This window comes from Misgurnus anguillicaudatus, chromosome 4 (genome assembly GCF_027580225.2).
Source record: "Misgurnus anguillicaudatus chromosome 4, ASM2758022v2, whole genome shotgun sequence".
NCBI classification, from domain to species: Eukaryota; Metazoa; Chordata; class Actinopteri; order Cypriniformes; family Cobitidae; genus Misgurnus; species Misgurnus anguillicaudatus.
The window spans coordinates 21,310,027-21,442,516 of NC_073340.2; the positions used below are offsets into that span (position 1 = coordinate 21,310,027).

Here is a 132,490-nt window from a genome sequence, read left to right on the forward strand (position 1 = left end):
ATTTGTGTAGCGTTAACCAATCAGGAGCCTGCTTGCTGCTGTGGCAGCAGGCCCACCCGGAGTCACTCCTTGCCCCTCCCACAAGAAGCGGATTTCACATTGGACGCACATCAATTTAGCTTCAAACGCTTGCTTTTTATGTGCGTCTAGAACAATGCATTGACGAGAAGTTGTGCTTTAAAAGTGTATATTTGTTATTTTTATTGTCAAAAATGACAATCGTTTTGCTAGATAAGACCCTTATGCCTTGTTTGGGATCGTTTATAGTCCTTTGAAACTCCATTGAAAAAACTGTTACGTGTTGAGTTAAGTGTTAATTGTTGGTGTCTATTAAAGTCCATTAAAATGAGAAAAATCCTGCAATGTTTTCCTCAAAAAACATAATTTCTTCTCGACTGAACAAAGAAAGACATCAACATTTTGGTTACATGGTGGTGAGTAAATTATCTGGATTTTTCTTTTAAGAAAATGGAATATTCCTTTAAGTTCTTCCCTATTTAATGCCATTCTGTCTGCTGTCTTGTGCTGGATCGTTGTGTGTCATGTGTGACACCGTCAGGAGTCTTTGTCTTGTTTTTGCCCTGTCTGTTATTTAATTCTTGTCTTGTTTACCCCCTCGGGAGTTTTTGTTATATAATAAAAGTCTTTTTGGTTGAGAGCCGTCTGCACTTGGGATCTTTAATATGACAAAGTGTTTTGATTAATGGCATTGTTTTTTTATCAGTGTCTCCCACTAGTCAACTAAATGAATATAAACATGGCAAAGATGAATGCAAATTTATATATTAATTCAATAGATTTATAGCATTTTGAAAAAAAACTTAGTTTTTATAATAAATCTTTAAAAAAAAATCAAATTATGGATTTGAATTTTTTTGTTTTTATAACCTAAAGATGTCATGTGAAAGTTTGTAACAGAAAAATAGTGTTTTTCATCTTGTCACTTTCTTGGTATTGAAAACACGTTTTACCGAAATAAGTAAAAATGGATTTATTGCGTTTTGGAACCAAACCCTTTAAATACACTCTAAAAAATACTGGGTTATTTTTAACCCATTGTTGGTTCAAAAAGGGATGAAGCCAAACCATTGGGTTGTAATTTAACCCATGCTGGGTTGTATTAACCCAAAATAAAGGTGCACAATGCCATCAAAGTACTGGCTGGTTCCATATAAAACTATTGGCATCCAAAGAACCTTTCTGTTTCACAAAAACGTATATGATTCTTTTGAGATCATTGCACTGCATGATTCCCAAGGGAACCATAATTTGTTCTTCTGTGGTATCACTGTGAAGAACCATTTGCTGCACCTTTATTTTTAAGTCGTATAGCTCCACTCTTCAGTGCTCATTGATGGGAGATGCTGAGTCCTGCTGGAGCTATTTTCAGCAGTAGCTATACCGAATCTCACACCGCGGGGCTCCCATATGACCCGGTCACGTAGGAAACATGAAAAAGCACAGCTAATCAGACCTGTGATCGCGCCTCTTCTGCCTCACTCCAAACTCTAATGACTATATTCACTTCCTTTAGCAAGACCAGTTACAAAGCCTTTGCTCTGTCTGTTTGCCTATTATGATAAGGTTTTTTACAATCTCAGTTCAGAATAAGCCAAGGCTTGAGTAAAGATACTTATTAGTAGTTTTCTTGGTAGATCCTTTGAGAAATTAGCTTTGTAATGATAAGAGGGTCGCAGGTACACTGCGATAGTCTGAAAGATAATCTGTGTAATTGAATTTATTCCCTCGAGGAGGAAAGTGGAAAACAAACAAAGAGAAAGCTTGCCATTTATACTATGCGTAATAGAGAGAGAGAGAGAGGCAGACCACAAATCCATTTCCCTTTTCAACTCAGCTTTGATTAAAGGACAGAGCTGTAATATAAACATCCTTACGTCTCTCCGAGAGCTTTCAAACCTTTTGATAATTTTAACTTATCAGCCAAAGCCAAGCAACCTTTTTGGCACTGGTTTCAACCACTATTATAAAAAAACACAAACAGAAGCCCAATGGTGCATGAGATGAATATTAATGAAATAAGGAGCAGAGCTTCTTTTCGACACCGTCTCACCTGGAAGTTGCCAAAAATTGTATTCGTTCTCATTTGAGTCCAACATCCTTTAGAGCAAACATTGATTACATACCTTGCTCTCAAGATGAATTCTGCTTCCACTACTTTATCAAGCTGAAAGGGAAACCAGCCGCAGGGAACAACACATAGTGACCTCCCCCAGTTGATTAACAATAAGGCATTTTGTCAGTGATGTAATGATTGTGTTAGACGTTTAATAGCGGAGTATCAGAGGCCATGGCTGAAAGCAGGAGAGGTAAAATCATCCTAAAAAGCCTGCAGACTTTGAAATAATCACAGAGAAGCCTGATGCTTTTACTGAAGATCACTGTGAAGGTAGAGGACTGTTGTGCAAGATATTAGGATCTGATGGATTTGAAAAAGCAATATGGACCAGAAAACCAGTCATATGTTTTATCTGAAAGCTAAACAAAAAAACGTTCCATTGATGTATGGTTTGTTGCACATTAAATTCAAATGCTGTCTTTACTTAAACAATCAAGTAAATATTACTTAAAGTTTGTTTTTTAGACTTTAACTTAATAAATCCTAATTCATTTAACTTTACAGACTTATGTGCAGTGGAGATGTTTATTCAAACATGAAGTTTAATGAAATGATATCACATAGTACTCAATACTAAATACCAACTTAAAGGGATAGTTCACTTTAAAATGAAAATTCTGTCATCATTTACTCATCCATGTTGTTCTAAACCTGTATTAATTTATTTTTTCTGATGAACACAAAAGTTGATATTTTAAGAAATGATGGTAAACACACAGCAGTAAGTGACCATCGACTTCCATAGTAGAAAAAAAATGTTTTGATAAATGATGGTAAGCACACAGTTGACGGTACCCATTAAATTCCATTATATTTTTTATTCCTACTATGGAAGTCGATGGTCACTTACTGCTGGGTGTTTACCATAATTTCTTAAAATATCTACTTTTGTGTTCATCAGAAAAAATAAATTAATACAGGTTTAGAACAACATGGATGAGTAAATGATGACAGAATTTTCATTTTAAAGTGAACTATCCCTTTAAGTAAACTGACTAATTTAAAGGGGCCATGGCGTGAAAATGTTAGCATTGCCACTTTGTAGGTGTGAGCAAAAATAGGTCATTGAAATTTGGCTTTCCTTATGATGTCATAAGGATATCTTATTAGAATAATACCGCCCCCTTAATGTACACTATCCAACCACAGCACTGCCATTTAGTGCAGAGAGAAAGAAAGAGAGAAAAAATAATTCACAGCACAGTTGAGTTTGAATTGCATCAAACCATCATCATTGTGATCAGTGTTTGCACTTCATCAGCTCATTTGCATTTTAAAAGACACACCCAAAACGACACATTTTTTCTCAAACCTACAAAGTGGCAATGCTAACATTTTCATGCTATGACCCCTTTCATCAGTCTACATGAGCACTGAACTTAAGATTTTAAAGGAAAACACCACAGTTTTTCAATATTTTACTATGTTGTTACCTCAACTTAGTCGAAATAATACATACCTATCTTTTTTCAATGCATGCACTTAATCTTTGTACAGCATGTGGTGAATGTGTTAGCATTTAGCCTAGCCCCATTCATTCCTTAGGATCCAAACAGGGATGAATTTAGAAGCCACCAAGAAGCCACTTCTCTATTTAAAGACTGTTACATGAGTAAGTAGGCACAAAATAAAACGTGGCGATTTTTTTAAGTGGATAAAAATGAGAACTATATTGTATGGCGGAAGAGCACTTAGTTTGCAGCACTTCCACCTCGGGGCGCGCAGTAACATCATCACTCCTGAGCACTCCCTCTCTCGCTCAAACTTCCGTTAATACTGATGCTCAATCACATCAACAAATATACATTTCTGTCACCTATAGCTCTATGGCTGACTGCCAGGGCTATATCTTCAAACTTGTCGTATTCTTCTAAAAGGTAAAAATTACATGATTTAGTGTCATGATTTTGCTTTATCCAAAATTAAAGGTGCAATTTTAGCAGCATCCAGTGTTGAGGTTGCGAATTGCAACCAACGGCTCAGTTCACTGCACACCCCTCGCTTTTGAGACGCATAGAGAAGCTATGGTAGCCGCCACTGGAAAAACATTTAGGGAGACAACTTAGTAAAAAAAGTTTGTCCGTTAAGGGCTTTTGCAGAAACATGGCGGCACAAAATGACTTCCACGTAAGGGGACCCTCTGTGTATGTAGATAAAAACGTTTCATTCTAAGCCTAAGGTAATAAAAACATAAGGGTTCATTATAAAAAGGTCTTTATAAACCCCTGTAGTTTTGTATAATATTTTGCATTTCTGTCAAGAGGTCCTTCTAAAAATTACACACTGCACCTTTAATATAACAGCAGAAACAATAAAAGTGATTTCTTGTGTTAACTTTTGCTATTTAAACAAAAGGTGGTTGAAATTTTACTCGTGAATATAAAAGTCCTATAGCCATTCAGTACACATAACAAATTTCCACAAGATAATCTGAGCAGATTGCTATCTTCTTTCCAGACACAAACCACCCATGTATGTTATACATTTGTTTTTGAAATTTAATGGGACATGAAAAGCCATTTTTTATGTGTATTATTCTGAATCATGAAAGTGGCCATTTTGCTTTTTCCTCTGGGTATAGAAGAGAGGTTGCATTTTCCCCTATTTCAGTAGCAGCTGTTACCAGCTGTATTTACAAATAGATGCTTCAGACAGAAATGTAAATAATGTAGTACATTCAGAAAAATCTATAAAACTGTCTTTTCTCTTTGTGGTGATTTAAACACGTAACACAGAGCTACACTGCACACAGTGTGCTTCAGAGAAAACAGACAAAAATAACTTTCCATTTTAATGGATAAAACAGTAATGTTTTTTCTTACTGTTTATTTTTTCATTGATATACTGTATGACATTTTACCATATGACAAACTTAATATGTATATATAAACTTAAAGGAACACGCCCACATTTTGGGAATTTAGCTTATTCACCGTATCCCCCAGAGTTAGATAAGTCCATACATACCTCTCTCATCTCCGTGCGTGCTGTAACTCTGTCTGACGCAGCCCCCGCTAGCTTAGCTTAGCACAAAGACTGGAAATGCATGGCTCCAGCTAGTATACTACTCCCAATAAGTGACAAAATAACGCGATCATTTTCCTATTTATGTGTTGTGATTTGTATAGTCAAACCGTGTACAAATAACAAGGTGATATGAGACACAGCGATCTTTTAACAGTATACATACTGAGAACTATATTCTCTGAAGACGAAGCACTGCCGCATGGGCGGAGTGATCTGCTCGCAGCACACGAGAAGCCCCTGGTGAGGAGCAGAGAGTTCGGTCAGAGTTGTGCAAATCACTCCGCCCATGCGGCAGTGCTTCGTCTTCAGAGAATATAGTTCTCAGTATGTATACTGTTAAAAGATCGCTGTGTCTCATATCACCTTGTTATTTGTACACGGTTTGACTATACAAATCACAACACATAAATAGGAAAATGATCGCGTTATTTTGTCACTTATTGGGAGCAGTATACTAGCTGGAGCCATGCATTTCCAGTCTTTGTGCTAAGCTAAGCTAGCGGGGGCTGCGTCAGACAGAGTTACAGCACGCACGGAGATGAGAGAGGTATGTATGAACTTATCTAACTCTGGGGGATACGGTGAATAAGCTAAATTCCCAAAATGTGGGCGTGTTCCTTTAATATATATATATATATATATATATATATATATATATATATATATATATATATATATATATATATATATATATATATATATATATATATATATATATATATATATACACTCACCTAAACCATTAGGAACACCATACTAATACTGTGTTTGACCCCCTTTCGCCTTCAGAACTGCCTTAATTCTAGGTGGCATTGATTCAACAAGGTGCTGAAAGCATTCTTTAGAAATGTTGGCCCATATTGTTTGGATAGCATCTTGTAGTGGATAGAGATTTGTGGGAGATTTATGGGCACGAAGCTCCCGTTCCACCACATCCCAAAGATGCTCTATTGTGTTGAGATCTAGTGACTGTGGGGGCCATTTTAGTACAGTGAACTCATTGTCATGTTCAAGAAACCAATTTGAAATGATTCAAGCTTTGTGACATGGTGCATTATCCTGCTGGAAGTAGCCATCAGAGGATGGGTGGTCATAAAGGGATGGACATGGTCAGAAACAATGCTCAGGTAGGTTGTGGCATTTAAACAATGCCCAGTTGGCACTAAGGGGCCTAAAGTGTGCCAAGAAAACATCCCCCATATTTTGGTGAGCTGGTGCCAATTGTAGTCTCTTTTTCCTCTTTGTAGTGGAGATGAGTGGTACCCGGTGGGGTCTTCTGCTGTTGTAGCCCATCCGCCTCAAGGTTGTGCGTGTTGTGGCTTCACAAATGCTTTGCTGCATACCTCGGTTGTAACGAGTGGTTATTTCAGTCAAAGTTGCTCTTCTATCAGCTTGAATCAATTGGCCCATTCTCCTCTGACCTCTAACATCAACAAGGCATTTTCGCCCACAGGACTGCCGCATACTGGATGCTTTTCCCTTTACACACCATTCTTTTATTTAAAATACAGGAAATAAAAACAAAAAACTATTTTCAGAACTAAATGTCTTCTTCATACATCAGTCAGTATTTAGTGTGACCTCTCTTTTGGCACAAAACATATCTTGAGCTTTTTTGAGAAGACTGAAGTCATTCGATTAGAATTAGAAATTAGGATTTAATTTAATTTAGGTTTAAGAGATCCTGCAGCTGCCTGCTGCCTGCTATTCTAATAAAAAGACTGAGAAATAATTATATATAACCACTATACAATTGCAAAAACAACAAATCTAATGGTAGCATGATATATATAAAATATATACAAATACTGACACATCAAATCTCTTATTTGTCCTGGAAAGGAGACTCAAACAAAAGATCATCATTTTGCTTGACCAATATGATATGATTCCAAAAGGGAATAAAAACATAATGTGTACTTTCTGAAAATGTTTTATAAACTTAATCAAGTTGGATGATAAGGCTGAAAAACAAAGACATTTATTTATGTCCTGCACCTGTAAGTACTTAAATGCTTTGGCAATGTTTTAGCCTTATAAAGACATTCCAGTGAAGCTCTGTTGATTCTCAGAGAAAGAGTGAGATAGCACCAAGGACACAATCAGACTGAAAAAATGTGAACAGACAGAAAAGGTCAAAGCAACATCACATACCATCTTATCAAACTGTAATTGTTTAGTAAGATCCTGTTTTCCAAGAATTTTTCCAGAGTCAAGACACAGTTTGTGTGTGACAGGTTATCTCTTCAAACCATATTTCACTCTTTATTCTTCTGCAGTGACAACAGTGATTATGTTTCAATGATTGTAATTCTAGATTACATTGTGCACTTAATTAGGTTTATATACCAAATCCATAATTATCCACATTTATAATGCCAACCATAAAGCAGTGCTTTGAATACAATGCCACAAATGTCCAAAAGTGGAACACATTGTGGAGGATTTTATGCATAACGTTTAAGCATAAAGTATTTATTGTCCAAAGAATTCACGATACTGGGGCCAATATCATCATATTCATGTGAAGTAAAAGCAATGTAAGCAATCATTACAAAATATGGTTATGTGAAAACAGCTACTGCATTTCAGTGCTTCTGGTTTTTACATGAGCCTGAAATGGGTTTAAATCAGTTTAAGGCAATTGCTTTGTCCATTAATTTGATTATTTTATGTAAGTCCAAGTGAACTTTAATGGTTCCATTCTGCCTTAACTAGACAGTAATGTAAATAATGGCATTTTAAAAGTAATCATATATAAGTTTTAATTGCATGAGTTGTCTCATGGCTGATGTGGATTGTTCAATGTCGCCTGTTTCTTGAGCAGATTCCTCAGGCTTTGGCTTGTTGTGTGATTGTGGGTGTTTGTCCTTTGAACAGTTGGCGTGGCTCTAGGCCAGCACAAATGCCGTAGACTGCAGCCCCGTCCTCTCATTCTTCTCTCTGTGATGGGTTAATGGATAGTGAACGTTTCCTAATTCTTCTTCACATTTTTATGAACTTTCATAGGGTGAATGGAAGGTTGAAGCGTACTCCAATAAAGAGTTTATGTAGATGACATACATCTTGGATACACGTTTCATATGTTTATTGTTTACTTTAAAATATATTTGCATAAGAGAGAAAATCTGATACTTGATTATCAGCTAGTCAACTGGGATTGCTCGAACATAATGCTGTTTGTTTTCTGAGCCATGAGGTGCAAATCTTAACGTGATTGGCATGCAATCAGCATAAAGGACAGAAGACAGCAGGTGAGTGCATTGTGAAATGAAGTATAAGCAGGGGACATAAAGAAAAAAATAATAATAGAGGAAGCCAGACTAATTAAACATCAATACTGAAATAATGAAACTGTTTCCGTGTGCTTAACCCCCGGTTCTCTTTAGAGAACAAATCTTCTTGAACTTTAATGAGTAAAAAACTTCAGCTCGTGCCTATCCTAGTCATTTAACACAGAACGCTATTGAGGCAAACACAATGAACAAATCAAGCTTGAAGAAGGCAGAAAATAAATATTAATGACATGTGACCATCTGGTTTTAAATGCCTAGACTGTTTAACATAATTAAAATGAAAAAATTCTGACAATTTTGTAATTCAAAATAGAAACACAAAACAAATAATGTTTCCACTGAATCCATTTTTATTCATTGATTCAGACTCAAGTAGGATACAAGAGAGAGATCAATAAAGAATTTAAATTTAATTCAAATGATTTAAAGTAATATTCCCCACAGCTTTACACCAAGACAGGCAAGTCATCAATTAGCCTACTACTACAAGATACTGTATATAGCATTAAAACAAGTAATTGAACATAAACATTGCTATCATAGACTAGACTAACGTAATCACCATTAACCATTTTCGAGAAAATAAAAGCAAATCTGGAAAGAGTCTGGTTGTCTGGGTTACTTGCATTTCACATCTCAGAAGAAAAGATTAATTTTTATTGTCTTGGAACAGCCGAGTCTATTACTGAAACCTGCACTGTCCTTTGTGCTAAACAAAGATACTTATTTACAGCTGAGAAATAAATCTAGCCCATGAATCATTACTTCTCATTGTCATAAATTGTTTGGCTTTGCTTTATGTTCTGACAAGCTATCAACCGCTAGCATGCAGTTAGACAGTCCATCAAGCTTATGTTTTGTCATTAACCGACTATAAAGAGCCTGAAAAAACTAAGATTTAGGAACAATAGCACCACTTTCTATTCAAAGATCTACAGTGCTTTGGCCGTAAAAGAGAGATTCAAAGGATTTTGGAAGCCCCTTTGTGTACCATGTCTCATAGCGTTGTTGCCATGTCAACAGGAATCTCGAAGAGCTTTTCAAAAGGGGAACTATACAGTACAGTACAGTATTTAATAGCTGAAAATTTTCATGGAGAATAAAGCATGAAACCATAAATCTTTTTAATGTTTTCTCTCTATATCAGTTACAAAATTGTCTTGTCTTTAAAAAAAGTGAAAATGTAGACATATACAGTAACAAAAACATGCGCATATAGCTTAAGGTATTGTTTGTATATGGACAATTCCAAAGAAATTTAATCATTGATATTAATATATATATATATATATATATATATATATATATATATATATATATATATATATATTAAATGAACTAAGTTGTTTTGTATAAAAGTATCTGGCAAATGGAAAAAAACTGAAGACAAATGTAATTCAGTTTAATTTGGTTTTCTGTATTGTTTTAATTTTCTTACATGTATTTAACTTGAAAAAATAAAGTAACTTTAGTGTTTTAAACACCTGCCTTAAATACATACATAATTTAGGGACGGGGCACACTTAAAAGGCACATCAGCTTTATGAATCATTATATGCACAAAATATAACCAAGACTGTTAAACGACATGGTATGATATGACATTATATAATGATTTCACATACAGTGGCATACATTTGCATAAGTTCAAACGTATTACCCGTGTCCTTGATTCCCTTTAATATTGCTTGACATTTCTTTAAGCTCTGCAAACTATTAACAAGTGTTCAACCACTTTTCAATCCCATTCTTGAGATTTACCATGGTACACTTACAAGCACCACATGCGTAACAAACACATTACATAGCATCACCAATCAACACTGCAGAAAGGTGTCACGTCTCACCTTCTATTTTACAGCACTAACAACAGCACTGCACATCATCTGTCATTGCAGCATACATCTGTCTTGAACCAGCCTGTGCTTATGAGGTATAACTGGTGCTAACAGTAAAGAGTTTATTCAGCTCAAGATTTTTGACTCTAATAAATACAAATTTTGTGACTGTTTACATAATACAGCCGATACAGTAACAGCGCTCACAATGACGACTTCTCGTGAAGCCTACTGTTTGGCTGATGATCGTATTTCGGAGGCAGATTGAGAGGCTTTGCAAAATTTACATAATTTACATATTACAAATATTAATATTTCCTAACTGATGATGTAAGTCTATGTAAGAGGCTGGGTACAGTTCATTTATTTTTGGGTTGTGCTGCAATATAAAGAGCAACAAGGCAGTAGAGAGCTCCTCCAACTGTCAAAGCCATAGTGGTTCTATACAGAAGTCTGTCAGGAACAACTCGCTTCAAATGGACGGGGATCTCATCTGATGCCTGGAGGAAAAATTAATAAAGTTTAAGAAAAAAAATTTATGTGTACATTATTATTATTTATTCACATTAACTTTTTAGCATTTGGCAGTTGCTTTTATTCAAAGCGATTTACAGTGCTGTACCCTGTATACAGGGTATACATTTGTGTGTTCCCTTGGATTAAACCCATGTCCTGCTGTGCTGCTAATGCAATGCTCTGTCTATTGAGCTATAGGAACACATTTTATTTATTCATCAAGTTTATTTATTATCAAGTTATGTGCTATATGCCTGAAATATCCTTTGGAGGTCTGGAACTTTGTTGACACCCATATACTCTACCGCATGACTTGACTGAGATACAACTTTAGTGGGGGTAGCAAAGACTATGGTGGGGGATTCAGAAGGTATATTTGACCTCAAGCCCTGAAAGACAGTTACACAAAGTCTATATAAAAATTTTTTATTTGTTTATTTAACCAATTATGTGTTTTTTACATATGTAGTATATTATTAAAAACGTGAACTCAGCAGTTGTATCTCCAAAATATGTTTCATTGTATTAAATAGGTTAATCCAGTTAAGTTAGGTTACACCGCTTTCATAATATAATATTGTTAACAATAATTAGTTAATGTAATTAATGAGAAAGCTTTTCTGCTAGAAACTGTTATATAACAAAATATAAAACACACCTCTATGGATCACATGCAGTAAGTTAACCGCGGATGAAGGTCATTTACAAACTTAATCGATAACATACCTGAGGGCTATGGGCGGTAGATGACGCTGCTCCCGTCAGTCTTTGTGTGAAGCGACTAAATTTGTAATACATTTTGTTATTAAGTTGTAACTGACCAGGTTAAGGTGATAGTGACCGTGGGGCCTGAACTTAACCGGCTTTTTTGTGTAAGAAGAACTGGTCGCGGCGATATGACGTCATATGCATGAAACGTGCTTGTCTGTGCTATGAAGCCACTTTATCTTTTGATATCATATGATTTGTTATGATACTGCCCTTAATTTTTATTTTTTCCTTTCTTTTACTCTCTATTTAAATTCATGTAAATGATGATTTCAAATTTCTATCTATTTATTTTCTGTCTTTTCTAAATAATTTATTAGTTATACTGTGTTGAGCTCTCCTGTAATCTACTCACTGAAAAAAATAACTTTCTTACTTAGTATTTTTATCTTGTTTTCAGTAGAAATATCTAAAAATTCTTAAATCAAGATGCATTTTCTTCATGAGAAAAATGATATTTCTACTGAAATATATTTCTACTGAAAACAAGACAAAAATACTAAGTAAGAAAGTCATTTTTTGCAGTGCTCTTGTAAAATTTATATTTGCCTTTGTTGTTTATATATTTTTGTATTTAATAAAAACGTTTATTAAAACTTAAAACAAAATCAACCAACATTATTTGTATTAAGATTTTATTCAGGTTTTACTTTATTTGTCTTCATATATGTTTTATACCATGTTATGTGACTATTGTCTTGTTTATATGCAACCCTGTATCACGAAATTATGTACCTAGTCACGTAATTTTGTGTTTTCCGTGACACTGACACATTTTTGCGTGAACATGTCGCATATTTCTGTTTACGTGTCACTGTCATGTATTTGTTACTCAACTGTTTTGTCCTATTTTCAAACCCTTGACGCTTCTGTTTAGGGTATGATTTGGTGTTTGCATTAGGATATCACTTTAAGTATTAATTTATACCTTTTTTTCATTATTTATTTTTTATAATTTTTTATTTTTAAACCATTTTCGCTTGGCATTAGGGTTAGAGTTTGTTTGGGTAAGGATGTCATTTTATGTAAATCTAACACTAAACCGAAGCGACAATGGTAAGAAAATAGCACAAAACAGTTGAGTAACAAATACGTGACAGTGACACTTTTACAGATATACGTGACATGTTAACGCAAAAAGTCAGTGTCACAAAAAAACCTCACAAAATTACGTGACTATAGGTACATAATATGACAGACAATAAAAAACTACATATAACTTTGTGTAGTGCATAATGTGTCAGCTGTATTACTGAATAACCACAACACGTAAAACCACATTATTCATTTATACATTGTTACAAGAAACAGAAAGGGTTGAATAAACATTTCTTTATTTGTCTTCATACACATAAATACCTTGTTTTTCCATTAAAATACATTTTAAGTGACAGAATAGAGCTACATAAGATTTTGTTTGCTTTGTTAACGAAACCCCCTACCCAACCCCACCCCCTACCAAATAGCAACAAATACTGTATATTGAGCATAAATCTCTTGCAATACCCTTGCTTCAGCTACAAAATGATACTGATATAAAGGCATTCCTTTTTGGATGCAATGTGATAATCAAGTAATGTTTGTGCAATTATTAAAAATAGCTTTACATTAGTATGACAATTAAACTTTATTATCATTGGGACCTGGATTTAAATATTTCACCCATGATGCTTTAACTAATATCTGTTGTCTTTATAACCTAATGCCAATATGTGACCCAGCCTGTGAAAACCGAACTAAGTAGTTTTTCAAATAAACTCATCCTTGATAGATAACGTAAAGAAAATATAACCTTGATATCTTTAATATTGATTAAGTAAGGTCATGTCAAAGATTAAAATCAATGTGCAATAAACTTATGTATTTGTATTATTTACTTTACGGTGGTACTATTACAAATTTAGGGTGTGTACCCTATCATATGGAGTAAAACTTAAAAATATATTCCAAATTGATTCCATCTTTAAACTTCATTGGGCAGTGTCCCAGACAGGGCTTATCCTAGTTCCAGACTAAAATGCATGTTTGCCTTAAGTTAAAAACATCTTGTACTGACATATCTTAACATATATCAGTTTTGTCTCAAGATGCACACCAGTATTGTTTTTTGTAAGGTTTGTTTAGAAAACTACTTAAATGTCCTAATATAACTAAGGCCTTAATCGAAACCCTGTCCGGGAAACTGCCCCCAAGTGAAACATAAAATCAAAAGTCCCTCGAATAAGGAAAAGAGGTTCGATTTTGTGCTTGTGTTCGAAGAGGAAGAAGGAAGAAAGTGACAGCCCTCCTTCTGCTGAGTGTGTGGGTGAGGTGTTTGCTAATCAATTTAGTTAACGCGTCTTGAATCACACAGTCATGTATGGACAGGTTGCAGATCTGTCGCTGTCTGGGGGAACAGCTGATGTTTTTTCTTCCGATTTAGTAATGTTAACTATACCCTTCTTTAATCAAGATAATGCAATGGCACATTTGTGCCTGACTTTAATATAAAGCCTAATATGAGTCACAGTATTTGTTTTATTTCATGTTCAAATGCTTTTCCACTCCCGAACGAAAACCCTTAAACATTTTCATAGGTTCTCCTTGCTTGTTCACTTTTTTGAGAGCTTGTACAGCCATAGAGCTGAATTAATGATTTAACAAGTCGGATGGACCTCTCCATGGAAACTTGAGAATTTGTATAAGCTCCTTCTAGTCTGAAGAACCATCAGGACACAAGGTCTCGCCAGATGCCAATTTCAGGCAGCTTGGCCATCTGTAGTTGTCAAATGCCACAGTTGTCCATTTCATACACGGGAAATGCTGTTGGATCGGGTTTGTTCGTTCACACAGGCATGGTTTACACAACACAAACATTGGCTACTGCAATTCCTTTGGATTGTAATTGTACATGAGGCCTGTATCGTCCAAAGTCAATGAATTCCAGATTGTGTCCTTCGGTACAGAGGTACTTATGTTATTATTTGGATATACCGTTTGATTCAGACAGTCTGAATGCTGATGCTGAGTGTTCATTGTCATAATCAGTATAATTGAAAACGTACAGTTTTTTATAGAAAACAATAAAGGCACAGAAGACCAGGTGATGTTAAGCTGAAGACCAGCAGGTTCGGAGGATCTCAGGATGCATTTTGCTAAAGTCAGTTGAGAAACTCAGAAGAGAGACTTCGCATACAGCGTGCTGAGCGGAATCTGAGCTCGTGGTAGCACTGCACAAAACTGTGGTAGATAAAGGTAATAGGCAAAGCCAAAAGCACAATGCCACTCACGACACACACGCCACCCAGCACGCGTCCCGGAATGGTGATGGGGTACATGTCTCCATAGCCGACGGTCGTCATGGAGATAATAACCCACCAGCAGGCAGCCGGGATACTGGCGTAGTCCTCATTGCTAGTCTCCAGGTCAAGTCCATGCTCCAGCAACTGTGCCAAGGCACTGAATATTGCCATGGCAACGCAGACAAACACCAGCAGCATGACCATCTCTCTGTAGCACCTGCGCAGCGTTAGGCCGAGTGTCTGCAGACCAAGGAAGTGACGCGCCAGTTTAATTAGCCAGAAGATGCGCATCATTCGTAGGACGCGCAGGGTGACTCCAGCTCGCTGGAGCTGCGGGTTCTCTCCTGTCAGTGCTGTCATAGCGACAGACACGTAGTAAGGTGTGATTGCCAGCAGGTCAATAACATTAAGGGGCCGGCGCACAAACTCACATTTGTCCCGAGAGACAATGAAGCGTACTATACATTCAGCAGTAAACCAGCCAATGCATACCGCCTCGATAATCCTGCATGAGATGAAAAAAGAGAGGACAGAGAGAGGGACAAAGGGAAAATGAAAGATGGGAGAGAAAATGAAAAGCATTAGAAGCCATAAGAGTTGGAAAAGCATAAACATTGTAATAATATTACAAATAAAACAATTTGCAATAATCTTTAGCTAAGTTAATAAAGTTATTTTCTCTAGTCGTCACTGGGGCAATACCCTTTAAAAAGCTGTATACGTAAACATCTGTTACCAATATGTACCTTTAAGGTACTACTGTAATATGTACTTTTTGGTACCACCTCTACTAATATGAACTCCAGGTGTACTTTTTTTAAAGGGTACCACCTCAGTGGAACCATTTTTTGACCAGTTTTTCTGATTAAATTAGTCATGCAAAATGTTTTGATTATTGAGACCATGCAGCCATGCATCCAAAGTGCTTTATAAGGAGAACTTCATCTGATCTCGTTAAAAGAACATTAGATTCAGTTCATTAGATTCATTTTTTACATTAACTGAATATTCAATATCTATTTATATATGAAATAAGGACCAAATGATCCATCTAAATAAGATTTTTAATTTTAAAATGGCTATGCTGTTAATCAAATGTATAACATCATGAGCTATTCTGAAGAAGGGCATGTAAACCAGAAAAAGATTAATTAAAATGAATTAAAAATTAAGTAATAAAAATGACTGAATTAGGCTAAGATATGAAAAGATAGATGTGCTCACAAGTGTCTGGGTGGTTTAACTTTTAAGTTTGCTTACTATAATGAAATGGTAAAAAATGTAATATTCAGGCTGCTGTTTTTCTTTTTAGGTTGAGCTGTTGTTTTAAAAGTTTGTTTATTTTAATTAACTTAATGAAGTTCAATAAAATCGAATAAAGTTTGTTTATTATAATGAAGCCTTTTGGTGGAATTTTTGAATGCATAAAAACAGGTCTATCTCCATCTATAACAATAAAATACATGCATGACAAACCTTGCTCGGTTTAATCCCATCCTTTATCAGCTTGTTATTTACATATGAGAACACATACCTGAACCCTTAGACACACAAAGTCCACTGTGGAAAATGGTATCAAGACTGCACTGGACACACAAGGAGAAAACCTTAGGCCCTACTCACAAATATTTTCACACAGAGAGAGGTGGGAATAAGGGAAAACCCCAAAATGACATTATGATTCAAAACAGTGAATATGAAAGGGAGAACAGAAATAATCATAAGTAACTAATTTCCAAATAAAAAACGAATAATTATTTAATTTATAAAAGTCATTAATGTTTTGAGCTCTTTTCAACGATAAAACATGAGGTTTTCTTGGCTACGTCTACTGGGCAATTGAAGAATTTTGACTAGCTGAAAAAACACCTTGTCATATTTTGTCGTTTGTAATATTATTCACATTTACCAGAAGAATATTGCTATAATATGGGTTTTGTAAATGTTTTATTCTTAATTGGCCTATTCTGTGTTTGTGTAATATTTTCTCAGACGCAAATAGTGAACTTGCACAAGATAGTAGCTACATACATTTCAGAAGAATGCTGCAGATTTACATGCATTACATGCAAATACATGCATTTAGAAATAATCTATATAATTATAAAATACTTAGGGCTGTCACAATTATTAAATTTGGCTGACGGTTAATTGTCTAATAAATTGTGATGATTATAATGATTAATTGCCTGTTTTAGGGCTTTGGCAACTATGACAATTAATTAATTAAATAACGATCAATTGTCGGTCTTATTGCTTTGACATTCAATTTTTTTGTTTGTTCATAAAATAATTTTTGTAATTATATCAAGGTTTACCTGACAGTAAATATTAATACACATAACACATATTTAAAAGTAATTATTTAATGAATATATCTTTTAAAAAAATGAAAATTCTTCATAAGAAACAAACACAATAAAGTGTCTGAAAAATAACTGAAAATAAAAATGCAATCAAAATAACCTGATTACACCAAAACAAGCCTTAAATGGTAGCCAATTACTACGGTCATATTAGAACTGGACCACGTGTCTGTAGTGGCTTCAAAAATCTATTCCTTACATATCCTTAACTTCCTAAATTAGGAATTGGTGTTTTGGAAATGTATGTTTTACCTGGCAGTTCATACTGCTTATTAAAGTTTTGCAGCATTTCCTTAAATGCTATTTTTCCACGGCATTTAATTACCCTCATGTTGTTACAAACCTTTATAAATTTCTTTGTCCTGATAAACACAAAGGAAGATATTTTGAGAAATGTTTGTAAACAAAATGTTTGTGGACTCCATTCACTTCCATAGTATTCTTTTTTATGGAAGTGAATCTGGTCCACGAATGGTCTGGTCACAAACATCTCTCAAAACACCTTCCCCTGTGTTCATCAGAACAAAGAAACACATGCGGGTCTGCAACAACACGAGAGTGAGTAAATGATGACAGAATTTTCATTTTTGGGTGAACTATTCCTTTAAGGAGCGCCATCTGATACTGTCTCGTTTATACAGGTGGTGCAGCTCCCCCTTGTGTTTTTTAGAGATATGTGCAATAATTGCGGTGATCTGAAATCATCGAGATGAGGTCAAACAATCATGCTGAGATGATTATTTAATCATTGTGACAGCCTAACAGTTATATAATATATGCATTTTATATATTATTTATTTGTATCATTTTATTTTTATTTTTGATGGTGTGATATATAAAAATTAAATTCCTTTCAAACGAGTTCAAAAGAGGAAAACATTACCCCACACGAGGCACTACTTGTTTTATTGTGTAGTCGTTTAATTTGTGCTACACTACAGTAAATCCCAAACTGGTAAATAATAGGCATTTTACTGTTTATAAATACCCTGCGTGATCACTTTATCAACATGTTTTAAAGATAACAAAACATGCATGTTTTGATTGATGGGCCCTGCCATAGACACATCCCTGTTCTCTGATGTCTTTCAGTGTCAATCCAGCAATCAATTAGGTGAAACTTTCATTTCAGTAATCCATTTCAACTAAATTCCGGTGAAAGCAATCTGAAAACTGAGTAATTTGATGGGACAGTTGTTGAAAGATGGACTGAATAACAACAGACAAAATATAGAAATAATTATATGGATAGACAAAACCATGTTATTTGAGAAACAACCTGTATCTTAGACCAAACAAGAAGAGAAGTGTGGAGAATCTGGGTACACTCTTTAAAATGAGAACCATTTTGGTACCCAAAGAACCTTTCAGAACAATTTCTATACTAAGTTTTAATATAGTATGTATACCAGAAAGGCTCTGTGTATGTTAAAGGTTTTTTATGGAACCATAAAGACATGCATGTAAATAAATGTGCATAAACAGAAGTTTTTTTCCCCAAGCATACCTGTGTTCTTCCACAGTATTGTTTTTGGCTGTATCCCAATCTGGCAGAGTACTTGCACAAAGGATGACCATAGACATAATGACAAAAATCACTGACACTGATGCGAGGATCTGCGCCGCGACAGATGAAGCTGGTTCCTCAAAAGTCCTTCGCATCCTTTCCAACCACCGCGCGTTACCTCCACCAGAGGCGAACCTGGTGTCCTGATCCTCCTCCCCTCTGGACTCCACCTCTGCCTTGATGTCCTCTTCCGAAAAGTAAGTGTATGTGTCGGACATCCTATCCTCCAGTCGACGCTGGCAACAGAACTCCAAATGCGAGCTTTCCAAACCCCAGTAAATCATCTCGTTATAAAAGGAAAGCTCGCACATCTGCGGGACAAACCTGAGTTTTCCGGATCGGACGTAAAGCATAATAAAGACAAAAGCTTCAGAGTGCCTGTCGAAGAAAAACTCGTTTCTCTCTCGGTCATAATCATCACAAACCTCCAGGACCTCCTTTTCAGAAGCGCAATTGTGCAATCTGCTCACTCTTCGGAGAGGAAAATCCTTAATTACTTCTCTCGTGAAAGCATACTTGGTACCACCAACGTTTAGGATACATATATTCTTCCCAAACTTCATTTTGGATCAGATTGTCTTCGTCGATTCAAGTAAAAAGGTGAGAAATGACGCACAATATGGCTTAATCATAGTTGAAATCCAAGACGTTTGCGCAAATATGAGAATAACTCCAAACTGGCAAATCCAAAAGACCAAATACTGTCGCATGATATTTCAGATTACAGAGGGATGTTTTCCCAGATTGAGCGTGCGTGTCACTTTGGAGAACCCTGGAAAAGTGACTTCTTTCTTTGTGCATCATCTAAACTCCTGCCCTCAGTGGGCTGTTTCACGGAGTGATGTCACACATACACAAGCCTATTGCGCTCGACTGGTTACTCCCAAAGAACGGGCGTTCCCAAGAAAAGAAAAAAATATTTATTTTTATGATGCATGTCTGGGGTTTACCAGGGAACTGGGTACTTAGTAAATCTTTTTAGTAAGTCTACAATATTGACATTTTCTGTTGATTGCAAGGGAGTAAAACCAAGGGCCAGAAACATTTATTAAATCATAATAATGTCAACATTAAAATTAGTGCATCAAAATATATTTTACCTCTTAGATGATATCAGACCTGCACTCCTAATAATGTTTTACATTACATACAACTATTTTCACACAAATATGCTTTTCTTATTAAAATTTTAATATTACAGTAGTGTCATTAAAATGCTTATGTGGATTTCAAATTTTTTATGAACATGAATTTCACTTGTCCAAAAACACGTAGGTTCACATGTAAAATATGATTTTGGAACATTTTGTGTAATGTAAATTCCCATTTAAAAAACATATGGGATCACATGTTAAAACAATTCACCACATGTGACAAAGTGTGTTTCTGCACATATCACTGTAAAAAAATCTGTAGAAATTATAGTATTACTGGGTATTACTGGCAACTAGCTGCCAGTAATTTACTGTAGATTTTACATTTATGTTATTTACTGGCAACAGCTTGCTTAAAGTTAAATGAACATGAAACATTTTCAGTCTTTATCTTCTACAGTAAGTTACTGGCAACCAGCTGCATACATTTTTTACAAAGTATCCTGCCAACAATCTAAAAAACTTTATACTGTGTCATAATAAAAGGTATTGCATTACATTAAAATAATCCTCATTTCTACAACAAAAATAGTGAACAAAATAATTATATTTGTATAGCCTTTGGTGAAAAACAAACATTGTGGTTGTCTTTTGTTACTTTATATTATCTTGTATGCCTAAAACAAAGTTTTGATCATGTTATGCCTGAAGAAGTGGTTAGTACAAAACTTATGAAATGTGTAAATTGTCAGATTTCCAAAGGGAACAAATTGAGGTTCCTTTAGCAGGAGTATCTGTAACCTTAAACAGACCAACTTTTTGATGTTTCAAGAGCACCTGTCCATACAAATATGAGAAGTGTGAGAAGAAGGGTCCTTACTCTAACCTTTCTAACTGGAAGATGATCTGATAGATGAATGGTAAAACACTGGACACTATTTAAATGTTGTGTGAATCTATTGTGAGAAGGTTTGCAGCTGTATTAAATTCCAACCGTGGTCCAACACTTTATCATATGGGAATGATAAGTTTTTTTCAAGTTGTTTACATTATTTCGTCCCATTGTATCTCATTTCTGTATTAAGCACCTTCTGAATTAATACTAAAGACTATTTATTGAGTTGAATTCTGCTTCTCTATTACCAGTGGTGTAGTGGTGTCTGGAGAAGTGGGTATACTCTTAATTGATGCCCCCAGTAGAAGTGGGTATACTCTTAATGTATGTCCCCAGTAGAAGTGGGTATACCCCCTGCCATCAAATAAAGAGGTGGGTATACTCCGTATACCTGTGTATACCCTGCACTACACCACTGTCTATTACCTTATATCAAGTTTGCACTGCATTAAAATCTTTTGACTTGATTTCGGCACAGGTTTTGTTTAAACATTGTGGGGACTGAAGTGTTTTCATAAATCAACGTATAAATATTGGGGGTGGGGGAGTAATTGCTCTTTTATTTACTAGGGGTATCCTCCCCCCACCCCCCTGAACCTACCTACATACACGTATATACTGCATCTTTATTGTACTTGCACAATGACCATGAAGTTCAATCAAATCTATAATTAAAAATGTAATTTGTTTTTATTTAAAATTGATTAATTATGTAACGATAAAATATGAAAATATATGCGGAATATTCATAAAAAGGCATGGTTTCATGTTGTGGATTTCATTCACGCTTTCCTCCTCCTCCTCCTCCTCCTCTCATCAGGAAGCTGCGCTCGAGCCCTTTCCAGCGCGTGAGTGAGTTACTGTATTGTACTGTGAATCTCGGGAGGGGGGCTGTTAAAATCTATTCTTTCTGAGCTTCATCCCCCATACCTAAAACATCTTACTTCCGACTGCTCTTTACCCGGTCACAGGACGCAGATGCATTTTTGATTCACGTATTTATTTTGTTTTTCTTTTAGTTTATGGTTTGGTTTTTAACACTCCGGGAGGGCAGAAATGGCGGCCAACATGTACCGGGTCGGAGGTATGTCCGTCTATATCTTTGAATTAACGCGAGTCAAATCATGGTCAACACCTGTCTGGAAAGCAGCGGTTCGTTTCAGCCGAATTCCCGTTTACAACCGTCTCACTTAAAACTCTTAACACGTGCAATGTGTTTGTGAAAGACATCAGTAAACGTGGATGGAGAATATTTTGGGTTGTGATGTGGGTCAGGCCTCTTAAACTATCATAGCCGCACTAGCATTTTAGCAAGCGAGCTATGTTGCTAGCTAGCCACATCATAAACACATTATCATCACCATATGCAAAATTCCTTTGGGGCACGTATATACAAAACGTGTCTCTTATTGTGATATATAAAGATGAAATGTGGGTTATGCTCGCGATTTAGCCATGCCTATTTTTGACGCCGATGTTTTCTTTGTAATCATTTGTCTCCCTTTTGGCACGTATCCATTAGTTACGGGTCCTCAATCGGCATGCAAGGTAGCAACGCGAGTTAGCATTTACAGCCAGCACAGTGACTTTGTGCGTTGCAGAGCAACCATATTCACTTTCTTGCCCCTAATTCACCAAACCATTGATAACTTGCACTATTTTATGGTTATATTACTGTCATGCGTGTAATTATCAATATATCCACCGCATTGTTTGTTTGTGCAATTAGCTTGCTACATAATAGTCATTGATTCATGGCGTCGTTCATTTCGCGGCGGTATAAAGGATTGTGCAAGTGAATTCAGTGAAATGTGCGTCTTTAACGTTTAAATAGGATCTGATTTTAAGTTTGATAAAATGCTTAATTACACACTTACAATGCTACCTGTCCCTTTGTGCTCTTTAATGAGATACAATGTAACGGAATGTGGCCAATATGGCAATGATCAAAATACTGTAATTTTCGGGAATGAAACGTTTGTTTGAAAGCCTGTTTTGCCTTATTCTCAACTGAAATGTCACTAAAAATGTCACTTTTTGGACATCTTAAATTTAAGTTCAGTGATGTATTTGGAATTATAGTCTGACATTTTAAATGAGATGCCAAATCTTAACCTAGTAAAATAATACAGGTCATAATGCACTTATACCCTGCCTGTAATCTTTGCATGGTGTATGGGTGACTGATTTTGTCAAGATGTGTTCCTGGCTTAACATCTTTTGTTGATCATAAAATATTCTGACCAACCACAACCATAACGTACCCATAACATAGTCCTGACTCTAAAATTAACGTGAACTCCAATCCTACAACCTGATAGGTTGATATAACGGTACATTCACATGGGGCGTAAGCGTTAACGCTTAACGGCAGGCTTGTCTGAAGCGTGGCCAACAGCCAATCACACTGGCCGCTACACTTGCTCCGGTCTTCCATAAATGTAATTGGCTGGCTCTGCCTAGGTTATTTGCATAAGGCGATTTGATTGGCTGACGCAAGCATTGCCGCTTGAAAGCAACGGCACTGACGCGGCGCCGACGGATCCACAATTTAGTTCGGCAACGCATGATGTCACCCATCAAAAGTGAATGAGAAGCGTTAACGCTTACGTCCCGTGTGAATGCACCGTAAAAGTTGTTCCTGGACAAACAGTGTTGATCAAGACTACGTTTACACGTGGGAGGCTGTTTTCATAAGCGGACATTTCAAACTCTCCGGTTTCAAAAATAACTTTGTGCACACATGTCAGTTTTCAGAAAAGTGTTCATTGACACGTACCCGTGTATATATGGTGTAACGAGAAGCTCAAGCCCACGTTAGCCAATCAGAATCCCGAAAACAGCAACAATCACTTCCTGTTCCTCTTTTGAACAAGGTTGCATTGTTGGCGTAGGTACGAGCTCTGGCGCATACTGTGACGTTGGCTGCCTAAACATACATTTGTCTTAGTTTACATGCAACCATGTAACCAAAGATTTTCCAAATCTCCACTCTGGCCGGAGTTTTTAAAAAAAGAATCTGATTCAGATGCGAGTGCGCAAATGAAGGGAAATGTCTCTGTTTTTCAAAATAACCATGTATGTGTAAACAGGGCCCCAGGTACATGTCCTACTTTGTGAAAACACCTTCATCATATGGTAGTCGCGAGTTGCTTAGTAACATGGTTTACAAAGTTTTAAAACAAGTTGCTAAATCATTTCACATTGACTTTGTTTTTGGCTCTTTCTTCACATCACCACTCCAAGCCTTGGTGTTTGTGTTTTTTATATTTGAATTAGGGTTGCCGCGGTGACGTAATTTTCCCACCGGTTAATCAGCGCGTCACAAACACGGTGATACCGGTGTCACCGTGTGGGAGGGGCTTATAAATGCGCATGCAGACGTGCACATTCTACTTTCACTTTTGAATTACGCAACTGTTTAAATGCAGTGCTTGCGTACGCTATGTTAAATTGCATATGAATTTGCGTGCAATGCGAGTCCAACAGCTGATTTAATTAAGTGCTTGAGTCAATGTGCGTAGGTAATTCTCAAAGAACCAGCCAGTCCCAAGCAGAGCAACCGGCTACTTCTCCATAAAGCGCTGCTTGAATGATGGGTTTATTATTTTTCTTGATGATAAACACAACAACAAAACGATCTCGCTTATATTAAACATCATATATGTATATTATAAAAAAACGAGTAAGCACGCGGCTTCTGCCTTCGTCTGGTCAGTCAGCTTGCCTCGCAAACTCTGACAGGAATAAATGAAATCTGACACCTGCTGCTTTGTGACGTGAAGCGCGTTCAGCTCCGCTTAATTCAGGCACCAGACACATTCAGTTTGCTCTCTCTAACGAAACTAAATGATTAAATTACACGAAAATATCAAAACGACGGTGAAAGACGGTGTCGCGGTGGGCAAGGGATCTAACCGGTGAGAGGCTGAAGCACCGGTTATCACCGTTTCACCGACTATCGCGGCAAGCCTAATTTGAATACACATGTTGATTCTGTTGTCTTTTGCTGCAGATTATGTCTTCTTTGAGAATTCTTCAAGCAACCCATATCTGATCAGGAGAATAGAGGAACTAAATAAGGTACAGTGCCCTCAGGCCTGGGAGGGAGATGTGTGGGTTGTTGGTCACTGAGTGTACTGGTAGGGTGTGGATACAACATTGTCGTGACATCGACACAAGGAGCTCAGCCAGCTCGACAGAAGCAAAATATTACTTGCATCTCTATGCACTTCTCCATTCACGCTAGTGTACTGCCACTGTCCCAACAGCTATTTGTGCGTGAAACATGCTTCACAGAAAGCCAGAAACAAGACCACATGTAGGGTGCTTTAGAAAAGTGGTCTGTGATGTAAAGTTGACTTGAAAATGAAAATAGTATGATTAAAAATGATTTAGTCATGAGAAATATCTTATGAGTTTATAAGCTCTATGCCCATCCCACATACTTAACTGCCTGTACATATAAATGCAATACTTTTATAAGACAGCAGCACTGTTTAAAAAATAATTTCATTTTTTCTGCCTTTCTATCAACTAAAGTGCATGTTAAAGCAAATGCTAAACTGCAGAATCTTCTCATTTTCACATTAGGTGATGCATATAAGATGTCTTTTGACATATTTGCCAAAGTACAGGATTTACTTGTCTGACAAATTCAATTGCTATACCTGTTCCACAAGGTTGGTTAGGCATCTATACTAAAAAAAATCACCCAGTGGCCAACAAGATGTGCTTAATCTATATGATTTATCTTTCACAATCTCAATCATTGTCAGAGGAAATGGTAGCTTTAGGCAGTTTTGGGGGAAGGTGGAGATGAGATCATCACATAGTCTTGTTTAAAGGTGCTCTAAGCGAATTCACGTGTTTTAGACCATAAAACATTTTTTGTTACATACAGCAAACATCTCCTCACTATCTGCTTTCTGCCTGATCACTGATCAAACTGTAAAAAAGCGATCTCTGTAGACAGCCCAGGCTCCACAAACTGCATCAAAAACAAAGTGGTCAAACCTACCATCACGAAACATACAAAGTGTTCCAGCCAATAAACGTCAAAAAGGATTTGGGGGTGGGGGTTGGGCGCGTTCATGAAAGCACGTAAGGGAGGGGGAGGAGTTAGCTACGTTTGTTTGAAAACAGTTCAAAGATCAACAAAAAGCGACGTTACACAGATTCGCTTAGAGCGCCTTTTAAATTACCTGTGTTGGCTCTCCTGAGATTAACGTCCAACAAAGTCGAATTAAAATTAAAGTTATACTGCATTATTTTATTTGAATGTTAAATTTTATTCATTTTTTTGTGTTATTATCCCCATCACTGTTTGTCTTTCTTGATAAAGTACTTGAGATTTAATCTTAATTTTGTATTTAACATGCGCAGCATGCCTCTTGTACACTGGTTGGCTTTGGTTTTTCGATTACTCTGAGGAGTGCAGACACAGCAGGTTTTGATATTTAGCAGCACTGCACTCCTGGCTGCAACATCAGCTTCAGGTGTTTTTAGTATTGATTAAAGAAGGTGTTATGTTCAGCGTCCCCAGTGTTCAAGGGGGGAGTGCGTTTGCGTGTTAAGTTTTCTAAAGCTTGCCTTGTGTTGTTGTTTTATTCAGACGGCAAGCGGCAATGTGGAGGCAAAGGTGGTCTGTTTCTACAGGAGAAGAGACATCTCACAGAGCCTTATTCAGCTGGCTGATAAACATGCAAGTAAGTGAATGCACCTGATGTGTTTTCTAATGTGATTGTATTGTTAAGGAAACCAAGGACGGTCTGTGACGTGCCATTCATAAGTGGTCATTTGCATGAAAATGATAAGTCAGCTGAAATTGGCCACGTATATGCATGCATCTGCCTTAGATATTAGGAAGCGGGGATCAGTATTGTCTGGAGACTTGGCAGTACCAGGTGCTTGTAAATGGCCAACATCCTAATTTTCTAATGGTTTGGGGACCAGGGCCTTTAAACAAATTTACCTTGATTTTTGGGTACACGTTTATAGTTCACATGTTTTGTTTAATCTGGCCAATTTTTACTAAATTAAAGATTATAAGCATGTTAAGTGGGAAACAACTGCCTTTAACTATTAGGCTTCATGAAGAATGCTCATGAATGTAGTTATAACCGTTTTCATTGCATATTATTTTCCAATACAGACATTCCGTAAAACAAAGAAATCCTGATTTTTTTTTGCTATAAATAATATTTTTTGCTATAGTTTCATTTGAGGATGGTTAGTTTGAATACAAAGGCATACATCGCTTGCCTCCTCTTCTCCATTCGCACTGTTTTTATAGACCCTTTTTGTACACAATTAAGTATTGCAGTGAATCAGCAGTGAAGCAACACAAAGAAAGTTATTTTAAAAAGTTGACACTCAACTTTTTCAACACAGCTACCAGATCTGTGTACTATAGTGGAGTGAATAAATGCAGTACTCTCATAAGACTGTTTTGATTTTGTTTAAAGCAGCACTGCAGATGGCCAAATATAAAGTGTCCAGATACATATATACATATTGGTATATTATATTAGTGCAACCAAACGCAACAACCAGACATTTTGATGCTTGGAAACCGTTTTAATTAACTTTCTGAGTTGCTAACACATTAGAACCAATGGGGACTAACACCACTTCTGTTGCCAAAATGCGTGCGCAGGCAATTTGATCACGTGGGCGGTAAGCAGCTTACAAGTTCACTTACTTGACAAAATAAATGAAATTATCTATAGATGTCAGAGATCTATAGTAGACCCATTACTTATTTTATATTAGTTTGCTTCATGTTGAACCTTCACAGTATTATAATGCTTTGCTCTCAACATAATTCTGGGTACACACCAAAATATTTTTTTACATCTTATAAGGTTTTCTAAATGTGATAGACCACAAACATAAGGAAAAAAAACGTTTTGCTACTATTCTCGACTGTGTCTCGACTGTGAACACAGGAAATCTCACAAAATCTTGCGAGACTTCAGAATAAGCATGGCGGACGGTGTGCAGGAAGAAATGTCAATGATAGTGTTTGGAATGATTTTGCCAGAAAATTCAGGGAATTTGGGTGAAGTCGTGGAGACAGCGGGAACATGGTCCATCTCTGCTGTCCACATCAACTTCACTTTGTGCTGCGCCATGACCGCTTTGAGTTTCCATCTTGCTTTCTGATTGGATATTGTTTCATTTCACATGAAAATCTCGAGCGTGCACGGGTTTGTCCTCGGGGTTCCATCCATGTTTGATATTTACAATTCGCGATCGAGGCGGCTCTGACGTTCTTCCGATCAGGTTCGGACACTCTTGAAGGGACAATAAGTAGGATTTACCCCCATCTAGTGGTGAAATTGTATTTTGCTGGAAATGAATAGTGCTCTCTAGCGCCTCGCTTTTTCAAATGCGTGTTGCAACTACGGTAGCCGTTATGTAATCACTGATTTCCTTGTCCGTTTTCAGCTAGTGCACATAAAAACGCGCTGTGGAAACGTGTTGGTAGGCTAGTGCTTTTTGTCCCTCTCTGCTATTATAGTTTATCAGTATGGCGGAACGACATGGCAGCCTCCTTGGACTTACCCGTTCAATGTAATTAAAGAGAAAAAATTTTAAGCTTACAAAGAAAAGTCGGATCACTGGCAGAGGTCATTTGACACCAACGAGGACATATTTATGAATAAAGACATTGATTTTGATTAATTAAACACTTACCCTACTTACTGTCCCTTTAACACACCTCACACTATATGGAAATCTGATAAGATAACCTGTAGAACCATCAAATCGCCCCAAAATTAGCCCGATTATCTTTTGGTGTGTACACAGCACAAGGGAGACTCTGCAAGATTATAGTGATTTACAAAATAATAGCCAGATGATAATTAGACTTATTTAATAAATGCAGTTCATTTACCATTTAAAAACAGTTTGATTTGACCGATTAGTTCTCATTTTATATCAAAGTAACTTCTTAGGTGAAGTCATGCAGCGTGTAAATTAACTGTTTTAATTCATGTATGATATGTGTACGTCTGTCTCATGTTTGTGCCCATGTTTTGAGCAATTTCTAATTCCCTGTGTCTACAGAGGACCTGGAAGAAGAGAAGGAAATTCCTTCCGAGCCCGAGCTTTCGGAGAAACAGAAGCATCAGCTCCGGCACAGAGAGCTTTTCCTTTCTCGCCAGTACGAGTCCCTCCCTGCCACACACATTAGGTAAACAGATGCACGTACTAATGCAATCAATACCCTTCCAACAAACAATATTAAGGCGTCGTGTATATTTGGTGTTGGGGATATATTTTCGGTGATCTGTTCATAAGTGGTCAGCAGTAAATACGGGTGTATACAGGGTCTAAAATGTTTGTGTATTTAAGTTTATGCATTTGGCACACTCTTTATGTAAATCAACTCGCTGTGCATTCAAGGTATACATTTTATAAGTATGCGTGTTCCCTAAATAGCTAAAGCTCGATCTGATTACAAACAGAGAGTACATCTGAACATTCAGTGACTAAAATTTGCCTAAATGTTTGGTTATCGTAACACAAGAACCAGTGATATCATCAATAGGAATGCATTACCACGCATCAGAAAATCAACATCCGTAGCCTTGTCTGACCAGTTGTCATTGTATCACCCAAAATGGACCCAAATACCAGGTGTAAACAGGGTCATTGTGCTATTTTGCAGGGCATTTTAAGGGTCATATAACAGCAAACCCCAATCCAACAACTTTTAAGTCTTTTGGCAGTGAGTCACAGTTCCACATCCATTCTTTAGTTGCCTGATAACACCCCAGGGCTTTTGTAGCACTCGCTGTTGTTCAGGTGATAAATGAATAAGCAGCTGGGAACTGGGGGACTGTGGTTCTAATCAAAGAAAAGCATCCTACAACGAACATTATTGGTGGTCTTGAGGTTTGAGGATGCCCGCTGTGCTCGACCGAGATTGATATCACCCTTCAAATAAAGGAAATGTCACTCCCTTTCTTCTTTCTTTTGTTTTACCGTCTTTTTGGCTTCTATGATCCATAAATATTGGAGCAGTCATGCTGGAAGGCTTGCTGGTATTTACAGGGAATAATGTATTTTGGATGGAAGTGGATGCATGTCAAGATAGAGATGTATTGTTTTATTAAGTAAATCCAGGTATCAACTTTCAACCTGCATAAAATCATATCATCATCTGAATTATGATTTATTTATTTAAGTAAATCTGAATAACTTATAAAAACGTATCTCATTCTTGTCAGATTCATTTAAGTGAGTTTAAACAAAACAGAACAATTAACAATTAATATAAAGTTTGTGTGACACTTTATGTCTTTTTTGTGACACAATAGCTGGTGTACTATATACTGCTGTTTGTTGATATTGTGTCATTTATATTTATTTATACCACAAGGCTGTTAAATGCTTTATTCTGATTGGTTGAGAAATGTTCAATGGGTATGCATTATTTTTCGATAAACGTACACCTGACTTGTCAAATGTCTTAAAATAATCACCACGGTGGTCCTTATAATGGGTCAATTTTTTTTAATGTTCAACTCTCACCCCCTCCATTTGTTAGAATATCATTAAAAACACACTGTGCAAATTTCAATATCTAGATGTTGCTCAATGCCTTTGACCTTTATTTCCGAAATCACATATTTTTGCAAAAACTGTACCATTTCAAAACACACAACACACATAATACTTGCTTCTTGGAGGGTAACTTTGTTCCAGTTATTTCAGTCTCTTCTGATCCGAGTAACCATATTGCAGACTTGCTTCATGTTGCTTTAGCCATTGTCTCAGTGTATATTGTGCTTCATTCAGATTGAAGCTTTCTTGCTTTGAAAGACATATCACAACTAAAACAGGAGTTTTAATTGCATGGAGCATGGTCAAATAAGTCCATTGCTGCCATAAGTATATATTATTTAACAATAATACATGCAAGCAAAAATATCACATAATACGCAAATGTGCTCAATTTATTTCTTTATTTATTCAAACATATTGGTGGGGTGAGACTGAGAGCATGAACTTTTAAAAGTTGAAAAATAAGGACCACCGTAATAACCACCCGAGCAATGTCTGCGGTAACTATGGTATAAGTTAAATAATTGCCTCAAGTCCTTTGAATTATTTAAACGCTATGGGGCGGTTTCACGGACAGGGATTAGACTAGTCTTAGACTAAAATAAATGTAAGAGCAGTCCAAACTGAAAACAACTTGCAAGGACATATCTTAAAATATATCAGTGTCCTTTGTTTTGCCTCAAAATGCACGCCAGTAAGGCATGTTTGTTAAAACTAGTTATATTTGCTAATTAAACTAAGGCGTTGTTCTGGCTTAAACTAATCCCGGTCCAGGAAACCAAACCTTTATGTCTTGCCGCATTAACACCTTGGGTGTGCATTATTTTCAAATAATTCAATGATCCATTGTCAAATATTCCTTACTTGTTCAAATGCAGTTTAATGCTGTCACTCTAATCAAGTTTTTCATTGGTTATGAAAATGCATTTGATTGTTTCACAATTTTAAAAGTGTAATTGTTATTAAAAGGGTTTGCTTTGTGAGCATATAGCTTAGAAAACTATAGATGCAGGCATGTAGGGTGTTGTTGTACCGTATTGGCTTTTTTTGGTAAAGCACTCGATCAGTTATAAAAGAAGCACAGATTTATTAGCATCTTTTTATTCACTCTACAATACCACAGTATTTTTTTCTGTGTTTTCTGATTAACTGTGCCTGCCTCTTATCTGTTACCCATTTCCTCTTTCTGCCATCTCGAACCCTTTAATTTCCTTCACGATTGTTCTCGCACCCATCTGCTCTTTTCTCACCTTTTCATCTGTGCCTAAATCACCATCACACAATCACGTGGTCTTTTGTAATCTTGCACCTAGTTTGTTCCCCTTTCTTCCACCTCCGTACTGTGCAGTGGATTAGAGGCCGGGTGGAGATAGCTGTATGTAAAACATAACATATGGCACGGAGCACTGGGTGTTGTTTTCTAATCATTTATTACAATTCTTTTCTGGATTTCTTGAAACAGGGGGAAGTGCAGTGTGGCGCTTTTGAACGAGACTGAAGTTGTTCTCTCCTATCTGGATAAAGAGGTACATAAGAGCCGTTTTTTGTTTTAAAGCCCCTTTGTGTCTTAAGTTGATTGTGTGTTTAATTTTTGGGATTCTGCGTTCTTTTTTTTTCACAGGACACATTTTTTTATTCACTGGTGTATGATCCTACACAGAAGACATTATTGGCTGACAAAGGGGAGATTCGTGTTGGTCCACGCTTTCAGGCTGACGTCCCTGAAATGTTACAGGAAGGTCAGTTGTGTTATTGTTTAAACACTTGCCATGGATTATGAATTACTGTTGATTATTTCCAATAGTGGCAAAATTTAGGGGTTTTTCAGTTTTCACAACCCCAGATCTGTTTATTGATGAGTTTGTCTTAGTTGCAGTTGCGCTTCGGTTCTGTATTGTGACGTATATCGACTTCTGAAATGGAAAAAAAATGTAGGGGCAGTTTTTGGGCCAGCCATTTTTGAAAAGTTGCCCGCCAGCATTTTTTGTGATTTTCACAAAAGTTTCACAAAACGCCTCCCAGGAAAACTTTATTCTAAAAATAAACATACAAATATATCAAATGAAGAACAGACCCTCTGCTTTCAAACAAACAAAATAGGAAAAAAAAAGTTTCATCCTATCTATATATTTTTCTCTGCTTATAAACTCTTAAATATGGGTATTTTTCTTTAAAAAAAAAATTATGCAAAAAGCTGCAATAATTGCATTTTTGTGATGGAATTATGATTCAGAATGATTATCAAAACATACACAGAGTTTAAAATGAGTAAATAACGTTTGGCTTCAGTTTTTTGAAGATTTTGCAGATTAACATAAAAATATCAGGAATACGTTTTTTATGCAAATGTTTTAGACAAGATAACTTGTCAATGGTGGGGAAAGAGTTAATAAAAAAGTGCAAAAATGAGTGAAAAACACAACAATATTTATTTTAAAAGTTTTACATTTTAATTTCATGGCAACTTTAAAGATGCAAACTACCTCGATTTTGAACCAAAAAACACAATGCAAGAAAGGACCTCCGGTGGAATTGTGTCCAGGGTTTTATTGAGTCTCAGTACTCCCCATTTGTAATGCATGTTGTCTGAGAGGTGATTTGTTTTGTGTTGAAGATCATTGCCTCTGAAAGTAATCGAGCAAAGGAGTTGTGTTGCTTGTTTGTAGTTTTAAACTTTCCCGGCGAGTTTGATTTGTGAGCACTGACGCATCAGACTGAACATTTACAGTATCAGCGTCTACTATCAGTCAAGTGTGAAATTGCTGTTCTGTCAGTCGGTAACCCCAAAATAACTGCTCTCTCAAATTCACAAAAATGCCCAGTCAACAGCTCTAATCTTCTGTAATAAGAGGCTAGTAAAAGTGTGAAGGAAGCTTATATCTCGTAGCAAGATGTGTAGAGGAGATTTGATTGAAAACATTTTCTGTCTGCGTTGACAAGATGGATACTTGTTAAATGATAGCCAAACAACAACAAGGATTGGACTTGATCCAGCTTGCATAGCTCATTAATTCTTCTGACCTTTTGTTTTGCATACGTTTTTCTTTCAAAACTATTTACAGTTCAGTATTATTATAGCGCAAGATTAAGTCATTATCATAGTTGTACTTTGTGAACTTTCCAAGCTACTATCACGACTTAATGCCATGTTTGATTTATGTGTTTTTCACATAGGCGCCATGATAACAAGTTGCTTTGCATTTACTTGACAGGATTGTTGATGGCATATTTATCTAAGGGTTAAACACAGCAGTTCTGATGTAAGAATATCTCTCTATAGGAGAAACTGATGACAGAGACCAATCTAAACTGGAAGTCAAGATGTGGGACCCAGAGTGTCCATTGACCAACAAGCAAATCGACCAGTTTCTTGTGGTGGCACGGTATGTCTTTGCATTTTTTTTTTGGCAAGATTTTTATTTATTATTTCTAAATAAATCCCTAAATTAGATTATTCATGTGTAGAAGTGTAGTTTAAAAAATGCAAAGACACACATTGAGTTTTACTAATATAATCTTACTTTTTAATATTTTAAGCCCTAAATAAAATGTTTGTCAAGTTTTATATCAGGGCTCCAGACTGCCACCAAATGGTGGCATTTTTCCACCAAAATTTGAGAGTGTGCCACAATTTTACATCCAGTCGCACATGTGCGACCAGTAAATTTGACCTTTTTTTGTGATGTGACACTAAATTTTAAACAGCACATTGTACTTTCTGCATCTATCATCAAAGTATTTATTAGTAATACAGTGTATTACTTAGTAGAAATGTGAATATTTGGTAAGCATTTTGATTTAGGGTATGTGCCCCTAAATTTTCTGGTTGCGCCCCTAAAATTTTCAGTTGGGGGCCACTGTGCTCCTAGTGAAAAAAGTTAGTCTGGAGCCCTGTATATAGTAAAACGTCTTTAAATACATTGTTTGAGAACTGGGTGCTGCTGCTTTTAGTTTTGATGATGTAATAAAAGATGCGTGTGCAATCTGATTATGTCTATTCAGGGCGGTCGGTACCTTTGCCCGAGCGTTGGACTGTAGCAGCTCCGTCAGACAGCCCAGCTTACACATGAGTGCAGCGGCAGCCTCACGAGACATCACGCTGGTATCAATCCCACCCACACCTTCTTTCTCACTCAATATAGTCGCAGGATAGGTGATAAAATAGATTGATTCTTATGGTTTCTGTCCATTTTACATTCTCAAGTTTCACGCCATGGACACCCTGCACCGGCATGGCTACGACCTGTCCAGTGCCCTGAGTGTGCTGGTTCCTCAAGGAGGACCAGTGCTGTGCCGGGACGAGATGGAGGAGTGGAGCTCATCAGAGGCTAACCTGTTCGAGGAGGCGCTGGAGAAATACGGCAAGGACTTCAACGATATCCGGCAAGACTTTGTGAGTGGCTAGCAGACCCTTTGTTGTATTGAAGTACGAATAGAAAGTAGGGGTGGGAGAAGTCAGTTGGCCAATGTGCGGCACATTTTTCTGAAATGGTTATTTATCATTCCACTAATAGAAATGTTGAAGTAACGCATAGTGTTAAAGAAGCTTGCAGTGAAAGAAAAATGACAGAAAGGTGTGTCTGCTGTGGCATTTGTATCGAGAAAAGGTGTGGACATTAAAAACAATACACAGGAGCTTTTCAGCTTTCAGGTTCATCAGACCATGACAAAATTTCTTAATCTTTATTATATCTAATCAGGATTAATAAAATCACCATGTTTTAACCCTTATAAGTCCTCAATCTTACCCCAAGCCACTTTTCTTTAGTTAAAAAATATGTTTCCATTCAAGATTTAGTGACTTTTCTAGACTGTCTGTCAATATTTTTTAAATAAAAAACTAGGTTTGATTCAGTCGTTCTAAAGATGTGTAAAAATTACCAAAATAGGCTTTTTGGGGGAAAACATGACCCCAACTGAAAATGGGAAATGCAAAAAAATCTTTTTTTTATTTATCAAAATAAAATCAATGCATCTAGAATAAATCTGAAACTCTCAACACAGAAAAGTAGGCCTGGTACTAGAGCACAAATATAGCAATATAGAAAAGACATGCTCAATTACACACACACACACACACACACACACACACACACACACACACACACACACACACACACACACACACACACACACACACACACACACACACACACACACACACGGGTATGACTGCCACAGAGATGCAAAACTGATGTTAATTGCTGGGCTCTAATGCTCACACAGGTGCGTACACATGCACGCGCACACACACTTAGATTCAGTCAAATTTCTGTGGCATTTTGTTAAAACAGACATTTAAAAATGCATCAAAAACTACAAAATTCTACTATTTGAAATAACATTTATTTTTTTAATGTCCTTTCTAATGTAAATATATACATAAATTCACAAAATGTATCAATAAAGTAGTGATATGAGCAGTAGGCCACATCCAGTGAAATCAATGGGTCTCTATGGGCCTCTGCTGGTCGAAATGATTTATTTCCTAAACTGTAATCCTTTTATGTTTTTTTCTAAACATCTGATGGCCGAATTCAACACACAACATCTAGATCAATATCTATAAACAATTTAAATCAAATTAAGATCATAATTGATGTGAATTTCTCACAAAAATTTGATATTTTACTGGCAAGCTAATGGCAGGGTTCCCACGGGTCCTTGAAATCCTTGAAAGTTTGTGAATCTGGGGGGAAAAATTCAAGGCCCTGGGAAGTTTTTGAAAATCATTGAAAGTGCTTGAATCTATTTTATGCAAGAATTTTTTGTGGAAAAAATTGCTTTAAATGCTTATATCTTCTGTATGTGAATGTTGATTCATACCAAAATGCTTTTTTGCATAGTTGTGTTTGACACATGAAAACGTCTCTGGTTACGTGTGTAACTGTTGATCCCTGAGAAGGGAACGAGGCGCTGCGTCTCCCTTGCCACATTTCCTGCGTTCCTGTAACGCCATCTTTGGCAATATATTTTAAATAGTGATATAATTCCTGTCTCCCGCGTCACCCTGTCTTTGTCGTTAAGCCTCACCATTGGTTGAATTTGATATACACATTCAGATGCACTTACCCTTGGAAGTGTCCCCAAAGTTTCACCGCAGTGACGCAGCGCGAGTTCCCTGGAAAGGGAACTGTATCAATGTATCTTAAAAGGTAACACAATGTAACCTTGCTCTCACTTGAAATGTGTCCCCACATTTAGTCCTTGAATTTGAGGGTATTGGACCTGGAAAGTCCTTCAAAGGTCCTTGAAGTTAACTAAGGTGTGGGAACCCTGTAATGGTGTAGTTGAGGAATTTAGTGGTAAACCGGTGCAAAAGTACTTCCCATCTAAACATTAATGCTGTGTTTTGGGAGTTATGAAGTACACAAAAAAATATATTATTTGTATAATTAAAAATGTATATATTTTTTGTAATCACTCTTTTAATTTCTGGGGTCATTTTTACCTCCACAAAACAGGAAAATAGGGGCTTATGAGGGTTAAAATGAATAAACATAGTTACACAAGTTTTTAAAAGGTCTTTGTATCAATGGCTCGGGCTGTTTTGATGCAGAACCTTTGCACAGAATTGCTTCAAAATCATCCCTAACAGAACAAAAACAAAAAAAGTCTCTCCTGAGGAGCTGTAGGAAAAGAGAACTGTTTTAATAGAGCTGGTCCATGTGGTCCTTTTGTCACTGAAAAGATTGAGATTATATGGTTTGCAGAAGCAAAGCACAGAATAGCACTACTAATGATAGGATGAGAAACAGCAGATATGAAATGAAGATGCATTGAAAACTTTGGACAAGCTGGAGGGATTCAGTGTGGAGCATTTTTCTTTTTTACCTTACTGAGTACAGTCGATCTGTTCATTTTGTGAGACAAGAGTGAGACTTATTTGTGTCGGGTCTGGAGTGTTATCTTTAGTGAGAGGGTTTGAATAGGATGAAGAGATGTTTATTGCTCTGAGAAATGGGGTTTCTTTACTTTGTGGTTTGCTTTTCAAAACGAAACAAAAACAGCTGCACTTTTACAGAGACACTTTGCTACTAACAATAAGAACTGCTTTTTCACTGTTGCTGAATAGTCCAATAGAGATCGGCATGATGTATAATAATGTACTTCGAAACCCTATGGGTCGCTTTTGTCCTGCTTTACTTTTAGCAGTCATCAGCTTTTTTGTGCTGTAGATAAAGGTATTAAAAGTAAAGATAAACGATCTTTAAGGCATCCTGCAATGGTCGAATCAAGCTTTTCTGCTTTTTCTGTTTTTCATTCATGTGATTGGTCTATTGGTTTAAAACTGGCATTGATCTGCTGTTCAAACAGTTGACCATTAACCATTTCAAGTTCAAAATGTGTACGTGTACCTAGACCAGTACGACAATAGCTGTGTCAAAATGTAAGGCAGCATCATATGTGATCTGCTCTTATTGTGTCAACACTGCGATGTAGCCAATGAAAGAGAACCAGAGATTGTTGGACCTGAATGAACACAAAGGATAATTCTGTAAGAGGTATCTCAAAACTCTTGATCTGAGAGCAAAAGCTTTTGTTGCTTTTGTAGAGCTGTGTCGCAATTTCTGTAATTAGTTGAAGTGAGCGGAGCCAACACTGAAGACTTGAAAACGTTCAGGAAGGGTTCAATCTCTCATAAAGCGAATGAGCTGTCCGTGTGAAGTCTGATATCAAATGTGTTCAGTTTGTAAAACAACAAAAAATGTGATGTTAATCACCAAACCAAATTTAAATTATTACAAAAAAGTTTAATCAAAATAAGAATGATCAAAATCTTGGAAAAACAGGCAGGATTTTGCGCTCTGCGTCCGCTGTTGGCGCTAAAACCACGGCCACTCGCAGGAAAGCTGCCGGTCTCTTTCCACTTTCAAATACTGCTACAACCTCAATGGATGCTCACGATAATGAGAGCATTTACATGCACAGTCTTACGCCTATTATGCTTAATAAACTGATAATGTGTGGGGTCATGTAAACACGTAAAACGGTTTTCTTGTATCGGAAATCCAATAAACGGCTTAAGCAAAAAACGATTAGTTTTTACGACACAGTTAGTTGTTTGCTCATTATCCTGATTTTGCGTGTAATGTAAACCCCTTAACCGGCTTTCTCAAGGTTTTGTTCATGTGTGCATGTCTCCGCGTGTGAAAGATAAACGTCATGCGCAGAAGTAAGTGCAAAGTAACGCATAAAAGTCTCTGCTCGACTAAAGCAGTTGGCAGAGAAACTGCGAAAGTAAAGATGATGTTATATTTACAGGTTCTGCAGACCTGAAAAGAGATACAACAATATAGCTTAAGATAGATATGCTGTCGGTTTTTTGAACGACTATATCAGGGGTCGGCAACTGGCGGCCCGCGGGCCAAAAGTGGCCCGCCAGCAAAATTTTCTGGCCCGCCAGATTAATTTTAAGTCCGTTTTTTTTTTTTAATCAGACTTTTTTATTTTACAATAACAGTTTACAAAAATGTCCCCGTGTATCATTCCTTCATTCGTTTTTTCAAATCAAAACCAAAAAGAAAATAAAGAAAAACGACTTGTTTTTCTATTATTTATTACCTGAACTAAAATCAAACGACTCGTTTTCTGTGCGCTCAGATCAAAAATAAAAAAAATGAATGAAAACGGGTTCGGACAAATTTTAATTGAACACCTTAGCAGATATATACCAATGAAATAAATTTAAACAGATCAGGTACTAACAGATTACATTTTAATAAGGGTTTTAATAAGGGTTTGAATAGCAACCATGCTTTCCTGTAAGTCTCATTCGCTTACAGTCCGACTTTTGAACTTTTTTCATTATTATTTATTCGCGTATATTATTATTATTATTATTATTATTTATTGCTACACTGACAAATAGCAAGAATGTCCTGAAAAAAATGCGTATATAGCTATCTTAACGGGCCGCTTTTTCTCGTTCTCTTTCTCTACCAGCGCATCCGCGATCATAACTGTCATTAGAGTTTGAGCATACTTCTAAAACACAATCGATCAAATAATTGCAGAGGTATGACTTCATGAATCATTTGCAAATTTACCTCGTAAATCATGTCAATTCATCACGCGTGAAGACGTTAAACTCCGTGACATTGCAAATTACTGAAAAGTAATTGCTGGCTTTTAGAAACCACTACAAAATATGATAAAAAGAAACTCTTTTACTGCAATAATATTTTAACTAATACACTTTTAAAGTAGATTTGAAAGGAATACTGTTGTTTTCTGCTACTTGAACTTGGGGCTCGAGCCCAACCTAAGGTTCGACCTGCCTTCGAAAACAGCAAGTCAAGTTCGTTTACCGTTAATTATTAAGACTAAATGGGCAGGTAAATTTGTTAAAAAAATGAAAGTAATCCGCCAAAATATGGTTTTACATGTCTATTAAAATAAAGCCATTATTAATTTTCCTAACGCATAGTTCTTTGATCTTTACCTCCGTTTAAAACGTTATAAATTTGGCAAAGGAGGATGTTCAGCAATTTGAACAGCAACTCCGCAACCAACTCGGTTTATGATGGTGAGAAATTTGAGTGAGAGGCTTTGTCCTATTTAATTTATTATTTATATTTCATTATAAATACAATGAATACAATGTTAAAATAATATTTTTATTGGCACGAACACAATTTTTGTATAACATTTAAAATTATCTGTCTCTTTTCGTTAGAGACATTTGAATGTGAGATTCTGGAAACGAAACGTGACGTTAAGTTTTGCGGACCCGTCAGGTCGGGAAATAAAGCGGGTGAACACAAATGAATATGTCGGAGCTGGACAAAAAACAATCCAGCGGAGACCTCCTTAAACCTTAGGTGTGTATGTGTGTGTCCCGGTTAAATATTAATAAAAAAAGGAATAGTTCAAAAGTCGGACTGTAAGAGTATTTCATGAGAGCATAAATGCCTGTAATATTACCACTATAGTACTTGATCTGTTTAAAATGATTTCATTGATATATTATGCCTATAAAGGAGTTAAATAAAAAAAATGTCTAATCCAGTAATTATTTTTTTTATCTGAGCACACAATCAGAAAACCCGTGGTGGTTAATTTTTTCATTTTTGTTTTTAATTTGAAAAAAAAAAACGATTGAACGAATGATACACAGACCCATTACCATGTTTTTAGCAATTTTTAATGCCGTCTTTCGTCTTTTAAATAGAAAATAAAGACAATGTTTCTTGACAAAAGATCAGATAGCCTATACTAGGCTAATTCAAAATAAGACGTAAGTGTGCCAACAACAGTTGGCCCGCCATCTACTGGTTAAAAAAATATTGGCCCGCGGCCAAAGTTACTTGCCGACCCCTGGACTATATTATGTACTATAGGTGGTGATGTCACTGCCTGCAAGAAACCTGAGAAATCTCCAAGTCCCATGTAATGCAGTTTTCTGCATAGCCGGTTCATTGATTTGCATATGTAAGCGCATGAAAAAAAAATTTATAAGCAGATTTTTGCTAGTTATCCACTTATTCTGTGCATGTAAACGCACTTAATGAGTGCGTTTACATGCAGTCTTATGCCGATTATGCTTAATAAACTGATAATGTGTGGGGTCATATAAACGCCTAAATCAGTTTTCTTGTATCGTAACGCCCATAAACGGTGTAAGTAAAAACCGATCGGCACGGGTAGTTTTTTGCTCATTATCCCGATTTTGCGTGTCATGTAAACACCTTAACCGGCAGAAGTAAGCGCAAAGTAGCACATAAAAGTCTCTGCTCGACTAAAGCAGTTGGCAGAGAAACTGTGAAAATAAAAGCTCATGTTACATTAACAGGTTCTGCAGCCCCGAGAAGAGATACAAAAGTACAGCTTAAGGGGGCGATCACACCAAAAGCAGGCGCCTTTTTTGAATGATATTCTATGGACAGAGAGCGTTTGCACGCTGTTTATGTGCGCCGAACGCCTTGTGGTTTTTGCCGTCAGCCGCAGCACGCGCTTTTGAAGGAGCGCTGAGAGCGGAGAAGCGCTCGACGTCATTCGCGTCTTTTCATTGTCCAGTCGAATGAGGGGAGAGGCAGGCCTTACGTTGTGGTGAGGGAAGTTTACAGTTGCTTTTAAGAACCGGACTCCACTCGCTCACTCTCTCCTGCGTGTTTGTGCACCTCTCATCCTCAAACAAGGTCAGAGCAAGGGTCCGCTTTTTAAGTTTCTGCTAATATGACAGTTAACAACAAAAGAGCGCTCACGCTTCAATATTTGATTGACAAGACAGCTGACTCTGTGGTTGGTTAGCAATATAAAAAGTTGCGTCGCACTGCTCTTTTTTAAAAAAAAAAAGCAGTGCGTCGCGCCTTGCGTTTCCAAACGTTTAAAGCACGGTTGGTGTGATTAGCCCCTAAGACAGATATGCCGTTGGCTTTTTGAACGACTGTAGGGGGTGATGTCACTGCCTGCGAGAAACCTGACAATTCTCCAAGTCCCATGTAAACGCAGTTGTCTGCATAACCGGGATATTGATTTGCATGTAAACGCATGAAAACAGTTTTCTAAAATAAGCAGATTTTTGATAGTTATCAGCTTATTCTGTGCATATAAACGCACTCACTGTTGGGGCGGGACCATTTTCGGTGGCTCCAGTGCATCATCGAGCCACCATTTTAACCCCGCTCAAGTAATCCTAAACACAAAAAGGTGGAAAAACTCCACAATTCCGTACTACATAGTTCACAGTTTTTGCAACGTGTTTCAGCAATACATGTCTAACATTTATAATGTGTTTAAAAACAATTCTCTGAAATGAGTTTACACTGACTTTAAGACCTCACGCAAAGTATGAGAAAAATATAAAACGAGTTTTAAAAATTCTTTCTAAATTTAAGAGAATTTTGTAAGTTGTGATGGAATACTGCTTCCAGGTATTAGCCTATACAGCAGGGGTAGGCAACGTCGGTCCTGGAGCGCCGACGTCCCGCAGAGTCTAGCCCCAGCTCTAATCAAGCACACCTCAACAAGCTAATCAAGGTCTAAAACGTCACCTGAAACCTACATGTAGCCAAGGTTTTATCAGGGTTGGAGCCAAAATCTGCAGGACATCGGCAATCCGGGACCGACGTTGCCTACCCCTGCTCTACAGTCTCGAGGCTCGCCGGATCCAGGACACTTTATTTTAACGATTTATAAAAGATAAATCACTGTCTCCATAATGAAATCCCAGATGACCAAGCACACCGTGAGTGTGTTAGTATTGTTTGTTGTTAGCTTTAGGCATCTGAGAGCATATTTTGTATGTCTCTTTCATCTGAAACAATCAGTTCAGTTGGCATCTCAGAGCCCTTTCAGTTGATGAACAATAAAAAACTTGACTGCCAATTGAAATCATTTTTAATTTAAAGCACTTATGCACTTAAAAACGCACTTAGGATAAACATAACGTTATTGAATGTTGGTGTGGATGCTAATTTGTTACCGTTATAGATGTGAATGGGTTTTTTAATGCTTTACAGATAGCATTGTTTATTTTTTGCAATGTGATACTGGGATGTATTTAGCCCAGATCTGTGTAGTGAAATGTTTTATAGAGGTTCTCTGTTTATATAGAACAAACTTTTTTTATAAAAATGAATATTTAACATTTTAACACCATGACAACCACTTGTGCTGTCACCTTGCTGGTGGAATGAGAAAAATTATTGAAGGCTTCAACATAATAAGTCATAAAGTGGCTAAAAATCTATTTGTAGTCAATTCAGTTATTTCTCTTTAGAAATGTTAGTCTGTATTTTTTTTTCTTCATTGTACTCAATTTTGTTCTGTTTGCTTAAAAATGAGTCTTCAACAGGGGGTCTTAGGACCCTTCGGGGTCCTCCAAATATTGTTTGAATTCAATTATTTTTTTGGAAAAATTAAATTAGGCATAAAAAACATAAATAAAGATTCAAATGAAGAACGTTGCCACAACAAAAAAAACTGAAAATGTTATGTAGTATATTTTTTTAATAACAGCCTTCATAACAAAGTATACAACTTTTAATTTGATAGATGTAGGTTGAAGGCCTCAACTGGCTTTAAACATACGAAATGACTTTGATTAATAATATTGAAAAGATTGAGAAAAACATGCATTCATATTAAACCAAAATTGAAATCTCTAACAATTTCTAGTGTTATCTTTATATCTGGAGATCAAAAAACATAGAAAGTCATAGAAACCACAAAAAACAAATACCTAAAATGGTGCCTCAGGATGTTCATCTGAATATTTTTCATAACACCAGCTGTTGGCACAGAACACATCTGTTTTCATTTTAATACTCTGACCAGCTCTGCATAGACGAGGGCCAAAAGTGGAGGATCGTCCAGCTTTATTTGCTAATTTCTTAAATTCTTTTCGTCTGTTTCATCCAAGCTTAATCGCGCTCAGCAGGTGCTCATGAATAATCATGTGCATCTGCATGTCAATTTCAACCGTGCGCTCTTTAGAATAAATGTTTCATAAATTTAAAGACTTAATTTAACATCTCTGTTAATCGACATTTTTGATTTACACCTTGAAATAAATTAAAGCAAAAAATCATATTATGGATCTTTTCAGTAGATTCTGCAGTTTTTTGGTCATCAACTTGTGGACTCCATACCATAAGGGAAACCTACCAAATAATTACACATGTTAAAATTGTTAATTAAAATATGACTCAAATTAAGATAAATTGAAGAACGCAAAATAGTAGCACGTTCACATTCCTCTGGGCTTAATTTTTGAACCTTTGCACCTAATAGAAGCAATAAGAAGAGCTCTTTGGACTGATAGACAAGAACTTGAGCTGCATCTTCGGTACAACCTCCTCATGGTCCTTCTGAAGTTACTTATGTTTTATTTCAGCTTCCGTGGAAGTCCCTGACCAGCATCATCGAGTATTACTACATGTGGAAAACCACAGACAGATACGTTCAGCAGGTGACTACCTCTTCAAGCTTATTTGACAGGACAAAGGTTTATACCACAGAAGAAATTTGAATTGTGTGCCGTGGCCATCCTTAATCTCGCTTGCGATTTTGATTTTTCACTAGAAACGATTGAAAGCGGCTGAAGCAGAAAGCAAACTGAAGCAAGTCTACATCCCCACATAGTAAGTACGAACATTTCGAAACCTGCAGCTTTTCAAGGCTTTAAATTATTCACACTATTTAGATGTCAAAATCTTTTACTGTAATAGATTATAGTGGGAAATCTAATTAGTTTTTGCCCTACAGCAACAAACCCAACCCTAACCAGATCTCTGTAAGCAACGGCAAGATGGCAACCGTTAACGGCGCAGCGGGCACAGGCAGTTTCCACACAGCCGGAGGCGGGCGAGCATGCGAGAGCTGTTTTGGTGAGTTAAGGACCCTCTTCATCTAATTACACTCAACACATTCAATCAATTCCCTTTTCCCAGAGGACGCGTCACGCCTTCTGTGATCAGTGGGGCTGGATGCTGCCTTTTCACCCTTTTATCTTCAAATCAGATGTATCAGAGCTGGCACATCACAATCTATGTGATGAGCAATGATTAGTTTGGATCAATAATGCTTTATAGTAGTGAATGCATGCTGGAAACGATTTTGATTTCTTTCAGATCTAATCCTTCTTCATTGTGTTCTAGTACATGACATTATAGTTACACTTCAGTTTCAGTGAAAGCTGAATACTCTCAGGTGTCCACGTGTTTTTTGAACTACTAATAGCCAATGCCACGACACCTTCAGTTTTCACGTTTTGTACTTTATTTGACATCTTAAAGTCTTGTGAAATGTCCCATTTAAGGTGACAGACTTGAATCACACTTGTCACAATAATAACCCCTCTAAAATCACAGAAGAAATTGTCATTCTCAGATAAAGGTGCATAGGGAGAATTAAAAATATATAAGAAATCGTAGTTAATCGAACCCTGTAATAATAAATCTGTTTTTTGTTCACAGCTGTACAATCTCCCCAATGGTACTCCTGGGGTCCTCCTAACATGCAGTGTCGCCTGTGCGTGTCCTGTTGGATGTACTGGAAAAAGTACGGTGGCCTTAAGATGCCAAGCAGAGCCGAGGGAGCAGAAGAAAAGACGCCTCCAAGCCCCGAACCCAACGTAAGTAATGAATATATTTAGTGTCAATTTACAACGAAGCATACAGTATTATTAATTTAAAGCGGCAGTGTACATAAAATTTACTTGGTAGATTCCAAACTAGGGATGCTCTGATCGATCGACCAATAATGCTTGCTATGCTTCTCAATGAATTACGGTGAAATGCCGCTACATCCAAAAGCCAGAGGGCGCTCTCGTGCAAAAAAACGTGATATGCGCTGTAGACGAAGAACCACGCAGCTCCAGAAAATGGCTTAAGGATTTATTTCTATTGCTTTTTCAAACCTTTTCAGGTATTTTCATGATAATAAAGAATATGTATAATGATTATGTTTGACGAGTGTTGCTTTTTCAAATGCATGTTTTAAACGACTCAAACTATTTCACATCGATAAGGACTTACTGATCCAAAGCCGTAGTACGTGAAATAGCTGTGAATTATATCGGCTGTGCGATTAAGAATAGTTATCGGCCACGTATTATAAGGGGGCGTGCACACCAAAGCTTTTACGGCGCATGTTTTCAATTGTTTCCAATGGAAGTTTTGCGTTTTTCAAATAAGCCAGCAGCTAACGTTATTTTTCGCACTAAAACTGGCGATCGGCGGTCTAGAGCTGAGCGCCAAGAGTTGAAAAATATTCAACTTTGGGTGAAAACTCCGCTTTTCCACGGCTGTCCAATCACAGTGGAGGAGGGGCGGGACATTACCACAGCTGAAGTATCACAGCTACCAAAGCGCTCAGCTGAAGAAAGCTGGCTTTCAGCTGACCAATAGCTGGAAATCGATGTCCTCCAGGCTTTTTTAGCCGCGTATAAAAGTTTTGGTGTGCACAACCCCTTAGTGTATATCGGCATTTATCGGAGCACCCCTATTCAAAACTGATGATTTTTGGAGGGTTAAGGGTGGTTTGTTGTCATAAGGCTGAGTTTAAACTTTGACCTCCTCATTTTAAATGTCTCTGTTTACAATCATTCCCTCATATTCAAATTTTTCTCTCCGCAGGAGTCACGCTCTCGTGGTCACGGTCCCCGGCAGTCGTCCCACATGGTTCCGATAAGGAACAGCGGTAGCCCCAAGTCCTCCATGAAGACCAAGCAGGCGTTCCTGCTGCAGGCCACGCGCCTCACCAAACTGGCGCGTCACATGTGCCGTGACCTCATCAGGCTGCGCCGGGCCGCGCGCCGCCCATTTGTGCCCATTAACTGTGGCGCCATAAAGGCGGAGTGTAAGAGCTCTTTAAATTCCTAACTTCAGCCTCGTGTACAAACACATCCCCACCCAATCACGCACCCATCATCCGCAATGCCCCGCCCTCCCACATCTCGCTGTCATTCCTCCCCTCCATCTTGTCTTGTACTGTTTTTATTATTATTATAATTATTGTTATTATATTATTATTTCGGTTTTTGTATTCTCCCCACCCCATTTCCAATAAAGACTGCCTGTCCTCCATAATTTGAGTTTCAATCATCTTTTCAGTTCATTTTTTACATACATGTTGACCTGTTGTTAGGTTAAGAGTTGTATGATGTTTGTGTTTAAAGTTGAACGTAAGCACATTTTTTTTAACAGGACTCTCAGATTGATAAAGAGAATTTTATATGTACACATAGCACACACACAGATAATTGAAGATTAATGTATCGCTTTACCCCAAAAGTCCTTGTAAATCGACTTGAAAAGCATATCATAGTCTTAGCCTTAAATTTATCTAAAGCTTCTATATTTTGCACACCGTGATAGTAAAATTTTAATTAATGTGATAATATTCACCTAAATGTCTTCCCTTTTAAAAAGAAAATTGGCTTTTGGGCAAATATCCTGCCCTGCACTCTCATTATGTTTCTCATGGTACTCCCAGGAGATGAGATATAGTTTTGTCATTGGTATTGTCATGTTTGAAAGGATTTGAAAAGTATACGTGTGGTGGTCTAAGGGCTGGATTGATGCAGCATTGGATTTATTTTGGGGTCTAAAGTAAAAAAAAAAAAATTAATTTGTATAAGTACATATGGTACACTGTCACTAAAAGTGATCCTAGCTGTCACTGGGGAGGTACTCTATCAAAAACTATGCATTTGCACCTTAAAGAGTTCATATTAGTACCTCTGGTACATATTGGTACCTAATGCAGTGGTTCTCAAACTTTTTCAGCGTGCGCCCCCCCTTGTGTACGGCACATTCCTTCGCGCCCCCCAAAGAAAATTTATGACAAAAAACTGTTCCAAAACTCAAATTTTAATTAAACAAAACATATTGAATGATACAAAGTAGTGCTGTTGGTTAGTAGTCTTATTTTATTAGGTTTAATTGCACAGAATTCATGATAAATTAATTTATTTTATAAAATGTCATTAAACTGGGGCCCCCCTGGCATCATCTCGCCTCGGCCCCCAGTTTGAGAACCACTGTAATGTATACATAATTGTGCCTTTTGGGGCCTGTACAAAGAATACTGCACCAGTGAGAGCTTGGGACTGTTTTTATTCTAACAGTGTATGTATACGTAGGCTTGTTATATAGTTGCTCTTAAACAGGTGTAGTTTCTGGAGGAAGTGAATGTTGCAGTGTAGTTCTTGGGACTGTTGAGACGGAACGATTTTGCTCATTGCGCAGGACAAATAGCCTCTAATGTTTCATACTGTAATATTTTTAAATCTAATTTCCCAAAAAATACACCTACAATTTGTAAATGCTCATTTTTGGGCATTTTAAATGTTTTTATCTGCTAAATCTATGATAGGTTTTATTTAATGGCTAGTTTAATGTACGGTACAAGGGTACTGCGTTGTGTTGTACTGGAGCGTGCCAAGATTTTGAGCTCACAAGACCATCAAATTAATCTATAAAGTTACCAACTTTTTATGTACCGAACTACCTCTGAATACGAACAGACCAGAACCTAATCCCAAATAATTATTTCTGCCATTGTGGAAACATTGGAGCTCAGCAATAGATCAATTAGGTCATCATATGCTTTAAGGGAATTTTCCATTTTCTTGAGAGAAAGATCCAGATAATTTGCCACCATGTCGTCCAGAATGTTGATGTCTTTCTTTGTTCGGTCGAGAAGAAATTGTGTTTTTTGGGGGGAGCATTGCGGGATTTTTCTCATTTTAATGGACTTTAAAAGACACCAACAATTAACACTTAACTCAACACGTAACAGTTTTTTCAACAGAGTTTCAAAGGACTATAAACAATCCCAAACGAGGCATAAGTGTCTTTTCTAGCAAAACGATTGTCATTTTTGACAAGAAAAACAACAAATCTAGATCTGGTCGTGATGCGCCAGCTGACCCCACGCAAAACGTCATGACGTCAAGAGGTCACAGAAGACAAGTGTACAAGTGTGTTGAAAGAGGACCGTTCCTACATTGTTGTATGTCAACTGATACTAATTAATGTCTTTGTATCAGTTTATTGTTTACAATGGTCCACAAATTTGCGTTTTATATATGTAACACGTGACCTCCCTACATCACTACGCATTTACGTTAGGTCGCGCTGGACCGGACCTAGACGAAAAGTTGTGGTTTGGGAGAGCATATTTTTTGTTTTTCTTGTCGGGGGTGACAATCGTTTCGCTGGATGGGACCCTTGTGCCTCGTTTGGGATTGTTTGTGGTCCTTTGAAACTCCGCTGGAAAAACTGTTAAGTGTTGAGTTAAGTGTTAATTGTTGGTGTCTATTAAAGTCCATTAAAATGAGAAAAATCCTGCAATGTTTTCCTCAAAAAACATAATTTCTTCTCGACTGAACAAAGAAAGACATCAACATTTTGGATGACATGGTGGTGAGTAAATTGTCTGGATTTTTTTTTTAGGAAAATGGAATATTCCTTTAATATAGCATTAAGAAACATTTAATGTTATGGGAAATTTCATATTATTGAAACGGATTGGTGTACCTTAGAACCAAAGAATATAATAATGAAACGTAGCAAACTAACCAATCAGATAGATACCATTGTACTTTTGTAATGGCATCATAAAGGAAGGTTTCATTTATTTGAAATTTTAACTCTTATTCTGTGTGTTTTAATAATGCAACGATGATGGACTATCATCCATAGACAAGTTTGAAGTTTGTCCTATTCAAAGTTTGCACACTAAACTTTAATTAGAAGATTGGTTAGGATATATAGCACATTAGGCAAGAATCCCTGTATTAAATTTAAGATGAGAGAAGGAGAAATTGCTTTCACCAGCAGTATTGAAGGCACTGTCTGGATTGCAGGCCAGACCTGTATTTAAAGATGCTCCATATTTTACTACCAAACCCTGAAAAGCAGCAAGTCTAGATCAGAATCAGACGTTTTTAATCCTTTATCAAACACTGTTAAAGATGTCACTGGGACAGTACACCTTAGCACCCAAAGAGTTCATGATGGGTACCTCAGAGGTAAATATTGGTACACGCACCCTTTACGAAGGGTGCTGACCTAGTGAAGGCTAGGGACTATTTTTTGTAATTTTTTTCTGACAGTAAAGATGGCAATAATTCCAGCATTATTTATGAATTCCTCATATTGCATGATAGTTAAGAAACTATATTTCTCCTGAAATAGGAACCTAAATAAAAAGCTAAAATAATGCAACAAAGCTTTAAAATAGCCCACACATGAAATTACCCAGGCTTTCTTTTGAGAGACAAAGACTTTACAGAAGTCTTAACACGCACTTTAAACACAGGGAAATAAAATGCTTAAAGAGCCAATCCCCTGCACAAATCTTAAGCTTTTCTGCTCACTTTGCATTGCCCCCCCTCCCTCCCATCATACGAAACCTCCATTCTGTGCTTCCATTCCACCCCAGACACACATCTGTATGTATCCTCAACCATAAGAGGTTGTTCTTGACGTTTCTGTGTCCTGCAGCTCGAAGGACTCGGGGGCATGCTCTTTACTTTGTCTCTCTTTTATTTTTCTTTGTGTGAATGTCTTGTGGGCAACCAAAACACCAATAAAACCATGGCTGAAACCATTCTATGAGTCCTTGTAGTTTTCATGTGTCTTGTGTATCTGTCCATCATCGTGTTGCACGCACACTTGAGAGCAGAGCAGCGATCGTGTGAAGTCTGCCTCCTCTGATAGCATGAGCTCCATCGACTCTGGTCGTGAAATCATGACTTGTATTGATGTGTGTGGTGAATGTGGATGTGCTCATGAAAAGCTGCTGTGAATGCAATTTTGCATTTGTTTTTGTTTTTACTTCCAACCTCATTCGACATGGTGGCTAACCAGGTTACATTTTTGCATTTTGCAAGTGCATGAAAATCACAATGTAGTCTGAAATGTGAGATGAAGACAATTTTTTTTGTTTTGGCCATTTTAATCCATCTGGTTTTTGCATGGCAACTCATGCCATTATTCTTTTTAACAAAATGAATAAAGTAAAATAAAAACATGTGCATCAGCTATTATACGCAGGTATACATAATAATGTTATTTGCACTTTTCAGATCATGCTTTATAATCTATTAGACAAAACTAGCATTAACTGTTTACACACATAAAAAATGCAACAGACAACCACTATTTCCCCAAAGGTGCAGTCCTACACCGAGGTTTCATTCAATTTAAAGAATGGATTTTACGTCAGTAGAAAATGCATCACCAAGTTCACTTTTTCCACATTAGATGTATTGTTAAAGAGACAATGAATTGAAGTATCGGTACGTCTCCGAGAGCGTCTCCAGCTTTGCCAACACAATAAGAAGAACTGCCTGAAGAGAATTACTTGAACCACTTTCAACTCCTTTAGAGTTTTAATGAATTTTAAAACGAACTGCAGAAAGTTGGAATGATTGTAATGGGTTCATTTTGCCGATCAATATTCTGAAGTTCAGAGAGAAAAATGCTCACCAGGGCCTAAAGAATGAGTAGTGAAGCAAATGGGATTCGACTCTGTATGCTGCTGCCGTGAACAACATTGTTCAGTCAGAAAGATTAGTCACCACAGGGCGGTGTATCACAGCAGTATCAATCAAGCTGACCTATTCCTTTGTGTGTGTGTGTGTGTGCTTGAGATGTCTCGTTCTTGCTTTTTCGTAGCTCATTGACTTGGCTCTGTCTCCGTTTGTTTGTTCTGTACTGCTGGTTGATGAATAGATATGATCCGGGTGTCAGAAGGCATGACGGGGCGACCTATGAAGCCCAAATCCTCCCCGAGAAGCACCCTGACCAGTATCCTGCAGTATCTGGGTGAGATGTTTGAAATGTTGCTCTGTGCATTGGAGGTCACACAATCTGCTGTAACTCAGATGCTACAGTGATGGTTTAATATTCTGATGTTGCAGAGTCTCGCCCAGCACCTCACGTTCAGCGGTCACACCGCACCCCCGGCCTGCAGGTGCAGCCTCCGCGACGACTGCTTTCCTCTCTTCCCAGTCACGGCCCACTCGGCATCTTGGGAAAACGGAGCTATCACCACCACAGCAGGGTCGAGGCAGCAGAAAAGAGGGCTGGTGCACTAGGACAAGGTAGTTGTACAGTCATTTACTGTTGGATGCAAATTTCTGAGACCACATTAAATATGTGACCCTGTCTGTGAAATCCGGCCTAAATTGGAATAGATTAGTAGCATGAAAGTTTGATTTCAGTGATTGATTTTGATCTTTGACATGGCCTTATTCAATCAATATTAAAGACATATTTTTTTACAGAATGTTATATATTAGGATGAATCACAAAAATGTCTTTAGCTAGGTTTTCACAGACTGGGTTACATTTTATGTTCCACAAAGAACCTTTACTTTCTTACCTTTTTATATTTCTTACCTTTTTTATACTAAAACGTTTTGTGGATGTTAAAGGGTGACTCCATTTTTTTTTTAAATATGCTCATTTTTCAGCTCCCGTAGAGTTTGATTTTTACCGTTTTGGAATCCATTCAGCTGATCTCCGGGTCTGACGGTACCACTTTTAGCATAGCTTAGCATAATCCATTGAATCTGATTAGACCATTAGCATGGCGCTAAAAAAATCCAAAGAGTTTCGATATTTTTCCTATTTAAAACTTAAGACTCTTCTGTAGTTACATCGCGTACTAAGGCCGACAAAAAATTAAAAATTGCGATTTTTTTTTGGCAGATATGGTTAGGAACTATACTCTCATTCTGGCATAATAATCAAGGACTTTGCTGCCGTAACATGGCTGCAGAAGGTGCAATGATATTATGCAGTGCCCGAAAATAGTAGCCTGGCTGCGCCCTCATACGCACTTCCGCTTAATTTCATTTTCCTTCAGTACTACTGCTGCGTTCCAGGCAACCTGTAACCCGTAACTTACGAGTTCAAAACCACGAGTCACGACTCTGAACTGGGAGTACATCGATCTAGTACGAGTTCACGGGTGGGAAGTCACGGGTTTGACTGCCGTTCCAGTGCACTTTCACCGGTAGAAGGTTGTAAAAACACGAGTTACAGGCTGCCTGGAACGCATAGGGTCGTGAGTCGTGGTTTTGAAGTCGTAACTCACGGGTTAAAAAGCCTGCCTGGAACGCAGCATAAGTCTGGGATTTTGGTCTATTCTTTTCGAGAAATCAGATTTTTGTTGGACCAATCAGCGAACGGAGGGAGTGGCTTAGAACGATGACGTTGATGTTGGTGTTTTGTTAATGTTCAGACCCAGCTTCGACAGTTGACTGAATGCATCATTGTCCTTAGTGTCAAATATACATTTAGAATTTACAATTGTTCCTTGAACTCTTAAATTCGATGAACAAATCCTGCATCTCTCATTGACAGACATCTTTTTCTAAACAATCCTCTGATCATTCGGACTTGTTGTTTCCCATCTGTTTCGGCGCATGATATAACGTCACGATCACACGTTAGCAATTGGCTATGGCAGATCCTGAGTGACTCTGGGCAGATCCAATAGTGTTGAACTTTAACAGAGAACCCGCCTACAAGGAAGTAAATGTTTCTCAATAGAGAGGCCAGACTCTCTGTACAAATGAAATGTATGAGAGTCTGGTAGAACCAGGCTACGAAAATAGTCCCCTGCTATTGAATGTTACCAAGGGGACTATTTTACGGCCGCTGCGTAGTATCATTGCGCCTGCTGCGGCCGTGGTACGGCAGCAAAGTCCTTGATTATTACGCCAGAATAAGAGTATAGTTTCTAGCATATTGGCCTAGAAAATCGCAACTTTTAATTTTCCGTCAGTCTTAGTACACGATGTAACTACAGAGGAGTTGAGTTTTAGATGGGAGAATGTTAAAACTCTTTGGTTATTTTTTTAGCCTGATGCTAATGGTCTAATCAGATTCAATGGATTATGCTAAGCTATGCTAAAAGTGGTACCGCCAGACCCAGAGATCGGCTGAATGGATTCCAAAATTGTAAGAATCAAATGTTTAACTCTAGGGGAGCTGGAAAATTAGCATATTTAAAAAAAAAGTGGAGTGTCCCTTTAAAGGTTCTTTATAGAACCACACAGCCTTGATGAAGAAACTTTTAGTGTGAAAAAAGTGTATTATAATAGTTAAATCATTTCTTACAATATATACTTCTTTTATGTTATAGAAAACCCAGCTCATATCGTGGGACCCATTTTGGTAGGTGTCAAAGACTTAAACGGTATAAACTACACTGACAAACACTTAAGACTCAAGTATGCATACTTCTTCATATCCGATGTGTTTCCACTCTGCTGAAAGATAATAACTTCGAAGGCTTTTGTTTTGCTTAATAAAGGAGGAAAATTCAATCTTATAAGTTTCACAATGCTATTGATCCTCTGCAATTGGTTTGGTGACAGGTTCAGTCTTCAGCCTCAGAAGTTCTTCACATATTATTGCGGCTGGCTGAAATGGAAATGAGAAATGCGAGCTAAACAAACACAAAGGCAGACACTTTTCATTCATGAGATGACTAATGTAAATACGGTGGACTTGCTTTAATACTATAATATTATTTTTATGCAAATACCTGAGATAAAACAACGCACAGGTCCCAGGCAGGGCTTGAACCTCAGACACCAAAATTAAATCTGTTATGACTTTAAAATATATTATTACATTTGCAGATGTACAGTGTAGTATAACACTCACACTTGAACATTTCCAAAAAAAAAAACTTTTTTCTTGGGGTTTATTTTGTGTGTTCTGCATTTCATCAACACACCGAGGGGCAGTTTCCTGGACAGGACTTATCCTAGACTAAAATGCATGTTTGAGCTGCCTTAATTTAAAAACAACTTGTACTGACATATCTTAACATATATCAGTGCCATTGTTTTGTCTCATGATGCACAACAGTATTGTTTTTTGTAAGGTATGTCCTAATATAGCTAAGGCCTAGTCCTGGATTAATCTAAACCCTTTCCGGGGGATATTACTGTGGATCTATCTCATAATTGAAGACTAAAGATGTTCCTCTTTTCCTATCTAGCAACATAATGGAAGCGGCACCGAGGGCTCAAACCTTCGTGCAAGTGGCCTGATGTTGCGCAAAAGACGACCCAATTGGATCGATGCCCCGGATGACAGCTTCTTCCTGGTTTCCAGAGAGACGAGGTGTGCAAACCTCACTTCTCAGACCCAAACCTGTCATGTGGCTTATTCACTCATTGTGCAACCATTTATTTAACTTTATTCTGGCCCATGCACTGAGCCTTCAGGGATATTTATTACAGAACAGCAGGGCAGTCATGCTCCGTGTCAAAAAGCCCTTGTGCTGTTCCTTCATGATTGGCACCTGTAGAGATTTTCCCCATGAGATGGCATGACACATCTGATTAGTCTGATCATTTTGATTAAACCTTCACATAAGAGTGACTGATTTTAGTGACAGTGTAATTACTGCATTGGTCATACCCAGTGACAGTGACGGGTTAGAGATCCTTAAGAAGGAAATGGGTCAGTTAGTCTCATAGATCTCAGTGACAATTTTTAAATAAAGATCCTATAATTAGTAATATACATAATCCCACTAATCTGGGCTAAAACCATTTATGAATGCAGATTGAGGTTAGTTTTAAATTAGAGAGACTCCACAGGTACCTTATCACTTCACAAACACATACACTACCAGTCAAATGTCTGGACACACTTGAGTGAATTTATATTAGTCGTGATCTTATAAACCATTTGATAGAAAAGTGAATTAAAAAAGATATGTATGTCATGAAGATGGTTAACCTCTTAAAGGGATAGTTCACACAAAAATTAAAATTTCTCACCCTCAAGATGTTTCAAACCTGCATATATTTCTTAGTTTTGCTGAACACAAAGGGGAAAATATTTGTAATCATGCACAAAACATGTGCACCATTGACTTCCATAGTAGTAATGAAAAATAGGTGCTCAGAAATTTTTTTGCTCAAAATAATTTATACAGGTTTGGAACATTTTGAGGGTCAGTAAATGATGAGTTTTCCTTTATTTTTGGGTGATCCCTTTAAATTCTTGGACCCAAGTAGACTTGGACCCTGCAAGTTGTGGTGCACAAAACTAGATATATGGTATCTTTAGAAAGCTTAGAACCTTAGCTTCCAGTCCAATCAATTTAGCATTTATGTTACATAAAATAACTTTAAAGTATGGCCAAAGTTGAGAACTACATTTAACATACGCAATTAGCAGATATGCATGTGACACACAATGCATTCAAAGTATGCATTTTTTATCATTGTGTATACAAGCCCACAACCTTTGCGCTGTTAAAGGAAAACACCACCGTTTTTTAATATTTTACTATGTTCTTACCTTAACTTAGACAAATTAAAACATACCTATCTTTTTCAATTCGTGCACTTACACACTTACAGCGTGTCGTGAATGTGTTGGCATTTGGCCTGGCCCCATTCGTTCCTTGGGATCCGGGCAGGGATGAATTTGGAAGCCACTAAACACTTCCATGTTTTCCCTATTTAAAGGTCACGTTCTTCCTGATCCCATTTTTTAAACCCTAGTTAGTGTGCAATGTTGCTATAATAGCATAAATAATACCTGTAAAATGATAAAGCTCAAAGTTCACTGCCAGGCGATTTATTTTCTTTAACAGAATTCCCCTTTAAAAGCACCGAACGGACGGTTTGGACTAAAGCCCTCTATTTCCTGCTTTAATGACGTCACTAGAACAGTTTTTTGACTAAACTTCGGCCACAGGAATACGTCAGTCGCCAGCTAAGCTAACAGCAAGCTAAGCTGCATATCGAATCACAACACACTAAACAAACTACACAATCAGAACTCGTTACGTATTTCTGAAGGAGGGACTTCATAGAACAAGGAAGACATCAGCCCGTTTTGAGGACAGTGAAAACAGCGCTATACAGATAAGTAAATTGTGTGAAAAATAACGCGTGTACCGTTTTTTTACACGTGAAAAATGAACATGTTATATTGTGACACTATAAACACAATCAACGCTTTAAAAACACAAAAAGAACGGGACCTTTAAAGACTGTTACATGAGTAGTTACACGAGTAAGTATGGTGGCACAAAGTAAAACGAGGCAATTTTTTAAGCGGATAAAAATGAGAACTATATTGTATGTATGTCGGAAAAGCACTTAGACCATGTTCACACTGCCATCAAAATCAGATTTTCCGCTCATATGTGACCCATGTCTTTCTCTTTGTATGACCGTGTTAACAGCAAAAACCACATGGAATCTGATCTTTTCGATTCTGATTTGAGCCACTTCCATATGTGGTTCTACATCAGATACAGGCCGGATGTTTTGCAATGCGACCTCAGTCTGACAGTCATATCGGAATTCATGTGACTTTTACGTCATTCTAGATTGATATGCCTCACAAAATTTCCATATTACCACATGCTGCGCGTGACATATTATTGTTCTCATGCGCATGCGATGCAGATCACGAGCAGTTCACACGGCTGTCTGAGTTTAGCCACATAATGTGAACAGTAAATAAAATTGGATCAGAATTGAGCATTAATGTTTGCAGTGTGAACGAAGTCTTAGTTTGCAGCACTTCAACCTCGGGCGCAGTAATATTGATGGAAGTTTGAGCAAGAGGGGGAGTAGTTAGGGGTGACGATGTTACTGCGCGCAACTAAGTGCTCTTCCGCCATACAATATAGTTCTCATTTTTTATCCCTTAAAAAATCGCCACATTTTATTTTGTGCCACCATACTTACCCTGTTTGAATCCTAAGGAATGAATGAGGATATGCTAAATGCTAACACATTCATGACGCGCTGTCCAATGATTAAGTGCACGGATTGAGAAAAGATAGGTATGTATTAATTTGTCTACTTTGAAGTAAGAGCATAGCAAAATATTGAAAAAAAAGGTGTTGTTTTCCTTTAAGACAGTGGTGTACCAGTTCAGCTACAGTAACACAATCTAGGCTAATGGTAGCTACTCTGAAAAATGCTTGGTTATTTTTAACCCATTGTTGGGTCAAATATAACATTTTTCTGGATTAATTTAACCCAATGACTGGGCTCATCCCTTTTTTGACCCAATGCTGGGTTGAAAAAACGTAGCATGTTTAGAGTGTACTTTGATGAAGCTAAAATAAACTAAATAAATCTCATTAGTTTAACTTTTTTATTTTTGTTTCTTGCATCATAGTTTTGTGGTATTTTAAGGTTTAGATTTTTTTTAGACTTTAGCATTATTATTAAAAAGTATAATAAAAAACGGGCTGGTGTGTCCAAATGCTTTACTGGTAGTGCACCTGCAGAAATACACAGATTTCAGTGATTGTGCTTTTTATTTCCATTATAACATAATGCTGTAATAATAGTAATGAGTCAGTAATGATCTTTAATGCCCCTTATCCACAATCATCCCCTTCTTATTTCTCAGTAATTCTGAGAAAATATTAACTTGTTATCCTCTTTCATTTCTCAGTCAACAAACATGAAATATTTAAGGATTAAGAGCTGCAGAATTTAATGAATTCCTTGCTAAATATGTAAAACTGCATGAATTTTCCACATTCACAATGTTAATGACTAACATCCCTGTTTGCTCTGAAGTACAGATTGGAACATTAAAAAAAGGTTTGATATAAATTACAAATCAGATGTGATATAAAAAACTTAACTTTGGGTAAGGGAAATTAGACATATTATGATATACCCTATTGTCTCATGGATCACAGTGTTTTTTGACTACTACTAGTGACTGTTTGTTATCTTATTTTGTTGCTGCAGCTGTTAGACACCTTCTCATGGTAAGACCGCACACACCGTACACAAAGGCTAAACCACATTACCTGTGGAGTCTGGCAAAATGCATAAATTGTATGACCCAAACAGACACAGGATTAACCAATGCACTAAATATAATACAAATCACCATCCAAAGGTTTTTGACACCTCAACTGCAATGAAAGTAATTGGCTTGAATGCCACGCCGAGAAGTTTGGTGTTGAGAAAATGTGAAGGGAACAGAAGAAAAATGCTTTTCCATTACAGTCACATCCATATGAGCCACGACACGCATGGCTCCCTCTGGCCCCTAGGACTAGAGCGGATACATGACTAAATTTAGAGTCCCTTTTCTGAAAGATTAACCTTTAACTAGGCAGGAAACCCTCAGACAAATGAGATTTGGTTTGTGGCTCAGTCTGTTTTTTCTCTACCCATGCATCGTAACATCGTAGCAATGCTTTTTATACTTTGTTGCTTGGTTTTTACTTATCGACATTTGAATGTTTTTCACTCAGTCACTGAACAGTTTGTGGTGTTTGTTGTATAAAAGAACGACTCAGATCCATCAGTGTAAATGTACACATACAGATTTTTAGTAAACAGTGATGCTATACGTGCACACAGCACATTCTAGAATGTAATCATGCATTTGTTGTTCATGTTTTTCATTAGGGTCAATCTAATCTACAGGCCGTCCCCTGTGGATGCCTGTCGGCCTTATTCATTTTTTATTAACATAAGACTTAGGCAATTCTTTCATTACTATCATTTCCACTGATCATGAGTACAACATTATTTATGTCACATGCTTTTTATGTCATTTTTACATAATAAGTCCAAGCTGTCACATTTGTCCTACGTGCCGAGCAGAGCAGAAATGTGTGCCGTGCACAGAATAAGCAAATCTGTAATTTCTTTCACTGCCATTCAAACATCTGAGCCTGGGGTTGTTATATTCACAAATTTCAACTTATAAAATATACAAAATTCATAAGAAAGATTAAGGATTTCTGGACAATTTGTAACAATGTAAAGAAGAATAACTCGGAAGACTCAGAATTTTGAATGCTGCAGTATATTTAATATACGGTACATTCATCCTCAATTTCTGCTACACAATTCACAACATTTGGTAAAGGGGATTGACATAATTCAATAAATATAAAATTATTTGGAAACAAACTAGCAAAACAGAATGAATTGTTTTACAGTAATATACAGTTTGTATAAACAGTCACAGCATAAGATGGTCAGTGATGTGTTCATGTACTTTCTAAATCACTTCCATAATTTTTCAAAAAAATTGAAGTTTAATTCATTTAATCATTACCATACATTACAACACAACTGCCAAAATGGAAAAAAATACATTAGAAAACATTATTTAGCAAGGTTTCTTTCAGAAATGAATTCTATAAATACTAGGAAATATACGTTTTGTTAAATAATACCATAATTTCTTTAGTCATGTTCTGCAATATTTTCATAATATTTAATTTTTTTCATTTCCTTGTCCCTACAGGAAAGCCAGAAGGATGCTCTCTCGTTCACAGTTAAGAAGAGCATGCAGACAACCATGTGAGCAGATCAGCCTGCGCCGGGTCCCTCAAGGGCCGGCACAGGTACCAGTACTGGCACCTCCCCACCCCAGTTTACGGATGCGAGGACCGATCGTCATCCACGACTGACCCTCGCCTGCGTCGCTCCCTCAGCCTCTTCTGTCAATTTCTCATTTGCTGCCTAACTCTGCACCGCACAGGCCACAAGCCACTAAAAAGCTTCATGTTTCTTGAACATTTGCTTCCTCTTCTGGACAAAAAGCTTTAAGGCACACAATAAATAAAGCATTTAGCCACTAAAACAAACCTGTATGTTCAACACACTTTTGGACCGTCCTGCTGGTACAAGCGCCAACACTTTTACCTGGCAGGGAGGTATAGCATATGTAGGTCTTTGATACGACTCAGTGGCTGTAGGGATGAAACTGGTGGCCATGCCATATACAGTAAAGATATTATGTACAGATCAAGACTCTTTTGAGAAGCATTATTGTATTCTTTGTTTTAGTTCAGTTTGCTCTGCATCGAGGGGATTCCTACATTTCTCTATATCTTCTGTGTGTATCATGACGAGTACAAGTTTGTGAACTGTTTTTATATTGTATTTAAGCCAGGACTGGACATCATTGTCAGACTGTATTGTGTTATTGGCGATTCCTTTATTTAAATACGGTCTTTACCGAGAGCATGTTCAGTAGATTCTTTTAACTGATGCCGTTTTGTTACTGGATATATAATATGTGGAGGTCATGCCAGTATTTGCAATCCTTAAATGTACATTCAGAATAGGACATTTGAAAGATCTTCACATTTCTCTCAGTAATACAAATGTGGTCTCCTAAAGTAAGAAATGTACTGGCATGCTGACTTGAGAGGGGGATTTTCTCCTTTGACCTCGACCAGAGGTCTAAATAATTTAAAGCATTCCTCTAAAGGAATATTTAATATCCAGGCTGTTTATATAGCATGTGATCGTGATGATGAGCTAATTTTGATTTCTATGCCTCATACATTTATGTTGTGTTTCATTGTGTCACACATTTACTGAAATATGCCCAATAAAAAAACGCAGTACAATGCGTGTTTACTGTCAATAGGAAAGCATGTTTAATTAATATAATAAATGTAACAATAAATAGCACAGTCCAGATTTAAAGAGACACTCCACGTATGCTCATTAGCTCCACTAGAGTTAAACATTTGATCTGTACCGCCTTGGAATCCATTCAGCCGATCTCCGGGTCTGGCGCTAGCACTTTTAGCATAGCTCAACACAATCCACTGAATCTGATTAGACCACCAGCACCGCGCTAAAAAGTTTTGATATTTTTCCTATTCAAAGACTCTTCTGTAGTAACATTGCAATAATCAAGGACTTTGCTGCTGCAACATGGCTACAGCAGGCGCAGCGATACCACACACTGCCCGAAAATAGTCCCCTTGGTTACTTTCAATAGCAGGGGACTACTTTCAGCAGGGCACTGCTGTGCAATATCACCACGCCCGCTGCAGCCATGCCACAGCAGCAAAGTCCCTGAGTATTACTCCAGAATCAGAGTATAGTTCCTAGCAATATTGCCTAGAAGACCGCAACTTTTATTTTTTTCTTCTGTCTAAGTACACGATGTAACTACAGAAGAGTCAAGTTTTAAATAGGAAAAATATCAAAACTCTTTGGTTATTTTTGAGTGCGATGCCAATGGTCCAATCAGACTCAACGGACTATGCCAAGCCACGCCAAAAGTGGTACCGCCAGACCCGGAGATCAGCCGAATGGACTCCAACACGGCAAAAATCAAATGTTCAACTCAATGGGAGCTGGACAATTTGCATATTTTCAAAAAAAGTGGAGGGTCCCTTTAAGTTCGTTTGTAAGAATACTTGTTATAGTGGTAATTGAAATGGTTAATGATTGCAAGTAAAAAACTGTAACCATTTCACAGGTTAACGTTTAGGTTTTCTTTTGGTCTTGTCACTCATCCTAAACTGTGTTCGGCCCGTGGAATTGGCTTTGGCTTTCAGAGTGTCTCTGAACCAGGCATTACTGTGGCAATAAATGACTGGATCCAGTGCACTGTTCATATAGGTTAGGGCTAAAGAGATATTGAGACTTAGCTGGATATGTGCAGAACAGGAAAACCACTGAAGTAAAATGCCAGAAATGGCTGTAGGTATAAAACAGAAAACAAACATGATCACAAGAATCAGAATCAACCTCATTGATCGTGTCACCCTGCGATGTGTTTTAAGCTGGCGTCCACGGACGTGGGAGAAAACTTTCACAAAACAGAAGAGCACCAATATGAACGCTATCAGGACTTCCATAAGCTGCACTGTATTGTATACCTTCATTCCCAATGATGGTGATGTCCACACGAGAAAATCATGACATATGAGCTTTGAAGAGTTTTTATGCGATTGGAGAACCAGGGTCAAAGCAGGTGGAAGGCGAATCAGGACAATTCCCACCCAAACAGCACTAACTATCATTATTCCTTGCTTTACAGTCATTCGACAAATGGGGTGGAGTGGGTGAAGTATTCGGAAGAAGCGGTCGACCGCTAAAATGCTCATGAAAGCCTTGCTGGCAGAGACGTTCACAGAAATGATAAAGAGGATGAAGCGACAAAACGATTCCCCAAATATCCAGTCTTCGCCACGAAACAGGTAGTCTATGCGGAAAGGCAGGCCAATGAGCAATAGGAAGTCAGCTGTCACAAGACTCAACAAGTAGATGTTGCATGCTTTCCATGGAGATTTAAAGAAAAAAATCCACAGAGCAAAGATGTTTCCAGGCAATCCTAAAATAAACTCCAAAATGAGAATGGGCTTTAGGATTGAGGAGGTAAGGTGCTGAGGTTCCATGCAAGAGGTGATGTTACTCATGATGATGGGAATAAGCGCTACCTATCAACCTAAAAAACATTTAAACTTTGTTAAAACAAGGTTAAGTTTAAGTGTAATGCTCATATATGAAGTAGTTAACACAGATAAGCATTTATCACACATTTACCATTTATTTTAGCGTTTCCCAAATAGGGGAAAGGTACACTATATCAGTAGATCTTAACCTTTTGACTTCAAGTGCTCCATTTTCCACAAAAAATATCATTATTTTCAAATCCCTTCTCTCACAATTTTTACACAATACATTTTCTATTGCTTGGCATAACTAAATGTATATATTTTTTATAAAAACAAACAAACAACTTTTTAATTGGATTTTTAGTTAGTTTACCCCAAAACAATGTTTGTTTTTATCATGTATTAAAATCTATTTAATTTAAATTATATCTAATATCATTATAAGTCTTTAATGATTTCTACATTTCTGCTCAGTTATTTTAATTTAAGTAAATTATTTCGTTATATATATATATATATATATTTAATTAGTACAGTTTAGTAAAAAAATTTAAAATATATGCGAATAAATCGAGACTAAACACGTTTACAAACTTACCGAAGTCAAGTTCTGCTTTTACTGCTACCGGATGCAAGATGTTGCAACTTGCTTGCATCAAATAGTTTTTTTTTTTGCTTGCTTCAAATAGTTGGGAAATAGAGACAGGGCGCAACGCGTCATAACCTGAAAACCACGCCCACCGGGGAAAACAAGCCATCCGTCTCCATTGACTTTGTATTGCGAGAGGCTGCCTCCTTGTCATTTCTGGCTTATAACAAAAACAGAATAAAGCCTAAAAGCTGCTGCGTGACAAGATGTACAGCTAACAAGCCAAAAAACCCAGAAACAAGTTTTTATAAGCTGTCGACCCCCCAAAACGAGCGTTAAAGACACAAAAGTGGAAACTTTTCATAATAAAACTGTCAATGGAGAGGATTTTTTCCCCGGTGGGCGTGGTTTTCAAAGTTGCATAACTCCGCTCTGGGCGGATCACTTTTACCTAGTGTCAGCACAAAAAATATCGATACTAAAGTTTTTTAAAAGTTGTTTTTATTTAGATAGCATTGCTTGTTAATAAATGAGTATAAGTATGAGTATTTCGCTCATATGAACGCAAATGATGCAAGGCAGAAGCTATCGAACACAGAAAGCGATCACTGTCAAAATAATAGAAAATGTAGACGCAACATTTATAACATTATGTATCATATTGTTAGGTAGGAATTAGACTTATAGGCTCTGGCTTGAAATTTATACAGAGAACACTCCTGTGTGACGGTCAGAATACTTTAATGATGAGGAGACGGGAGCTTCTTTTTCAAAGTGTATCATAGTCTAGAAAATAATAAAGACATAATACAGTTAAATAAGAGTGGATTAACAATGTTAACTATTCTTATATAGGCTGTATATAAATAACAAGGCTATTTAGTAATAAATCAAACTAACAATCAAGAAATTGTAATCTCAAATACACATTTACATCATTTTAGGTTGATCACAAATGACTCAGCATGAATGTGTGAGGTATAAAGCAGAGAAATATCATTAAACAAATAATAGTGTTTAAATAACTAAGCCAAATCCTCCTGCAGTATTATCAACTTAAATGACAAAGGCATATCACAATGTTAAGGATAATATTGCAAGATTGACAATATAAATCACTTGGTTGTTAGACAAACAGTTACAACTCTAAAATAACTGCAGGAATTAGCATGTGCGTGCACACAAAACTAAATAATATACCTCAAACACGATCAATCTCTTAAAGTTATATTAAAAAACTTACTTATTAGTCGTATACTAACACTTTAACACCAAATCACCAACGATAAATCAGAAGGGAAGGGCAGGAGTATCCAACTATAACCCAGCAGGCAGTGAACAAGTACGCTACCGCCTCCTCCTGGAAATGTCAGGAATTGCACTTATCAAAATCAAAGTCCCACTGTAAAAGTCTCTTTTTTTACAACCTTTTATACACATATTCTGTTCTGTAGTCTATGTTATCCTAAAACCATACTCTAAAATGTGCAAATGTTTCCTCTCATTTACAATAACGTTACCTTATGAAAATGAACCCTGGTTTTACTATAGCCCTGTACTTTTGGTAAAAAAAACACAGCAACCAAAACTGAGCAATTTATCACTATACGGTTCTTTCCGTCATAATTGTAGTAGTTAAAACATGGTAGTAATAATTTAGCACGTTTTAACTTAACATTGTAACAAAATTACTGGGATTGTGGCATGTATTATTGAAAGCCACTAGATGGCACTGTGTTCAATAAATGAATACAATACTATGAGTTAGGAAGCCAATAACCACATGTGAAAAGATGACCAGAAAATAAAACAGCATTGTTGAGATGATCATTATTTTATTTAAATCATTACCTACTGAAAAATCTAGCTAAGACCAGCATAGGTTGGTAACTGGTTTTAGCTGGTTTAAGGTGCAAAGCTGGTTGGTCCGCTGGTCTTTCAGCCAGACCAACTATTAAGTCCAGCTAGACCAGCTTAAAAAAGTGACCAAAAAAGCTAGACCAGCTTGCCACCAAAACCAGCTTAAGCCAAGCTGGGAGACCAGCTAAAACCAGCTCACCAGCTTATGCTGGTCTTAGCTGGATTTTTAGTAGAGAATTGAACAAAATAATGTCCTCATACCCCAGAGAAAACTGGTCTGAGAACTACAATGTAGTTTGGGCGGGAAAATATTATTGTTAAAAATTTAAACAGGCGATGCGCATTTAAAATTCATATTCCTCGAAATTTTTATGTAATCTTTATTCGTTTGTTTATAACCAGTATTATTGCAGTTGGCCGCCGAAGCTCCAGTGGCGCAATCGGTTAGCGCGCGGTACTTATACAGCAGTACAAAGCAAAGCAATGCCGAGGTTGTGAGTTCGAGCCTCACCTGGAGCAGTGTTTTGCACGATCTTAGTTAGCTCCGATAAAATTGCCTGGAAACGATTGTTAACTAGTTGCATGAATAAACACGCTAAGATCTCAAGGTTCTGGCTCCCTAAACTCACAGTGCTACATAATGCGGTTGTTGTCGGTGGGCATGAGAACAAACATCGTATTAACGATTCTGTGATATTAGCATATTAGCCATAGTCTGTTCTTCCTCTATGTCTATGATGGTCAGTAACCACTAGGGGGCAGAATAGCATTAGTTTGAGGAATCAGTGTAGTCTGCTTTTAGTTTAGAGACATTTGCCACGTGTTTAAAAGGAATTGCGACATTTTTCTTTTGACAGGTGAGGGAGATCAAATGTGTCCAGTAGAACATACAATTCAGGTAGAGATTTTTCATTACAAATACGTTAGCTGTATTAGCCTAATATTGTTTAGAGTGCTTAATATTGCTTAAAGGTATTTGATTGTCAACTTTTCTTAACCAACCTTTTAAATTGGCATCCCTGTTGAAAAAATTGTGCACTAAAATACACTTTATTTTAAGTACACTTAGTAAATGTACCATTTCACGCACTAATTTTGTACAAAAAAAGTATTTTTAAGATAAACTTCAGAACATCTAACTATAACTGTGCTATTTTGAGACACCATTTATTTGAATACACTAAAAATCTATTTAAAGATTGCTTCTATTTATTATATAGAAGTTTAAATGTTAGTCATTCATAAACATTGATCTTATTAAATAACTTTTACTTATTTTAAAAGTGCAATGTGTAAGTTTTATAAGGATCTCTTGACAGAAATGCAATATAAAATACATAACTATATTATCAGTGGTGTATAAAGACCTTTCATAATGAACTGTTATGTTTTTATTACCTTAGAATGAGACGTTTTTATCTACATACACAGAAGGTCCCCTTACATGGAAGTTGACATTTTGTCTCTACAGAAGCCCATAACGGACAAACTTTTTAACTAAGTTGTCTCCAACGATGACATGGTTGTCCGGGAGCAATATTTGTTTCATTCATTTTCTGCTGTTAGAAAAACAAAAAGGCAATTTCACCCCATAATACTGCCTCTGAAATCCAAAATCTCAAAATCTAGTATTTATTTTAAAGCATCAAAGTTTTTTCAAAGTCATTAATTCCACTATGATTTCAATCTTAAACATGGCCTTAGTCAATATTGAAGATATGTTATTTACATTATGCAAGATGATTTTATGTAGAAAACAGTAAATCGTGAAAATAAAATAACTTTAACTGGGTTTTCACAGACAGGGTCACATTTCAATAGCAAAGGCGAAGCTTTATGACTTTATGAGGGAGAGTGGAACGATGGGAGATCACAAATTATAAAGTTTTTAAATAAAGTTTTTTCACTTTTTACACCTTTTAATGGCATTTCTAGCAAGTAAGTTAAAATATTGGATTAGCTTTCACAAAGACGCTCTCTGTTTATATTTCAAACAGAAATCCATTCCGCTGAATGCGTTTCTCGGAGCTGCCTTCATGCCTCCGAAGTCATTGCAACAAGTCAGCTGCCTAAAGTTTTCGAACGCAGCCCATGTTTTTTTTAATCTGTACATCTGATCGCATTATTTTTTGCCATTGTAATGAATTAGCTGCAAGGCACAACAGCTACATGCTAAATGCTGTATTACCACCTCTTCAGCATTTGTCCACTCGTGTTGCCATAGTTTCTACAACTGGAAACTGAGGATAGTGTGCAGATATGTAACATGGCTGCAGCAGGCGTAGTGATAATACGCAGCACCTGAAAATAGTCCCCTGCTATGAAAGTAACCAAGGGGACTATATTCGGCCAGTCCAAAATATCAGTACGCCTGCTGCAGCCATGGTACAGCAATAAAGTACTTGATTATTCAGCCAGAATGAGAGTATAGTTCATAGCCATATCGCCTATAGAAAATTGCAACTTTTAATTTTCTGTCGGTCTTAGTACACGATGTAACTACAGAATGGTCAAGTTTTAAATAGGAAAAATATACAAACTCTTTGGTTATTTTTTGCGCAATGCTAATGGTCTAATCAGATTCAATGGTAAGCTATGCTAAAAGTGGTACCGCCAGACCCGGAGATCAGCTGAATAGATTCCAAAACAGTAAGAATCCAATGTTTAACTCTAGGGGAGCTGGAAAATGAGCACATTTTCAAAAAAGTGGAGTGTCCCTTTAAGTCACTAAAAGTGCTACAATTACAAGGAAACAAGGGACGAGCCATTATTTAAAACAGGAATTTCTCTGGATTTATAAATCCTTGCAAACTATTGGGACACAACTGCATTAAATATTACACTGTGCAAGTGGTTGTTGGATATTTTAATATAAAACATACATATTGTGGTTTTAATAATGTTTTTCCTTGTAAAAATGAAAGTAATTTAGAATCTGTATGTGAGCTAATGTGTGGGTAGATCATAAAGTTTGTTAGTTATATTTTGTATTAATTCTGTTTACCCTAAGGCTGTTTATCAGGCTTGGAAATTGTATGACATTATAGTAAGTTAAGTGGTTTTAACCTTATATGTTTTACCTTTCTGCATGTTTGTATTCTTATTTAATAACTAATGACTGAAAAAGTAATAGAGAATGTGACAGATATGAGATGTCAGATAAGAATTTATTTCATATGAGATAAATTATTATAATAGTAATTTAACGTTTCTCATTTATATGCTGTGATTATCTGATTTGACGTCCACACTAAAAGCTTTGTATTTATACCAGGGGAAGGAAAAATGAAACCCTCCTTCCTATGCTTTTATGTGGCAGATTAAACGACCATCTTTAACTTCTCATGTTTTATTTTATTGCCTTGTCACGGCTCATGGATTACCATTAAAACGCAATCAGCCTAAGTGCCTGTGTGTTAGTGTGAACTTAGGCTTGTAAAGTATATGTGTGTGTGTGTCTTACAGTGAACACGTTGAGAAATCTGTGGTTGGAGAAACAAGACATTTGTGGGAACAGATAGGTTTAAGCACATTTTTGAAAAGAAAAATGATAGAAATAAGTAGATAGAGGATGCAAGATAGCCGAGGGAACACACACACACATGCACAATGAAGAAAGGTTAGAGGATTGTCTGGATCAGATTTCTGTGGTAATGGTTGGGTGGGTCAGTGGTTAAACTGCTCTCACAAACACATTCCAGAGCTGAGGCAGAGCGCATCTGGTGTGCAAGTGCAGACAAGAGCAGAGCCAAGAGGCTCCTCGCTGCAAAGCACCTCTCTCTCTCTCTCTCTCTCTCTCACTCACTGTCTCTCCGTCTCTCTCTCTCTCTCTCTCTCTCTCATTTTAGTAACATCTTGGTTAAGCAAGGAAGCCTCTTGGAGTGTGAGGTTGTTGTCTGGATTTAAGGTTGTTAACCAATTTAGTGTGTTTTTTACATGCATACGCATCATTCCATAATATGTGGCCCTTTTATATGGTGCATAAGATGTCATCAGTGTGGTAGATGTGTGGTTGAGCAAAAATAGCAAACACACACTCTAAAAAAATGTCGCACCTTTTGTCACTGGGACGCTACCTTTTAAAAGGTCTTACCATGTAGGTACAGATATGCCTCAGTGACTTTTTATTGATGCAGTTAGTGCATGGTTAGCTGAAGCTGATAATCGGCCTCTTTACACAAGGACACGTGTGGCATTACACTTAAAGTCTATGTTGTCTTCAGTAGGCTGCTGAAGTTCTGTCAGGGGAAGGTCACAGTTTGAAGGTTTCAGGCAAATGATGAATAGGCCTGAATGTGGTTACATTGGTTTGAAACCTCACTTTGCTCATTTGAACAACCCCATATTTATAATGAAACTATTACCAGTTACTCACACTTACTCATCCCAGTCCACACTAAAAGCGTCTGCACATCAACAATGAACTTTCGATATGACTTGTCACAAGATGTTTTTTTGAGATGTTGTAAGACCTGATCTGGAGTACTTTACATCATCAAGATTCTTATTCAGAAGTGGACATTACTTAAGTATTTTAGTTACATTTTCGAAGCATCTGTACTTTATGAGAGTGTTTGTCTTGGGAAAAATTTTACTTCACTATTCTAAAGAATATTATCATACTGTTTATTCCTTTATATTACATATTAACGTAATTACATTAAAGAGAACCTATTGTCCGATTTACGATTTTACATTTCCTTTGGTGTTAGTGTGTGTATAAGCACATATTAACGATATTCAAAAGGTACAAACCCCAAAGTAAACGATGACACGAGTTATCGTCTCCAACGTAAATCTCTTTTCTTGGACTACAACAATCACACGAATTGTAGGCAACAGTTTACTTCCTAGGATTGGATGTAGAGAAGACCGAAATTATCATAATTCCTCCCACTTCCGACTCACAGCCTATAAGTTAACTCCTGTTAGCATTGCATTGTGATCGAATCTTTCAAACATGGTAAGGAGCGTCACATTTCCGTCTGACTTCGGAGGTATTCAGGCCAATCACAACATACAGATTAGCTGGCCAATCAGGGACACAGCGCTTTTCAAATCCGTGCGTTTCAGGAAGAGAGTGAAATCTGAAGCTACGAAAATGTACAGTATGTGGAAAATAATTTACCATAAACCATGCGAACAACAAATATAGACCGTTTCATCGGACGCACGTGCGCTGACGCGATACACGTCTGGATCAAAACTTTACTTCCTGTTTCATTTTTTTAAAATGGTCTGACTAGTTGCTAAACTGATCTCTTGAACAAATGCCTTGTCGAAAATAACAAATGTTTTGGTTTCCTAGGTAATCTATGTGTTGTTTTTTTGCTTGTTATATAAATAAACTACGTTTAAAGAACATTGTTTTTATTTATTCTTAGCGGAGTTTACCGGAAGTTACGTGCGGACCACGACAGTCGCTTGTTTATGTTGTTACTGCTGAAACTGTCTATACCAAATACACAAAATAAAGTTTTTTATCAATGAAATAAGTGCACTTTAAAAATTTATGCTTTTGCACTTTTACTCAAGTAATAAGAAAACTTAATAAGAAAGTACTATTTAATGTACTTAAATATTTCATGTAAAACAAAAACTTGTATTTATGAAATGTACTGCAGTAAAGATTATAACATTATGTTTGGAATGTATGTTTTCCAAAGAAAAACACTGATAAAATATGAATATGTGACATTTGTTTACACTGCTTATGTTGTAATTTTTACCTCATCTGTAACAGAACCGTTGGAACATTTCGGTTCTGTTTTTTCTCAATTTGGCATACAGCTGTTTCTGAGAGTTTTGCATGCAACATGTTCTTTCATTCCCCCCATTGAAACATCCTTCACTACTTCATAGTCCTTCATGTTCTCTCAAACATAGAGTCCTGGATGTGTGTTGCATTCTCAAAGCACATGGTTTATGTCTTCATGTAAGCGCCTGTACTTGACTTTTTGGTCTTTTTGTGTAATAGATGAAATTGTGTTTCATCGAGGGGCATCTGGTTTTTGTTTGAGGTGTGACGCATAGATAAATTGGACAACTAATCTGTGGAATTTTGTCTCAAAAACCTTGGCAGCACTTTTAATTAGCTTATCCTGCCGAAAAAATCCACCACATTTCCATTCATAATAAGCATTTCGATTTGTGTTTAAACCACAAACGGGCCTTTGTTCTTACCACCTCTATCTTCAAAAAATGCTAAATTCTTGGCCAGACTGAAAGCATGACACAACTTGTATCTTGTTTGTTATATACTATGATTTTTGGAAAGCTTTAAATGTTTCAACGTTATAAACCGTCTTGTGAAGAAGAATGTTAGAAGTAATGTAATATTTAAACAAGAGGTCAGAAGTGACATGCCAAACTGGCTGGATTAAACTTTTGTTTTACATAATGCTGCATGATGTGGTTGACATGTTATCATAATCGCTCTCTCATCTTATCAAATGACTGAATTTCACTCCCACACACCCTTACATGAGCCAAGATAACCCGCGTCAAACCACACTGTGGTATATTTCAGGCTTTCAGATGATTTCATCAGAGAGAGCAGACGCTAAAAATTTCCCCATAATATTACATATACCAAACATAGTGCATCTCAATCGATTGGTTAAAGGGGTACTCCAGCGAAAAATGAAAATTACCCCATGATTTACTCACCCTGAAGCCATACTCGATGAACATGATTGTCTTTTTTCAGACGAACACAATCAAAGTTATTTTAAAACATGTCCTGGCTCTTCCAAGCTTTATAACGGAAGTAAACAGGGTCCAGAAAAACAACTTTGAACCACAAAAAAATGGCATCCATCCTTAACAGAAGTAATTTACACAGCCTCAGGGGGTTAATAAAGGCCTTCGTAGGGTAATCGATGCAATTTTGTATAAACATATTTATAATTTAAACTTTATAAACCCTAAAAACTAGCTTTGGGTATCGGGCAAGGCTCAGGTTCTGGCTAGAGGGGATACATCTACAGCCAAATCTTGTGATATGTTGGGTTTAGGGTTAGGTTTGGGGGTAGGATTAGGATGAAAAACAGCAGTTCTGGCTAGATAGGATACAACAACGGCCTAAATCATGTGAAATGTTGGAGTTAGGGTTAGGTTTGGGGGTAGGATTACAATAAAAACAGCGCTCATCCTTCGAGATTTTACAAGATTTTGGCTGTAGATGTATCCCAGATGTATAGCCATAACCCAAGGTGCATTCACAAAGCTTCTTCTTCGTTTAAGGGTGGGTAGCACCAACGTTAATGTGCATTATCACCCCTTGTCACCTAACGCCATTCTCGTCAAAGAGTATAGAAGCCACTCCAATGCAGTAGGTGGCGATAGTGCACCTTAACATTGGCTTGAGGGTGAATACATTTTTGGGGTAATTAAATTTTTTTGCTGGAGTATCCCTTTAGAAGGTCAGTACTTTTTCTTAAAGGCAGGATGCATGATCTCTGAAAGGCAATGTTGACATTTGAAATTATCTAACACGAAACACGCCCCTACCCAAATAGAATCTGGACCATCTTTTGATAGACCCGCCCCAAATAACGCAACCCAGGCAACAATGTAGACGTTGGTAGACAGGCACCTTACTGCTGATTGGCTAAAAGTTTTGGTAGTCAGCCCAACTCCCTTTTCCAAAGCGTTTTTCAGAAATCGTGCACTCCACCTTTAAATGTCAGAATGAACATAGACTCCCTAGAAGATCTTTCTGGGGCCGTTTACACAACAAAGTTTTCTTGTGGTTTGGCTGTTTGTCTCTGTGTAAACTACATTATTGCGAATCTGTGATAACAGTGACATCATGCACATGTGTTAGGCTGCGTTCAAGTCATGTCGTATTGTATTTACGAGATTAACGCCACCACAAAATTGTAAATACCACTGGAAAAAAGCCCAGAGTGAACAAGTTGGGCGTGTAGGAGAGAAAGATGGCGAAACCAATAGAAGTAATGCCTATAGTTGACTTTTGTAAGGCTTTTTATTTACAGCAAACTGTAAAATACGACAGCATTGCAATACAACAGTTAATATATAACGTTCACAGTGACTTCATAAATGACCTAGAAACACGTCTGGTGCACATTCTTTGTTCTTCAACGCCATCTTTCACTGATAAAAGTGACCTGACGTCACAAACGCGACTTACCATCTCATTTATATGGGCAACCCAGGATAAGTTGAACGCACCATTAATCCAGTCTATAGTGCGAGTATAAGCAACACAAAAATGGTGTCAATTAACACTTCTTCATCAAAGTTCATTTTTCAAATGTTGACGCTTTATACTCCACGATCACGTTTGTAATAATAAACCTACTTCATCGTCCATCTAAACAAAACTGCTTTTGAGTGTTTGTACTATTTATTAATCTGTAGAAGAATGCATGTGGTGTGTAGTGTTACTTTACAAAGTAACATTGCCATCTTCTGGCTTTGCACAGATAAAACAGCAACTTTAGTTGTATTTGCGGATCCACATAAACGCGCATCTTTTTGACAGCGCTGTTGTGTGTATGTGAAATGTTTAAAAAAAAATGCAATGGAAAAACTTTCCATTGTCTCCTTTATGTCTGGCTTCCACACATGAACCAAATGCTTCATAGAGATCCATGCATTGGCGGCTCGTGACTGCTCATCCGAGGGGCGCTAATTCAAAATAGAGTGTCATGTGTGTGGTTCCTTTTTCCAAAATGTGTTCTGCACTTTGAGAGATCTTGTGTGCTGTGTTTTGTCAAAATAAGTGCCTGCTGCACACGCGTCAAAACCGTTTATGATAAAAGAGACGCTCACGTTCACAAAATACACTCCCTTAACAGTAAACTCTGATTACGCATGAGATTATGCGAGTGTCTGGCAAACCCAAGCATCTCTTTTATCATAAACCCTTTAGACGCATCTGCAGCAGGCACTTATTTTGACAAGACACGTGATGCACATAGGATCTCTTAGTTGCGTAGAACACATATTTTGAAAAAAGGAACCACACACATGACGTCTACATACATGTTATGACAAACTTCGCATCAAGTGCCCTTGAATAAAGAAGTCACCGGATCCATGCCTAACAGTGTTTAAAGCACAGGTTTTTGTCTTTAGCTATAAATCACAGAACCAGGATGTTAGTGATTTTGTCTTTCAAGGATCCCAGGTGTTTATTCACATTGTCTTTGCATTTCCTGCACTGGATGATGGACGTCTTGTGCACCCCTCCATGTCGAAAGAGTTCGGATTGTGAGCACGTTGGGGGTGATGTTCCTAGAAAATATGGTTTGTGTGGTCCGCAGAAGTAGGCCTGAACTAGCAATGATGTTTCCAAAGGAGGACATGCCGTTCCTGCCTCTCCAAATGCTTGGGAAAAAGTATCCGCCAACCTGTGGCTGCGACAGACCATATATTCTCCATTTTTCACCCCTCAGGCTGCAATTACAACTAATTTTAGATCCGCTGAGTAACAGACAGAGAGGTCAAATGTCCATGGCTCACATTTTAAGCTCTGTATAAATGTTGGTCATATGAGAAACCACAGTTCCCTAAATCTCCCTCTCTCACTAGGCTGTCATTTCTCTTCATCTCACTGGGGATCTGACTGGAGCACTTTTGCAGGTCACGCTTTACATACAGCCAGTGTAAACTGAGCCTATAAAATTAGGTTAACTTAAACAGGCATGTGTTTGAACTACTATGTCTACTTTTTAAATTTCAAGATGAATACTATGATCTTGGGCTGGATGTGATGTTGCTCAATCGCAAATATCTTGGACGGACAAAGATTCCCATGGTTGTGCTTTATTTTTCTAAAAAGTAGAATTGCTCTCCAAAGACAATTGGGCTAGAAAAATTAAATGCTTAAAGCAGACCATTTGGACAATGCTGTGAACATTATTTTTTTGTCATTTCCTATAACTTTGCTCTTTTTTGCATGCATTGTGTCAGATGGGATGCAGATGGGACACTACACACTTGTGTGTGTGTGTGTGTTGGGGGGTTATCTTGATGAAAGGCAGAACAGATAAGTGGATATGAATTTTGTCAGTGAGTGAACATTAACAGCTTGCTTGCATTGCTCCATGTCTAAAAACATGAACAGGCCCTCTTAAAAGTCTTACAAGGAGGTCTTATACTGATCTTGAAAGGAGGACCCAGCAAAATGTTGCCCTAAAACAATCACTCCTAACCAGGGAATGCAAACAACAGGAATTGCCTTAACAGGGTCAAATGGGTACATTGGAAAGATTTTGCTTTGTTAAGCTCATGAATTTTCACTTAGGTACCCGATGGGGCTGTGTGGGTGAGAATAAAAGTTGGGAAACACTGGCTTAGGCCAGAAAAAACTCAAATCACCAGGGAAAGCTTAAACAAGCATATCCTATTTGCCTCCTTTTCACTAATGACAAAGAGCAGAGTAAGACGGAGCACAGATGTGTAAACATACAATTGAAAAGTGTTGCGTCGGCATGTGCCACTATTTAAACTCTTGTCATGCAATATATTCCCTTCCCCACCCAGTGATCACTTTCAGGTGCTCAAATTCATGTCACAAGTAGCACAGTATAGACCATGTGTTTCTCATACCGGTTCCGGGTCTTCAAAGATATGGCCCATATTGTCAAAAGTGCTTAGGCTATTCTTGCCATAGGCTATATTTGGAGAACTTCAAACAACTGTTTTGAAACATGGACTGACTTATGGTAATGCGTTGGCGCAAAGCTTTTTACATTACGTTGCGTGTCAATCCTAAAAACCATGAACATGTCTGGAGATCGGCAGCCTTTTAAGATGAACTCTCTTGAGGTTTTTTGTACCATCATCTGGAAAGCTTCAGTTTGTAGCTCTACCCCTCCCTCCCACCTCCCCTGGTCCCACATGATACTCCCTGTGCTCATAAGTCTACTAATGACATCACAGCACACATCCTGATAGACGTCAAACATTTTTCACCGCAACCAGGCTCAGATGGCATGGCTAATGGTCTCCATATGAAGCATGTAAGCAAAAAAAGGAAAACATTCCAGTGGTAGGAGAAGGGAATAGGGCTTTGTTGAGAAGAAACACTCATGTAGCATTCCATCGATCTACATCCCACCAATGTAATCTTGGTAGGGATATGAAGCATTCATTAGCATGGGCGTAGAAGGAATGCGTACCTTTCATTTTTCATCAAAAATTAATTTCTCACAATTTCTTGTAGGGCAAATATTTTTGACTCTATCAGATATAAGGTTCAGTATAATTTCACTTCGAACATAAGTTCCGCATTGTACTTTCGACCCTGTCAGCTGAGACGAAAGTAACACACAGGTGGGTCAAAAGTAACACAACAGAAGATAGATTTTTGTATTATATAGTGGCGGCCGGTGACTTCTTTTTTCAAGGGCACTCGATGCGAAGTTCGTCACAAAATGTATGTAGCCCGTCATGTGTGTGGTTCGTAATTTCAAAATATGTGTTCTGTGCGCAGAGTTAACCTATGTGCATCACGTGTCTTGTCAAAATAAGTGCCTGCTACAGACGCGTTTAAAAGGTTTATGACAAAAGAGACGCTCACGTTTGCCAGATACTCGCATAATCTCATGCATAAGCAGAGTTTACTGTTAAGGGAGTGTCTTGCGTGTATTTTGTGAATGTGTTTCTTTTATTATAAACGGTTTTGACACGTGTGCAGCATGCACTTATTTTGACAAAACACGTGATGCACATGATTCACATGACGCAACATACACATATTTTGAAAATACAAGCAACACACATGACACTCCAAACACATATTTTGAATTTGCGCCCCTTGAATGACCAGTCACTAGCCACCGGTGTTATACTTGTTTTTAGTAAATATACCTGACTATGAACTAATATGTAACTGCAAACATATTTTGTTGTTTATCTTTGTAAAAATTATTAAATTACATTTTCATTTTAAATTTCAGTTTCATCAAATGTTTCAAAAGCAACCTGAGAGTACAAACTTGAATTGTTGAGAAAAAAAATTCAACAGTGTGAACACTACAAAAATTAAATCAAATCAGATTAGCATATGTGTTACTTTCGTCCCGACAGGAACTCCTAACATTTAAACCCGATTTATTTTAATTTTAAAAAACTCAGAGAAGGCGAACTTCAGGATGTGTTATAGCACTAAATAACATAAATAACGCGTTATAAGAAAAAATGAATAAAAACATAAGTTACGAAAGTTTTTTGGATCTACACGTGGAAAACGATTATGAAATATGCAACATTTGTCAGTTCTGTCAAGGTTTGCGTTACTCTCGCCCCAGTTCTCCCCTACATTTTTCTTGTTAAGAATCCTGATATTATACTTATTCCCATGACACTCAAGAAGGTTGGTCAGAGGTCAAAACTAACTTTCAGAGGTAAAAATCCTATATTTGTAAATATTAACAAAATATAATTTTATATTAAATCTAAGTCAACTAACGGTAATGATTTATTTCTGTATCTAGCAGGAGACCTAACTGGAATGTAACACTTGACAACAGGGAGCATGGTAAGAAATAAATAGCCATGGGACATTATATTTGTTTCTTGTTTTAGTTAGATATTCAACAGTGATTTACTTTATGATTGTAGAACATAAAAGGCGATAAACAGTCTTCTTCTGACCAGCTGTAGTTTTCCTCAAAACTTGTTAAGTGTGCTGGTTAAGGTAAACTCAGAAATATGTAAAAGAAGGTACAAAAGTTGTCACTGGGGCGGTACCTTTTCAAAAAGTACACTTTATTGGTACCTCAAAGGTACATAATATATCTGTACCAAAATGGTATATATTAGAACCTTTTAAAAAGGTACCGTCCCAGTGACAACTTGTGTTAGTGTAATAGTGTAATAAAGCCTATAACACACGGATAACTATCCATATGCAGATCTGGTCCCTCATAAAAGTCTGCAAGTTTCTTTATCTTGACTACAACAGAAATAGCCTAAAACGATACAAATATGCTACAAATACAGTTAACAAAGGAGATAAAAATGAAACTTTTGTGCTTTAAATGTAACATCTTACACTGAACATTCTGTCCTTCACTGTACACTTCTGAAATGATCACCATCCTCTAGATTGCTAGCTTACTATTAGATTAAATGATTAAATAAAACACTCACAACTACAAATAATACAATATTTTCCACTTTTGATATTTTTCCTCTTCCTTTTAATATTTCTTCAAAACAAATGGGACTTTAGGATTATACATGTGACACACTGTAGGCAGTCTACAATTTCAGCATCAATTTCTAAAAAATCATTGCAGTTGGTAGTCATAAATCATATACACAAAGTTTTCAATAATTTAGTTGTTTGAATGTCATGTTCCCATTAACCAAGTATGTGTGGGTGTTTGTTTTTATACACAATATAATTTCTGTTGAAAACACAAGGCTGATGTCTAGATATACGCAACTCATTCATCATCATCATCAGCATTCATCAAGCATAAGACTGCAGATACTGGAAAAAAATGAGTGTAAAATTTCAATGTAATTTTTTTTATCTTAGCCTTTGCACATGTTTGCTAATAACAGCATAATAGTAAACAATATTATGTACCTTCTCTTTCTCTCTCTCTCTCTCTCTCTTATATGTTTATGCATTCTGTTTTATTTTTTCTTTAAGTGAGACAACCACATAATTTCATACCATCTTGAAACAATCTCAACTTTAATAAAAACTAATAGTCTTTGTACCGCAACCCTCATTATATTCATCACATTACCGCAAATTTGCCATTGAGTGAGTTTGTTAATTGTTGCAAAGTCCTTACAGCTGGACAAATGTTATATCTCATCTTAGCATGGTTGGTAGATTCAGACATGTTGATGGATATTCCAGTAGGTTCTGATGAGAACCATCAAAGGCCTGCGCTGTGACTGTTTTAATTTTGGAATGCCTGCGTGAGGCCACCTGTGATTGAATTGTTGTTTGAACAGTGAATAATGAGAACTCATTGTGGGTTCTTTGTAAGAACGCATACATAATGCTGATTCCTCGGCAGGCTCCTGTACCATTAGTCTTCATACTCATAACAAATATGTTTCTGTGCACAAAAGATCATGGGGGCAGACTGTCTTCTCTTCTCCAAACATCATGACCCTTTTGTCCCTCCAGAATAGTTTCCATTTTAAGGCATTGCAGTACCATTAGGTCTTCAAATATGTTAAAGAGCCAGTAAGAAGCCAATTTTAAGCATCCTATCACTGTTTATAAGTCCCGGACAACAGGTTTAAATGCATGCAAGGTCAAAAAACATTGTGATTTTCTCAAAATATAAATTTAAAATTACCCCATTTCTCAGAGATCCCCAAACGATTCGTGTGAAGCCATTCAACGACTCAGTCTGCCTAAACCCCACCTTTCAGTAGCCTACTCTGCTCTGATTGGTCAACTGACACAGTCTACGCACAGACCACAGATCAGTGGCACAGACCAACAATAGTGCAACATGTATTGACCCAGTGCTAACATGATTTAATGAGAAGACATTATCGACATCAATACACATCATTCATAATTTATCCAAGCAATAAAAACAACGACAGAAACTAACATTTTACACTCATTTAAGCAAGTTTATAAGCTAACCGAACTAAAATGTAAACACTTAAGTTAGTGCACATGCATTAGCCGCTTGCTAATGTGACTCTCTGACAGTATATTAAGAGTTTAAAAAACATCATCAATACACATCATTCATCATTAGTCCAGGTTATAAAAACGGCGTTAGACATACAATTTTTTACACTCATTTAAGCAAGTATGTAGCTATAATCACAGGTTGTGGTTAGGAGACGCATGTTGTTCCAAATAAAGTGGGTACTGAACCATCTTTCATTGCCAAACGTCTAGTAAATCCCTCCTTGAAAAGTAATTTTAACCACTGATTCTTCACAGCCAAACGTTTAGTAAATCTCTCCTTGAAAAAGTAATTTTAACCACTAATTCTTCATAGCCAAATGTCTAGTAAATCCCTCCTTGAAAAAATAATTTTAACCACTGATTCTTCACAGCCAAACATTTAGTAAATCTCTCCTTGAAAAAGTAATTTTAACCACTAATTCTTCATAGCCAAATGTCTAGTAAATCCCTCCTTGAAAAAGTAATTTTAACCACTGATTCTTCACAGCCATACGTTTAGTAAATCCCTCCTTGAAAAAGTAATTTTAACCACTGATTCTTCACAGCCATACGTTTAGTAAATCCCTCCTTGAAAAAGTAATTTTAACCACTAATTCTTCACAGCCAAACGTCTAGTAAATCTCTCTATGAAAAAGTAATTTTAACCACTGATTCTTCATAGCCAAACGTTTAGTATATCTCTCCTTGAAAAAGTCATTTTAACCACAGATTCTTCATATATCTTCATCCTTTGATGGTGAAAACAACACAAACTGAAAACACAGCGTGATATGATGTTTACACACTAACTAGCTGTGAGATTATTATACAAAGTGTTTGTATTACGTGAATAAAGTCAGGCAGGAGATTCAATCCATATGACGACTCATTTCAGAGATTCAGAGTCGACTCCCTACTTTAGAAGCCAATAACTTTATTAATCGTGTACTTTTTGGTTCAACTACTTTGCACATTGTTTACATTGATGGACAGCTATGACACACTGCAATACAGGTCATTTTCGATTTTGGATCTGTGTGGCTCTTTAACTAAAACTCCACATAAGCTTAGAAAAAACATAGAGGTATGACAGTAGAGAAGTTTACAGTAAAAAGAGTACAGCTGGAAAGCGCTGTAGCAGGAACCAAATAAGTTCTGCTCTTGGCTATCTGGTACATTGTAACTACATTGGGAACTCCCAGTGCCTCTGCAACAGAACATTTGTTTCCTCTGGGATAAATATGAGCTCGGTTAAGGCTGTTGTGGCGTGTGTTTAGCCGGGTTGACCCTGAACTGATATATATCCCTCCTGTGCTCAGTTAGTGATATAATGTACTGATCCAAAGCCTGGCAGTAACCCAATGTATGGTCCGATCCCATCTGTAATCTAACGAAATATAAACTTGTCATATCATTCAACACATTGTCATGTTTTATTGCTGTCAGTCTGGACCTCTTCAGGCCTCAGAGGAGCTGAGATGTTTGAGCACTAATGCAAGGCCTTCAGTAAGAACAGAGATGCAGTCTGTCTGTCAACATATAGAGCTTAGTCCAGATTTGAAATGTTTTTTTTTTATAAAATGTTACCACACACGGACAATATAAAGCAGCACCTCTCATAACATTGTTCAAGCAAACACTGGCTTATAGTTGTAAAAATAGCTTCGGTCTAATAAAGGCAGATGAAGTGGTTGGTCAGGGAGGTGAAATGAAAAGAAGAGGGTGGGGGAGGACAGAATGGGTTCATGCAAACTCGAGCATGCTCAAAGTTTGTTTTTATACGGCGATTCAAGTGCCGTGTCTGATCTGATTGGATGTCCAGCAGATTCCTGCGTGGTTGTTTAGGTCCAAGGCGTTGTTTTATTTATGAGCTGTTTACACTGGATGCACCTCAATGGTATATGTTAACTCATGACCAAGCCCAGATGGATTTCATTGGGAAAATTCTGCATTAAAAATGCAGAGCTGAAATTAAATATGCAGTAAACAAGCTTTTGGGTTTGCGATAACACTTTACGACACTGTCAGATTTGTTGAGGTTCCTTGTCATACAGAGTGCAAGAAGCTTGGCTTCATACTGCATGATGAACATTAATATAAATATATAATAACACACACAAGAATATTTATTTTATGACCGATAGAGAGAGATACTCAATTCCTCTGTGAGTTAATGCAGAGCTGATCTCACCACCGGGGAGCTGCTGGACAGCAGATAAATATTTGAACAGAAATGAAAGAAGGAGGGCTTAAGCCAAGTCCACGGTGAAGTGAGCTTTCCAAATATTTAAGGAGTTCTACAGTGGAAACACTACAAATAAAATGCCCGGAGAGTTTGCTCTAATAAAAGCACGGAAAGATTATTTGTCTTTGCACAGAGAGATTGGATAAATGAGAAATAGAGCAATGAATGTGTTTGCATGTTATTCATTAACCCACAATAACTAGGCCCTCAGTTAGATATCAGCCTTCTTTAGTGTTGACACAGCACCTGCATCCACTAGGGGGTGGTCTCATGTCACAGGACTTCGAAGCAAGATAAACAAAAGTTTTCAACATGTGGAAAACAACAAATTGTCCTTTTATTTTGATAGCTTAGGATTTATTTCTATAATAAATGCACAAATCACAATTTCCCATAAACCCCCATGCATGCACTAGGAGGATTTTAAAGATTATTTTGGTAATTCTGATATAAGTAAAGCACACATCAATCTGTGTATCAGCGTGAGGTCTGAGGACTGCCCGCTGGTGAGTCGAGGTGGAACTGTCCTCCAGCTGAGCATACTAAAGCAACCGAAGGACCTCCAGCACCTCACGCTCTGTGAACACTGTCCACAGGGGTCCTGTAATCATCCCGGCGATCATTATAAACTCAACAAAGCAGGCGCCCTGCAGTGGAACGTTCCGGAGTCGTGTTATCTGAGAGCATGGTGTTGGTTGGCCAGCTGACTCTGACAAACACAGCAGTGCTCTCCTGGCAATGTAGGGGTCACAGCCTCACCCTGATATTCTCTGCTTCTTATGGTTATTGTAAGGATCAGAAGCTGCATTCCTACATGCAGCCAGTCATCACTGTGTTTGTCTTGTGATAAGTTTAGGCAGCACAGTGTGCTTACTCTGCTGTTTTATTCAGCGTTCAGCTATTTTTTTTCACAACGCATACAACACTACACTACACTACAATACTTTACAATGTACTGTAATAAATTCTTACTTTTCTATTCTCTCTTTTTCTGTCTTCCTGATATACTGTACTGTACTGTACCATACCAGGGGTTTTCAAACTGTGGGTCAGAACCCACTTATGGGTCGCACAGTTGGATAAGGTGGGTTGCACAAAGACAAAGATTTTGATATGATATACCATAATTTATTTTGATACAGCACTTAAACTTACATTTAATTTATAAAATGACAAGGAAAACCCAAACTACTCAAAAATAAAAGAGACTATACTATACTTTACTATATTAGACCATACCATACTTTGCAATGCTATACTATACTATACTACAACATATACAACACTACACTACGCTACACTATACTATGCTAGACTAGACTATTTTATACTACACTATACCATACTACAACATATACTGCTCCTGTTAAAAATAATAGCTTGTAATGCATTGTAAGTCACTTTGGATAAAAGCGTCTTCCAAATGCATAAATAAATAAATATACTATACCATGCGCTACGTTACACTACACTTTGCTATGCTATATCAGACTGTTTTATGCTACGCTATACTATACCATGCCATATACTATACTATGCAATGCAATGCTATACTATACTATACTATGCTATACTACACTATACTATACTATTTTATGCTATACTATGCTACACTATACAATACTACAACATATACTATACCATACAATACACTCTGCTACGCTATAATTCATTTCAATTCAATTTTATTTATATAGCGCTTTTCACAATAGTTAATTGTTTCAAAGCAGCTTTACATTAAAAGAAACAGTGAAAAGCACAGAAAAGCGACAGATAGCACAACATAATACACGATAGCATAAGCAGTTAAATTTGCTGCGGCTATGACTATAGTATAGTATAGCTATACTATAACATACTATACTATACGTTACTATACTATACTGTACTGTACTATACTATACTATACCATAAGTTATGCTATACTAGACTGTTTTATGCTATGCTATGCCATACCATACCATACCCTATACCATACCATACCATACACTATACCATACTATGCAATGATATACTATACTAAACTATTATATGCTACGCTATGCTAGACTATACTATACTACATCATATACACTACCATACACTACGCTATGCTACACTACACTTTACGATACCAAATAATATGCTATACTAGACTATTTTATGCTACGCTATACTATACCATATCATATACTATACCATACTATGCAATGGTATACTATACTAGACTTTTTAAGCTACGCTATTCTACACTATACTATACTACAACATATACTATACCATACACTATGCTACACTACACTATTCTACACTATACTATACCATATGCTGTGCTATACTAGACTTTTTTATGCTATGCTATACTATACCATACCATATACTATACCATACAATGCAATGCTATACTATACTAGACTATTTTATACTACGCTATGCTACACTACACTATACTATACTACAACATATAATATACCATATACTACGCTACACTACACTATACTACGCTATACTATACCATACCATATACTATACCATACAATGCAATGCTATACTATACTAGACTATTTTATGCTACGCTATGCTACACTATACTATACTACAGCATATAATATACCATATACTACGCTACACTACACTATACTACGCTATACTATACCATACCATATACTATACCATACAATGCAATGCTATACTATACTAGACTATTTTATGCTACGCTATGCTACACTATACTATACTACAGCATATAATATACCATATACTACGCTACACTACACTATACTACGCTATACTATACCATACCATATACTATATCATACTATGCAATGCTATACTATACTGGACCATTTTATGCTACGCTATGCTACTGCAACATATACAATACCATACACTACACTACGCTACGGTACCCTACACTATACTATGCTATGCTATACTAGACTATTTTATGCTACACTATACTATACTACACCATATACTATGCTATACTATACTATACCATAAACAACTCTACACTATACTACACCATACTATACTACACTACAACATACCATGCCATATACTATACTACACTACACCACACCACACTATACTATACTACACCGTACACCACAACATACCATGCCATATACTACACTACACTACACTATACACTATACTACACCATACTATACTATACTACACTACAACATACCATGCCATATATTATACTTCACTACACTACACTACACTATACACTATACTACAGCATATACAATACTATATACTGTATGGTGCTACATGTGCTATGGTGGCACATGAAAAATACTACTATAGGATACTTTAGTGTTTTCTATAGTACAATCCAGTAAAACTCCTATATACTACAGTATGTTTTTTATATAATATTTTAAAGTAAATGTTAAAATATACTAGATTATTTACTACAGTTAAATAATTTACTCTAGTTAATATTACAGAATACTATACTATACATTAACAAAGTGTAGTATTTACTATAATTTAATACAGTATACTTCAATTTCTTACCGTTTTGTATATACTAAAGTATTCTACATTATTTTTATTTGGGTTCCTTTCATTCTGGGTCACACAAGGCAAAATATATCTTTGCGTAGACATATTATATTTTAATGTCAATTCAAATATGATCCATACAATAGATTAGCATTAGCATGTGCAAAATATGTGTGTGTAACATATTTGTGGTAGAGAAATGACATAACCAGACAGAAGTCATTTAAAGAACTATGTAGAGATGTGTTGTGTTGAGTATATTTGATTGAAGTATGGTAGTATACATGGCTCACCATGGCTCAGACCAACACCAGCAATAAATACAGTACCTACAGTAAACACAAGACAATAAAGGTATGGTAATAAAATTATGCTCTTTCTCTTTGATGTTGTTATCAGTGTGACCACTCCTAAACCCCCCATTGTTCATCTCCTTTAGAAACAGGAAGGGCCTTTCTCATCAACTCCAGCCTCTTCTTCCTTACCACATCTCGTCTTACCTCTCTTTTATCTTAACCATCTTTCCACAACATTGTCAGAAAAGATGGATGTCACCTCTTTGGAAGGCTAACGTAAAAGATTTTCGAGTGGGGGGTGGTGTTCATCTGTGCTTTTATTGGTCTTACACTAGTGCTCTGGTTGGTGCTGAGGGATGTGTCTTAAGAAGGGAAGTGCTGGTGCTGGTTGCTCAGCTGGAGTCTAGGTCTGTCCACCTGGAGAGCACAGGGGGCACTGGGGAAAAGGTCAACAATGATGCTCTCCGAGCAGTTTCCTGTGCTCCTAAACATCTGCAGCCCACTGGGGTTACATCACTCAGCGTCATCTGCAGCTGTCAACCCCAGCACATCAGCTTCCCCAATGTGCCCATGACTTCTTTCTGCCTGCTTTACACTGCTCCATGTGCCCGTGCCCCCCCTCACCTCAACTGTAGAGATAAACGGTGGCGAGTCAGATTACCCAGAATCCCTACTCCACTGAAGCAGCTCATTCACAGGCCCCTGGATAGCGATAACAGAATGAATCACATCACTGTTCGGAGAGCTTTGTTGAAGCCGCGGCGCTCCATCTAAGAGGCTGTCTTTGTGTGTCGATGCTTCAGCTGTGAGTATGTGTCTGTGTGTTAGTTTGTGTGTGTGTTGGAGGAGTTTCTTTGGTGGCCACAGATGAGATGAGTGACTCTTGAAACTATAACAAATTATCTGGGATGGAATGTCCTGTCTTCTACAAGGGACATAGTGTTTTACAGGTAGCTGTTTTGAGGTAGCTTTTACATCTACTTCATCTCTTATCCTTCCTGTGAAATCCAAGATAAAGTCTCATAATCTTATTTTGAGATTAGGAGCATCAAAGTTGGATTTCCTTAGATGTATAAAACAGCAGCAGTGAGTTGCACATCCTGGATCTGCCATACGTATGTTGCCAGGACTTCATACAGTATGTGACTGTAAAGGCCATACAGTATATCCATAAATCCGTAACTAGAGGTCATAAAACCATAAGCATTTTTACCCAAGGTAACATGGCTAGTGTCACGCAAAACGTATAAAGCGAAACCTACCCAAGGGCAATTCAACTAGCCAAGTTTGCGTATATAATTACATTGCACACACTCTAGAAAAGTAAATACAGTAATTGGCAAATAATACAGTACAGCATTGTCTCCACATAGAACAGGACCGCATATTGAGTAAGATGATCATTTTGGTTTACATATTAAAATAGGCCAGGTTTCTCGACAAGGCAAAACAAACACAAGCAATTGTTTGCCACAATCTGTGGTGAGTTAAGTAAAGGTCAGAGTAGGTACAGGGTCTAGACAGACTTTCAGGTTTGCTGTGTCACGCCATCTTTAGCATAATGTTTTACGAGCCTCTGCTGGGACCGCAGGTTTGTGCAACCATAAACTAGGGACCTGCATGTCACTCTCAAATGTTCACTTGGCAGAGACGGACAGTTTGCGGCCGGATGGAAACTCTATTTACAGATGCTCTGTGAGGCCAGACCATACTCTGAATGCTGGATTTCCCCTCTTGCACTGGATTGCTATGTTTATAATCAACTATCTTTTCCACAGGGTTGCAGTCACTCGTTGGCATCTGCTCATAGAAGTTCCATTCAAGTCTTAATCTTGTAGTTGTTTCACTTCATTTTAGATTATACATCATTTACGCATTTGGCAGACGCTTACATCCAAAGCAACTTACAGTGCATTCAAGCTAGATTTGAGGAGCTTAGATGCATGCATAAGCCGCTAAACGCCCCCTCTGTCAAAAATGAGATAATGGTATTAAACGAATGCTCTTGACAGATATTATACGTTTACCAAATACTTTCACTTAATCCCTTAGGTTTAGGTCATTCAGAAATGCCGCTTTGTTGGCAAATTCCATTAAGAGTCTGATAAAAATGATCCAAGTAAACATGTCAGATGCAATTTGAAGGTTTTGCATCTAAACTTTTCATTTTGTTCAGTATTTGTGTTGCACAAAAGCTGTTACTGTCCAGTACCCTTTTAAAAAGTACACCTTTTTACTTTCCCAGACAGGGCTATCCAGACTGATCTCATGGAAAGCCTTGTTAAAGTCACAAAAATGTGATTAATTTATCTGTGTCCATGAAATGAAATTTAGCTTTTTTTGTGCCTTGAGCATGAATGTCTTTTTCGAGTCACTCGCATAAATTTCTATAAATAGTTTTTCGTGTCCATGGCACAACTTTCTTTCCACATCATCCTAACCCAAACCCTAACTCTAACCCTTACTCCAGGCGAGAATATTTTAAAAGCGGAAGAAAAACATGTAGAAACCAATACATGATAAAAAGGACATTCTAATCCAAACCCCATATCTAACCCTAACCCCAGGTTATAATAATTAAAAAATAGGGGGAAAAAGAGAAAAAAACCATAAGATGACCTACCCAGTCTCACAAGGTTTCGTGATATAGTCACGTAAATTTTTAATTCTTTTTTCGTGATTTTTTCATGAATTTCCGCGTTTTTTTTTTTTTTTTTTTTGATAATATAACAAATTCCTGTTTTCGTGTGATTATCACGTATTGGTTACTCAACTGCTTTTTCCTATTTTCAAACCATTGTCGCTTCGGTTTGGGGTTAGATTTGGTGCTTGCATTAGAATGTCACTTTATGTATTGGTTTATACTGTTTTTAGTATAATAAACATATTTATTTTTTTATATGTCGCCTGGCATTAGGGTTAGAGTTGGGTTTGGGTAGGGATGTCATTTTATTTAAATCTAACCCTTAACCGAAGCGACAATGGTAAGAAAATAGGACAAAACAGTTGAGTAACCAATACGTAATAATCACACGAAAACAGGAATTCGTTATACGATCACGAAAAACTCGAAAATTCGTGATAATATCATGAAAAAAGAATAAAAAATTTACGTGACTGTATAACGAAATTTCGTGAGACTGGGCTGAGATAACACGAAAAAGAAAAAACTAGTTATAGAAATTCGTGCACGTGACTTGAAAAAGACATTCGTGTGCAAGGCACTTAAAAAAGTGTACATTTCGTGCCATGGACACTAATAAATTGGTCAAATTCTTCGTGACTATAACACGACTTCCCATGAGATCATGTTGCTTAGTCCCAGACTAAAATGCATGTTTGAGCTGCTTTAAATTAAAAAACACATTGTCCTGTTTCATTTTAATATATTTCGTTGACATTGTTTTGTCTTAAGATGCACACCTGTAGTGTTTTTTATAAGGTATGTTTGTAAAAACTTCTTAAATGACCTAATATTAATACTGCCTTGTCCTGGATTAACCTAAACCCTGTCCATGAAACCGCCCCAAAGAGTCCATATTACCTCTTTTGATACAAAATGTATACATATCTGTACCTAAAGGTACATATTAGGATCTTTTTAAAGTGTAACATCCCAGTGACAGCTTTTGTTTCTTTATTTCTAAAAGTATAGCATAATCAAGACAATTTAATATTTTATGAGAATGTTCATAGTGTAATCTCATGCTTTACAATTGTTGAATGTTTTGCTGTTTATTAAGATATAGTTGAGATTAATGTTTTTTTTCCCACACTCTAAACATGTCTGGGTTATTTTTGACCCATAATGGGTAAATATTGGACAGAATGTGTTCTGTCTAATATTTACCCATTATGGGTCAAAAATAACCCAGCCATTTTTAGAGTGCATGATAAAACTCTGCATACAATGAAACTTATGCAAAGTCTCAATCTGATCTCTATTTAATTAATTATAATACATTTTATTGAGATTATTTCTTTCTATTAATGGGTTCTCCTTGCACGTGCACTTTCCCCCTAAGTATCGTAGACTGATGTTATGAATCCACATGTTGCCTTAACTATTACAGCAGACACAACAAACCTGATGACAGATCAGCATAAAAAGGAAATTTCTTTTTCTGCCCAGGCTCTGTGCCACAGATCTGGCAAAGCCAGCGTTGGAAAATAGTTTCCATAAGATGGCTCCCATGGGTTTATAAATAAAGCACATACTGAGTGGGTTACTCATAATCTCTTCCATGAAAAATCACCTCTGACTTGTTTGGAGCGAAGTTGTGTGGGGGTAACAGAATATTGTAAATCGTGCTAACTTGTACCATCTGTGGCGATCTCTCCCTTTCAGCTTTTGTAAACCTAGTGTTATTTTTGCTCTGAACCATGGCGCTGAAGGACATATGGATATCAGCAGTGAAGATTAGTTCTGTTGATGTTTTCTCTGTGAGAACTATTTCATTTGAGATTTTGTGCTATTGTAAATATTTTAACGGCGTGTCAGACGTTACATTCTGGACACATTCGAGTGGCTAAATAGTAGAAAGCATGGAATGAGAGGAAATGAATCAGTTAGACTTTGCAATCTGGAAAAGCTGAAGTTATATGAGCTCTGTATTATTTGTAGCATACAATGATGTGGCAGAAGCACATGGACTGAAGAATCTTCTCTCCAGATGTGTTCCATCACAGAAGATGTCGTCTCCTCTGACCTGATTGGCCTCCAAATCCCTCTGATGCCGCAGGCCGTATAAACGCCTACTCTCATAAATATTATTTCAAAATGGGATTTAATAACCTGCGCATGACGCACTAACCCCTCTTGAGATCCATCAGTGGACATCAGAGGAGGAATAAGAACAGAGCAGAGAGGAAGCCGCAGATATATTCAAACCAGTTTCAAACCAAGGATACAACAACAAAAGAACAAATGATAGTATGCTTAAAAGGGCACATTTTACAAGACTTTTTTTAAGATGTCAAATAAGCCTTTGGTGTCCCCAGAGTACATATGTGAAGTTTTAGCTCAAAATACCCCACATATAATTTATTATAAGTTAAAATGACCACTTTGTAGGTGTGAGCAAAAATTAAATCCTGTTAAATGTAAATGAGCTGATCTCTGCAATAAATGGCAGTGCTGTGGTTGGATAGTGTAGATTAAAGGGCGGTATTATCCCCTTCTGACATCACAAGGGGAACCAAATTTTAATGACCTATTTTTATGCTTGCAGAGAATGGTTTACCAAAACTAAGTAACTGAGTTGATCTTTTTCACATTTTCTAGAAGCACTGGGGACTCAATTATAGCATCTAAACAAGGAAAAAGTCAGATTTTCGTGTTATGTCCCCTTTAAATAGTTTGATGTGAAAACTATGTGTTAAATAATGAAAAAAAAACACTTTTATCCAAAATAACTTGCTGGCTTTCAAAGCTATATTTGTTTTGAGCTTTTATGTGATTTGAACCCACAACCTTTGCATTGCAATGCAAAAAGTTGAACTATAAAGATGCCATGCGGTAATCTTTATAAATTCTGCAAGTGAGTGTTTGTAGACAGAGAGTAGACATCTGGATTTCCCTTTACATCATCGGAAAAAGGTTATGGCCCATCAAGGTTGAACCATTATATATCTTTCTGTCATTTTCTGTTTGTTCTTTTATTTCATCAACCTTTGTCTTGTCCTCCAAGAGTTCATTCTTCACACAGTAACACATTAAACTGACAGGCCTTAAAATGGAGGCAGACGCAGGGAGCTGTGCAGTCTCGATACCGTGTGTGCTGGACACTGACTGAGAAAATGATGAAGTCCAGGCCCCTGAAAAAGACCCACACAAGCAATCCAGGCAGGGGAGGGTTGTGACCCACAGCCTGCATAATCTCCAGCTGAATTATCCAGAAGAAATATGTTAGAGCTCTGCGTGTGTGGTGTGTGCGTGTGTATTTGGCACAGGAAAAGAAGGGGGCAGGTCAGTGGAAATAAGTTATGTAACCGACTCAAGGGACGCAGATGAAAAAGGTCAAAGGAGGAGCCAACAGGGCAGCGGCAAAATGGAGAAAAGAAGGAAAACTAAACACAGAGCTCCTGTGACACCTAAACATGGTTTTATTCTGCTGCACCGACACATTAAACGCCAATCAATGGATTGAATTCGTGCCATTTTTCCCCCTCCGGCTATTGTATACTAAAGCTGTTCAATTCAGAAAAGAAAAGGTCTGTGCAGCCACCAGCGGAGCAAAATGAGCACAATGCTCCTGTTTACGAAGAGCTCCTTAGAAAGCAAATTGATTTCTCACACTCTTTATGGGTGTATGCTTTATCCATGTTCTGGGCAACTGGGTGTGCATGCTAGCTCCAATCTCTTATTCTCTTTATTTAAGAAGCAATTCAGGCCGGTATTCATCCTTCCGCCCGTGTTTCTTACAAGCTCTCCGTCTCATAGAAAAGCAAAAGGCTTTCATAAGAGCCGTGCAGCTGTTTGTCTGCATAAGACTGCACATCAAAAGAGTCTTTGGGAGCTCTTTTCTCTTGCAGAGGAGAGAGCGAAGCATGCTGGGGTTTGAGGCTACATTCCAGTAGATCATTGTTCCCAGAATGCACCTTTATCTTCTACTTGGGGGAGCCAAAGGAAAGAGGGTTTTAATCACCGCAAAGCCTTTTCAGTGAAATATTGTAAGAGCTTGCGTGCACATGGGAGAGAGAAAGAGATTGGTTTCATTCTTTTTTCTTCTATTCAGGTACCGTAGTCATCACTATTATTGGAGTAATAGCTGATAAGCAGCAGTGGTTTAGGCCACGTTTACACACAAATTTTTAACCAAAATAATAATCATTTTTATTCGTTCAGACTGTTCGTTTGCATTTTGTGAAATGGCAAACCTTCGAAAATTGGGTTTCAAAGTGCAAGTTTTGAAAATGACAAATTATTGTTTACGCGTAAACTAAAAAAACGTTAAACTGTGAAAGCAGTGACGTCATGAGTGTATTACGTGTCAAGTCTATAGGCATAGCTACATTTCCACATGAAAAAATACTGTAGTATAATTTCTTATTTACTATAGTAAACTGTAGTAAATTATAGTGTATTATAGTGTTTACTACACATACCATAGTATTAACTATAGTAAACTGATAAACTGTAGTAAATTCTATAGTATACTTTAATTCTTACTGCAGTAAACTATAGTGTATTGTAGTATACTATAGGATATTATAGTATTTACTAGATAAATTTTACATTTTCCTATAGTAAGTTTACTATAAATTGCTTTTTTTAATACAGTTTACTTTATTATAGAATGGTTCAAAAATACTATAGTATTTGCTAGAGTAATTTTACTTCATTTCCTATAGTTAGTTTACTATAAATTACTATAGTATTTTAATACAGCTTACTGTAGTATCTTTATTATAGAATGGTTCAAAAACACTATAGTATTTGCTAGAGTAATTTTACTTATTTTCCTATAGTTACATTACTATAAATTACTATAGTACTTTAGTACATTTACTATAGTATGGTTCAAAAAGACTATAGTATTTACTAGAGTAATTTTACTACATTTTTTTATGGTAATTTTACTATAATTTACTATTAGTATTTTTTCATTTTGGTTGTGTTTAGGGCTGGGTATTGGCAAGGGCCTCCCGATACGATACGTATCACGATACATGGGTCATGATACAATACGTATCATGATACAATTTGGTGCGTTGCATGTTGCGATACATTGCAATACTTTTTCTTTTTTTATCAAAAATGTAAAAAAAAAGAGCTGAACTCTTTGAAAGCTGCAGGTGTTTTTAAAATTTCTCCCATTTTCTCACTACCTCTAACTTCTGAGACATTGGCCGAATGGCCGGATATGGCAGACAACTGGACAGTGACAACTACCGCAGCGGCAGAGGAGGTTGTTTGAAGCACACAAAGGGATTTGATGTGATGTTTGTGCTACTTAAGATACTGCCCAGCAAGCAAAAACTGAGACTGTGAAATGACGACTAACTATAGACCCAATAGACCCCTTCAAGGTTTGTAAACATTGAATGACTATCGGGTGCGCGCGCAGCATGGGGTCAAAATGTTCATACTGTTTAGGCTTTCTAGTTTAATCTAACAGGACTGAAAAATGATGACTTACCTGAAATAAAGTGAGCACTACAAACACAAGCCACTTTGATCTTTGCATTGTTTCAGTCTGCACGTTTAATTGCTTGCAGCCAGATGTTGTATTTTTTTGTTTTTGAGATTCTGCAGGAATCCCGAAAAACTTAACGGAAGACCTGGTGCGATTTTCAAAGCCCACGACGCAAGTAGGCATTTTTGACCATACCGAATAATACGCAACTCAATCTGCTGTAATGACTTTTCTGACCCCGACATGCGCAGTGGGAACCGCCTGTGACGTGAACTGTGAAGGGGTCTATATAGTCCGGCTATGAGTAACCTACTTCTACCCTAAATATCCTTAAATTTGGTTACATGCCGCTTTTGCCAAAATAACTTGGAGATGTATGATATTCCATTATGTAAACAAAGTCAACAGGTGTCAAGGTGTTTGCTTTCATTCATTTGACATGTTCTAAAGGTATACGCATTGTCTATTCTTGGGGGTATTAGTTTTTCAATGGCAGCCCAAATTTTGCCTTGTTTTAGCCAAAATGCTTGCTGGGTGAGTTTATTTACGCTTCTGTAAAACAAAGTTTATAAAAAGTTTATAGGATCAAAACAAAATTTGTCATGTTTATTGTCTGTATTTAATCACATTGTTTAGGGATGCATATATGTGCATGCATAAAAAGTAACATTGTAACACTGTAAAAAGTGAAAGCTGGATGTTCTTAAAAACATTATTTTAATTAGTAAAACACCACTGTTTTAATTTTTTTCACTTTTATCACTTAAATTTGAAAAAAATAAATACATTTTAGGTGTTACCAATTAAAGTAATTTTCCAACTTTCACTTTTTACAGTGTAGTGTTTCTTTACAAAGTAACATCACCAACTAGAGGCCTATATGCATAATACAGCATTCTTAGTCGTTTTTGCGTATCTGTATTAACACTGATCATTTTCACAATGTTATACAAAGCTGTCAAAAACGCAACAGAAAATGTAAACCTACCATTACCGTACACTTCACACATGTCACGTGTTAAGAAACCATATCAGTGACTTAATGAGTTGCAGTCCTCTCTTTAACCACGACTGTGCAAAAACACATGCATGCATAAAGTCACACCACACACACCTGACCATGATGCACTGTGTGACCTACTGGTACATTTTAATGCATTATGGTCTGCAATAAACATGAACTTGACTTTGACTTTTGCAAAAGGTCTTGGGTTCGAACCCAATAAACATACAAACTGATAAAATGTACACCTTGTTCTATTTTTTAAGCTGCTTTGGATAGAAGCATCTGCTTAAGGCATTAATGTAAATATAAAATACATTAATATGGGATTCTATTGATTTGTTAATATATTTTTTTAGGATTTTAAAAACATGGCCCACATAAACATCGCCAAACCTGTAAAACACACAGTCTTTCTAGTTAATTGCTGATATACTGTATATAAAAGTGTCATACAGGACCTGTTTGACTAGTTTGTGTCACTGCTCACAGTAATAAAACAATTACACAATTACACAATTTTTTGTTTTTGTTCTTTCACCATTACAGTGCATACAATATCTAATGCCAACACTGATAGATCTTTATTTGTGTGTTTTTGTGGGGGGGCAAGTCTCAGCTGGTTGGAGTGTGACTGTTAAAAGCAGGTGTGGGCACGTCTGTTGCTTTAGGACTCTTTCTACATACTGCGTGTGATTCCAATTCCAATCAGTCTCAGCTGTCGCATGCAGGACAGCTCCGAGCATGGGCTTGATCTTTAGAGTCATGCCATTGTTTCTTGCAGAACTATCACGTAAAGGTATGGCTGCAATTGCTGGTGTTTGGGGTAGAAGCCGTGGGAGTTGTCTGGGTTACAACTAATGACCCACTTTAAGAATTTGTCCTCTGCTAAGCTTCGCTCGCTCATAAACTCCAGTGTTCCTCATGGTTTTACTGAGTTTCCCTATGGGAGATTGTTTTGGTCATGTTCACATAGGCCCACATTGATAGATAGCACTCAGGAGACAGTTTTAGTCTTGTATAATATTAATGTTCTCCATGACCCTAGCAAGCAATAAGCTTACTTAAAGGTCACATTCTTTCTGATCCCATTTGTTAAACCTTAGTTAGTGTGTAATGTTGCTATAATAGCATAAATAATACCTGTAAAATGATAAAGCTCAAAGTTCACTGCTAAGCTAACGGCAAGCTAAGCTAACGGCAAGCTAAGCTAACGGCAAGCTAAGCTAACGGCAAGCTAAGCTGCTATCGAATCACAACACACTAAACAAGCTACACAATCAGAACTCTTTACGTATTTCTGAAGGAGGGACTTCATAGAACAAGGAAGACATCAGCCCATTTTAAGGACAGTGAAAACAGTGCTATACAGATAAGTCAATTATGTGAAAAATATCGTGTTTTTTTACATGTGAAACATGAACACATGTTATATTGCGCACTGTAAACACAATCAATGCTTCAAAAACACAGAAAGAACGGGACCGTCCTAAAAACGGGCTGATGTCTTCCTTGTTCTATAAAGTCCCTCTTTCAGAAATACGTAACGAGTTCTGATTGTGTAGTTTGTTTAGTGTGTTGTGGTTTGACAGCAGCTTAGCTTAGCAAAGCCATTTGAGCCAAAGCTAGCGATTGATGTATTCCTGTGGGTGGAGTTTATTCAAAAACTATTTTATTGACATCATTCAATCGGGAAACAGAGGGCTGTAGTCCAAACCGGCCGTTCACTGTAGGCTTTGAAAGGGGAATTCTGTTGAAGAAAATATATAGCCTGGCAGTGAACTTTGAGCTTTATCATTTTGCAGGTATTATTTATGCCCTAACATCAACATTACACACTAACTAAAGTTTGAAAAATGGGATCAGGATGAACATGACCTTTAACTATAAACTATAAACACTTCTAACTAATATAAACTTGAATTTGGTTACTATGTATCCGACCGCATACGTCATCGAGGTTCTCACATTTCAGTTAAAATACATTAGAAAATTAAGATTTATTTATTTTAAGACATACAATCATTGTAGTTTCATTCTTACCATGAAATGTAACGGTTGCTTTTCTGAAATGAAACCCGAAATATTAAACCTTGATGACGTATGCGGTCGACCAACGCGACTTCCGGAGAACAAACCCAAAAACATGTTCGGGACGTGTCTGGCGGAACCCTACTAGACATTTACACCCCAAAAAATGCTGGGTTATTTTCAACCCAACATTGGGTTCAAAAAGAGACAAGCCCAGCACATTGGGTTGTAATTTAACCTGTTCTGGGTTGTTTCAACCAAAAATGCTGGGTTGTTTTATCCCATTGTTGGGTCAAATATAAAGATTTTCTGGGTTAAATTAACCCAAAGGCTGGGCTTGACCATTTTCCACCCAACGCTGAGTTAAAAATAACCAAGCATTTTTTAAAAGTGTATTTAATTTTCACTGACTGAGCTGTGTTTGGACGGGTATTAGACAAAATTGCTTGCTGGGACCTTATTGGATTCTAAAAAAAGCTTCTTCGCATGAAACTTCAGCATGGCTGATTTAAACATTGTTTTGGTATCGCTTTATTTTGATGGTCTCCTTTGACGTTCTTTGATTATGAAGAGCCTTCATGTCAACTAACTTAGTAGACTGTCTGCTTAATATCGGCTAACACTTTATTGTAATAATCCCTAACAGACATTATATAGACAGACATTAATACACGTCTTTACAAGTATATCAACCTATTCTACTAACCCTTAACACTAAAAAAATACTCAACTAATACAATGAGAATGTGTTGACATGTAGGTGCAGTGGTACCTATAGTCAACAAAATGTGAAAATGTAGACCATCAAAATAAAGTGTAACCGCTTCTTGTATTCAGTTAGATGCTTAATAACATGAAACATGTTCTTCACACCTCAAAAGAATCTGTCAGTTAAATGACATCTGTTCTTGTACGTAAACTGAAGTGTGTGCAAGATGATTGTTATATCTCCCACATGTGACGTGAGAAATTCTTCATGAAGTGTTCGAAAAACACACGTAGATTACATGTTCAAGCATGTGGCTCTTTGAAGAACCTGTTTAACTGTGACGTCTATTGTTATAGTTTCCTGCCGCCACCTGGGAAGAAATTGATGCCGTTTTAGACAGTTACTTTTCTGATTGATGCCTATTTGTTTACTTTGGCAAACTATGTGGATTCACAAGTGGTAGCCGTTAATGAATGTTGACTTGAGTTTTAAGCATGGATTGTGTGGTTTATAACGTTCATTGTAATCAAATCAGAAGACTTTCTGTTTGTTTGTCGATAGCTGTGGTATGTAAGCCTGTTTCAGACCAGAGGACCTCATGGTGAATTTATATCCGACTGCTTTTGATGCTTTATTAGGCCGCTGACCTGTCCAGATGGGCCTTGTAAAGAGACCCCAACGAACCCACACACCTCCTGCCTGGTCAATCTCTATAAACCACCAAATGAGATTCACGACACAGGCAGCAGCAATGACAGGAAAATAAACCCAGAACACAGACGGCAAAAGCCTTGACCCTCCGTCCCCGCCCCCACCGCCAAACTGGACAGCAGGAGATGTAACAGGAGGCAAGAGAAAGCAAGCTGTAAATACCCACATGTCTGTCTCCATGACAGCCTGTGGAACATTCAAGGACAATCCCATGAGGTTTCATTGCCAAGGCCTGGAACACACAATTGGCATTGTGGGACACTGTTGTGCCCGGCCCCATTTGAGCGTTGGAGAAAACAGGGACACTAATAAAATTAAGATGTTAAGTTTTAAAGTGACTGCAGTTTTATACAATACTTTTTTGGGAATGGATTTTGTAAAAAGGCTAATGTGATGTGAAAATGTGATGTGCGCTAACTTGCTAAATATGATAAACAATACGATATAACTTTTAATATCAGAGGACTATTTTCGGGCACTTCATAATATCACTACGCCTCCTGCAGCCATGTTACGGCAGCAAAGTCCTTGATTTTTATAGTTCCTAGCCATATCGGCCTAAAAAATCGCAACTTGTAATTTTCCATCTGTCTTAGTACACGATGTTACTACAGAAGAGTCAAGTTTTAAATTGGAAAAATATCGAAACCTTTTGGTTTTGATTTTTTAGCACAATGCTAATGGTCTAATCAGATTCAATGGAATATGCTAAGCTGTGCTAAAAGTGGTACTGCCAGACCCGGAGATCGGCTGAATGGATTCCAAAACGGTCAAAATCAAATGTTTAACTCTAGGAGAGCTGGAAAAAGAGCCACTATTTTCAAAAAGTGGAGTTTCCCTTTAAAGTTATATAACCAATGTACACGTTTTACATCATTTTTTTGGAAAAAGAAACCATCACTCTCTGTCTTACCAGCATCTCTTCTACCTAAAATGTTGGCTACACATATGCATACTGTGATATAAGCATCTGTAGTATTTCTGTAATTTCGATATATCATGCAACCCTAGTTTTTAGTGAAACTTGAATAACTAGTTACATTTATGAATTTGCAAACACCCCCCCCCCCCACCCCAAAAAAAGTGTTATATGTATGCACTGACCAAATTTTTATGATTTTACCTAAATCCTTGATAATTTGCAGTTCCCACTAAAGTAACTCACATACTGAATCTTATTTCCTTTACTCACATTTGACATTCGGTGAGTGCTTGTTTGGCACCCTGATTCCTATGTGATGCTGACCAGTTGGTATGCCTGTATTTACTCTCTAACTGCAAAATGCACATTATAGCTTATAGCTCAATACAGCTACATTGTCCATTATAGCTCAGTGTATCCCAGGCAGGGAAAATAGATTCTGAGGTCCTAATTCTGTCAGGGAATGCATTCACCGAAAATGTTAATGACAGTTTTGTCATGCAGTTCATTACCGAACCCGTGACTCCTCCAGACCCTCGTTCAGATGGATAGAAAAGAGAGGGAAGGTCTTAAAGCTTGAAAGAGGGAGAAAAAAGAAACCGGGCACAAAAGACACAGGGACGTTCTGAATGTGGTGGCTGCCAAGCGCTGGGAATTCATGATTGGGTTTTCTTCTTCCTCACTGGCAGCGGTTCTTGCTTGAAAAGAAGGTCGAGGGGGTACGTTTGCATGAAGCGACAGATTGCAGATGTCTGTATTGGAGTTTTTGAAAGTGCGTCCCCTCCTCTCCTGCACCCCCAGGAGAAAAGCCCCATACAGTAAACTGTTCTTTACTCATTCTGTCACAAGAGCTCAGGAGGACCAGGCACTCCTAAAAGAGTTACTTTTTAAAAACCATGGAGATGTTGTCGCCATAGCAACACTATGTTCTAGTATCTGCTCATGTATGTACTTTAATATACATTTATTTTATTTGATCTGACTAGATAAGAACTTAATTGCATTTGCTCTATTTGGTTTTCAAGTATCTGTATGGCACATGTCAAGTGTTGACAGTGCAACCTAGATAGAAGAACTGGAACACAGATCACAGTTGACCTTTACCCTGCTTTCACACACACACACACACGCACGCACGCACGCACGCACACACGCACACACATTTTTGTCCAGAACATCCCCCAGAAGCTCGATTGGCTGAGATCTGGGGAATTTGGTAATCAAGTCAACCCCTCAAACTCGTTTTTGTTCCCCGCTTAAACCATTTCTGAACTATTTTTTCTTTGTGGCAGGGCACATTATCCTGCTGTAGAGGCCACAGCCATCAGGGAATACTGTTTTCATGAAAGTGTGTACATGGTGTGCAACAATTCCTAGGTAGGCGGTATATGTCAAAGCAACCTCCGCATTGATGGAAGGAGCAGAAATTTGCTGTGATAATCATTGTTATTAACTTCACCAGTGGTCATAATGTTATGCCTGATCAGTGTACAGTATTTGTACACCAGTGAAGGTGTGAGTTCAATTGGTAGAGCATTGTATTAGTAGCGCAAAAAAATCATGGGTTCGATTCACAAGGAAGGCACATACTGATAAAATGTTTACCTTGTGAGGCATTGTAAGTTGCATTCAATAAAAGCATCTGCCAGATGCATACTAGATGTAATGACCTGTCCAAATAATAAAACTTTGTTGACAATCACTCATTATTTATTCCATTTCTATTGCTGAGACAAACGTCATACTGTTGTATTTTATCACATGCATTTCTTGAAAATCTGTAAATATTGATATATCAAATCTATCAGTGCCTGGGTTAAGCTGTATGGGCCAAAGTGGGGACATTACATTAAAAATCCCTCGGAGGCAGGTTACCTGACCATTATTTCTCTGCTGCCTCTCTGCTGGTTGAAATGACGAAGGTGAGGTGAGTAATGGCAGCTTCTCAGAGGTCTTCTACAGAGGGAGTCCAGATGGTAAGGCACCTCTGGGAGGAGAACGTTAACTGTTCCACTACATCAATTTGGAGCTGCCACGCTGCCCCATGAGTCATGAAACGTAAATATTTTCATCAAACCACCGCACAGGGGGTTTATACTTCCTTTTAACTCCTCAGGGGTGATGCTGTGTCTGCAGGCCAGGTTCTGAAACCTGTGGTTCCTCTCACAACCATAGACCTTAATCTCAGTTATGGTTGAATTCTTATAAGGGTTAAGGTCTGATTGGTCTCATTATGCAGACATATTGGTACAAGAATGCATAGTTATGATGGTTAACTATACACTCTAAAATAAACCTGGGTGATTTTCAAAAAATCCAGACTTAGAAGTTGTCCAGCATCAGATTTTTTTTTTAAAAAGTCCTTGAAGACAATTTTTTGAACATATAAGATTGAAGTCTGAACTTACTTAACCATTATTTTTAGAGGATTAAAAAAAATATTTCCTAGAATTTTTTTTACATTTTTTAGATTATCATTATCAAAAAGTTCCATGACCGCAACATGATATTACATTAAATATATGCATTTACAAACTCATGTTTCGGTAATGAGAACTAAAAAGTTGTCTAGGTACTATGACAAACAAAATTTCAACTTTTATCTGGAGAGAAAAAATATGAACTGCTTACCTGGTAGTCATCTTGAGTATCACAGTCAATTATGTCCCTTCCAACTATTTTTTTTTGAAAATGTTAGTTTCTTGAGCGTTTAAACAATGATTGAAAATTGTTGCGGAGGATGAGAAAATTTTTCTTGGAAACATTTGCATTCTTTATTATTGTCTCTACATTTACCAATGATCACCAAATACCACATGTTTTTTTTTACTGTAAATGTTTATAGTATAACATGCACTGAAGCTTTTTATTTTTTAGATTTTTTAATTATAAATATTTCCATGTCAAAGAATCCAAATCCAAAGTTGCGGTAATGAAAATTTTCCCATTAAATGTGGAAAAACAACAAAATTGGTTTGTATGATGTCATTTGAAATCATGTGTAAAATAATACGTGAAGAGATGTTTGTAACTGTATGCTTCTTATTTTGATACTCTTACTTTGCATTTACTTTTTTTATCAAAATGTTACATGACACCTCATAAATCTAATTTCGTGAGAATCACTGACCTGGGTTGTTTTCAACCCAGCGTGGGGTCAAAAAGGGATGAACCCAACCCACTGGAATGTAATTTAATCTAGGGTGGATTGTTTCAATCCAATATATGCATGGGTTATTTTAACCCATCGTCGGGTCAAATATAAATTTTGGGGGGGTTAATTTAACCCAGCGGCTGGGTTTGTCCCTTTTGACAAAGTGCTAGGTTAAAAATAACCCTGCATTTTTTAGATTATATAAATTTAAGCAAACAGAAAGATTATGTAATATTTTAAGAATTCAAAAAGTTAATTTATATTAGAGACAGAAAGTAGATTGTTGTAAGCTATAGCCTTAAGTCTGGAGTATTTACGTGTACGCGAATGCACAGCCTTGCAAAGTATAGTTTATTTGACTCATACGTGTACATGTATGTTCACGTACACATAAAAATGGACTATCCTTCCGTCTTTAACATTAATTTAAGGCTACTAACAATCGATTGCAAGTCATTTTGTGGTGGCCTGTAATTCACCTCTCATTTTAAAACCCAATGAGAAGCCAATGACAGGTACAGGGAAGATATTAAATATCAAGTGTGGACAGGAGCTTAACAGGAGCTGTAAAAATAAAACCAGAAATATACACAAGGTGAGGGCATGGATGGTTATAAAATGGATCCTCGAACTCAACAAGTCATCCATGGTAAACGTGTATACTTCCTGCTGTCCATATGTGCCAGAAAGAAAAGAAATACACATTGACGCCCATAAAAGCTTGTTCTAGCAAATCTCTCCTATGTTTTTCCTTTCAGTTCTTTGTCATAGAATAGAAATCATGCACAATATTTTCAAGAAATCTTGCTGGATGAATGCTGTTTTCATCTTAATCCTACCCCAAACCTAACCTTAAACCTAACATCTCGCAAGATTAGGTCAGAGCTGTATCCCCTCTAGCCAGAACCTAGAGTGTTGTCAGCTTAACAAACACTGTTATTTTCAAAATATAAGTCTACTTGATAAATAGCGTAGTGGTTTCATCTCTTACCCACTGCCCCTGCAGGGCCCTTGTAAAATTTTATTATTTGGGACTTAACTATAGGTTTGCATCATCAATATACAACTATACAGTAGCTATGACTCAAGTATGACTCAAGATAGGTCAGGTTACACCAATACCAATTACAAATTGTACCCAAGTTCATATGAGCTTGGTAGAAAACAATTGTAATTTTTACTAAATATGACTAAAATCTCCAAAATAAATCAAATCTTAAAAGTAAACTGTAAAACAATCTGTAGAAATTACAATATTGCTGGTTGTCAGTAACTTACTGTAGATTTTACATTTATGATATTTACTGGCAACAGTTTGTTCAAAGTTAAATGAACATGAAACATTTTCAGTCTTTATCTTCTACAGTAAGTTTCTGGCAACCAGCTGCATACTTACAGCAAATTTTTTACAGTGAATAAAAATTAACTCTGACTCATTTTATCAACCAGCTTCTTGGGGTATCACCCTGTAGATCTCCATTCATACTTGGCTATTATTGCTTCTTTTTTTCATCATTCGATGCAGGTCATGCATTTTAAAGACATGTTTTTAAATTAAATACATTTAAGCATAAGAACTGTTTGAATAATTTAGATTTCCTCAAATCGTCTGTGTCATGTGATTGTTCAGCAGATATTTTTTAATGTAGCGGACAGCACGTGGACTCAGATATCTGTGCTGTCTGAGGACGTGCCCGTGTTCACAGAATTATAACCACAATTGAGCTGTTGACCTGCAAAGGTTTACAATTCCACTATCTCGTGGTCAACCATTAATCACTGGTTTACGGCAGGCTGAGGTTAAAAGGGTTAAACTACCAGGCATATCTGAGAAACCAGCACTGTTCATTGCAGCATGCGTCGTTTAAAACACGTCAATGTCAGCGCTGAGCTTGTCAGTAAATTATGCTAATGCCGCATTGCTCTAAATCTGTGTGTGTGTGTGTGTGTGTGTGTGTGTGTGTGTGTGTGTGTGTGTGTGTGTGTGTGTGTGAAAACTGTACTTTTGCACAGCTGTTTCACCATTTTATGGCCTGCGATGACGGCACTGTAAAAGCTTGTCGGTCTGGACTGGCGCTGCTTATCAGGTGAACGACAAGGGCCTGTAAAAACAAGTGAGGCAGTAGAGCAGCAAGATATAACCTAGAATCCAGCCAAGAGACTAGATGTGGAGTATCTGCATTTTGCTTAGTAATCATAAATTTAGGGGGAAAGAGTGTATGGTCCAAAAATACTGTTGTTTCAAACTGCTATCGCAGATAGAAATAGACTCCATGTCGGATCTACACCGGAGCTGCCCCAGATTCTACTGCTGTCTGGGATTGCTCACAAAATACAGGATTTTTTCTCTTGTAGATTTTGCAAAGACTGGCTTATGTTTTATTAAACAACTTTGCTTAATACATTTTTTATTTTTTAGTATGTGTGTTACCTGGGAATCATAACCATAACCTGCACACTACTATTAACATATTTACCTTTGCCACATACAGTACTTTAATCCAATTTAATTTACTCTATATCTCTATTATTTGTTCCCTAATGAACCCATGACCTTTTGTGCTGCTAACATAATGCTATATCAATTGAGCTGCAGAAACACTGGCAATTCACTGAATTGTTTGTTCTAGTAAGCCACATTAGTGTGATATATACAAAAGTATTGCATATACAGTACGGTCAGATTCAGTGCTTTCTCGAGATTTCTCTTCCAAGTCAAGAGCTTGCGGTTTACTTTCTAAACACTTCAGTGTGTTTTCAATCGCTTATCATTACATCAGACTTTGTGGTTTGTGAGCTATCCAGCACAAGACTGCATGTCAGCAACTTTGTTTCCTCAACTTTAATCCAGAATTATTAAAAAAATAAAAAATAAAGGTGAGGAGTTTAGCTGTAGGGAGCTGTGGCCCATATTTTTTCTGTACCTTTTTCTTCAGGGTTGAGGTGTTGTGTGTACACGTCCTACCTGTGGCTCAGGTGAACTATCTGATTGGCTGAAACGAGCTGGAGGCCTTGAGGGTTTGGCTGATCTTTGTACATGTGTTTGCCTTTTAATGTGTTTATCACCCTGCTCTTAACTTGTAATTTTTCTGACACTTTTTCTTTTGAAGGTTTCTAAAGCTCTTTATCTGACATGTGTTACTGTAGCTCAGTTGATAGTGTTTTTTTTTTAACGGCAAGGTTAATTTCCACACAAATTGATAAAACTTTGTTAAATATGTAACAAGTTGTTTTGGATGAAGTGCATAAATGTGATGCATTGTTTATGTACACACTGTAAAAAAAGTTTTTTTTCATCTTAAAAAGTAAATGTTTGTGCTGCCTAACATTTTGAGCTCATTCAATTTATAAAATATTAGTTAACTAAAAATTAAAGTTAAGTCAACGATTTAAATTAACTCAAAATTTTAAGGCAGCACGTACACTTAAGTTTTTTAAGTTGAAACAACAAATCTTTATTTACAGCAGCATTATTCTTTTCGTATGCTGTATGGCTATCACTGAAAAAAATAATTCATTCAATTTACTCAATTTTTTAAGGTAAGTAGTTGCAATCAATTTATTTAAGCTACATTTAAACAAATGTGTTTTATTGTATTTTAATTTACTAATTTTTTTGTTTAAATGTAGCTTAAATTAATTGATTGCAACCACTTACCTTAAAAAAATTTAGTAAATTGAATGAATCATTGTTTTCATTGTAAAAATACTGGGCTGTTTAACTGATATGTTTGTGTTAGTGTGTGGATGTTTACCCTGCTGGCTTTTACCGCACTACTACAGAAGAATATGCTGGGAGGGAAAACAGGGAACAAATTGAGTATTTTAGTGTGAAAATTATGGGTGTTCAAGCACTAAGCATACTATTTAGGGAGGGCATTTACTTTAGTACAAACACAATGACTTGCCCAACTTCTGTGTGACCCACACATGCAGTGTCATTTTGTGCTTTGGGTTCTTTGGCCACACCTACTACAAAATAAGTTACGTTTTTTATGTAAACAGTTGGGGACACAGGACGCAGAAAGTAGATGCAGGGGCAAGATAACAAATTGAGAGGGCACAGAAGTGCAGTTCTCAAATATGGATTTGACTTCCAGCATTGGTAAAGCAATACACTTGTAAAAGTAAAATAAACTGATTACTTTTGTCTTGCTTGCAAAGTTAACAAAACAGTGACACACAATAATAAGAATAATAAAGTTTTTTTGCAACTTTATTTTTATTTTTATTATTTTAATATTGTTACAGTATTCCTTTGGTAATGAACTCAGGCCTACAGCACATGTATTTATACTTAGAATTACAGGCTAGCCAAAGTCACTGAACATAAATTAACATGATAAACCTTAAAGGGATAGTTCGGCCAAAAACGATATTAAACCCATGATTTACTCACCCCCAAGCTGTCCGAGTTGCATATGTCCATCGTTTTTCAGACAAACACATTTTCGGATATTTTAGAAAATATTTTAGATCTTTCTGTTCATTAAATGTATTTGTACGGGGTCCAGCAATAGTCCACGACCTTCAAGTCCAAAAAAGTGCGTCCATCCTTCACAAATTAAATCCAAACGGCTCCAGGATGATAAACAAAGGTCTTCTGTGGGTAATCCGTGCGGTGTTGTTGTAGAAATATCCATATTTAAAATGTTATTAACGTTATAAACTACCTTCCGGTAGCGCCGCCATTTTGGAGTGATGTGCATTCAGGATGAGAGCTTACGCAGCGTACAGAGTTTCTCTGCTGCTGCTCTGTGCCCCCGCCCTCCGAATTTGTCATACGTCACTAAGAAAAGTGCGTACACTACGCTAATACTCTCTCCTGAGTCTGAGATGGCGGTGCTACCGGAAGGTAGTTTATAACGTTAATAACATTTTAAATATGGATATTTCTACAACAACATTGCACGGATTACCCACAGAAGACCTTTGTTTATCATCCTGGAGCCGTTTGGATTTAATTTGTGAAGGATGGACGCACTTTTTTGGACTTGAAGGTCGTGGACTATTGCTGGACCCCGTAACATTACATTTAAAGAACAGAAAGATCTAAAATATTTTCTAAAATATCCGAAAATGTGTTTGTCTGAAAAACGATGGACATATGCAACTCGGACGGCTTGGGGGTGAGTGGATCATGGGTTTAGTGTCGTTTTTTGCCGAACTATACCTTTAACAAACCTGTTTAACAGACAATAAACTAAATTAATCTTAAAGTTAATCTTTCTTTAAAAAAAATTTACTCACACTCATATCATCCAAAATGTTGATGTTTTTTTTTTTAGTCGAAAAGAAAACTTAGTTTTTTTAGGAAAAACATTCCATGATTTTTCTCAATTTAATAGACTTTATTGGAGTTACAGTTTACAGTTTTAATGCAGTTTAAAATTGCAGTTTCAACGCCGCTTCAAAGGGCTCTAAACAAGGCATAAGCGTCTTATCTAGCAAAACGATTGTCATTTACTTTTAAACCACAACTTCTCGTCTTGCACCAGCCATGTGATGCGCCAGCGTGACCTCACATAATGCATAAGCACGTCGAAAGGTCACGCATGACGTATGCAAAACTACCGTTCCAGACAGTGTTAATAAATGTTGAGAAAGAGGACCGTTCTGACATTGTTGTATGGGGAAAAATACAAATTAATGTCTTTGTGTCAGTTTATTGTTTAAAATGGTCCGCAAATGTACGTTTCACATATGTAACGCATGACCTTTCGACGTCATAACGCACCACGTGAGGTCGCGGGGCTGGTGCAAGATGAAAAGCCGTGGTTCAAAAGTGCACACCTGCACTTGTCCTGCCAAAAATGACAATCGCTATGCAAGACAAGATGCCTCGTTTGAGATCGGTTAGAGACGTTTGAAGCTGCGTTTAACCTGCAATTTTAAACTACATTGAAACTGTAAACTGTTGGGGTCCAATAAAATCTATTAAATTGAGAAAAATCATGGAATGTCTTCCTCAAAAAAATGTATTTCTTCTCAAATTAACAAGGAAAGACATCGACATTTTGGATGACATGTAGTGAGTAATTTATCAGGATTTTTTAAAGAAAATGGAGTACCCTTTAAAAGAAAAAAAATAATAGTAAAAAATTATTATTACATTTATTTTCAAATAAAATATACACTTATATTAATGTTTTTTCTTGGAATGAAAATGGACCGCTTAATGAAAACATCCAAATTCCAACCAGGGAGAAGGGGACATATTGTGTGTACACAACAGTGGCTTTAGTCCATGAAGTTTTTTAAATACATAACTATTTATGTTGTTACTAAAATGTGACCCTGTTTGTGAAATCCAAGCAAAAGTTTCATAATCTATTATGATATTGTCAAATCTTGATTTCAATCATTGAATTTAATCATTGATTCAGTCAATACATTATGTAGGATGATTTCACAGTATAAAAAATAGTAAATCACTTTTGTGTTTTTGCAGGCAGGGTCACAAATTTATTTTAAAATTAATTATTTACTTGTAATACACTAACAACACTCCCTGTCCAATATAGGGGAGACTATTATGATAAAAATATGGTTTATATTTATTGTACAGTTATTGTAGTAGTTGTAGTAAATGTGTGATCATAAAGCACAATGAAGTTTTCTTTCAGACCACCCTTAGATTCGAAAACACACTTATAAAACTGCATATAAACAAAAGCGAATCCAATTGTTTCACCGAAATCCAGATGTAAAACGTGTTATTGTTTAAAATACCCGTCAAGCCAAAGTTTACACGAATCAACAACTTCTGTAAATTTCTTCTGAGAGATTTTTATAGGACACTGCTGGTCACATCTTATCTACTTGATTTTTCACATGCAATAAGCCGAAGGAGCTGTAAAAGTGCTCTGTCCTGCTTTCCTCGAGGAGCAAAGTCCATGATCGTGAGTCAGTCAGGAAATCGTTTATACGCGTTGATATTCGCTCAGAGCCGATGTGTCCTCTGGCTGCCTCATGCCTCTCTGATTTGTGAGAGCCAAGTCACAGTGCGATGACTGTGTGCTGTTAGGTTTCCTTCCAGTCCCTGGAGTATGCGAAAAATGAAGCACACATACAGCTCGCTTCCAGAAGAACAACCAAACAGCCCCAGAGTTGTGTAAACAAGAACCGCAGAAAGGATGGAAGAAGTATCTGAATGAAGCTTCAAATAAACATCTGTGAAGTGGCCCAGACTCTATGTCTTCGAACCTCTCTGATGGTTTTCGCCGCTGAAGTGTTGCAAAAGCTTGCGGGCGGCACTGCGGCCTTCAGTCGGTGACTATCCTATCGCTGAGAAGAGTTGAGCATGTGTAATCTTTTTGAATTATGTATGTGTGAATTATCATGAGCTGAACCATATCTGTTGACAGATACCTGGGTGTCATTCAGAGCGGTTTCTCAGAGGACCTAAGTCGGAGTTTGTTATTCAGAACCTGTGCAGGAATTGGTATGTGAATGTTATGAAAGACTTGTCAATGTGAACTGCAACCATACTCATAACAAGGCCTAGTACTCACTTCACCATGAGCCTGAATGGATGTGTTTGCCTGAAACTTAGCATCCGCTTGTATAACGTCCAATAATGATTGCATGTACATTTCTCATTTCCATTCAAGTGAAACAAAACAACTATAATCTCTTATCAGCCTCATGCTCAAAGTCAGTTTCCTGTACGCTTCACACTGACTTCAGTGTTTGTTTAACCTATTTAGCTTTTATGTTAGCAGTTTAAACCTTCATAAGGCAACATACAATGCTAAGTGACATTAAAGCTAAGTAGGGGAGAACCGGGGCTAAAGTAACGCGAGAAGAAAAGTAACAAAGCGATTTTCTCTGAGTCCAGATAACATTTGCATCCCAAACTACGACAGCATCTTTTGCAAACAAACCCAATTGACAGAGCTGACAAATATTTCGTTATTTACTCAACGTTTTCTGCGTGTAGATCCAGAAAGGTGTTTTTAACCATGATAAGTAAATTCCTAAAGTGGAAATTTTTTTCTTATAACCAGTTGTGTTTCTCGTTTCATGTGTTACAGTGATTGCCATCGTGAAACAATCGTCGCGATTTCTGTGATCGTGGCTTTTCATCGATGGTCCTATGTTGTAAAGTGAGAGAAGTTTAAAGACGGCCGTTTTCCCGGTCTTGCGTCCAAAGATAGCCTACGATAGTTTTCTGACAGTGTCAGAAATTCAGCATGATGATGTTGCTCTAACGTGTGACGAAACCGTCGAAGCTTCCGTGTCATCATCGTAAAGTCTACATGCTTGTCGTACCCAAGTTTAAACAATCCATGTCAAAAATCGTGACGATTGTTTCACGATGACAATCTTTCGTCCGGGACAGCAAATAATCGTGCAGTGTATACCGGGCTTAACACATCCTGAAGTTTGACTTCTCAGAGTTTTTCAAAATAAAAGTAAATCAGGATTAAATGTGAGGAGATCCTGTCGGGTCGAAAGTAACACTTGTTACTTTTGTCCCGCTGCTAATAGTATTATATGTATTTATGTTGAAAATGTATATTATTTTTATTTGATTTAATTTCATTTTCATAGTGTTCAAACTGTTGAAAAAATGTTTTATTCTCAACATTTTAAGTTTGTACTGTTGGTTGCTTTTGAAACATTTTCATTTTAAATTTCAATTTTATCAAATGTAATTTTATTATTTTTTTTACAAAGATATTTACAAAATATGTTTGCAGTTACATATTGACGAGGTCATAGTCATGTATATTTAATAAAAACATGTGTAACACAAACAATCTATCTTGTTTTGTTGTGTTACTTTCGTCCCTGCAGGTGGGGTCAAAAGTAACAATTCACTACTTATGTTTAAAGGTGCAGTGTGTAATTTTTAGAAGGATCTCTTGACAGAAATGCAAAATAATCTACAAAACTATATTATCAGGGGTGTATGAAGACCTTACATAATGAACCGTTAGGTGTTTATTACCTTATAATGAGATGTTTTTATTTACATACACAGAGGGTCCCTTTACATGGAAGATGCCATTTTGTGCCGCCATGTTTCTACAGAAGCTCTTCACAGATAAACTTTTTTACTAAGTTGTCTCCGACAATTACATGTTTGTCCGGTGGTGGCTACAGTAGCTTCTCTATTTGTTTCAAAGCGAGGGGTGAGCATTGGACTGAGCCGTTGGTTGCAATTCACAACCTCACCACTAGATGCCGCTAAAATTTACACACTGCACCTTTAAAGTGAAATTATACTGAAGTCGTTTTACATTTTTACAAATTCCCACCTTGTATTGATAGACCACACTTGTGAGTTATTGACCACAGCAAAAATATATCTCTGTCTATAACATTATCTTTAAGTTTTTCTGAAAAATGGTAGTACTTTCGCCCCCACTCTCCCCTAAATTTAAACTGACCCATCATAGTAGGGAAAAGAAGCATTCACTATTCAAATGCATCTATGTACTGCTGTGGCACGTTGCCTCAAATCTGAAAGCAAAAAGCACATTGCGAATTCCATAAAGCAAACAGGTTGTGCACAGATGAGCCTCTCGGTTTGATTTAGACCTCTGCAAAATGTGTTGCACTTTGAATTCATTGTTTTGCACTGTGTGACAAGAAAGATTCATCGTGCTCTTCTGTTTATTTCTGTGTCCTAGATTCTATAATGCAAGCGAATCAATCAACGCTGGAGACTTCCGGTCCTCTTTAGTCCATATGGTTGAGTTTGTCTTCGTCCAAACATCACTCTAGCCCGTCTTGGAGGAAACTAAATCAAGGAGGGTGGTATACTTATCTGGCCAGTAAACACAACTCAAATTTCAATGTGCTTAAGCTATTCTTATGACTCACTGAACTATATTGTGTTGGCTTTCCCCCCGGTCGCTCTCAGATAACGCTTTAAAGACAATACAACTACCGCAGAGGCACAACACACAGGATTATTATGAGTACATGACTGTTTGCCTAAGGAAGGAAGTGTTCACTTACTGCATTTTAGGGTCTAGCACTTTGGGAAAAGAAGGGTGGGACTTTCTTGCCTTATGCATGGAAGCACTGAAACTTGTACCAGGCACACATTCATTACAAAACAGGAAGGCACAGTCCAGTTGGTTTGTTTGTCACAGGTGCTCAGCTGTTACAGATAAGAGTCAAAGTGGAGCCTGCCCTCTCTCCTTTAGTAAAACAATTCTGTTCCTCAAAATATAAAGTGGCTTTGTATTGAAAACACTGGAGCACCCAAAAAGTCTTATACTTTTCCTTTACTACGGCTTTCAAAGTTCACTCCTTGACGGCAGATAATTCTTATCTAGCCACTAATAAAGTTCTTATGGGCTGTAGAAGGTTAACGTTAGAAGAGAGTTAACAACACTTGCATATGAAAAGGATGTTAGAGCAGTCCACATGCTGTGATAATTTTAGCTTTTGAATAAGCATCCAAAAAATGATTCAAACTGACTCGAAGTTTGACTAAATATATGCATATCTGAAAATTGGACCTGTGCCTCAAGCCCACTCCACATAAATCAGAGATGAAGGGTGTAGTGGAAAAATATCCAAGAGGAATAGGACTTCTCCCAAGAGTCCCTAATCAGTAAACAGAGTGATTTCCTGCTATTGTGAGATGGGGTTCATTAATGGCTGATGACCTTTTTTCGCACATGTACATTTACACGCTAAAGCCTCCCCACCACACACACATGTGCATGCGTTTGAACCAGACATTTAAATATATGTTTGCTAAACATATGTGTGTGCATTTAGCTTTGCTGACTTGGAGACATTCCACTTTTTTTAAATATGCTAATTTTCCAGCTCCCCTAGAGTTAACAACAGTTTTGGAACCTATTCCGCTGATCCCTCGGTCTGGCGCTAGAACTTTTAGCATAGCTTAGCACAATCCATTGAATCTGATTAGAACATTAGCATAGCGCTAAAAAATAATATTTTTCCTATTTAAAGCGTAACTAAACCCCTGGTCAGAGCCTGACTCCACCCACTGGCAATATTTGAAAAATGGAAGAAAAGTGGGCAGATCCCAACGGAGATAGAGGGGACGAACTAAGCTCGTACCAAGTGTGTGGTGAGATCGTAACAAGGGCGTGCTGAGCTTGAACCTGCTTACGTAACGACGTATTTTTTGTACCCAATATCCAATAGAAAAATTCAACTGCAGTAGCCACCTTTCAACCTGAAGAGGGCAGCACTCAGACGTTTTTACACCATATATTGTAGTATTGAAACACTTTATATCCAAATGTCAAAAAAGTTACTAAAATCAATGAACAGCACTAATAAAGCCCCATTCTTACAGATCATTAACTTAAAAAAGTTGGTTTAGGGTTTAGTTGCGCTTTAAAACTTGACTCTTCTGTAGTTACATCGTGTACTAAGACCGACGGAAAATTAAAAACTGCAATTTTCTAGTCAGATATGGCTAGGAACTATAGTCTCAAACTGGCGTAATAATCAGTGACTGATGTAAGGCTGCAGCAGGCGTAGTAATATTATGCACTGCCCGAAAATAGTCCCCTTGGTTACTTTCAATGGCAGGGGACTATTTTCGTCTGCTGCGTAATATCATTACGCCTGCTGCAGCCATGTTACATGAGTCCTTGATTGTTGTGCCAGAATGAGAGTGTAGTCCTAGCCGTGTCTGCGTGGAGGGTTGCAACTTTTAATTTTCTGTTGATCTACGATGTAACTGCAGAAGAGTCAAGTTTTGAGTGGGAAGAATATTGAAACTCTTTGGTTATTTTTAGGCGCGATGCTAATGGTCTAATCAAATTCAATGGATGGTGCTAAGCTATGCTAAAAGTGCTAGCACCAGACCCGGAGATCAGCTGAATGGATTCAAAAATGGTAAGAATCAAATGTTTGGCTCTAGGGGAGCTGGAAAATTTGCAGAGCTGGTGTTAAACATCTTAACCTTAAAAGTTTTAAGTATGTAAATATTTCCAGAGTGCCTTATTCTCACTAGCAAATCCTTAAAGATATAGTTTACCCCAAAATGAAAAAAAGCTCATATTTTACTTTTTACTTTCAGTCAATAAGTCATAGTTATATTTAGTAATATCCTCTTTTCAGCTTTATAATGGCATTGGATAGTGCCCCATTTTTAAAGCTCCAAATAAATGCATTTATACATCAAAAACTTATCCATACAGTTATTAAATGTCTTTTTAAGTGAAGCAATGGGTTTTTGTTGGCCTTCTGCCTGACCTCAACTCTCTTGTGAACATTTGAACGGTCATAATTAGAAATATTAATGTTTCCTTACAAAAACTCCAACTGTGTTTTGTCTGAAAGAGGAATGTCATATACACCTATGGCCAGAAGGTAAGTAAAATATTGGGGTAAACTTTAAAAAAAATAGTTTACCTAAATATGAAAATTATTTCATAATTTACTCACTTAAATGCCTTCCTAGGCGTATATAAGCTTATTTGGAGATTGATAAGATCCATATAAACAACACTTTAGGTTGTGTACAATATAACAATAGCGGCACGTTTCATCACAGTCATCATGCGTTGTGACAAAACACTCAGGCATGTGAAACCAATAATCGTCTTATGTATTCCAACATGGAGCAGTTGTGCTACAATTTTGATCATACACAACTTACAGCATGTTCACATTTAAACACAAGTTATCAATCTCTAAATGAGCTCAAAATGCTAATTGTTTTCCCTCACCAACATATCTTTCGCTTCAAAAAGACATACGAGGATCTCAGTTGCAAATCCCTATGGGGCAGTTTCCCGGACAGGGATTAGACTAGTCCTACACTATGCAAGAGCCGTCCAAACTGAAAACAACTTGCACTGACATATCTTAAAATACATCAGTGCCCTTTTGTTTTGCCATAAAATGCACAGAAGTAATGTTTTTAGTAAGGCCTGTTTGCTAAAACTAGTTATATTTCATAATTAAACTAAGGTCTAGTCCTGTCTTAAAATAATCTTTGTACGGGAAACCACCCCTATAAGTGAGTCTGAATGTTCTTTTTTAAATGAGCATTTTTATCAGACTCTTTTAATGGATTCTGCCAACAAACCTGGATGGTCTTAAGCGTAAATGGATTTGTGTTTTATGGATTAACTAATTGTTTATCATTTCCAGTAATGGCTTGTTCCATGGAAACTGTTGGTCGACTAACTAGGAGTCTATTAACTTCCTCCCTTATATCACTGTGACCGCACCCCCCACCTCACTGTCTGCCATTCACACAAAACAGGCCTCTATTGAAAAATCTGCCAGGAGAGAAGACCGAACTCCAGGACATTGTAGTAGCTATTTTCCCCAAAGAAAAGCAGGAGGGCAGGAAGAGAGACAGGCAGACAATCATTTACAGTCTCTAACCCAACAAACCATGCATGAATAAACCGTGTTTTTCTACATCAATGTCAATGGATAAAGAAGACATTGCTAGATCTGGTTCAAAAATGCCTTTATTAATTTTTCTAGGGGAAATGTTATAAAAACATTACAAATTTACTCTGCACACTTTGTAGACACAGCACCCTCCCCCCCAACTCTGACATATCACTCATTACATTCAATGTTGTTTTACTTCATCTAAAACTAGTTAACCAACTTCAAAACCTAATGTCCCCAGCTGGCACATTTTGAGAAGTACAGTTGAAAGCAGAGTATCTTTCATTAGGAATGGTGTGAACAAATGATCTAAAAATAAACAAGAGAACAAAACAGCATCTTAGTCACCATAAAAAGGCATCTTGATCTATGTAAAAGCTACATTCAATTCGCTTTATATACACCAAAGCAACTGCTTTATTAGGTTAAACTATGTGGGATCTTTGACCCCAGCAGGCACGTATTAGCTAGTTATTAACCTCGAGATAGGAGAGTGCTACATTCTCTGGCAGTAGACTGCAAACATTACATAACTGTGTGCAAATACTTTTTTGGTTGTCTTTATCGTTGCTAATTTAAAAACAACAAAAAATAAACAGAAGTCATACTTAAGGTGTGAAGTCAGTTAGTTCTTTACAGTCAAAAAGACCTCAAGACAGGCTACATTCTACAAATGCCCATTGATCCTCTGACGTCCCCTTCCCAAACAAGAAATCACAGCGTGACCTCATCAGGCACTCCCACTTTTTTAATATATACACAGTAAACAAAATTGAAATAAATAGCATACAATTTCTTAAATTATTTACCTATTTACAGTAAAAATAAACAAAAATATATTATTGTGAGACAAACCCAACTGTTTCCAGATTAATATCAGAGATCACAATTTAAACAGGAAGATAAGTGTATTGCTTTAGCTTTGATAAATACCATATGGACTCAATTTATCCTCCAAGGCTATACTTTCACATGACAATAAATAAGTTAAATAGATTTCAAACCATGATGCAAAATGCAATGATACCACACAGTTAAAAAAAAAAACAATACAATACGCAGTGACACTCCACTGTCAACCATGGGTCCCCGCTACATCCACAACCAGTGCTTGTGCTCTTACACCACTGCCAAACACTTAAACTTTGGGAATGTTTTTCCAGACACTTTAACTGGCCTATAACAAGCCATTATCTTAGTATGTCATTGTAAGAAAACGAAAAAAAAAAACGAAAAATCGAATCTCAATCATGAGATAAACACTTGGGTCAAACCAATCTCTGACAATCATTCCATATTTGACCTGAAGTTGGCACTACTGGGATAAAAGCATATTAGTCGTCTGAAATCGACAGCCTGCTGAAGATTGGCAAACGTCTATTCGCCTCCATACTGGGCGACTCCGAGCCGCTGATTGTGCCAGAGGAACAGCACGAGCCGCTCAGGTATCCCTCGGGATCCGAGAGGGAGTCCGGTGGGCTCGGACTCGGAGCATCAAACACCGGAGACTCGGAGAGTGGATGCATGGAGGGCAGGTGGCCCATTTTGAATGGGGGTGACGGAGGGCGCATGTTACTGTACAAAGCATCACCGTTCTGCTGCGTGAACGCGCTTGTAGTCTGAGTGATAATTGGCGCGAGAAACGCTTTAAGATCCTGATCGGGAAACGTGAACGCATTCAGACAGGTTGAATTCGGAGTGAGCGCGTCCTCGTAGAAGCCAAGCGCGCAGGTGGGCGGCGGGGGCGTGCGGGAAATCGGGCTGTCCATCAAAGCCGGCTCGTGGGAACTGGAGAAACCAGAAAAGCTCAGGCTGTGGTGCAGCTTTGGTCTTTCCCGTTGGGTCATAAACGGGTTCGTGGACTGTAGTTCAATCTCCCGGTTAAGCCTTGGCTGTGCGTTACTCGTAGCGGCTCTGCGCTCTTCCGCGTTATGAATGAAGTGGCACCGGGGGCCGTATGGGCAGAAACCGATAGTGTGGAATGTGCGGCACGGCTCGGTTTTGTACTTCGGATGTCGAGACAGGTTCCTCAACTCGTGATAGCCATGGGCGAACTGACACTTCTCACCGTACTTGCACGTTCCGTTTTCTTCAAAAGGTCGGCAGAGCTCGGTTTTGTAGCGGGTCGAGTTGATCTGGGAGCCGGCTTTTTGCTGAAGGAGTTCCTGAAGTTGACTGCGCTCCCCCGTGTCACTGAACGCGCGCTCGCGATGTTTGTTCTCTTTATTCATGAAGGCAGGTGTCGAGCTCTCCAAACCGACCTGGAGTCGGTTGCTCAAGTTTAAGTCCATGTGGTTTGTTGAGTTACTCCTGAAATAACCAAAAGGTCTGTTGTTGTTGGTATTCGAGGCGGCGAATGGGACCCCGACATTTCTCTTTTCCAGCATGTTGTGGAGATAGATTGCATTTGAACTTGGGAGCTTTTCCTAAAAGGAAACAAACGAAAGCTGTCAAAAAAACTTTACAATGCGAAATTTGCCACGCCAGACTTTTAAGTGTATACTTTAAGTAAACGGGGAGTTGTCAAGTTCCAAATTTTGCCAACGCGTCCTACATAACCAGATAATACAAGACAACGCAATTACGCGTGAACAAAATACAAACTAAGCAACTCTTTGAAAGTGTAAACTGCCTTACCCTGTCGAAATCGTATATGGAAGACAGAACCGTAGCAGACATCTTCTATTGTGAGTTCCAGCTTAGGGTAAAAGTTTTAGGACCGAGATCCCTGTGTCCTACTTCGCGACGCTTGGAAAATCCACAGGTGAATTGAGTTTTGCTGGGAAACTGTCGATGGAGTTAAGCTGCACAGGTCTGGGGAGTGTCGTGCTTGAGCAAAGTTTGCACATGTGTATAAATGCGTTGCAGCTGTTGAAGGGGGGGAGTTCAACAAAGTTTCAAGTATGCACCGCTCCAAGCCGCGCCCTTCCCGTCACGTGGTGTCGGTAACGTCCCCTCTCAGGCCCGATGCGCAAGCGCTTCAAATCAGAGCTATTCAGATTCAACTCAGGTGTTTGAAATCAGATGCATTTCTTTTCTGCAGTTCCTCACAAGATGTCTCATACTAGATTTCTTCTTTTGTGAGCTCAACAGCAACATAACTCCACTCATTCGAAATTTAACTTGCTTGTATCACCATCCAAACTCTATAAAAGTTATAAAAGTAATTAAAGTAATGTTTCATTGATCAGATGTAGTTTTAGTTTTAATATATAGCCCATAAGTCAGCAAGCAGCAACAAAGACCTACAGTGCCCTTATGCATGCTTTTTAATAGCAATACTGGAGATTAAAAATAGATGTCCTGTTTGTATTAATGTTAATATTAATAATAATAATATACTAGTAAAACAGATATAAAATATTAAAGTAAATTATTATTCAGACCAATAATATTGTGGAAAGGTATTTTCTAATTTGTGCATAGGCCTATATGATGATGTTGTATTGCAGTATACTTAATCAAATATATCAGAGGAAAAGTTCACATGCTGTCATAAAGGTTTATTTGTTTACAGAAAATACTACTGTTAAAGAAACATGGTTACCGTAGTAAAACCATGGTTTTGCTAATAGTAATCATTACACAAAAAAAGTGGGTAATACACTTTTACCACAAAAGAAAAACTATGGATACTTTTCGTAAGGGGTGGTTCATAGTGAAAATCACTAGTGAAAATGCTTAAATTTAGCATATTTTTTCCATTTATTTTCTATACAAACATGAACATATGATCATATAAAACTGCTATGTAAATGTGTCACAAAACTCATGGACTGAATGGAAAGCTGCCCAGTGCAGCCTTCATGTTGGATCCCAATTTAGTGGCTATTTAAGTTTATTCCATGTGAAATTCCCATCATTTTAAATTGGCAGTTTCTGTTAGCAATCCTCACCACAATGGCATCCCATACGTAGGATGATTAGACCCACAGATTATGTAATACGTTACATGAGTAACAGAGACTGCCCCAATTGTGCGTGATTCGACTTGTGTGTGCAAACCAAGGATTAGCCGCTCATAGTTTCATTGCAGATAGTAAAGTGACAAAACACAAATCATAATAGATGCTGGTCTTGGGTGCAAACCTTCAATTTAGAGTTTTAAATTACACAGAAAACACATATTCAAACTGTAAGCCACAGACAACCAAACTGAATCAACCCACCATAAAAATAAAACTCTGTCCACAGAAACCACTCGTCCATTACACTGACTCCGGTTCTCGCCGAGCAGCTCTGATCAGTCCAAAACATTACATCATTGCACAGAGAGGGAACATCGCTACTATGGCCAGAGCGGCTGCCAAGGCGTCTGCACAGGACTGTACACTGGCTCCTTTGTGATGTCCACAATGCGTATCCAAGGCAACCGGTAGGTAGAAAGGATGGCCCAAAAGTGAAAGCTCCTTGTCTTCGATGCAACACATAGGCCTATTGATGTTACTAAATCTCTCACTCTCTGCTGTGGTAAGTCACCTGCACTAGGCTTGTATTTTGATAACAGGTGCATGTTTGTACCACACTGTAAAAAATACTTTGCTGCCTTAAATTTTTTGTTAAATCAACTTACTATTATTTATCTTGACTGGAGATGAGTTGTTATAACTACAGGTGACTTCTCAACTATATTTTATAAGTTGTGACAACTCATCTCTGTTGACATGACTTGTAAATCTGAGTTGATTTAACAAAAAATTTTAAGGCAGCAAAGTATTTTTTACAGTGCAGGTTCACTGTATAAAGTTAAAACAACTTGGTTTTGCAAGTCAATTCAATCTACTATTTTAAGTTTTGACTTGTGATAAGTTGATAAACAAGGTTAAGGTTAAAGGGAAACACCACAGTTTTTCAATATTTTATGTTTTTAACTCAACTTAGATGAATTAATACATACCTATCTTTTTTTCAATGCATGCACTTTTAATCTTTCTACAGCGCTTTTTAAATGTGTTAGCATTTAGCCTAGCCCCGTTCTTTCCTATGGCTCCAAACTAAAGTTTTATTTTGTGCGCCCATACTTACTCATTTAACTACTCATGTAACAGTCTTTAAATAGGGAAACATGGAAGTGTTTGGTGGCTTCTAAATTCATCCCTGTTTGGAGCCATAGGAATGAATGGGCTAAATGCTAACACATTCATGAGGCGCTGTACAAAGATTAAAAGTGCACGCATTGAAAAAAGATGGGTATTTATTAATTCGACTGAGTTGAGGTAAGAACATAGTAAAATATTGAAAAACAGTGGTGTTTTCCTTTAAAGTAAAACAAAAGTATATGTTGATTTGATATTATTTTTACAGTATTCATATGTTTGCATTTTTACAGGAAAATCTGTAGGAGCACTCCTTTTGTATGCATCAGTTGTTAATTTTATTTTCTAATTATATTTACATCCCATTTAGTTATTTAGCAGACATTTGTGATGTACATCACAAGGAATTTGACAAGTAAAAGGTACAATAGCTGTAGTATTACAATTCCATGCCAGAATATTAAAATAAACTAAAGGAAGCCACTTTAAGTATGTACCTCAATTGGCAGAGCATTGCATTAGCTGTGGAAAAAGTCATGGGTTCAATCTTCAGGGAGCTCCAAGTCACTTAAAGTACACTCCAAGTCAGTTTGGATAAAAACATCTGCCAAATGCATAAACGGAAATGCAAGGACACATTATTTTTTAATAAATCAAATAATGTAGTATAGTGACGTTTGATTTAACATATTGGACCAATATCATTATGCATTGCAAATATTGAGATTGTCTGCTGTTGACAGGTCTGTGACCTTAGTCTCTGACCCCAGAATCTTCCCTACAGGCAGCAGTGTGTCCAGAAGCCATGTTTGAGGTCTGTTCTGCTTGTTTATGTATGGTTACACCCAGAGCTGAATTTATCCCCAGCTTCCATCTGCAGCAGCAGGCCCGTGCATGGAGATGAGACTGGTTTAGGTCGGTTTGTGCCGCACGCCGGCTTCTAAGCACAACTTCCCTCTATGTGTTATTATCGTCGAGGCGTCTCCTCTGTGGCGATATTCTTTTTTAGACAATTTCTTTTTTTTCTATGCTTACGTTGACTGGGATAGTTCACCCAAAAATGAAAAACCTGCCACCATTTACTCACCCTCATGTTGTTCCAAACCTGTCCAACTTTCCCTTTTGTGATTTGGGATCTAAATCTCCTTTTGTGTCCCACAGATATGCCTTTTATGTTTGAAACAACATATTGGTAAGTCAATCAAAATTATGGGTGAACTAACTAACTTTTTTAGCTTCTTTATATTTCCATTTAATGTAATATTCAAATTCCAAGTCAAAAGCTTATATCAAGTACCAAATAATAATGGTAATTCTTTCATTTAGGCAGTGTCACTCGTACGACAATACCTTGGCCTATATCATTAATCAGCCTCTATTAAATCTTTGTTACATTCACACTAATATGTCAATCTGCTTTGTTTTGAAATGACGGTAGTCACTCCTAAACGGATGCTGTTCCTCCCTCTTCACCATGCCACAGAGCTGGTATTCTGGGTTTCAGCATGCCCTATTGGCCTAGCCACAGCCAGGCAACCTTTCATTACACTAGCCGAGGGAGGTGCCCTGGACATCCCCATCGAAGACAGCATCACCACACCCCAAAAACTGCTGGAACAAGTATCCTCGGATCTATGTAGACTTCGACAAGAGCGAAAGACAAAGGTCTCTCTGTACATATACATTTCCAAATGTAGAGTCAACTGAAACACTTCTAAATCTAAAAGCGTTGTGATAATGTTAACGTGTGTCTTTCCTAATTGACATCACTCTAAAAACAACAGGTGCTACATGGGACCAAAAGTGGTTCTTTGGTCGTAATCATAGAAGAACCGTTTTTAGTGCCATACAGCACCGATGAAGCACCTGTGAAGCACCTGTGTAGAACCAAATAGTGCTATGTACAACCATATGTGGTGCTATATGGCCCCCATATGGTTCTACACAGGTGCTTTTTCTCATTCATAAAATTACAATTGCCTTTTCAGACTGACATGCCATTGATGGAACCACATCGCCCCCTTCTGACGTAAAATAACTTAAGGTAATGCAATGTTGATGTAATGCAAAGTATATGATAAATTTGGTCATGCAGAATATATTTGTGGGTGAGACTGTCCTAGCGTATTACATTGTGATATGATAAGAATATTTGGAGCTGGAAGCAGTGTTTTAGGTGGAGGGCCTGGTTTCACAAGCTGTGACGGTGGTTTCCCGGACAGGGCTTATCCTAGTCCCAGACCAAAATGCATGTTTGAGCTGCTTTAATTTAAAAACATCTTGCACTGACATATCTTAACATATTTCAGTGCCATTGTTTTGTCTAAAGAAGCAACCCGATATTGTTTTTTTGTAATGTTCGTAAAAACGACTTAAATAATATATCTAAGGCCTAGTCCTGGATTAACCTAAACCCTGTCCGGGAAACTCCCCCATAGTGGCAGCTAAATGTTTATAATTTAACCCTAGGCCTATATGTCACATTTAGCAATTTTTCTCAGTTATATTTGAATGAATTTGAAGTATGACTTATGAGTTATTCAACCTATTGAAGAGTTTGATTCCAAAACGAGATAACTCAATTTTATTATTTTTCAAAAATCTAGTTTTTTTGTGTGCATTCGATTTAATATCAGTCAAACTGCAGTTGGTTTGTTTTGATTTAAGCCTCCATAACAATTTTTTTATTTGCATGTTAATATTATAAAGGTCACCAGAGGGCAGTATGGTCATATTTTGGACCAAAGATGTTTCTGGACCAAATGAACAGCACAACCAGAATTCTTCTACTTTGTGGGGACCAGGCAACAGTTTCTACAAGGAAATTACATCCAAAATAATGGGTAACACTTTATAATAACGTTGCATTTGGTGACATTAATTCATTAACATGAACATATGTCTACAGCATTTATTAATCTTAGTTCATGTTAATTTCAGCCTTTACTTATACAATTAAAACTGTTACTGTTAACAGTAGAAAATGCACAATTAACTTGAATAATTGTATTTGCATTAACTAACATTAACAAAAATTTATAGTAATCGCTGAAAAACTATATATTGCCCATGTTAGCTAATGCTTTTACTAATTAAAGTGTTGCCACAATAGTGTTTAAAATGAAAATATTAATTGTAAAATATAAAATGTGAAAGTTTAGTTTAGATATAGGGTAAGAGGAAAGTATAATTTTTTGCCAGCTTTAAACAAATTAATTAAATGATTAAATAAAATTGCAAAATATGTTCCAAATATAAAAATTAAATGCTAACATAAAAAAAACATTAAATTAAACACTGCCTGTGTTATTTTTGACCCATAATGGGTAAATATTGGACAGAACACATGCACTGCGGGGTTAAAAATTACCCAAGGCTGGGTTGTTTTAACCCAACTGCTGGGTTATTATTGGTTGCATAACAACCCAACATCGGGTAATTTTTAACCCAGCATGTGTTCTGTCAGATGTTTACACATTATGGGTCAAAAATAACCCAGACATTTTTAGAGTGAATTATTTAATTTTCAACGTGATGATGCAAGCGGTTTGAATCTGTCTTGGGTCATGCCCTGATATCACTCCCCTTCTTTCACCTCTATTAAGAGAGGGTAAGGATTACATTAACAGAAATAATCTAAATCTGATGTGCCCTCTTTAATTTCTATGGTGCCCATGGCCCTGGGTCACACGACAGTTTACACTTTGTGACCCTGTCTTTGAAATCCAGGCTAAAGTCTTATAATCTAATTATGAGATTAGGAGCATCAAAGTTTGATTTGAATCATTGATTTCAATCCTTACCCAGTCAGTATCAAAGATATCAAAGTTATATTTTCACATAACGTTCTATATTGTGTAGGTGTTGTTATGTAGAAAAAAATGACTTTAACTGGGTTTTCACAGGCCGGGTCACATTTGTGCTTTAAAAGCATTGACTGTTTGCTGACTATTCGCACATTAAACTTTCATTTGACATATTAATGCTGCTGAGTGGATTAATGTGCAAGGCGCAGGAAGCTGGTTGGCCGAGGCACCCTAACGGACACTGGAAGCGAAAGCTGTCTCATGGTTGATTGGTTCGAACCTCCCCACATGCTCACGCAACCTGGCAGTGTGAACTCTGACCCCCGTCTGCGCCTAAGCTGTAGTGACACGGTCAAGGTGAAGCGGCAGAGTGGAGCTGACTGCGGGAAAGGCTGCTCGCTGGTCTGCGGCCCAACTTAGTCGCATTAAGAGTCCACCAGTAAATAATTTAGACCAAACAGTCGAAACAATGCAAACATGTTATTATTAGTGTTCCACTTCGATATTCATAGATGCTAGTGGGGCTTAGGATAGGAAAATGTAGGGGATGTGTTTATGCATGTGTGGTCTTTATGCTTATTTATGTGTGTTAGAATTGAGGTTATGGTGTCAGGCCATGTTCTTCACTTTCACCAACACCCAGTCTAGTTTTACACACTGCATGATATAGGAAGTACGAAGTTAAAAACAGTTCAGATGTAATAAAAATATAGTCTCATTTTTCATTGTTATTATTTTATTTCCTGTGCTCTAAATATGAACAGAGCTTGGAATAACATACAGTATTCATCTGCTAAACTGTTGCTAAGCCGCTTATTGAATGCTATACAAAACCATACACAATGTGTTCTTACACTTAAATATTGTGAAAGGAATAATCTCTTCCAGATCAAGATACAGAACATCTCAGATATAGATTAGGGAGTGTTTTTTATGATGAAACTAGAGATATATCTATGAGTACCATGAACTCATCTTTTCTTAACCACTTTCATTGCAAGCTGGATTGTCTTCATCCCCCCTATAAGTCTCAATCAAACTTGCTCTGTGCTTTATTTTTTAATACAGAGTCTCGGCGGACTAATCCGGATGCTGAACTGAGCATCAGCAGCTGCTCCTTATCCTAATCATCGCCGTAGCGACCGGCCAGCCGCCAGAATCCTGTGGGGACCTGAATTAATACTCTGCGTAATTCCACACAATCCCAAGAAAAAATCTAGTCCTGCTGCCGGGCCACTTGACTTTTGTGTTTCAGTGAGCTCTGGATGGCACCAGCAATCTTTGTAATCGGTCAGTAAGCCTCTGCGCTGCTCAGTTTAACTGCTTCTGCAGGGCATGTGAACAAAAAGAGCAGAGCTGGGGTGAATATTATCTCACATACATGTGTGTTTATACTGTAAAGTATTTTATAGGTTGCCTTACCATGGGTTTCGTATGTAAATCCATATGAACACATGCTAAGACATAAGACCCTCATCAACCAAAATGAGATATTGTAAGTGTGGACACAATGTCTCTCAAAAGATTTGAACTGATCTGTTAAGGTGTGTCTTCATGTTTGATAATTTATGTCAAGATTTGGATCAGGATGACAAAAGGATGATAAAAGGAGACTTCTCCCAAAAATGAAAAATCATTTACTGATCCTCCAGTGGTTTCAACCTTGTATAAATTTCTTTATTCTACCAAACACAAATGTAGATATTTTGAAAAATTACATTATGTTTTAAAAATGCTTGTAACCAAACAGATACAGGGCACCATTGACTTGCACCATAATATTGTTTTTTCCTACTATGGAAGTGCCCCAGATCTGCTTGGTTACACTTTAAAAAGTTGGATCAACTTAAAAATTGATTTAATTTGTAACACCTTAAATAAGTTAAAGGAATAGTCTACTCATTTTCAATATTAAAATATGTTACTTTAACTAAGAATTGTTGATACATCCCTCTATCATCTGTGTGCGTGCACGTAAGTGCTGGAGCGTGCTGCGACGCTTCGATAGCATGTAGCTTAGCCCCATTCATTCAATGGTACCATTTAGAGATAAAGTTAGAAGTGACCAAACACATCAACGTTTTTCCTATTTAAGACGAGTAGTCATACGAGCAAGTTTGGTGGTACAAAATAAAACGTAGCGCTTTTCGAAGCGGATTTAAAAGAGGAGCTACATTTTATGGCGTAATAGCACTTTTGGGAGTACTTCGACTCTGCGCAGTAACACCCTCCCTCTCCCATTATGAGAGTGAGAAGGGGAGCGGACTTTTCAGGCGAGTCGAAGTACTCCCAAAAGTTCTATTACGCCATAAAATATAGGATGTATCAACAATTCTTAGTTAAGGTAATAACATATTTTAATATTGAAAATGAGTAGACTATTCCTTTAACATTTTCAACTTAAGTCAATTTTGACTTAAAGAAAATTTTGGTTGAAAAACTTTTTTCAATTTTAGGCGTTATCAATTAAAGTAATTTTTTAGGTTGATCCAACCTTTACTTTTTACATTTATGTAATGTGTAAGTAAATTTGTTAATAAATGATGACAGAATTTTCATTTTTGGGTGCACTGTCCCTTTAATACTTTGATCAAAATCAAGTGAGTGATAACTGATCAAATATGTAGTGACTATAATGCTTATTTTTCTGGAAAAATACAGTCCAACAATTGGACATTTATAAATCTATATTACCCTCTCAACTGTTCAGCGTTGTGCTATTTTTCAATTGATCTTAAACAATTAAATATAGATGAGCCTATTGGCCTTTCCCTTTGTATATTGCCAGTAAATGAATAATTTCTTAGCTTTAGGACACAACCTGCACCTTCACACATTAGAAAAATCTCATTCAGCTCAAATTAATGTTTCTTCTTTACTTTCTCAGATATATATTTTTATTTTCAATAGCATCCTGAAGAATAGACATGTTATTCCCTGCCAAACTGCACTGTTATGCTTCATTCTTATACTAACATTTAGTGATTTATATTTTTCTACTTTTTTTCTACTTTTTGTTGTATGTACCCCTGCGGATCTCTTAGTAAGGCCCAATACTCACTTCATTAACATCAGTCCAGAAATGTATTTTTCTGCAGCAAAACATCTAAGACAAAATGTTTGCATTGCATTTAATTATTGCAAATTTGCATGGAGTTTGACATTTGCATTTCCCAAGAGCTTTATAAAATATAAAATATTTGTTTGTTACTTACAACTATCTTCTCTAATATTGGTGTCTGTGCTTTGAGTAGTTTGATCAGAATGTCTTTTTGTGAGATTGTTGTATTTACCTCTGTATGGTATTGCTATGTCTATATTTATAAAGTTTTATCTACATACAGATTAACACAATTTAGACATATTAAAATACACATCTATCTTATTTCTATTGATCTATGGAGTGTCTTACTTTTTAATATTATGTTTGTTTAGGTTTAAGGATGAAGTATACATTTTACTACTAATAATGAAAGATCAGATTAATACCAAACCATGTTTGCACAAACAAGTTTTGAGACACTTCTACTTTCTGGAAAAAGATTCATTTTGAGTGAGTACTCAGCAGCAGTGTTTATCAGGGCTTCAAAATAATATATTTACATTAAACGGCAGGTAAATGGTCAGGGAAAGAAAACAGACAGTACATATATTTGACCTGAATGTATGTTCTGGTCAGTAAGAAGTGAAAATGAGAGTGTGGCTTTGTGTCTCATCTCCACTGCGACATAATCAAAGCCCCGGATTTATGAGCAACCAGATCCCCGCTAAAGCTTAGTGTTGTAAACAACTCAGATCAAGCCACAGATTTAAGAACATGTACCACTTGCACTTGGTACTTTATTGGTTAAAGAAGATTAGACATGACAAATTTTAATTTGTCCCTGAATCCGTTTTATAAGACGATAATGCCTTCACTGTCTTTTGATAGCAGAAGGTCTGATATTTCTTATGAGAAGAAGCCAAATCAGGGTTTGAGCAATTAGATGGATGAGAAGCACAAGAGATGAGGATCATGGGAATCACTGGCACTTTACAAATTAAACTGGTGAGTATTAAGAATCCTTTAAAGATGCTGTTGTGGCTCAATGCACAGATGAATTTTTAAGATCAGTGAGGAGGATCTTTTTTTTTCACATTTTAAGAAGTTTAATTTGTCTTATGAGTGTCATGCACAATAATGAAGCAAACACATGCATCATGCATAATGACACCACAGTATTTCAGTCACACATGAAATGTATTTCATTGCTATCCAACTTGCCACCTAGATAATTTTTAACAGTATTTAATATATTAAAATTCATAAACATTTGTATATGTATCATTTAAGTGTCATATATATACAATATATGCACAATACTCTGACTTCTCAGTGTCCTGTTTGACATTAAAGAACAAATTTTCACTACAAGCACATATGTGCTGCACGTGTAAGGTTATAGTTTGTACTACCCTGACCTGAGATGCCCATGATAGCTTATCTTGTAAAGTTGAATCTGTGATTCATGCAGAGGGAATTATTTAGGGCTGGCTCGGGGACATGTCTCATAAATATTGTCTTATCCCACATGAGCAGGAACTGATATCCGATGAGTTTTTCATTAATAAGACTGAACTTAATCGCACTATATACGGCATGAGAATAACAAAAACCGACTATACAATAATACAATAATAATCATATTTCAGCAAGGATAAGGCAAGAAGAATAATCTTGGCGTGACATGAATGTAATCCCGACCACACATTGTCTGTGAGGATCAAAAGCCTACACGTACACACAAAAACACATTAATGTAAAAAAAAATGTCAAAAAATTATTCCTATAGCTGTTACTGGGGCAGTACGCTTTCAAAAAGTACACCTTTGCACATAAAAAGTTCATATTAGTCCTCAGAGGTAAATATTAGTACCAAAGAAAGAATGCAAAGTTTTTTTAAGGTTACTGCACCAGTGACAGCTTGACCATATTTTCTGGCTGTGTACAATGTAAAAAGATTTGTTGTTTCAACTTAAAAAAGTATGTGTGCATGCAGCATGCTATCTTAAAATGTTTAGTTAATTCAATTTATTATTTAAAAATATGTTGAGTCAACTAATATATTTTACAAATACAGTGTATAATGAAAAAAATATATCTTACTTATACTGTATCAGTATGTCCAAAGTATTTCAGCTCTATTAAAAAAAAATTTCTTAAAGGTGCAGTGTGTAATTTTTAGAATGATCTCTTGATAGAAATGCAAAATAATATTCAAAACTATATTATCAGGGGTGTATAAAGATCTTTCATAATGAACCGTTTTGTGTTTATTACCTTAGACCGAGACCTTTTTATCTACATACACCGAGGGTCCCCTTACATGGAAGTCGCCATTTTGTGCCACCATCTTTCTACAGAAGCCCTTAACAGACACATTTTTTTACTAAGTTGTCTCCGACGATGCCATGTTTGTCCGGTGGCGGCTACCGTAGCTTCTCTATGCGTTTAAAAAGCGAGGGGTGAGCAGTGGACTAATGGTGCGTTTACACCAACCGCGGTAGAGGCATGAAGCGCGAGTGATTTCAATGTTAAGTCAATGTGCAGACGTGTTGACGCGCGTCAGGAGGTCCCGCGGCGCGGAAGAGGCGTTCGGCGCGGAGCGGAAGACGCGTTTCCGCCTCATTTGCGCGTGAAGCTCGAGCGAAAGCCGCGAATTGAGCATTGGGCGCGGTACGCGCGAATGGTGCTTTTGTGCATTTTGCGGTTCACGCGAATTTGCGGCTGACGCCCGAGTTGAAAAATTTGAACTTTGGCGGAATTTAGCGCCGCGTTAACCAATCAGGAGCCTGCCTGCTGCTGTGGTGGCAGCCCCGCCCGGAGTCACTCACTCAAGCAGTCACTCGGAGCTATATGACACAAGTTGTAATTTCTATAGAGGAGACAGGAATCAAAAGGACCTCGCTTGGAAGAGTGTCAGTAAGGACTTTGGGCAACCTGGCAAGTTGTAATACACACTTCACTTTTGAGTCACGTGACGTTTATCAACCCGCGCCGTTTATTTTCCCCCTATAGTATGGTTACCCAATACAAACTGGTAACTTTCTTGATAAATGCACAAGTAACATCAGTCATCTTGCAAACAGACACTCGCACAGCAGTTGCCCCTCCCACAGCGGATTTTGCCTCGGACGCGCGTCAAATGCTTGCTTTTTCCGCGCGTCTACTCCGCTCTACACGCGCGAATGCATTCAAAGTGTTTAAGCGGCAAACTAGGCGCGGTAGACGCGATTTTGACGCCCAAACGCGTTTGGTGTAAACCCTGCATTAGCCGTGGTTGCAATTTGCAACCTCACCACTAGATGCCGCTAAAATTTACACACTGCACCTTTAAATGTATAATGTGCTGTATCTTTAATTAGTTACATGCAGAATGAAAAGAAGGTTCCAAAAAGTGTTTGCCAAATTTTGCTTTTAATGGTACATTAAAGTGACCCATCTGACAAAATGTTAGGAGAAAAACATGATTAAAATATCACATGTAAAAAGCCTCAAACCTCTTGATGCAATCTGAAACGTCTGAATAGCTGATAGGAATGTTTTTGACCACTGCCTGGCAACCAAATGAAACTGCTGCGATGTTTAACCTTGCCATTTGCACCAGAAATTGTAAGGCTGACAAAGACGTTTTGGCAGCTCTGGTGCGGATTTCTGTTTTGGGTTAAATGTGAAAGGAGGCTTTAAACACAAGGATGTCTGTTGTCCCTGTCATTTGAAAGCTATACTGTTATTTTTTATGCTGGTTATCCTGCATTATAAAAAAACCTCACAGATTCTGAAACTCTCTGACCATATGGATGGTTTCGATCAACCCATCCTTGAATGATGATGAGATTATGATGAAGATCATTTGCATGCTGAAACAGGCACTGTTTTATATTGACGAGTGGCACGCTCTCTTGCTGTTTCATTCCCATCTATTATGCAAATGAAGCATGGCCTCTTTCTCCCATCCAAACAATGAGAGCGGGCACGGAGGGGGGCATCATCTGGGTCACGCTGGGTCTCTTTTGTTTGGTGTTTGGCACTGTATTGCTCTATCAGAGTGTCATTAACAGTAAAGTAGGACATGCCAAGGCTCCGGGGCCGCGGAGGATGAGCGGAGCGAACAAGGTTTACTGGAGCTCTGCCCGGGTGGTTGAGTGGATGGTTAGAGATCACTCAATTAGCACATGTAGAATTTCCTTTAAATGGCTGCTGACATTATCAAAGAGCGGCATAGGACGGCCTGTACGCGACCCTCTGAGCTGAGTGTTTCTGATGTCTGGAGGTGGCAGAAATGTTGAGGGAGGTGGAACGGCCTTTGATGCTATTAACCCTCTGTCTTTGGGTTTGCATGCTGCCACACACTGGACCCATCTCTATGTGTCTGTACATAAACCCCCCCACACAAACACGCCCAGTGAGGCACATTAAACAAGGGTGACAGGTCT

The 132,490-nt window shown here is 37.3% G+C and overlaps 5 protein-coding genes, 1 long non-coding RNA gene and 1 other non-coding gene across 15 annotated transcripts; 3 read left to right on the forward strand and 4 right to left on the reverse strand.

The window, feature by feature from the left end:
• Positions 1 to 9,983: 9,983 nt before the first annotated feature.
• cox7a2l (cytochrome c oxidase subunit 7A2 like) lies at positions 9,984 to 11,714 on the reverse strand. Its single transcript, XM_073866491.1, has 3 exons — positions 11,541 to 11,714; positions 11,069 to 11,203; positions 9,984 to 10,798 (listed from the first exon to the last, which is right to left on the reverse strand). Exons 1-3 carry the CDS (start codon positions 11,610 to 11,612, stop codon positions 10,658 to 10,660), a joined length of 348 nt encoding a protein of 115 aa, XP_073722592.1. The 5' UTR covers positions 11,613 to 11,714; the 3' UTR covers positions 9,984 to 10,657.
• Positions 11,715 to 13,017: 1,303 nt separating this feature from the next.
• kcng3 (potassium voltage-gated channel, subfamily G, member 3) lies at positions 13,018 to 19,827 on the reverse strand. Of its 2 annotated transcripts, XM_073866976.1 has the most exons (3): positions 18,713 to 19,827; positions 18,218 to 18,229; positions 13,018 to 15,368 (listed from the first exon to the last, which is right to left on the reverse strand). In XM_073866976.1, exons 1-3 carry the CDS (start codon positions 19,357 to 19,359, stop codon positions 14,723 to 14,725), a joined length of 1,305 nt encoding a protein of 434 aa, XP_073723077.1. In that variant the 5' UTR covers positions 19,360 to 19,827; the 3' UTR covers positions 13,018 to 14,722. The 2 variants fall into 2 exon arrangements, with proteins under 2 accessions (XP_073723077.1, XP_055031388.2); XM_055175413.2 differs by lacking the exon at positions 18,218 to 18,229 and having other exon boundaries at positions 18,737 to 19,824.
• Positions 19,828 to 21,528: 1,701 nt separating this feature from the next.
• Positions 21,529 to 61,245, forward strand: mta3 (metastasis associated 1 family, member 3). 7 transcript variants are annotated; one of them, XM_055175419.2, is made up of 20 exons: positions 21,529 to 21,637; positions 24,801 to 24,868; positions 26,400 to 26,493; positions 28,862 to 28,988; positions 31,827 to 31,890; positions 31,986 to 32,103; positions 33,645 to 33,747; positions 34,367 to 34,466; positions 34,569 to 34,757; positions 44,205 to 44,279; positions 44,393 to 44,451; positions 44,576 to 44,697; positions 45,286 to 45,443; positions 46,447 to 46,669; positions 51,556 to 51,648; positions 51,744 to 51,926; positions 53,978 to 54,009; positions 54,845 to 54,969; positions 58,593 to 58,612; positions 60,115 to 60,254. In XM_055175419.2, the coding sequence occupies exons 1-19, from the start codon at positions 21,544 to 21,546 to the stop codon at positions 58,597 to 58,599; spliced, it is 2,034 nt and encodes a 677-aa protein (XP_055031394.2). In that variant the 5' UTR covers positions 21,529 to 21,543; the 3' UTR covers positions 58,600 to 58,612; positions 60,115 to 60,254. The 7 variants fall into 7 exon arrangements, with proteins under 7 accessions (XP_055031394.2, XP_055031389.2, XP_055031390.2 ...); XM_055175417.2 differs by lacking the exon at positions 58,593 to 58,612 and adding an exon at positions 21,805 to 21,869 and having other exon boundaries at positions 21,556 to 21,633; positions 60,115 to 61,245; XM_055175418.2 differs by lacking the exon at positions 58,593 to 58,612 and adding an exon at positions 21,805 to 21,869 and having other exon boundaries at positions 21,582 to 21,637; positions 60,115 to 61,245.
• A 174-nt stretch (positions 61,246 to 61,419) lies between these two features.
• On the reverse strand, positions 61,420 to 64,972 carry hcar1-4 (hydroxycarboxylic acid receptor 1-4). Of its 2 annotated transcripts, XM_055175420.2 has the most exons (3): positions 64,849 to 64,963; positions 63,615 to 64,391; positions 61,420 to 63,066 (listed from the first exon to the last, which is right to left on the reverse strand). In XM_055175420.2, the coding sequence occupies exon 3, from the start codon at positions 63,035 to 63,037 to the stop codon at positions 62,096 to 62,098; it is 942 nt and encodes a 313-aa protein (XP_055031395.2). In that variant the 5' UTR covers positions 63,038 to 63,066; positions 63,615 to 64,391; positions 64,849 to 64,963; the 3' UTR covers positions 61,420 to 62,095. The 2 variants fall into 2 exon arrangements, with proteins under 2 accessions (XP_055031395.2, XP_055031396.2); XM_055175421.2 differs by lacking the exon at positions 63,615 to 64,391 and having other exon boundaries at positions 64,849 to 64,972.
• Positions 64,973 to 65,890: 918 nt separating this feature from the next.
• trnai-uau (transfer RNA isoleucine (anticodon UAU)) lies at positions 65,891 to 65,984 on the forward strand. The gene is made up of 2 exons: positions 65,891 to 65,928; positions 65,949 to 65,984. It is a non-coding gene; the product is annotated as a tRNA-Ile (tRNA).
• Positions 65,985 to 116,902: 50,918 nt separating this feature from the next.
• Positions 116,903 to 119,060, reverse strand: zfp36l2 (zinc finger protein 36, C3H type-like 2). Its single transcript, XM_055176373.2, has 2 exons — positions 118,810 to 119,060; positions 116,903 to 118,598 (listed from the first exon to the last, which is right to left on the reverse strand). The coding sequence occupies exons 1-2, from the start codon at positions 118,849 to 118,851 to the stop codon at positions 117,507 to 117,509; spliced, it is 1,134 nt and encodes a 377-aa protein (XP_055032348.2). The 5' UTR covers positions 118,852 to 119,060; the 3' UTR covers positions 116,903 to 117,506.
• A 2,307-nt stretch (positions 119,061 to 121,367) lies between these two features.
• LOC129420311 (uncharacterized) lies at positions 121,368 to 127,178 on the forward strand. Its single transcript, XR_008636801.2, has 3 exons — positions 121,368 to 123,252; positions 123,918 to 124,051; positions 126,083 to 127,178. It is a non-coding gene; the product is annotated as an uncharacterized lncRNA (long non-coding RNA).
• The last annotated feature ends 5,312 nt before the right edge of the window (positions 127,179 to 132,490 follow it).

What these genes read in the sequence shown, in the direction of transcription:
- mta3 (XM_055175414.2), top strand. Translation starts at nt 21,544, where the DNA reads ATGGTTTCATGTTGTGGATTTCATTCACGCTTTCCTCCTCCTCCTCCT. An exon ending in CAGACAGATACGTTCAGCAG is followed by an intron (nt 44,280 to 44,392) that starts GTGACTACCTCT and finishes ATTTTTCACTAG; the next exon opens with AAACGATTGAAAGCGGCTGA. An exon ending in GGCTGGTGCACTAGGACAAG is followed by an intron (nt 51,927 to 53,977) that starts GTAGTTGTACAG and finishes TTTATGTTATAG; the next exon opens with AAAACCCAGCTCATATCGTG.
- hcar1-4 (XM_055175421.2), bottom strand. Translation starts at nt 63,037, where the DNA reads ATGAGTAACATCACCTCTTGCATGGAACCTCAGCACCTTACCTCCTCA.
- cox7a2l (XM_073866491.1), bottom strand. Translation starts at nt 11,612, where the DNA reads ATGTATTACAAATTTAGTCGCTTCACACAAAGACTGACGGGAGCAGCG. An exon ending in CTACCGCCCATAGCCCTCAG is followed by an intron (nt 11,204 to 11,540) that starts GTATGTTATCGA and finishes ACTGTCTTTCAG; the next exon opens with GGCTTGAGGTCAAATATACC. An exon ending in ACCTCCAAAGGATATTTCAG is followed by an intron (nt 10,799 to 11,068) that starts GCATATAGCACA and finishes TTTTTCCTCCAG; the next exon opens with GCATCAGATGAGATCCCCGT.
- kcng3 (XM_073866976.1), bottom strand. Translation starts at nt 19,359, where the DNA reads ATGAAGTTTGGGAAGAATATATGTATCCTAAACGTTGGTGGTACCAAG.
- zfp36l2 (XM_055176373.2), bottom strand. Translation starts at nt 118,851, where the DNA reads ATGTCTGCTACGGTTCTGTCTTCCATATACGATTTCGACAGG. An exon ending in CCATATACGATTTCGACAGG is followed by an intron (nt 118,599 to 118,809) that starts GTAAGGCAGTTT and finishes GTTTCCTTTTAG; the next exon opens with GAAAAGCTCCCAAGTTCAAA.